We start from the raw sequence: 144,179 nt of genomic DNA on the forward strand, positions 1-144,179 counted from the left end.
CTGACCAGATCCAGCCTCTCACACTTACCCTACAATGTTATTCTAAAACTAAACAATTACATCATTGAAATCTCAAAGCTGCAAGGTAATGCATGACTAATTCATATCAATGTTAATAAATAAGTATTACATTTGACAGAGAAATCTGAATGCTAAAGAGTTAAATGCTTCACAGTGAACAAACATTGGTTTGAGATGAACTGCAATATCAGTGAACTTTAAAGTATGGTCACAAAAAGGATGTTTAAAATTGTCTTTTACAAAGTAAATAAATGCAATGATGTAAATAACGTTAATCAAAAATGTAAAATATTTTTTTCAACATTTTTCTGTTGCTTTCAGGTTATAGAACTTGATATTGAACTGAAAACTGAACTGAAGTAAGTTAAATTTTGTTAAATTTAACTTTTTTTTTACCTAGAAAATATTTCTTATTTAAAATATCAGAATCAATTTAATCTTTTCGATTTTCTATTGCCACCAAATCCTCACTCTCATCATTTCACAATTCAGTAAAACTCCCAAATAATGAGATTTCTTTGTTTTGGTGATAAGAAACTGATTGAAAGACACAAGCCACAGCCTACTAAGTATTATTTCCCAATAAAAGAAATGATTTTTCAGGGAAATACAAACATTCCAATCAAACGTTATCAATATGTTACCCATGACAGGAATGTGGATCATTCTACACTCCCTAGGCTATTTATTTGCACCATGACTAAACAGTTACACTCCTCAGTTACTTCACATTGTTTTAAGAATACACACACATATACACACTCTATATACGAAGTATATACACTATTCATATACACAAAACCTTTACAAAAACATACTCACCCAAGTATGTATGAATTACATTCTGTTGAATCAGAGTGGTGTTGAAATGAATACCAAAGTAAATGAATTCTGAATACATTTATTTATATATCAGTTAATCCTGAACTGAGACATGCTTCTTTGTCGATAACATTTTATTGAAAAATCATGAATGGTTAATATGATAAAGGAAGTTATTGTTGAGAATGGAAGATGAAATGAAAGTGATGAAATAAGAAGAATGACAATGAATGCTATTAGACAATAATTCCTGTTAGAAATTGTTTACCTTTGTTTATAACTGATTACTCCATAAAATAACAGAATAATGCCACCCCAGTCATTTTCAAGGTTAGTATATCATTTTATTTGTCACAACATCTAGAATCCGAAAAAGTTGGAAGGAAGAACTGTGAGGCTTGCAATAAGGTCGAAAATCCTTCTGTAAAAAATTTACCTTGACACTATTGACACGATGCTCGCTCACCCAAACTTGAACTAGAGAGTTTAGTAAAACACCATCGTAAGCACACACACTCAATCAATAACTTTGGTGTGGTCCCTGTATCATTTTACACTGGTATATTGAAACACAAACAATACCTTTAAGTGGGATGGGGATCTCTGTATGTTTTTTCTAGATATTATGGCTAAAATATGCAATGTGATACACTGTTTTGTAGTACCAATATATTCTGCAAAATGAGAAAGATGCAGTCATTAATTCATCTTTCAGATGCATGCATAAATAAATAATTTTACATGGGTGAAATGATTAGAGAAGGTCTTCACAGTCATTTTAAGACACAAAAACCAGCTTCCTAACTTCATTCCTTGCTGAGATATCACATTCTGAAAGTCGCGAAACTTTGTGCTTTTCTCGGTTTTAAGCTGTGGCACTTACGATGGTTTGTTACTAAATGCCTCCGAATGTCCTGCGACAATTGTTGAAATCGAAAAATACTTTGTTGACCTAAAATAGTAAGCAGCACACAGGAAGGGGTGACTGAACTACGCACTACACACTAATGCATCTAAAAGCAAATGAGAGTGTTGGGTAGTCTGACCTGTGTGGCATTGAAATAGTAAAGGAAAAAGTTCAAGGACCACCTTGGACAGCACAAACACTAGCTATGTTACAGGTACTACAACTAGGTTTTGATTTCAGACTAAAACATTTCACTTTAATTCAGAAAGTTACAAACAGTATATAAGCTTACTCTGACTATACAATTCAATAAGCAGGAGCAGCAAAACTGAGAAATCATTATTATCTGTGGAAGACAATTAAGAGACCATTGGCCAAATTTTATTTTTTTACACAATCTTCTATTCACTGCATTTTAAGGTATATGAATTTAGAGTACGCTTATAAACAGACTATCTAAATATGAAAAATGTTCAAATATTTACATCTACACCATATTTTCGATAGTTTGATCTTTGATTGCCATCAGGTATATCATTTCTGGAATGTGTACATAGTAACAGATTTGATTCAAAGACAAAATCTTTATTTTGAAACTAAAAGAAGTAATGTTCATACCAACTTGACCGCTGATTGATTTTTAGATTATTTAATTTTATTTTTCACAAAAGGCGACCATATCAGTCTAATTTCAATGTTATATTTACAGACTGGATTTTCAGCAATATGCACAATTAGGATTTTTCTAACGTTCCATTATAGTTCTCTATTGATTATGCAAACTTCCATATACATGATTTTTTTTTTCTGTACCATATATTTTTGGCTATTCCTAACTTAGAAGTTTCTCTTCTCATTAAAGCAAATATTCCATTAGAGACTTCCCAATTTCTGTTTATGGAGATATGGATTATACAGATGCAGTTCTTATATTCAAGCTATTCCTGAGTAGGTTTGAATTTAAGGAATTTCCAAAGTCTGATGTTATTATTGAACTCAGTTCTGAAGTTATGTGTATTGTAAACTCTCTCAATGTTTCTCAGACTATCATTTATGGTAAAGTAGAGACACAATGGGACCCAGATTCACCTCTACTTTGTGCTTGAATGGGGATGTGGGTCTCTGTGATGACTATTTGTTGTTCAGGAATGTATTTATTTCTCAGGAAACACATTTTTTCTCTATAAACTGATGTATTGATGCAGATTATATTTCCTGGAAATATAAGGAATGGTAGTTCTTTCTTTCTTTTTTTTCTGAGACAACTGAACAGAATATGTAGAGAGTTCATTTGATCTATAAGAACTTCAATGTCTTCTCATGTTGCCAGAGTATGTATCTGTCAGTCAGGAGTCTTAACCAAGCTGCATGATTCAGCTTTATACTATTTAGAGCAGACGTGGGCAACCTTTTTTCAAAAAACAGGCCACATGAGGCATGAATTGTTATCAGGTGGGCTGTACTATTAAAATATGCAAGGTAATATTTTTATAGGTGTGCCATTCAGAAAGTCCTGTGTACCACAGTTTATCCATGACTGATCCAGAGCTAAATCATCAAAATATTCCTTGAAAATGTTAACGATGTACTTAACAATAACAGCAAACATATAAATGGAGTATAAACATATAAATAGAGTACTTTCAAAACTTAGCTCTATGTACTGTTGTGTATACACATTGTATTAAGACACCTGTGCACAATGGAAGATCAAACTTATCAAAACATAATGTAAATGTAAATAGTGAAATATATTTCATCTCCAAAGATAAAGCTTATAATCTCTGAAACATATAAATAGAGTACTTTCAAAACTTAGCTCTATGTACTGTTGTGTATACACATTGTATTAAGACACCTGTGCACAATGGAAGATCAAACTTATCAAAACATAATGTAAATGTAAATAGTGAAATATATTTCATCTCCAAAGATAAAGCTTATAATCTCTGAAACATATAAATAGAGTACTTTCAAAACTTAGCTCTATGTACTGTTGTGTATACACATTGTATTAAGACACCTGTGCACAATGGAAGATCAAACCTATCAAAACATAATGTAAATGTAAATAGTGAAATATATTTCATCTCCAAAGATAAAGCTTATAATCTCTGAAACATATAAATAGAGTACTTTCAAAACTTAGCGCTATGTACTGTTGTGTATACACATTGTATTAAGACACCTGTGCACAATGGAAGATCAAACCTATCAAAACATAATGTAAATGTAAATAGTGAAATATATTTCATCTCCAAAGATAAAGCTTATAATCTCTGAAACATATAAATAGAGTACTTTCAAAACTTAGCGCTATGTACTGTTGTGTATACACATTGTATTAAGACACCTGTGCACAATGGAAGATCAAACTTATCAAAACATAATGTAAATGTAAATAGTGAAATATATTTCATCTCCAAAGATAAAGCTTATAATCTCTGAAACATATAAATAGAGTACTTTCAAAACTTAGCGCTATGTACTGTTGTGTATACACATTGTATTAAGACACCTGTGCACAATGGAAGATCAAACTTATCAAAACATAATGTAAATGTAAATAGTGAAATATATTTCATCTCCAAAGATAAAGCTTATAATCTCTGAAAAATTATAATCATATTAACAAGAACTCATCTCAGATATTTAAGAATGAATTTTGGGTTATGACAACAACGAGGAGGAGGAGGAGGAGGAGGAGGATCATAATGACGATGACATAAAACAACAAAATCAGTGGCTAATTTGTCTGGCTTTCCATCAGTTACAACAAACATTCCTGTTGATATGATCAACTGTTCATGAAATTAACAGGCAAGTTGCTGAGCATACCACAAACATACATACTCTTAATGTAGTTCTCAGGGAGATTCACCATGACACAGTGTGACAAAGCTGGTCCTTTTGAATTACTGTGGTGGTGGTGATGATGATTTAAACAATCTTCTCATTATAAATGAGTTCTATTCATTAATTAAAATAAAGCAAGAAAGGAAAAAACAAACAAACAAATTAAACGAAATGAAACTAAAATGAAATCATTGTTAAAGTATGAATTAATAATTTCAGCCAGAAACCAGATTTGAGATATGGTCTCTGCCTCTCTGATGATGAGAAAGATTATTTAACTAACCGAAAGTGCCGAGTGTATGAAGCTTTGAATAATTTATTAGAGGATGATGCCCCACAAAGTCTTGAAGAGGTGAGTTGGATTTCTTTTGAATATATTTTAATGGTTTTAAACAAAGACTGGTGTAAAATACATAGGAACACCAGCTTCATGGAAAACAATTAGTAAATGAGACAGAATAGTTTACCAAGGTAATAGCTTTGTAATGACATAATTTGAAGAAAAATTGGTAGTCACTAAAAATGAGGTTTGAATGATGATCATGATGCAGCAGGAAATGAATGAATGAAGAACAATTAATCAATTATAAAAATGGTCATTTATTTAATATGAATCATGATATTAGTTGTTACAATATCAAATAAATGACACCATCATGACATTGTGTGTACACATTGTCTGTAAATGCAGTAAAATATATTTTGTTGACCCATGGTTCATTCTGTGTGAAAGCTAGCTTCATTGCTGTACTGCTAGAGAGTAAGATAGAGAAAGAGTAAAAGTAATATAGGCAGCTAGAGATAATAAAAGTTCTACCTTCACACACATAGACATCAAAAGTTTGCTCCTTGGACAGCAGCTAAATTGACCAAAAGAAAGTGACTTAATATTTCACAGAGTATTTATAAATTGGGTAATTAAGTAGGTGAACCAAACAGAATAGATTTCTCTAGAATTATCTTTCTGATCCTTCCATGACCAGAGAAAGATCAAGAGGTCAACTCATCCTCATTAATCTCCCAGGGCAGAAAGGAAAAGACAAAAGACCAGAAATTTGTTTGACACCACCTAGCTGCTGTAGATGGTCATTAAAGCTTGTAGTAATTGTAGTAAATTGTTGGAGATTGAACCCTGGTAGAATTGTTGCAGTGCCAGAAAAACTGCTTTAGGGCATTTGTTCCAACACTTTACATTTTGAATTCCAAGTCCCATTCAACCTTTTGGAGTCTATAAAATAAAATACAAGTGAAATACTGGTGTTGATGGTATCATCTACATCTCTCAAAATTGTTGGCTTTGTGCCTAAATCTGAAACCATTACTGTATAGCTTCAGGACAGCAAAGGCAGGGAGCTGGCAGAATTAACACACTGGGCAAAATGCTTAGCAGCGTTTTGTCTGTCTGTAAGTTTTGAGTTCAAATTCTCCCAAGGACGATTTTGCCTTTCATCCTTTCAGGGTTGATAAAATGAGTACCAGTCAAGTACTGGGTTTGATGTAATTGATTAGCCTCCTCCCACCCAAAATTTGAGTAGAAAGGATTATAAGGATGGTTAGGCAGTGAGCTGACTTTTACTACAACCTCTCCATTTCTGGAAATTGTTATCAGTAGAAAACCATTTGATAACATAAATTTTTCTGAACCACCAAGTTATGGGGACATAAACACACCAACACCAGTTGTTAAATGGTAATGAGGGGACAAACACAGACACAAAGACACATATACATGTATATATATTTGGGTTTCTTTCAGTTTCTGTCTGCCAAATCCACTCACAAGGTTTTAGTTAGCCTAAGGCTATAGTAGAAGACATTTGCCCAAGGTGCTATGCAGTGGGACTGAACTTGAAATCATGTGGTTGGGAAGCAAGCTTTTTTACCACACAGCCACTCCTGTGTCTATGTGTATGTAAATATAATAAATATGATACCTTACTCAAGTGATACTTGAATTAATGCTCTAATGTAATAAGGTGTATAAGTGTGGTGAGGGGAAGGGGGTTCTACTAATACAGCCGCCATGGCACCAGTGCAGTTCTGGATTATCAAATATACCAGTGTATTAAAACTTGATCATGAAAATCTTATATATTTTCACCAATCTCTGTATCTTGTGACTTCTTTTTACCAGTCAAATGCAGTTTACAAATGTCATGTCATCTTTTAAAGAATGTCATCATATTTAAGAGTTTCTGAACCACCCAACCAAAACGACCAGCCTCCATGAAACCCATACCTTTGTTTAAAGTCCTTGGCTTCTTCAATGACAAATAGCTCTGGAATTGGCATTTCTTCAGATAACTTTCCACTGCATCATTTAAATAACACTGCATTTAGTTATAAAAGTTTTGATTTGGTTTCATGTTAGCCACATTTACATGTCTCTGAATCTGATATAGGTTGTTATAAATATTCCACTTGTGTCTGAATGTCATAAATTTTTGAGTAATTACATTCTCATAGCTGCCAGCATGACTGTGTGGTTAAGAAACTCACATTCCTTTTATTTACAGACTATATGCATGCATGCGTGGAGGCGCAATGGCCCAGTGGTTAGGGCAGCGGACACACGGTCATAGGATCGTGGTTTCGATTCCCAGACCGGGTGTTGTGAGTGTTTATTGAGTGAAAACACCTACAGCTCCATGAGGCTCTGGCAGGGGATGGTGGCGAACCCTGCTGTACTCTTTCACCACAACTTTCTCTCACTCTTACTTCCTGTTTCTGTTGTGCCTGTAATTCAAAGGGCCAGCCTTGTCACACTGTATCACGCTAAATATCCCCGAGAACTACGTTAAGGGTACACGTGTCTGTGGAGTGCTCAGCCACTTGCACGTTAATTTCATGAGCAGGCTGTTCCATTGGTCGGATCAACTGGAACCCTCAATGTTGTAAGCGACGGAGTGCCAGCAGATATGCATGTATGTATGTATGTATGTAAAGATGCAATACTGCTAGGAGTCAAACTCACAACCTTCTGATCATGAGCTTAGGGTGTTAAGCTCATGATCATAAGGCTGTGAGTTTGACTCCCAACAGTGTATTGCATCCTTCAGCAAGACACTTTATTTCTTGTTGCTCCAGTTTACATAACTTGCAAAAATGAGTTGTACCAGTAATTCAAAAGGCCAGCCTTGTCACACTCAGTTTGATGCTGAATCTCCCTGAGACCTACATTAAGGGTATGCATTCTTGCAGCATGGTTAGTTGCTTGCCCATTAATTTCCTAAGCAGGCTGAACATTTATCATCATAACCAATGAAGAGCCAATCAATATATATTTATACATATGTATAAGGCACAAGTGTGGCTGTGTAGTAAGAAGCTTGCTTCTCAACCACATGGTTGCAGGTTCAGTTACACTGTGTGGCACCTTGGGCAAGTGTCTTCTACAATAGCCTCGGGTTGACCAAAGCCTTGTGTGTAGATTCAGTAGATGGAAACTGAAAGAAGTCCATCATATATATATATGTGCGTGTGTGTGTATTGTGTTTGTCTGTGTTTGTCCCCCTGCCATTGCTTGACAACCAATGCTGGTATGTTCATCTCCACATAACTTAGTGGTTCAGCAAAAGAGACCAATAGAATAAGTCCTAGGCTTACAACGAATAAGTCCTAGGGTCTATTTCTTTGACTAAAAACCTTTTAAAGTAGTGCTCCAGCATGATTGAAACAAATAAAAGAATGTGTGTGTGTGTGTGTGTGTGAATATAAACACACAGACGATTAAAGACAGTCACAAATCATCATATTCAAAACATAATGCCAATGCTATACACATTCTGTTCAGGGTAAAATGTTCACACTATTATACATGTTTCTCTGTGTGTATGTTTGTGGACATGCATGTGTATGTTTGTGGACATGCATGTGTATGTGCACATGTGTGTGTGTGTGTGTGTATATAAATACACACACGCACATATATATGTGCATATGCATACAAACATACATACTTGCACATACATACATAAATATGCATGCACACATGCACATACATATACACACCTAAGCACAAACATTACATCAGACTTTCCAACTATGTTCCACAGGTACCAAATATTGCCGTAATTGGATCTGGAGGTGGTTTCCGAGCTATGGTTGGATTCAGTGGAGTTCTCAATGCATTGCAGAAAAGTAAAATATTAGACAGTGTTACATATCTAGGAGGTCTTTCAGGCTCCTCTTGGTAAGTAACTGCTTGTATACATGGCTCTTCTCTAAATAATTTTATATCTATATATACTCTTAAATCTTATTCTAAAAGTAGTCTTGTTTGTTATAACCTCTAGGGCAAGCATGGTGATAGACAAAGAGGTACCTAAAAGAAACTGGAATTTTGCAGTATTATTTTATTCACTAAGTTTTACATGTTTACACTTTCATTGCCTTCAAAGTATTCTTCATATGCATTTTCCACTGTTTGAAGCAGTGCTGGAACTCTTGTGGAGTAATGCCTTTTAACACCTCTATCGTTTTTTTCTTCACCTCTTCCACATCTGCAAATTCCGTAGCACCAGCTTTCATTGCCAGTGATAACCTTAAAAAAAAAAAGAGATAAATTGATGACGTTTAGAGAATGAGAGAATTGTCAATCTAAAAGTTGAGTTATTTCTCATAGCAAATTATAGATTTTTAAAATCATTTATGGAGAACCTTACCTTTGAGATGCAAATTTGAAAAACCAAATTTGTTTAGCCTGCCTTTATATAGCAGAAGAGAATATACAAGTTATTTGGGGTAAATCCCAGCTGTTTCCTCTTGAAGTACATCTGCTTATTCCAATATTCCAACCAATATGTATCCATAGTTGGTACTATATGTGAGTTAAAATACATATCAAAATTGAGAATTATGGAATACACACACACACACACACACACACACACACACACACACACACACACACACACACACACACACACACACACACACACACACACACACACACACACACACACACACATTGGGTGGCAAAGTGTGTATTTGTAAAGTGAGTTGAGAGTCACTCATTGCATTTAACTTTTCTGAAGTGACATTTAGTAAATGCCTGCCCTAAATGTCTGAGATAAGTTACGTTGCTAATATGATAGCAATTTTTCTGGTTATTAACTGCAACTTTAGAAGGAATCTTGTTTCCCTATATTTATGGCTGCACTTATAGTTTACCTTTTAACTTTTACTTGTTTTAATCATTAGACTGCAGCCATACTGGAGCAACACCTTGAAGAGCTTTATTCAAACAAATTGACCCCAGTACTTATTTTCCCTTTTTTTTTTCCAAGCCTGGTACTTATTCCACTGGTATATTTTTGCTAGATTACAGGGATGTAAATAAACTAACACCAGTTATCACTTGAAGAAACACAAATATGGCCTTAATTGTTTTGGGATGTAAAAGGTATTGTGTTTATTGACTATCTTCAATGGAGATTATTATGCTAACTTGTTGAAGCAATTAAGTATGGAAGGGCTATCAAGACCAAATGCCCTGGAAAACTGATGAAAGGGGTTTTGTTTCATCAGGACAACGATACATAAATGGTGATTTTAATCTAATACTGTTTCAATTGCATTCACTGATTTTTCTTTTAAAGCCCAGCAAGTTTTCTGCAATATCAGTGAATGCATTTTCCACTATTTCCTACACATTGAACCACAAATTTTGTTTTAGCATGTGACAAATATATACATGCCGTTGATCCCCCCACCCCCCATCCCACGGTAGGGAACAACATATATGTAATTCTCATGAATCACAGCTGCAATGATGTTTTCATCACTCAGTTATATCTATTGTGTTTTCACAACATGTCTATGAAGAGATTTTTCTCTCAGACAAAAAAATATCAGCATCAGGTCTTTCAGTAGTGTATATATATTTAGTATAATTTACACATGGCAAGTGATATCTATATTTTTCAATTTATATTACACAGGTATATTTCATCATTATATTCCCATAAGAAATGGCCAGAATCTCCGATAGAAAATCTCCATGAAGAACTGAGAAAAAATATAGAACCTAGCCTTTTGTGGTTACTTAAGCCAAATAGTATGTACCGATATATTGATCGAATAATGTTGAAGAAACGGACTGGTCAACCTGTTAGTTTTACAGACTTTTTTGGTCTTTTGGTTGGAGAAACATTACTGAAAGGGGTAACTTTTTTTTTTTTTTTTTCTTCCTTAATATAACATTTGTTTCTAAAATGCAATGTCCAGAAAATTTCAGACAATTTAGCATTAATTATTTTCATTTTCCCCAATTAAACTTAAAATTAATTGCAAAAGTGCATTAATCATAAAGAGAAACAATTTATCCCCAAACTAAATTATAACAAACTAGAATTCTAAATTCATCGTTCTTTTTTACATTCTGATTGTATAGTAAAACAAAGTATTGTTTAGACATAGAAAGAAGCAAGTATGATGCAGTGGCAAGTACCATACTTTTGCTAATTGTTTAAGATACCTATGTAGTCACAAACAAACATAGGCATGTTTTCAACCCTTCCATCCTTGTCTCAGTTAAGCATTAAAGATATGAAGGGAAAGATGGCTGCACCAGCATTCAGATGGCACTCAATTTGAGCTGAATGGACTAAAACAGAATCAAATGAAGTACTTTGCTCATGAACATAGTGTGCCACCCAGTCCAGTAATTGAACCCATGATCTTATTATCATGAGTCCAACATACTAAACACTGAGCAACATATCTTTATATATTAATAACACTATAATTTGTTTACAGTCAAATATGATGAATATTAATAACATAGTTAATGATTTTGTTTTTATCCTACTTATTGTTTATTAAGTTTTGCCAAAATTGAGTGAAACTTTCTGGATATGTTTATATACTTTTTTTTTTTTTGTTGTTTAGTTAATACATGATCTGTGGTACAATATAGGTTTCTAGCAAATTGAATTTTGGGGGACATAAGATTAAATAGTGTTTAGAATATAGTTTTAGGCTTTAGAGATGATAAGGTTAAAGGAAGGAAGTGAGGTTGGGCGAATTAAGTAGTACATAACTACTTGAAGAGACAGTATATCAGTGTACATATTGTTGCAATGTGTCGATGTGTAAAAGTTTTTGATCAATCTTATGTCCTTTTTTTCACAACATTTATTATATTTATATGTAATGTCTGAAATAATTTCAAATATTAGAGTATTACTTCTGTTTAGCTGATGCTCTGACATGAAGAAGACTGAAAATTGTTCAGAGCTAAATTATTTAATGATAACAAGGAAGTCTAGCCTTATACAGTTCAAGTTAGCCTACAGAATTAACAGAGAAGGTATTCATTTTCTGTTTCTGCTGTACTGAGCTGGTGAAAGAAAGACCCGATCCTTAGATAAAATGTCAGTCTATTTACAAATAACTTTCCCAGATGTGCTTGTATTTTCTCTGACAGCAAGGTGAATTGTGACATAGAGAATATATTGCACACAGTCACAATGAATTAAGGATCTGACATAATACAAAAGCTTTCATAACTAATGTTTATTCAATTTTTCAAATTTTCTCAAATCCTTACAATTTTAATCACCAAAAACTAATTGTAATACAATGAAAATTTTATCATATTTTGAAGCTAAATTATAGTAAAGCCCCAACCAGTTAATAAATCATGTTCTATTTCTTCAGAGACAAAAGAGTAAATTAAGTGACCAACAAATAAAAGTAAGAGATGGAAATATACCTTTGCCTATTTATACCTGTGTTCATGTCAAGAATGATGTATCAGCTAAATCATTCCAAGGTAAGCACTTTATTTTTAACTCAACATGAGTAATTACTTATCAAAGTCTTACATTAATCAAAATCTGGGGCACTATTTACCAACAGAGATTCAGTATTATGAGCACATACAAAGTTGGTAGAATGTGGATTGGAAAGAGCTCCATCATCAAACACTGCAATAGTATGGTCTAACAGTAACATTTCCATCCAAGAAAAAAGATGTTGAGCATGGGTAGCAATATTGCAAGGAAGATCTCAGACCAGACATTGTTGAAGGTTTTGGAGATGTCTAATTCAGCAACATTGCTATCATTGAACTTCTCAAGGTCAGGGACCTTTGGTAAGTGACATAGAAGAGAAGAAATCTGAAGCATATCTGGCTCTATGGAAGCCATATTGTTGATTACTGGAAAAGGAGAAAGATACTAGGTGATGAAATGTTGAAAAAGTAGCTATAAGTTGGCAAGGTCAGAGAAATTACTCTTTTAGAAGAAGGAATACACTGTGGTATGTTTTCAAACATTAAGATAGATACATTATTTACAATTGATGGATATTTGTCCTCATCTTGTTAGTTGTTAACACAATGTTTCAGCTGATATACCCTCCAGCCTTCATCAGGTGTCTTTTTGGGGAAATTTCGAACCTGGATACTCATTCTTAAGGTATTTTTCGATGTTATTGTTGTTATTATTATTATTATTATTATTATTATTATTATTCTGGTCACTGCTTGGAATCGAACTTGGAATCTTGGGCTTAGTAGACCGCGCTCTTAACCACTACACCCACGGGCATATGGCGAAGTGGTTAAGAGCACGGGCTACTAAGCCCAAGATTCGAGTTCGATTCCAGGCAGTGACCTGAATAATAATAATAATAATAATAATAATAATAATAATAATAATAATAATAATAATGATAATAACATCGAAAAATACCTTATGAATGAGAACCCAGGTTCGAAATTTCCCCCAAAAGACACCTGATGAAGGCTGGAGGGTATATCAGCCGAAATGTGTTAACAACAAACAAGATGAGGACAAATATCTGTCAATTGTAAATAATGTAAATAATGTACATAATTCCTCATCTCTTAGATAAAGAACTGTATTGAGATAGATTCCTGAAAAGAAAGAGAGAGAGAGAGACTGAAGAGTTTGATGAGGAGAAAGGCTAGCTCTAGAGTGCATTGTTAGAGGATGATAGAAGGAAAGGCTATGACGACTAGCTCCCTTCTTGGATTAGAGTGGTTGGAGAAAATCTTGTTTTTCAGAAGGATCTGTTCATTTAGGACTTTTGGACATGGATAAGAATAGTTGTGAATGAGTTTTGTTAAAAGTATAAAGTGTAGCATTTAAAGTAAAGCAAACAGCAAACAGGGAGTCTTTTTCAGCAGAAGTTGTGAAGTGGTAAATAGGAGGATTCCACAATGCTATTATAGGTTCTCTTGGCAAAAAATCAAAAGCACTGCAGCAATTTGGTTCACAGTAAGGTTTGCATGAAAGCATCCTTTGCTCTGGCAACCAGATATTGCTGTGATGAGTAGAAGTCTTCTACTTTAGCCTCAGGCTGATCAAAGCCTTGTGAAAGGATCTGGTAGGTGGAAACTGGAAGAAGCCTAACACATATGAGTGTGTGTGTATGTGTGTGTGTGATAACTGGTGTTGGTTTATTTATATCCTTGTCACTTAGCAGCTTGGCATAAGAGACTAACAGAATAAATACTAGGCTTAAAAGACAAGTACTGGGATCGATTTGTTCAGCTAAAACTCTTCGTAGCAGTGCTACAGCATGGCCACAGTCTAATCACTGAAACAAGTAAAAGGCAAAAAGGTAAAGAGACTATATATCATGCTGTTTTACCTGTTTATCATAGCTGAAAGTTACCATAACAAACAAACAGACAAACACACAAAAACCCATGATACAGTTTATTATCAGTTTATCTGTGCCACTGGCATGGCAGCCAGTTGCCAGTGCTGCTTGACTGGCTCCTATGCCAGAGGCACGTAAAAAGCACCATTCAAGCATGGTTGATGCCAATACCACCTGACTGGCCCTCGTCCCGGTGGTACAGAAAAAGCACCCACAACACTCTCGGAGTGGTTGGTGTTAGAAAGGGCATCCTGTTGTAGAAACCTTACTAAATCAGATTGGAGCCTGGTGCAGTCTTCTGGCTTGCCAGTCCTCAGTCAAACCATCCAACCCATGTCAGCATGGAAAGCGAATGTTAAACAACGACGATGACGATAATTTGAATTGATGACTCTGAAAATTACACTTGTTTTTGAAGTTTATCAGAGGAGGAAGAGACAGTGTCAATGATTTTTGTAAATATTCTCAAACTGTGGCTGAATATTGAATTTAAACATCTGCAGGCTGAGGACTCTAGGATCCACTTAACTGCAGTTCCAAATTGGGTAAATTGAACAGTGTGTTTAGTATAGAATTTTAGACAGTGAAATATGATATGGATTACAGAAGGAAAAAGAGAGATGAGTGAGATAGATGGAGTTGGATAGATGAGATATGCTGATAATTAATAGCATGAGGATTAACAAATGCTACTTGTGATAATGACACTTGAGGTAACATTTATACAACAAACATCCACACACACATACACATACATACATACATACATACATACATACGTACATACGTACATACATATGTACATACATAGGCACATACACTTATACATATAGTGGAGGGGTGGAGTGAGAAATACAGAAACGGTCAGTTTATGAAGTCAATCTCTTTCTTTCTCTTTCAGTTTTACTAAAATTTTTCTCTTTCTGCAGCTCTCTTCTCTGTGTCATTCTAATTTCTCTCTCTGTCACCCTTTCTCCTTGCACACACACACACACACATACACACACATTCTCTCTCACTCTTTCTCCCTCTCTCCTCACACACACACACAAACTCTCTCTCTCTCTCTCTCTCTCCTCATACATACACACACACACACTCTCTCTCTCTCTCTCTTCACCCACACACACACACTCTCTCTCTCTCCTCACACACAGACATGTGCACACACACATTCTCTCTCCCATTCTCCCTTTCTCCTCACACACATACACAAACTCTCTCTCCTTACACACATACACTCCTCACATACACACACACACACATTCTCTTTCTCTCTCTCTCTCTCTATCTCTCTCTCTTTCTCTCTCTCTCTCTCTCTCTTTCTCTCTTTCTCAGTCTGCTGTCTTGGACCATTTAAAAGTCATACTTTCAAAAAGTTAATGAGGTTTCAAATACTACAGAAGGTAGAAAAAATACTTAATTCTTTAATTATTTCACATTCAAAATGCTCTATATTTATATATTTAGATATATTCTATGAAACAGACTTGATTTTTATAATGCTAGAACTATACACACACACACACACACACACACACACACACACACACACACACACACACATACATACATACAGACAGACATATCATCAGATGAAAAGATGAGTGCATATCAGCAGAAGACCATGCATGATTGTGTTAGCAGAAGGAAAGCTCTAGGATGACAGTAACATTGAATGAATGCAGTCTATCATGGACCAACAACCAGATAGACTCTCACTTTGAAGGGTATGTATTTGAAACCTAATAGAGAGGCAGGAAAAACACTAAAATGTGTTAACATGCTAGCTTTGTAGCATTAACACCAAAGATACCACCCACATAATAAGTTGTCTGGAAATCTCATCACCTTATTATCTACTGATGAGATTGGCTAAGACACTATACGATGTGATTTGTGGGAAGGATGATTCTAGAACCACAGATATAAGAACATATTGTGCAGTAGAGACCATAGCCACTCATAATATGAAAGAGTACTAGTGGAATGACCCTGTGGAAATCACAGTAAAATGCAACCATAATATTCTAGGCTGAGTTCAAATCTCAATGGAGGTCAACTTTACCTTTCATCTCTCTGGAGTCAATAAAATAATGTACCAGTCAAATACTGAAGTTAGTGTTATCAGTTAACCCCCTTCAAAATTGCTGGCCTTATGCCTAAATCAAAAACCCTTATTATTTTGAATGTAATAAACATTGTGTCTATGTTATAGAAACAATTATTATTATTATTTTCATTTGATTTTCAGAATGGATTGAGTTTACACCATATGAAATTGGCATCCCAAAATATGGAACGTACATGAAGGTTGAACATTTTGGTTCTAAGTTTTTTATGGGTAAAATATGTCGTGAACACCCAGAACCACCATTGCACTATCTTCAAGGTAAGACATTCAGGAATTGATAATTACATTGTCATGCCATGTTACCAATATTAGCCAGATTATTCAGTGTATTTAAGGGCAATAGAACAACAAAAATGGTAGAGCATCGGATTAAATGTCTCAGTGCATTTAGTGTTCTCTCTTAAGGTTTGGATTAAAATCTTTGTTTGGATTAATTCTATTAACCACAGCATAAGTATTGCAGTAACTTCAATCAATGTTTATACCAAAACAAAATAAGTGAGATTCTTTTACTTAGTAAAAAATACAAGTTTTCCTAGGTGTGGCATTTTAAATAGTAGAAGTTTGCACCTTCCTAAATGATTGGGTTAATAAGGAATAATAATACCTCACTCTACTCATTGTAATATAGTTTATGTAAATAACTGCATATATGAAAGGAGGGTGTGAAAAAAATTTACTTATCCATTGAAGGAAGCAGGTAAACTGATTGGTTTACTCTGAAGCCTAATTGCCCATATTCAACCTAACTAAAAATATCCTAACTCTTTCTCTGTATGCTGTGTCAATCAGAGCACACACCATTTTTCTATTATTAGATAAGTAATGATTCTTTCATTACAACAGGTGACATTTAAAGAAGAAAAAATGAAAGAAAACAAGTTGTTTCTATAGCCTCCTTTGATCATAATATAAAAGCATTTCTGATCTAGTGCACCTCCAGAAAAGTTTTGCCGATCCCCTGCTATGTTATGTCACTGTTGCTGTGTTGTATTCCCAGATAATATAACGTATCTCTTTATGCATCAGTCATCTTTGATCATTCAGTGAGATTAGTAGCTGATAAGGGGCAGAAATTAACACCTAATTAGTACTGCTCTATGTTTGTGAACAAGACACTGAGCTTTTAAAAATCTCACCCCACCTAACTGTTCCTTCCTGTATGTGTAGCTTGAATGGAGTAGGTTCCTATCTACTATCTTGTCTCTGTAAAATAAAAAATGGGTAAGATGAAATTATTAATTGAAATCAGTTCTGGCACTTTATAAATATGGTTTGTCTCCCATTTCTCTTATACATATCTTTATTTGGTTCCATCCTAAGACATTAAGATATCTTGTTCTTTAGAAATAATTTCAGGCTTACAATTTGAGACCCACAGTGAACACTGTGGGTCTCAAAAATTTCCTAAAAATTTTTAATTTAACACATTTGTGAACCATTAAGTGACTGAGGTTTTTGAGATAATCTTTAGCGTCATGATTTACTTAATTTTTGTTTACATAAGCATTAATTAATTATTATTATTTGAGATACTGTGTCACCAAAAACTGTCTTTAGATTCACTTGTTCCACATGCATTGTAGGCTTAATCCAGCATTCAATTTAAAGCTCTTCCCTGACAAATGCCAGATTTAGACTTAGTTAGGTTTTAAGCTTTATAAAGCTTGGAAGCCTCTTTACAAAAATTATACAAAAAGGTATCACAAACATTGTAAGAACATATGCCCTTTAATTATTTTGAGGCTCCTATAGATTGTAGGATTCTAAACTGTAACTTACTCAGCTTGGCCTGAGAAAAAAGTCCCAGGAGGTGCAGGTATGGCTGTGTGGTAAGAAGTTTGTTTTCCAACCAATGGTTCTGGATTCAGTCCCACTGAGTGACACCTTGGTCAAGTTTCTTCTATTATAGACTCAGGCCAACCAAAGCCTTATGAGTGAATTTGGCAGACGGAAAACTAACAACCAGTGTTGATGTGTTACATTCCCATAACTTAGTGGTTCAGCAAAAGGGACTGGTAGAGTAAGTATCAGATTTAGAAAAAAATAAGTTCCAGGCTTGATTCATTTGATTAAAATTCTTCAAGCAGTGCCCCAGTATGGCCACAATCTAATAACTGAAACAAGTAAATGATAAAAGATCCTGTGACCACTCTTGTAGGCCTTGCAAAAAGGACATAGGCACTGCCCATCCTACTTTTACTAAATCATACTAGAAAATGAATAAAATCTATTAATTTAATCAACCTCCATCCCCAGGCCCACTTTAAATTCATAGTTAAATCTCATAGTATGGAAAAATCTAAAAAATTCTTTTGACTATTTTCATCATTTGTAATGCACAATATGAACAATACATCGCAAGTGAAAGGTGTTTACCATCTCAGCTACTAATAAACTTATTAAGAAATAATCTATATAAAGTTATACAAATGTAACCGCTATCTACAGGTATTTGGGGAAGTGCCTTTTGCATCCTGTTCAAAAGATTACTGGAAGACAAATCGAGAAAAGACCCAGTTGGAATGATGCGGCAAGATATACGTGAGTATACAACTTTCTTTCATTTCTCAATAATTTTGTTATTTGTTAGTTACAACTTCAAATGATAATTTGTTTGGAATTGTTACTTTATCTATCTATCACTCTGTCCATTTCTCCAACTATATATCATTTGATCTATCTAACTATGTATTCACCTACCTACCTTCCTATCTACCTACCTACCTCCCCACCCAACCACATACCAATCCGCCCCAAGTTTCTGAAAACAATTTTATTTATTTTATTTAACAGAAATGGAATTAGAAAAGCAGAAATTGGATACTTTCAATGATTCATCAGATGATGAGGAAGAGATTAAACAAGAAGAGACATTAAAGAGAAGAAGTGTAGTGATGCAACATCATATGAGTTCCAGAAAATCAAATGAAGGCATCCCCAAAAATTCTGTTGAAACTGGAATCAACGCCCTTAATAACATAGATCCTAATGACATTTCAGTCAGAAGAGGATCAAATGGAGAAGATGCTTCAAGTAAAGATAGATCTGATAGCGAGGAAAAAGCTTCAACTTCTGAGGGATTCTGGACACAAATGTTAAGAGGATTAATTGAGAAGTAAGTATGTTCTATAAGTCGTTATTATTTGGCAGAACCAGTAGAGCAGCTTGCTTTCCTTTATGTTCTGAGTTCAAATTCCACCAAGGTTGACTTCAATCCTTAAGAGTTTGATAGAATAAGTGTCAGTCAAGTACTAGAATTGAACCAATCATATACATATATACTAGCATACCCATGTTGTCAAAAATGCTAACAGTTTTATTAATGATAGAAAATGGTGCATAAAAACAACAGGAAAAAACTATTCATAAATGTCAGAAATCAAGTAAAATATATGTACATACACAGAATTGAAGCACTTGAAAAATCAGATATGGTTGTAACATCTTGGTTGAAAATATTATTATCTATATAATATATATATATATATATATATATATGAAACATCTGTGTTTCTATGCTCACTACTATAGCCAGGGCTGACCAAGACCATGTGAGTAGATTTGGTAGATGGAAACTGAAAGAAGCCCACAATATATATGTATTTGTGTGTGTATTTTGATATCCTGCTTTGGCATAATAATACCAATAACCTGGTGTTAGAACTCAATATACATATGCTTCTGAACAAAACATCAGTTGAATATAGAGCAGTAATAAGAAGTATGAATGACAAACGAATAACGATTATGTTATGAACTTCATTAGCTTACAGCTGTTTCTGCTAGAAGATGCAATGCACTAATAGTTGAATGCTTGAATATCACCCTATAGCTTCATTGGAGCTTTAGTGCATGTCCCTGAATCACTTGATCAGATACAGTTGTATTGTCTCAGGTGAAAATATATGAAACATCCACTTTTCCATGCTTACATGGATTAGACCTTTTGTACAATTGGATGCCATTCCCATCACTAAGCTTCACCTGTTTCTAAGTAAAGTAATATTTCAGCATACCTAGATATGATTACCTGGAATATTGGAAACAAAGAACACCTCTTCCATGTCAGTGACACTTGTTTACAATTGTTACCTTTCTGCCTTCCTTTTGCAAAAGAGAACAAGGAGTTTCCTTCTTTTGGTAGTTGTGATGAAAAAACACATTTGAAATGTCTGAAGACATGACTTTTCTTTTCTTATCAAACCTTCATTAGCCTTTTTCAATACCTCTTAAAAAGTATTGCCTCAATTATGGCCTCTGAGTATTGCTTCCTCCTAATTCCATTCAGTTCCTTTGCCCATCATCCACACTATGTGACATCTTCATCAAAATTGCACACTAATCCAAATCTTTCTCCCCAATAATTGTGATTCTCTGGAACTATTACCTGTCTATGTTGTTGTTTATGAATAAGCATGTATTTTGAAAATACCTGCATACTCATAAACAACAACATAGACTGTGCCCTACATAGTTACAGGCTGCCCTTTTGCAAAGCACAGCACCCATTCAGCCACCCTACCAGGGATGTGGTGAAGTCATAAGACTGCAACATGGCAGATTGTGAAGAGGTAGCAGAAGAGCCAATTATGCTTCTTAAATTGATGCTGAGTGGAGGAATCCTAGAAGATCAATGGTCAGGATCTGCAAGCTCTTTCAAGAGAGTAACTGCAACATTTCCATAGAGATGGAACTCATGGTTGTGTAATCAGCTAATGAAAGATCCATTATGACTCAAGCTTCCAATTCAAATACAAATAATAGAATTGGGTGTTGACAGAACGGAATCTGTAAAGGCAACATGACCAGATGATGATGTTATTGCTTAGACCTGTGACCAAAAATGTTTTACTAGTAGCCATCCCATATTTTGCTTTCAAGCATCAGAGTATATTTTGGACTACATTATCCAAGAGGCTCACTTCTTTATTTAAAAAAAAAAATTTTTTTAAGGTTACACTGTTTTCTCTTCATACATCAGTCTTCTGCTGACATTCAAATTGAGAATCAACTGTATAGCCTCCACTAGTCCAGGAGATCTTGCAGGTGCTATGTGCACTGATCCTCTACCTTGAACTCAATAATTCTCATCTCAACCAAGAAAAAAACTATGTTTCTGTGATCATTGAAATTTTAGTTTATTCTTAATTGTTGCTAACTCATATTAAATAATTTGCTTCATCAAATCAGAAAATACACAAAAAATAAATGAAAAATAAATAACTCTTTTCATGTCTGAAATTTTATTTTCTAGTAAGAATTGGGAAGTGTTGAGTACACGAGCAGGAAGAGCTGGTGTTGTGCATAATCCAATGCGGGGTTTATTCCTCAACAAAAGCTATCCATTGTCTCCATTCACACCTTCTAACATTGATGATGACTGTAAGTAAAGCACTTGTTTCTCCACACTCTTTTAATTTATATAGTGTAGTACTGTAAAATATGACATCTATAAATATATAATTCTAGGAATAACCTAATCGTAATTTATCATGCGCTACATGCTTACAACTGGCTGGCTTCTTCAACATCACTTAATGTCCATGTTCCATACTGGCATGAGTTGGAGCTGGCATAGGTTCTGTTTATAGATAACACAGAGACCTTTCAAAGTCATGTGATGTCCTACCACATCAATCTAACTAACTAGATGTTAACCAGCTACTTGTCTATCTGTCTATTTGAGAAAGATTTCAGAGATAATTGAGTAAAGACCACCAGGAAGTAACAGCTGTATGAGGCCATTACTATCATTAGAGGTTTTTTTATTTTATTTTCAATCCTCACAGGATGTTCAGGTTAAATTTGATGATTATTTAAATCTCATTTTCTCAGAAGCAGCTTGATGTGTTGATGAACAGTCAACAGTATTGAAGAGCGTAAAGATGAAAGTTGTAGTTGAGAAAAAATTAGCTGACATGGAGGACTGGAAACCATCCAAATATTGGAAAAGAGTTACTCTTATTGTGATGATTTGTACGGGTATTAAAGTGCTGACATCATAACTACTGCTCAATACCGTGAGAACACTGTAAAAGCTGTAAGGCATGACATGGTCCGTTGCAATGTAAACTGTGTAGCTGTGGCCAGCAGGAAGAATACAACAAGTATTCTGACAGTACCTTAGGTTCAATTCAGACTGCTATGTGAAGCTGCTGGAGACTGTGGTCAAACCCTGGCTGGAGAGAGTTGCTTTTGGAAGTCCATATGTGTGGCAGCAGGATTTTGCTCCATACCAAATCCTGCTGCCACAGAAAAGCATCAAAAGTGGTTGTTGGAGACTCCTAATTCTATCAATTGTAATCCCATGTGTGGAGTGCAGTTGAGTAAGACACCAACCACTCTGCCTGAAACACCAAGGCCAAGCTAGTGGCCAAGATCAAGATGTTTGAATATCATCCCTGGAACACATGCACCAGGTTCCAGAGCTGTTTTATGGCCATGGTAGAAGCTGAGGGCAGCTCCTTTGAGTAAACTGTTATCTCCCAGCAATACCCAAGTTGATACTTTTTGATTTTTTAAAATTCTTTTATTTTTGGATGGAATATTGTATTTTCTTTTTAGTTAATGCAAACTGTCAAATGTAGCCCAAACACCCTGTGTATGGATGAAAGGGAATATAACTGGCAGAATAGCTTCTTTTGAGTTACTGGTACTTATAATATTATAACCTAAATCCCCAAAACAGAATTTTAAAAATAATGAACTGAGGGGGTGATATAATGTTTATTTGATTTTGTGATTTAGTAGAAGGAAGGAGGGAGCAGCATGACATTTACAGGATCTTTGAGTTTGGTAGTAGAAAGTGAAGAAGAACCTGCAACTCATAATCAGGATCTGAGTTGCTGCTATAACTAGGAACAGACATCAGCAAGACAACTTCTTCCACCTGTAACCTGTAACAAATGGCAACACTCTAAAAGGGAGAGCATAGTCATCAAGACTGGAAGCCTGCTCTGAATGTATAAATCTTTTTAACTGAGTGAGCAGTTCTAAAGGCTCCCAAAGGCCAGTTGGTGATTGTGTTTTAACAGGGGAGACGTGTTAGGTCTATCACTCACTACTTTTTTTGTATCAATTCTGGCATGTATGTCTTAGTTTAAAAATCCATTCATTCTAGGCTTCATGCATAAAAGACCAGGGAGATAATTTGGTTTGTTACTTTGCAGATAATGCCAGGTGTACACACACACACACACACACACACACACACACACACACAACCACACACATGCACACACGCACACATACACATGCAGAAACCATATCCTAATCCAAGAAAAGACAACCCTACGGTCTTGTAGAAATTGTAGCAAAGAAAGGTTTGAGAGTTGCTTTTCTCGATCCATTATCTTGAGTCATCAAAAGTAACTAAGTTATGTGGTCTCGCTTGTGAGCTTTAACCTCAGAGTATAAGAAGGGATAAGCAATTTTATAGGAGCTAAGACTGCTGTCGAAGTCAGCGAAGAAACAAGTTAAAAAACAGTTCGATTTTAGGACTATAACAGCAATGATGGAAATTGTGGAGTATTCAGGAGTGACTTATGATACCTAATCCTACCTTCCTAATCCCAGTCTCTCAGACCTTACTTCACTCCTACTTCTTAATACTCATTCCCATCACTGTATAACAGTTGTTCTATAATATGGAATTAGAAGATTCAAAGCCCTTCCTCACAAATATCCATCTTGAGAATATCTTTAGCTAAAACTCTATGATAATTTCTTCTTTTTCAAGTGGCTGTAACCAAGATCGATTTTCCAAAGTCATGCCAAGAATTTCAGTCCTTGCGTAGCCTTAGTAAGTCTTCAATTTCACATTGTGTGTCTCTATCAATAACACCAAGGTAGCTGTATGGTCTTTGTTTTCTATTAAAGTTCAGAAGTCTGATACGTCTTGTGGTTCAACATGATAGCAGTGGCTAGTAAAGCCTACTTTGTGCTGAGCAACAATTTTAAAGATGCAGGAAATATGTCCATAAATCTCCTCTTTGGTCTTGTATTCATGCCAGGAGATGTTCTGAACCCTCATGAGGAACCTGATGCACATAACATCAAGGGGATCTTGAAGCTTCCTCTTCCTGGTTCAGGTTTCTTCTCTACACTTGCCTGAAGAAGGCCAGCTTAAGTGACTTTAAAATACATGAATACAAGATATTTTGAAACTTTTTAAGTTAATCATTACATATCTAATATCTATATCTAATATCTATATAGCTGAGTTTGTGAGTGTGTGTTGCATCTATAGAAATCCACACCTTACAAGATAGTAATCTGGAAGTCGCACCAATGGATTCCTCATGGTCGAAAATGCCCGGAATCAGCTATTTGTTTTTTGTTCATTGCTTCCTAACACATGAATTTTTGCATTAAAAATAATTTTAAACCATAAATTCTAACAAGTTTCAAGTCGCCATTATTTGCAAACATGAGTTCAGTCCCCTTCTAGCAACGGTGCAAAGACACAGAGCAACAGAGATAATAACTATAGTATAGCTGAGTTTGTGAGTGTGTGTGTGTGTGTTGCATCTATAGAAATCCACACCTATCAAGATAGCAATCTGGGAGTCACACTAATGGATTCCTCATGGTCGAAAATGCCCGGAATGGGCTATTTGTATTTTTTTTTCGTTGCTTCCTAACACATGAATTTTTGCATTAAAAATAATTTTAAACCAAAATTCTAACAAGTTTCAAGTCGCCATTATTTGCAAACATGAGTTCAGTCCCCTTCTAGCGATGGTACGAAGACAGAGAGCAACAGAGATAACAGATTTTTTAAATTTTGTATTCTTACTGCTCCTTTTATCCACAACTAATTTTCATATTTGCTGAATCTGTTGCTCTACTCATACCCACATATAGCTGGTCGTGCGTGAACAGGGCAGACAGCAGTAGTTACCAGAGCAAAAATCATCACTGTTCACTGTAGACACGGTCCTTCACAACCGATCAGCTATTATTTTGTAAACAATGTTACGAAACGCTCCACCATGGCCGCAGTCACATGACAGAAACAAGTAAAGCAATAAAATCTATGCCATTTTCATCCCAAGCAAGGCCGGGTATCTCTGCTAGTTTATAATATAACAGGAAATTACCTCATATACAAAAATAATAGTCTTTTTATAAGGATATTTACTGATTGACATTTCTCATTCCATTTTACAGCTGATGAATTTGATGGCAATTTTGAGATGGCAAATACAAAAGAGAAACGCTTATACATGGTAGATGCTGGTCTCACTTTCAACTCTCCTTTTCCTTTGATACTACGACCCCAGCGAGGTGTAAAACTCATATTATCTTTTGACTTCAGCGCACGAGACTCTGATGATGCAGAACCATTCAAAGTAGGTATAATCTGTATGTCTAATCTAAGAATTTTCTTGAGAACAATCTTAATAGTACAAATATTACCCATGAATTGGAAGCATTTCTTATGCAATAAAGCTTCAACTGTTGGATTTAATGTTTGAATCATATAATTATCATCCATTGCCATTATTTAATGTTAATCTTCCATACTGGCATTCAATATTCAATTTTAAAAAGTTTAGTTTATGTTAAATATATTAGAACCTCTCTAATTTGATTTTTTTTATCTACCTGTTCTAAATCTATTCAAAGAAGATTACCACTAAATCTGGTTTAATTATTGCAGGAACTTTTGTTGGCTGAAAAGTGGGCTCGAATAAACAACTTACCTTTCCCTCCTATTGATACTTCAGTCTTTGAAAAAGAAGGAATGAAAGAATTATATATCTTCCGTCATCCAGATGACCCATACTGCCCAGTGGTCATGCATTTTGTGTTGTGTAACTTAAAATTCAGACAGTTTAAGGAACCAGGTAAAAACTGACTTAGTATTCATATTCATCTGTGGTAACATGTGAAATTTATTTTTATTAAATAGAGTATCTTTATCAGAGATTGCATTTAAGCTTTTTGGTAGCAGTTGCATTGCAATGATACAATAAAAGATGAAATTGCATCCACAACATGGAAATGCATATACTGTGATAAAAATAAATATTCCAGAACCAATATTAAGGATTACTTAAATAAATGCATGGCTGTGAGGTTAAGAATATGCTAAACTCACAAGAGCAACTTGATAAATGTGAAAGCCAGCGAGAGAGTCCATTCCTGTTAAGTGGCACATTTAATGCATTACCAGGTCATCTAGACCATGGGTACCATTAGTAGAGTCCACTTTGTTGTAATCATTCAAGCAAGAACTCCAGTCTGAGAACAACTTCCTTAATTTTCCCTACAAGTCTTGGATGCCCAAAAAGGATCCAGAATGCTTGCTTCATCATTGCCGTCGTCATCGTCATCATTTAACGTCCATCTTCCATGCCAACATAGGTTGAATGGCTTGACAGGAGCTGGTAAGGCCAGGGACCACATCAAGTTCCATAGTCTGTTTTGGTTTGGTTTTTATGGCTGGATGCCCCTCCTCCAATACCAACCACTCTACAGAGTGTACTGGGTGCTTTTTATGTAGCTCTATCACAGATGCTTTTTTAAGTGGCCCCAGCACCAATGCTTTTTACATGGTACCTTGGTTTTAGTGTCTCCAATTCTGTTGTGATGAGTGAATCTTCTCAAGTACAACAATGTACAACACATCTCAGTCCCCTATCATCTCCAGAAGGTTCAGCATTTTGAGATCAGCTTTCAAAATTTCCTTTCATATCTTCCTGGGTATCCTTTTTCCATAACTTCCCTCCACTTACTTCCTTTGACTAAGCAATTAGTAGATGTTATAAAAAAAGACATTATTTTAGAAGCAGTTAAATCACCTTACAGACTCATATAAAGCAGGTTAAATATGTTCTTTAAATGATAATCATAAATTCTTTTCAAAATATTGAATACAAGATTAAAAACATTCCACTTTGTATTTCATGATGATCAAAAACGAGAGTTTAAGCCAATATAAGTACATTCATAATAATTCATAATCCAATACCTTATCAATTTTATGACTTTATTACAATATTAATCAACTTTTGCTTTATTTTCTGAAGGTGTTCCAAGAGAAACACAAGAGGAAAAAGAATTTGCAGACTTCAACATTTATGATGATCCAGACACACCATATTCAACATTTAACTTCAGCTATAATAATCTGGCTTTTGATCGACTGACAAAACTTACAGAATTCAACACATTGTTACACATAGATGACATTAAGGAATGTATTGCTCAGCAAGTTGAACTGAACAGATTCTTGCCAAAGAAAGTGCCAGTTCAGTTCAAGAATGTCAAACGTCTTCCCATCAAATCTGTTGACAATCAAAACAAACTGAAACAATATATTCAACAAATGAAGCGCTCCAACACTGCCCATTCTGTTGAGCTGGAAAGAAAATATAGCAAACAATCAGTAAATAGAAAAAAACAAACACAGACAAGACAGCATTTAACAAGAGGTCAACGTTCAATGAAATTGTCATGTAATTTACCAATGAGAGAAATTAATAGAGTATCATGTAAATCTGTATATTTTGACTCAAAAGAAAGTCTTAGTGATACCAGTGAGAGTTCTGATGAAGAATACTCATCTCCTTTATAATCAAATCATGGTGAATATGAATTGGTTACACAGTGCAGTACAACATTTCTCAGATGTTTTTAACAAAGCATTATATCATTGTAACATATCATTCTACATAAAATTTTGTTAGAGCATTTTATAATATTATTATATCCTTGAATTTTGATAAAGCATTGTCATTACATTATATGCATACCATATATATATATATCATCATCATCATCATCATCGTTTAACGTCCGCTTTCCATGCTAGCATGGGTTGGATGACTTGACTGAGGACTGGTGAAACCGGATGGCAACACCAGGCTCCAATCTAAATTTGGCAGGTTCTACAGCTGGATGCCCTTCCTAACGCCAACCACTCAGAGAGTGTAGTAGGTGCTTTTACGTGTCACCTGCACGAAGGCCAGTCAGGCGATACTGGCAACGGCCACGCTCGAAATGGTGTCTTTTATGTGCCACCCGCACAAGCCAGTCCAGGGGCACTGGCAACGATCTCGCTCGAAAATCCTATGGAGGCCAGTCAGGCGGTACTGGCAACGGCCACACTCGAAATGGTGTCTTTTATGTGCCACCCGCACAAGCCAGTCCAGGGGCACTGGCAACGATCTCGCTCGAAAATCCTATGGAGGCCAGTCAGGCGGTACTGGCAACGGCCACGCTCAAAATGGTGCATCTTATGTGCCACCCTCACAAGAGCCAGTCCAGGGGCACTATATATATATACACACACACATATATATATATATATATATATATATATATATATATATATATATATATATATCTCATTGCATTCTATCATAGCATTGCAATAGCAGTCTGTCATTTCTTTCTCGAGAAACAGACTTTTTTTTTTTTTTATCCCTTTCAGGGTATGTGTCCATGCCTTACCAAATAGTCACCATAAAACAGTGTTCATCTTACTTACAAAATGAACCAGTAACTCATGTACAATTGCCAGTCTAGGCACAGTATTTTTGCTATTTATGGTATTTGGCTGTAGTCACTATAAAGTAAAATGATAATGTCCATGAAGCAGTTTTATGCTCAACAACATATGAATAAAAGTCCAGCAAAAAATGAAGAATTACAAGATGTTTTCACATAAATAATTAATTATAACCCTCCCTCACCTAAATGTAAGGTCTTAAGCTTATGCTAGAAATACATATTCTTCTATTCTTTTATTTGTTTTACTTATTTCAGCCATTTGACTGCACTACCTTATATATATATATATATATATATATATATATATATATATATACAAACGGGAATGTAAAACTCTGAGTAACAGTCTTGTGATAATTTTGACAGACAGATTATTTATAGGATTCATTAGAATCTAGGCACATCGACACTTAGGATGCCAGAAATGACTAGGTATAATAACATAGAGTTCACAATGCAGTAAAAGAACTTTGATGGCATCATATGTTGGTAGTTTACTGCAGATATGTAAGTACCAAATCCAATTTAAATCATAGATCTGACTCAGGATGGTTCTAGGTGCAGTGTAAGAATAAAAAAGAACACAAATGGGGTTCAAAATCTGACAGTTGTTTCAGTAGGATTTCATTGATGTAGTCGTAGATTACATCACAGCATACAATCCACCATCTTCAGGTAAAATTTTAAACAGGTTTAAACAGGTAACACTATGTTGATGATGACAGGTCCAACCAACGTAACATTGGTTGGATTTGTCATCAAAATTTTATTTCACATATTTGATGCCTGTTTAAAATTTTACCTGAAGATAGTGGATTATGCTATGATGTAATCTATGAATACTTTAACAAAATTCTATCAAAACAGCTATCATAAATTTCAATTCCCATTTGTGTTCTTTTATATATATATATATATATATATATATATATATATACATAGGATTGATGTATACACATGCAAACACACACACACACACAGATATATATATATATATATGTATATATATATATATATATATATATATATATATATATATATATATATATATATATATATATATATATATATATATATACACAATTAGAGGTTATGTTAGCTTTATGATTGATCTATTAATAATAAACAATTATTAACTCACTAATCTCCATTTTCTTTTTCTTATATATACATATATATACATATATACACATATACATATATATACATATGTATGTATAAAGGATTGATACACACACACACATCAAAACAGTGAAAGAATTGGATTTTAAGCAGTTGCTTTCTTTAAATTTCTTATTGATGTTTATCAAAACAGTAGCTTATTTTTAACTGAAAATACCACTAAACTCTTAATGAAATATTCAATTGTTTAGTTAGTTACAAGCAAGCTGTCATTTGGTAAGTGGTAGTGCAAACTGCAAAGTAAAACAATTGTTGAAAACCCATTCCTTTCACTGTCATTGTTATAAGTAACCTTAATTTATGTATAAGTTTCTTTTTTTTGCATTAACAAGGGTGTGTGTGTACGTGTGAGTGTGTGTAATACTTGAGGTCTTAATTTTTATATGTATTTCACACTATCACCAATCTATTGCCTTCACTTCTAACAAGTAATAAAAATAAACAATCATAAATATCCTTATCACCTTGAACTTCTTCCCTTATCAGTGACCGACAGTATTGTACCTTAAAGCTACATCATACACATCAATGGTCTTCTGCTCTTCAAAAGTCTATGAAAAGCATTAGTTGTTCTTGATATCAGCCAAGTTTTCACTGTATGTAGCACGACAACATTCCAGCCTAGTTGGCTGCTTTGGTCTCCATCTGCCTCACAGTTCTTAGGTTTGAAAATTTTTTTTTATTAGATCACTGTGTCAGAGGGTATCTCTCTGACTCACAAACTAATACTTCAGGTCTGCCATGCTTTCCAAAATTAACTAACACTACACCTGGAGTTGCTTTTTCATGACTCCTTCACTGTCCCTTTTTCTGTCTTTTATGTGTCTTATTCTGTGTACTGTATGTGCATTTTTTGCCACCTTTTCTGGTGAGTTGTAGTGCACCTAAACACTATACAATAAGTTCATTATCATATCTATAATTCCTGTACATGCCTCTCACACTCTTCCTGCATATTAACAACTTGTTCAGTGTTAGCTATACAGCTACATACACATTCTCACACAGATTGTACCATCTTTTACACCTTAACATTACATGCACAAGTATCATCTGCATGTAAACTAGACACCTTACATTAAACATTTTCTGTGTTAATGCCTAGAGCCCATAAGAACAGCTTCCAGTTGAGACATGAAAATCTTGACTCATTCACCAGCAATTTAACAACCACTACATATAACATGAAACCATATCTCCAATACTATTGTTACTTTATTGGTAAAAAGACACATAAAATTTAGTGAAGCCTGATACTATTTTATTACCATTCATGTTGACCATTAATAACACTGCTAAAACTGCATCTCAAAAACTAAGCTTCCTAATGAGCCCAGGCAGTTGTTTCAAAACTGGATGGTTAAAAATTCAAACTGTACTTGAACACATCAAACCACTAGTTGGCAAATACTAGGAACACTGTATCCTATCATCATACTAAAAAGGAAAACAAAATCAGCATCTTCATATAAAGATTAACTATATTTTCTTATGTCATTCTCCACAGATAAAGCTAGTGTGTGTGTGTGAAGCTGAGATGTGTCAAACCACAGGTATAAATTAAAATTTCCACTATGACACAAAGACATAAATTTACAAACTCAAACTATTTAAATTAAAATGATCTCCCATCAATTCTAATGATGAGTATTCAGTTATTCGATCAGTTGAATCAGCTTCTCTTTGAATTAACATATGAAGTAGCTGAGCAGTGACAGTCATCTATACCTTTAATGGAATTCAAAGGGAGAATCACCATGAATCAATATGTAACAAGGTTGAATCCTTTTTTTTTTTCACTTACTTAAATGATTAATCCAGTGGACATTGAAACAGTTTCTGCCAATCCAATTTCACTCTAAAGGAATAGATCAAACTAAGGTTGTGGTAAAAGACAACTATCTGAGATACAATAGCGTATGATTGAATCTTGGTCCCCTTGATTGCAAAACAAACTTCTTAACCATCAAACCAAGCTGAGTCCATTCAATGTGTGTGTGTGTGTGCATGTGTGTGTGTGTGTGTGTGTGCACGTGTGTGCATGTGTGTAAATGTGCATATGCACGTTTGTCTATCAGCAAAAATATACACATTGGTGACAAAACAGTGCACAAAACAAAAACTCTCCAAGGTATTTATTTTGCCCTGGTTGTGCAGATACTCTTTTCACACTCTCACCATTGAAAACACAGGCCCAGTGATTGACCTGTCAGAAACATATAACCAGCAACTCTGTTATTCACAAAGGCAAGCTATAAAATGTAGAAAATAAATCTAATTTTAATATAATTATTTAGAAAGATTAAATTATGCTTCATTAACAAGGCAATTATTCAGTTAAATGATGTCCTACTTATAAAATGATCATTTGTGATGGTCTGTGTTACTAAACAAATATTTTACTAAACACCTATCTGTATCTGGTATAGTTTAATTATGTCCAGCTTAGTAAATAAATATTTGGTTCAATTATGTTTTGCTAAACAATTATTGTGTATGCTTAAATTATCTTATAAAATTTTAGATAAGTTGAGAGTCTTAAGAAATGTTTTTATTTAATCCAAAGTGTGGTATTAATTCTTCAGCAAATAAATTGCATGTCTCAGTTTTTGGAATCATGTTATTTGGTTTTCATTCATCATTATTTGTAGTCATGGAGATGTTTTTAAGGAATATTGAACTGAGCGCTGAGAACTAATTGTCAATTTGCAGTACTTTTGTTACTTTTAGTGATGAATTTTTCCCATCTTGTGGTAATTGGAGAAGGAATATTGACTAAAACTCCATTTCCGTTTTCCGCAAGGAGGGTGAAAAGCTGTATGTTGGTACCATAGTATTACTAATTTTGGTGGTAATGGAGTTTTGACTAAAACTCCATCACCACCACCAAACTTAATTCTTTCTACTACAGGAAGAATGTTAGAAATTTTGGAGGAGGGAGCTTGTCAATGACATCAACCCCAGTACTGAACTGGTACTTATTTTATCAACCCCAAAAGAATGAATGGCAGAGTGAATCTTGGCAGAATTTGAATTCAATATGTAAAGCCAAAAGATATGCTGCTAAGCATTTTGTTCAGCATGCTAATGATTCTACCAGCTCACCGACTAAAATTAATAACAACACTTGGTACATTCTTTCAGCAACATGGACTTAGTATTGAGTTGGTCAAAAAGTTTGTTCAGTATTTTAAGCAAAAATAACACACAAGTTATAAATACAAAGCAGTTTACTCAATCAATGATATAATTAACCAATTTGTTCCAGTATCTTCTGCCCTCTTGTGGTTAGATCCATGATTCCGTACTCAAGGAATTTGCTGTTCTACTGTGATTTTTACATCCTCTTCAGAGTTGAAGGTCTTTCCATTCAAAGAATTTTGAAGAGGCTGAAACAGATGAAAATCTGAAGGTGCAAGGTTGAGTGAATATGGAAGGTGTGGCAAAACTTTTCAGCAAAACCCTAGTAATTTCTGCCACATTTGCAAAGAAGTGTGCAGTTTAGCATTGTCATGATGAAAAACAATAACCTTATGATTAGCAAGTTTTGGACAGTTCTGATGCATTATCATGTTTAGTTTGTCCAGCTGATCACAGTAAACATCTGAATTGATGATTCTATTCATGGGGAAAAGCTTGTAAAAGACAACAACCCTCCAGTCCCACCAAATTGAAAGCATAGCTTTCTTTGAGTGAACTCTTGCTCGGAGGTTGTGATAGTTCACCATGCTTTCCCTGTGATAGTTTGCACTTCACGTTGTTATAGACAATCCAGTTTTATCCTTTGTTACCATTCTCTTCAAAATAGGAATGCTTTCTTCATGCATTTGCAATGAATTGCACATGGACATTCATTGGATAGTCTTCTCCTCACTCAATTAATGTGGGTCCCAATCATCAACCCTGCTGATGTAACAAAGTTGATATATATGGTTTTCAGTACACAATTTGGATATTTGGGAAGTGCCTGGATCATTTTGGTCATATAATGGGGGTTTGTGTTGCTGTTAGTATCAGGTGGCCAGCCAGGGTGAGGTGCATCTTGAACCGCAAAACTTCTCAATTGAAATTCTAGAAACTATTTTTGGCACATACATCCCAAAACAGCATTCTCTCCATACAAGGTACATATCTTCCAGTAGGTTTCCACAGCTCTCTTGCTTTTTTTTAAAATATCAAAAGCATGAGGTGTTGATAATGTTCGTTTTGGTTCTCAATTTCCAAGGTGATCCCAAGCACACAAAATACAACCTGGCTTATCGGATATTCTTCCCAAAGTATGCTGAAGTGTCAAGTATCTAACGAGTGTGCCTGCACAAAGACAGACCAAAGTTAGCTACTTATTAGTGTGCTTGAAGTTTAGTGTCCAGAAAAAACAAATGAACTTTTCAGCCAACCTAATATTTAGAATTTGTTGCCTTTACCATAAGTTATATAATACAAATATTTTTTTTATGAATACAACACAATAAAACAAATAGTAACAAAAATCTTGTATGTGCATGTGTGTGTGTGTGTTTGTGTGTGTGTGTGTAAGATGTTGTGTAGCAATAGCTACAATGTTATCAGTACACATCCATTGTTATCCATTGCCAGAACACGTAACTGAACATACCACCTAATTGATGATAGTAACAACACTGTAAAATTGATTTCAAATTTTGGCACAAAGCCAGTAAATTTGGGGAATGGGGTAAGTCGGTTTTAGCAACGCCTGTGCTCAACTAGTATTTATTTTATCGACCCCAAAAGGAGGAAAAGCAAAGTCAACCTCAGCGGAATTTGAGCTCAGAACATAAAGATGGACGAAATGCTGCTAAACGTTGCTCCCGGTGTGTTATCAACCTGCCAGCACCACAAAATTGACAAGTATCTTGTTAACTTACACTACTGAAACAGGGGAAGCCACTCCAGTAATTCATCCCAGATCAGTTTACCAATTGTCATGTCTCGTGACATAATTTCAGAATTGTTTAGGGAATAAAAAATAAATAAATAATAATAATAATAATAAAAACCCAGATATGCCATCAGCAGAAAAAATATAATAAAGTTAGTGTTAACATATTTAATGCAGGGAGCATTAAATAGCTGCATCATTGTTCATTATTTTTAACATTCACTTTTCCATGCTTGCATGGGTCAGACTGAGTTTATTGAGACAGACTTTCAACAGCTAGATGCCCTTCCTGTCACCAACCCATACCTGTCTCTAAGCAGGGTAATATTTCCCATGGCCAGACATGTTACTACTATAGGAGACTGGAAATGATCACCATGGCTTATATGAGGGTGATGCTAACTTACAGCCATCATGTAAATGTCAAGATATGGTTACATACAAACTCACATATATATATATATACATATACATATATAAATCCACTCACAAGATGTATAGTAGAAGACACTTTAGCTAAGGCACTGCTCAATAGCACTGAACCTGAAATCACATAGCCAGGAAGCAAGCTTCTAAGCTACACAGCTACGGCTGCACCTAATAATTTTTGGCACTCCGTCGCAACGTCGAGGGTTCCAGTTGATCCGATCAACAGAACAGCCTGCTCGGGAAATTAACATGCAAGTGGCTGAGCACTCCACAGACACATGTACCCTTAACGTAGTTCTTGGGGATATTCAGCGTGACACGGTGTGACAAGGCTGACCCTTTGAATTACAGGCACAACAGAAGCAGGAAGTAAGAGTGAGAGAAAGTTGTGGTGAAAGAGTACAGCAGGGTTCGCCACCATCCCCTGCCAGAGCCTCATGGAGCTGTAGGTGTTTTCACTCAATAAACACTCACAATGCCCGGTCTGGGAATCGAAACCACGATCCTATGACCGCGAGTCCGCTGCCCTAACCACTGGGCCATTGTGCCTCCACATTTAATAATATATATATATATATATATATATATACATACATACATACATACATACATACCTCGTTCCTCTCTTTCGTTCAATCTTTCCATCCTGCCCTCCACTTCTCCTGTACTGTCTCTGACACCTCTGTCCCCTTTCTCGACATTTCGGTCAGCATCCTCCACTCCGCCCTTAGCACCTCCATCCACTACAAACACACAGACTCACACTCCTATCTCAACTTCTCCTCCTCCCACCCTAGACACACAAAACTTTCCATCCCCTATTCCCAATTCCTCCGTCTACGCAGACTTTGTAGCGACAGCCATGACTTTGAGACTCAGTCTCAACTCATGGCTCACCACTTTAGCCTGCGTGGATATCCACCCACCACCATCCACACCGCCCTTGCCAGAGCACGTTCTGTGGACCGTGCATCTGCTCTCTCCCCCCGAACCCGCCCTGCCGTTTCCCGCCTCCCTTTTCCCCTCACCTACCATCCCACCACCCTACCCCTCCAACGCTCCATTCTCCGAGCTTTTCGGCACCTCCAGTCCGACCCCTCCACCTCCCACATCTTCCCTAATCGACCCCCTCCCCTCCTTCAAACGAGCCCACAACCTACGGGACCTCTTGGTCCACAGCTTCTTCCCCAACCCAACCTCCCAACCTGGCTCGTTCCCCTGCTCCCGCCCACGCTGCTGCACTTGCCCTTACCTCTCCAACACCACCCTCCTCACCAGCACCCATCACCGACCCTATCGCATCACCGACTCCTTCACCTGCACGTCTACCAACATCATATATTGCCTCTCCTGCTCTCTCTGCCAATCCCTGTACATCGGACAAACGGGGCGCCGCCTGGCCGACCGATTCGCGGAACACCTCCGAGATATCAACGTCGGCAATGACACCCCGGTGTCACGCCACTTCCGTTCTGCCGGCCACTCCTTGCGGCAACACCTGTCTGTGTTTGGATTGTCCATGCACAGGGGCCATCCGGACTCCCGTTTGCGCCGTGAACAGGGATTAATCTTCTATCTTCGCTCCTTTGCGCCACATGGGCTCAACTCCCCTCCACTCTTCATCTAACCCCCTCCTCCTGTCTCTCTCCCCCACCCATCTCTCCCCTCCCCCACCTCCTGCTCCGACTCCTACTTCTTTGTATGTCTCTTCACCTCTCTTCATACTTCTCTCCACTCCCACTTCTCTTCACCCCTACTCTTTCTCTCCTCTCTCTTACTCTCTCTCACTCTCTTCTCTCGTACTCCCCCCTCTCTCACTCTTACTCTCTACACTCTTACTCTCCTACTCTCTACACTCTTACTCTCTCACTCTCTTCCCCTCTCTCTCACTCTCTTTCTCTTCCTTTCTTTCTCCCCCCCATACCCCTCTTCCCTCTCTCTCACTCTCTTTCTCTTCCTCTCTTTCTCTTCCTCCCCCATACCCACCTTCCCCTCTTTCTCCCCCATACCCACCTTCCCCCTCTCTCCATCCCCCTTCCCTCTCTTATACCCACCCTCTCTCCTCTCCCCTCCCATACCCATCTTCCCCCTCTCTTACATCCACCTTCCCCTTCTCCCTCCTCGTCAACACCCCCTCATAAGCTCATCCCACCACACCCCAACACACTCCTACTCTACCTTCCCACTCCACCCCATCCAATTCCTTACACCCACCACCCACCCCTACCCACATACCCCACCCTACCCACAGACCCCTACCTCTACCCCACACTCCACCCATGCCTTCCCCACCTCCCAACACCCTCACATCACACCACACCAATACCCTCGCACCACACCACGCACACCACACCAATACCCTCGCATCACACCAGGCACACACTACAACTGACCAACTACTTTCTCCCTTTCTCCCTTCCCCCATTTTCACACTACATACGTCAAGATCACCAGCAGTCTACCTCCCACACACAGCCCCTCGTTCCCGATCACCGTTTGTTATCTCCCCCTTTCTTAGCTCTCCTGAAATAAGAATTTCTAACTTCCGGTCAGCCATTGTTATGATCGGCCATTATTATGATTGACTGTTGACTGAACACTATTCAATTTTTTTTCTCCGTGTTTTTCTCCTTGTCTCCGTATTCTTTCTGTTGAAGAGCGTAGCTCGAAACGTCAAAGACTTTCCGTATTCCCGAGCGTCATACTAATATATACTTTTGTTATTTACACCACCTGTCCTCGTCTGTTGTTATTTTTTGTATATTCTCCCATATATATATATATATATATATATATATATATATAGCAAATATACATATATAAATATATATATATATAGCAAATGGATTATTTTAAGATGAGAAAATAAAGAAAGGAGAATGAAAACAACAAATAAGTAACACAAAAGTTAAAAATAAAAAATAAAGAAAATGTTAATGATGAATTCAGAAGGGGAAATAAAAAGGTTGAGGTATGAAAGAATTATGTGCTAGGTTAAGGAGAGGAAAATTTCTAAACAAATAAGCAAGTAAACTTGAAGGCGCATAGTCTACTTGTTTTGGCTGTGGTACACAAGATCGCAGTTTCAATTCTTAGGCCAGATAGTACATTGTGTTCTTGAGTAAGACAGTTCATTTCACTGTGCTCTAGTTCACTTAGCTGTAAATGAGTCACACTGCAATGGATGGTGTCCCGTTGAAGTGGAATGTTATGATCTCAGCCATTTATATGCCATAGAAACCAGGCAACTGGTTTATGAGTCCTAAGACAGACAACAGTGATGTTCAGGGGACTTACAACAGTATTTTCATTAAGCAAATAAAGAATTATTGTGTTAATTAAAAAAATACAAAATTGAAGTCATACAAAAATTAACAAAGAGGATAACTTAAGTAACTTCTAGTAAATTTTGGCTAATTTCATATTTAAAACAATAATGAAGTAAAATTAGAAAATATCTATAAGAGATGAAAGCAGTAACTATACTGAGAAGTAATGTATTTCGCTACTTAAACATGGTTGTTTTGTAGGAACCAATGTTACTGCTATTTTTAACCCCAGGAGGACACCTCCTCCAGCTTGTTATTCAATGTAATCTGCACCTGATATATATTGTAAGCAGAGAAGTGAACCCCTACCATCTTCTAACCATGAGACCACCAGACCATACAATTTCGACCTCTTTGTGGTCACCTTTGGTAGTGGATGCTCATCCACTAGAGATAACAGTTCACTCCAGTTCACAATATACAGAAATCAAGTGACACATAGTCACTGATCTTGCAACAAGCAAATTAGCTGGTTAGAAAATCTCTATAAGAGATGAGAGCAGTAATTATACTGAGAAGAAATGTTTATCACTACTTAAAACATGACTATTTTTAACCTCATGAAGACGCCACTTCCAGCTGGTTGTTCAATGCAATCTGCACCTGATATATATTGCAAGCAGGGGAGTAAACCCCTACCATAGGAAAGAGAAATATATGGAGAGATTGATAAAGGATAAGAAAAGTAGATAAAATAAGATAAAAGAGTTAGGCATTATATCAAAATAAAGCGAATAGATTATGGTATTATTAGAGAGGAGATTAAAAAATTCCTAAAATGTAATTTCTGAAGAAGTTTACATAAGTTGTATGAAAAATTACTAAAACAACAATTTAGGTAAGAGTAGTCTAGGCTCTAAGATAATATTATGAAGAGTTGACAGTAAATAGTTGTAGTGGATGTAATAACCAGTCATAATTAGTACGTGCGAGCAAAAAGTGAAGGCAAAAGGAATTCTTACAAATGCATTGTCAGGGCATACCAGCACATAGATTTTTACACTATATGCATATAAGTCATGGACTGGTAGTACAATCAATCTCAGATTCGGTTCTGGTATGTGATATTGATAAGCCACAAAAATAGTGAAACAATGATGTCCATCATTCCTGAATGGGATTTGGGGTGAGTTGTCTCACCTGTCTATGACTTTCAGGTGTTTTAACACCCATCACTTTGACGGAATAATCTCAACTACATCAAATCACAATCTACACACAAGGCATATACATTAAGTATGTGTGGTTGATAATGCTTATTACACTAGCACTGCTCCTATTTTGTATTTGAATTGATTCTTATGTATGCATTATCGGGGCATATCAGCACATAATTTTTACACTTATTTGCACATAAGTCATGGACTAGCAGTATGATTCTCCTTCAATTTGGTTGGTTATGCGATATTGATAAACAACAAACATGGTAAAAAAATTAGTGTCCAGCACTCTTGGATGGGATTTGTGGTGAGTTGTCTCACTTGTCAATGACTTTCAGGTGTTTTAACACCTGGCACTTTGAGGGAGTCATCACCACTGTTCCAAGTTGCTGCCTACTAGAAAACACACAAAGCATATATGTTAAGTATGTGTGGTCAATAATATTTTAAAATATATGTGATCAATAATATTTAGGCTAAAACAGATTGAAGTTGACTAGAAAGCAAAATGTCGAATTTAATGAAGGTAAGTGGATGAAAGTGGAAGTGAAGACTGTTTTAAAGGTAATGGTCAAAGTTGTACAATATAAGGAGCTTATGTGAATTTGAGGTGAAAACATTGAAGTAGAAAACCACTTAACTTATAGGGTACCATAAGGATAAGTTCTGGTATGAATAAGTAAAAGAGAATACAAGTCTTACTATCTGAAAACAGATAAAGGAAAAAGGTTGTGTGGCTTTAGTTTGGAAAGTAAGAAGTAAAACTTTTCAGTTAGTTGTTAACCATTTATGCTTCTAGGATAATAATGAATGTAAATTTTCAAGGACTTGCATGGAAAGCAGATGTATAATCATGATGACAAGGATAATGATGATAGTGGTGGAAGTGATGATGATAAGGATGATAATGGTAGTAGTTTTCCTTTAAATTTGTAATGTCTGGCACTTATTCTATCGACCCCCTTTGCCAAACTGCTAAGTTACAGGGACATAGACACACCAATTGTCAAGTGGGGGAGAAATACAGACACAAAGACACACAAGCATATATATATATATATATATATATATATATATAGTTGATGCTGGAGGTATGTTGGATTGTTGGTATGGCTGTAAAATAGTATTATAACACATCCTTTGATATATATATATATATATATATATATATATATACATACATATATGTATGTCATCATCATCATTCAACGTCCATTGTCCATGCTGGCATGGGTTGGATGGTCTGACCAGGGCTGGCAAGCTGGGAGGCTGCACCAGACTTCAGTCTGATTTGGCATGGTTTCTACAACTGGATGCCCTTCTTAACACCAACCAATCTAAGAGTGTAAGGCTGCTTTTATATGCCACTGGTGTGGGCACCATTTGTATGACACCAGTATCTGCCACAACTGTGATTTTACTTGGCTTGATGGGTCTTCTCAAGCATGGTATAATACCAAAGGTCTCTGTCATTCATCATTGCTTCTGTGAAGCCTAACGCTCAAAAGGTGCTGACCTTGTTCTTACAATTGAATCACTACCAGAGAGCTAGAGAAGAAGTTTCAGGTATGGAAGCTAGACCTATAATTGAAGGCCCTTAGAGTTAACCTAGCAAAAAACAAAGTCTTAGTAAGCAGGAAGGCACACAAATCACAAATCTGGTAGCCCCAGCTGAGGGGCGTAGGCTGAGATAATGGTTGCTAACCCATGTTGCTGCACTAATCCGATCTTAAGTATTCTATCACAAACTCTGACTACCTCGATTACCTTATCAAGCCATTTCTCCGCAAGAAGTATACCCATGCCCCCGACCTCGTAGTGTTTCCTACCCAGAAAATCTTATACCTATGTTCTTTGCCTGTGCGGAACCTAGCAGAACCTCCTCTCCACCTTACTTCTTGGATGTAGCACAAATCTACACGTCTCCAATACACACAACAGGCTTCTTTCAGTTTCTGTCAACCAAATCCACTCACAAAGCTTTAGTCAGCTCGAGGCTATAATAGAAGACACTTGCCCAGGGTGTCACACAGAAGGACTGAGAGAAGCAGCTTGTAAACATGTTCGTAATTACACCCTTATAGTTCCTTTCACACATGACCAAAGGTGTCATGCATGCTTAGTATATGACTCATTTTGGGAGGAAATTAATTTCAAGAGTTAAAAGTTAACTGATGATGTGATGGCTAAGTGTGTGGAGGGAGTGTTTGCAGCTGTATTTATTTACCTTAACACTGCTCGTGTTATTTTGCCTGGTTAGGAAATATAATCTTTATTGGAGTTAAGAAATTCTTGGTAACATTCGTGCAAACTTTTACACTGTGTGGTAGATTGAACGAGATCACTTTACATTTTTTGGTTCTACTCTGTTGTGTAATGGTTGGGGTCCTATTCATATTAAGTAGTTTTTCACCAATGCTGTTCTTAGCTAGCCCACCATTACAATAGGAAGTTTTCCTGTTGATGATATCCCTTAGGATAGATCAGAGACTTTCCTATTTATTCATACTACAAGATTTATATGTATGGTTTGTGTTACTATTTATATCTATGGATGTTAAATGGTTCTCCCCATTCAGCTTTATGTAACTTCAGTGTTTGCTTTTCTTAAAGTCTAAGAAATTTGCTATTATTGAGTGCTGATAGTCATCTTTAAAACTAAACAGCATAAATCTATCCACGGTATGGCTATTCATATTATATAACATTGCTAAACCAACAGTTTAGTAGAAGCCAGAGCTATGGGAAGAGATGCATTTTCAGTGAGTGTCAGGCATAAAGTCTCACAAAATCCGCCACTTCAACCCTTATCCAAGTGCCAAAGGAGGCGTTAAACAAAAGAGCACTTTTCTTTTTAATTTGGTGGGAATCGTCATGGTACAGCAATGATTTTTTAGCGATCATTATGATTCTGACATCTAGATTAGTAATTGTAGTGAATTCGCTTTGGAAATCCAATGCCTTCAGGAAAAAGGACTTAGATATAGAAGTATAAAAGACCACAATGTTAAAATGGTAATACACTATACTTGAACTGAGGAATTTGCTTAATCGGTTCTAGATCATGAAGCAGTACATGACAGCTCTTAAACGGAGATCAGAACAATTGTCCAACTGTTACACTAGTGGAGGATCCATTCGAAATAGTGTCAGACACCTGAATATCACAATACTTGAAAATCGACTTCGACCAGTTCTAGCCAACTTCGCGGAGTAATTCCCCCTGACGGCGATTAGCTTGTGCTGAATTACCTCCCTCGGCAACACAGTAGCACAACATCGTAAGTTCTGCGACATGCAACAAACCTGATCACATGACTATCTTTAACCCTCACAGGTTACACACCTGCCATCTTTCACACCTTTATATACAATATATCCAGCATATACAAATATAAAATTCTGTGAATCACTGGCTGTTTCTAATAAATAAACGTTAATGTATGTATTTGAGAGCTCTTTTCATTTTTGTGTACTTATGAACGTGAGTGAAACGTATGTCAGTGTAAGGAATTGTACTTTCAATTTCTCAATTAAAATATGCACTCGACGTTTGTATAGAGTTCTCTCTCATCTAGAAATAGCCACGAGTAGTATTATACACACATATGTGTGTGTGTCTCCCGAAAGCTCTCCAATACCAAAAATATAGTTAAGTGACGACCAAACGAGGGAGCTTCTACGTAATCACTCGGCCTATTACAAATAGCAGCCAAATCTCCCCCTCCTGACTTAAAAACAAGGCACAATGAATAATGTTGTCTAGCATACATTGTTTCGAAATAAAAGATAAAGGCTGATCTGGGCCAAACAACAGTATCAATATCTATATATATTATTCCTTTTTCTCAAAGTTTTATACTAAACATAACTGACGTAACTAATCCTTGTTTAATAATGTCGTCTTCCTTACTAATCGAATGCAATTGTTTGCACGCAGGCGCAGTGAGGTAGACATGGCGGACACCTGATGTCATAAGAGTTTACTTTGAGTAGATTCGGACAAAATTCATATAATTTAAATTATCAATATGTTTTTGTATATTTCAAATACATTATTTTAATTTAAACTATTGAACATTATAGTAAGCCTTAAATATTATTGCATTTTAGCATATTTTTTTTTAATCAATAATTAAATCCGATGATAGATGATGAAATGTTAAGAATCTAGATTATTTGATTGAAAATATTTCCTTTTTTCCAGTTCAGAATTTTACGAGGTAACGTTTTAATTTTTTGTTTAATAATGTTTAGAAAGGGAATAAAAAGCATGCAATTAAACAACTGTCCCAGATCCACTTCCTGTTATTGAATTATCTCCATGTAGAAGCCTCATTCACAATTTTACTTCGCGATATCGGTATATTTAGGTGTTAGTAAATATACAAGAAAATTTGTCAAGGATTATATACACGCATATATATCCTAACTATAACGATAGCAAAGTAAATAAGACAAGAAATTACATTAAAATTTGTATATTAAAGCTAAATGCGGATCAGATTCACCTATAATGAACTGAAAAAATATTTAAGCCTTGTCAAACAGGTGTAAAAGAGATTTTGCACCTCCCACTTAACATTCAGCGCAGCGAGGTGTGTTGTTTGTGTTTTCGCTATGTTCTCTCTTCGTTTGCTCTGAGTGTATATGTACATGTTTACATAGGATATATCAACTCTGGATATGGAAGAAGAATCCATCTCGACAACAAATGCAGATTCTACTTTAACTACAGTATCTGTAATTGAACCAGAGACTTCGGAGAACAGTAATTTAACGACGATGATGATTAACGATACATTACAACAACAGAACGATTCGGAATTAACAAATATTAAGGAAGTATTGCAAGTCACGTCTGATGAGCCCAGTAATGCCGCGGACAACACTTCTATTCCACCAAATAATAACAATACTATACTAAACAACAATAACATCGATGAGATCCATCAAAACAACAACCCAGATATCAGAAGTTCTTGCAAGAAATCGGTCCGGAATTCGGAGTATCGAAATGGAAAACGCAGTGTTACCTTTCCAGATGATCAAAGCCTTGTAATAGGATTTTTAGAACCTTACAACCCCTGGAAGAATGGTAAGTATTGTTTTAATTATTATCGTTATTAATGATGATGATGATAATGATTATATTCTAATTTGGAAAGAGAAATCGAAGTCAGTTTTGTGATTGTTATTAAAATGAGGACATTTTAGAAAAGTACACTTAAAATGCATTATAAACTAATAGGTATGATATAATCTGCATATTAATGAGACTCATCCAACAAGCGGATTGTGATAACTGTCTTGTCCCAACTCTCAATTTTCATCGTATGTAATTAGAATTACCTTCCTAATTATTTTCAAGAGCAGATTCAATTAAAAATTAAAAATATATATAATAGCATATGGGTTAGATACTTTCCCGTGTAAGAAAATTAATTTGAAAATTCACCCGCCCTCATTATTTTTCTAGTTCACCGGGTCAAGATCTTCTAATTTAAGCCTATTTGAAACACAATTTGATCTGTATTCATTGCATTAAATTATTTTATCCCTTATTGTCATTCCTGTCTGTAGGGGTCATTTTGACATGTTCCTTTATTTGTGGCTGTTTCGTTATTTTATATACATGGGATGTTTTTCGCCACTCTTTAAACCTTTTTACTTACATTAGGGAGGAATTCCTATCACCTTATTTTCTGTGTTTGAGATTCTGTTTTTAGTCTTCGGCAGAAGGGTCCGTTACATATATATATATATATATATATATATATATATATATATATATATATATATATATATATATATATTGTTGTATTTGGGGATGGTCATATATATATATAAATATATATATATGATAGATGTACTGGCAAATCAAATTAGAATAGTATATTTATTCATTTATTCTGTGACTACTTTTAGTTTCATGATGGTAGTTTTCGCTAGGTTTGTGCATGTTTCAGTTGTTGAGGCTTCAGACACATGAGTACGACGATAGCTACACACACACACATCTGCCCGATGACAGATGTTGGAACACTCCATACTTCGTATGTATCTTCATAATCGGGAGATTTGCTGTAAAAGTTCATACAACAAACAAAGGAAGTAAACCATAATTAACTTGGATATACATTTTATGAGCATGTAGTTTCGATGATCCCGTTTTAAATAACCGTAACTTATATTTACTGCTACGACGATTACCCTTAGATTACAAAAGAAACGTCGATTGAAGTATGTTCGCAAAATAAATAAAGCCGTTTGAAAAGCGTAGTGATTAGGCCGAATCCTTAATTTGTTTGTTTAAATCCAAAGCAAACGTTTCTTAGCGTTTCCAGCCAAGGGACTTTTATTTAAGCTGACTGTTTATCTAGCTGTTTAGTTACAATATCATCTGAGAATGTTACCTGGGATAGACTGGTGTCCGATCAGGTGTGAGAATTATCTTTCATTTGCTTCCCGCCATGAAACTGAAGTCACACTCTACTTTTCAAAGGTCCTTGAAGCTTAAGAGACATTTATTTTTCTTTCTCAAAAGTCAATGTTATTCTAGTAGTATAAAGTCGTCGCTCTCATCAAATAGTCTTGAGTTGATTTTTTAAGTTTTTCATCATTCTGTGTTTTTGTTGTTACTACAAAAACAAAACAAAATATAATGATGCACTTTTGTTAGGAACTACATACAACTCTTTAAATACATTATTTATATGATGAGTGTGGAGAAAGGGAATAAATGGTAGAACTCCGAAATAAGTGTTTAACATTATTTAAGTCCATTCCATTACATTCAGATTTTTTATGGTTTAATCAGGAAAAAAGGAGTAATACTCATACCCTGCGCATGACTTAATCTGATCGATACAATTTATATAATCAGATTAAACATCAGTAAGTTGATGTATGTTGGCGAAACGTTGACAAGGAGGGAATATCATAGGATTGACGCCCTGAGGAAGAAGGATTTAGTATTGTGGGTGAGTGCTGAGGTGAGATACACTAGAGGTGACAAGATGAAGCAAGATGGGTAAAACTCGGTGGAGGGGATGAGACGAAGATAGATAAACGAGCCTGGGTGGAAACGTTTTGTTGCTAGCTTATTCAAAGGAATGAAAATCATTGCAGTAGTGATGGAAGAGACAGAGAGAAGAGAGTGCATCTTTTTGGCCGGAAAATGTAGTGTGATGATGAGTGAGTCATTGCCAATCAGTCTGTTGGCCTTCTTTTGGATGCTGTCTCAGTTGTTCGTGTGCAGCAGCAGTAGCATCCCAGATATCCTCTGACTTACTTGAGCTTTGTAGGGTTAGCAACTTAGCATTACTGAAGTATTTTTTGCTTTAATGACAAAAGCTACTTTGGAGATGCGACTTAGTCTTTGTCTGTGTGTAGTGTTCTAGCTTTGTAGACACTTCAAAGGTTTTTGAGGTACAAGATCATACTGTCTGGTATGATCAGTAACCGTATCTTTGTAGTGTTGAAAGAGACTTGATCCCTGTTAGATGTTTTTGATGTCTCAGTTCTTTGAGGTAGTGCAGTTTTGATATGCAATGTCTAGGTTTTATGTGGATTAGACCAAAGTGCAGCAGGTTAAGGAGGAACTGTATAATCCACATAGAAATAAAAATTATTTAATCTTATTAGCAAGTAGGTCCCTCATATATTGAAGAAAAGTAGAGTGAGAAACATAAACCAACCTTGTGGTATACTGGAGCTGATAAAGTGGGAATAAGAGAAAACCTTGTCAGTACATGCTATCATGATGTGTAATTGGAAGCTTCTAACCCAAGTGATTAGGAGAGATGAAACCTACAATGCAGGCAGTGTTACTTGGAGATTCAGTTTAAATGCTTTATTGATGTCATGTTCTCTCTTTTACTTGTTTCAGTCATCTGACTTTGGCCAAGCTGGAGCACTGCCTTTTAGTCAAACAAATCAATCCCAGCACTTATTCTTTGTAAGCCTAGTACTTATTCTATCTGTTTCTTTTGCCGAACTGCTTAGTTATGGGGGACGTAAACACACCAACATCAGTCATCAAGCGATGGTGGGGAGACAAACACAGACACACAAATACACACACACACACACATATACACAACGGGCTTCTTTCAGTTTCTGTCAACCAAATCCACACACAAGGCTTTGGTTGGCCTGAGGCTATAGTAGAAGACACTTATCCAAGGTGCCATGCAGTGGGACTGAACCCGGAACTATGTGGTTGGGAAGCAAGCTTCTTCAATGGCATTGCTCTCACCTGATTTCTCAGCTATCAGTTAAAATGCTGCTAAGATCAAGTTTGTGTCACCTCTCTGATTGATAACAAGAACACTATTCAATCAAGTATACTCCTTCCTTGCAAATTTGTAACCTTTTGTCAATGTAAGTATTTAATATATGATGCTCCACTAGTGAATTTTTAGGAGAGAGAGAATGTAGAATGCTAGTTAAGCTCTAAGTTTGGGACTTAGCTTTTTTTGTCATTTTAAGTGGATGAGAGATAAACTCCCTCTGAACTGGATGCTAGTCTTTTGTAGGTAACGTTCATTGATAATCTGTTACTTATTTCTGATAGGAAGATAACTGGTACATGTATATTTAAAGGAAGTACTTAAGTATATAATGGAGCACCTGCTGTGGAAGTGAGCTCAAATTTATGAGCTATTAGTAGAAGCAAGATGGCTCAAAGGATGAGATGTTGAACTATCAACCCATAGGTTGTGAACAAATCTGCTGCAGTCATGTTTCTTAGTATATACAACTTGTTATTCTATATTGTCCCAGTTAACCTACTTGCCAGAAATAAGTACCGAGTCATCTGACTTATGTTGGCTGCAGTCTACTGGTATCTTATTAAGGATGGAGATCTATCTCTTGTCTGTTCTATTCTATGAAACCAGAGCTAAGTACCAGTCCCTAAAAGCAGCTCAGATATTTTGTTTCTGTTATTTTCACTAGTAGAGTTGAAGTAGAAAAAAATCAACTGTATTGTTGATTGTTGAAGGTCATAAATTAAATAAGGACATGAGTTGTGTATAGTAGAACTATGCAGAGACAGACACTAAACATGAAGGAGATTTATGGCTCCTAAATTCAACAATTATGTTTTAGAATTCTGATGATTCTGACACTACCATTTAAAGAGTCCTACTTCCTTCATCAATAATAAGAACACAATATTTGTTTATAATACAGCAATGGTTCCAGTGTGTTGTTGAAAAGGTTTACCTCAAATCTCATTACAGATAAAAGCAGAAAATATACTCCGTTTAGCGTATGATTAATTAATTTAAATAAACTACCAACAATTTCTTTAAGTTGCTATTTATTCAAATCAAACTTGTCACTTCAGCTGAAGTCACTACATTTTGTGACTAAATGTATAGCTATGAGATATATTTCTCACTGTGAGTAGATTGAATGATATTCTATTTCTCATGAGAATTGAAAGAAATTTGAAATCTGCCAGATCCATTGTTTCTGGCCATGAATAGAGATGAAAAAAACACATTTGTTTATAACTGTCACAATACAGTGATAGCTTCAATATGTTGCAAAAAAATATTCCTTGAACTGTTATAGTGAAGAATGAATCCTGTTTAATGCATAATTAATTTATTAATGATTAATATATGTGTGTGTGTATGTATATATATATATATATGCATACACACACACACACACATTATTTATATGTAAATAGAATGTATAAAAAATACAAATGCATGGCTGTGTAGGTAGTAAGAAGTTTGTTTCCCAAGCACATGGGTTCAGATTCAGTCTCACTGCATGGCACCTTGTACAAGTGTCTTCTACTATATCCCCAGGCTGACTAAAGCCTTCTGAGTGGATTTGGTAAGCAGTAAGTGAAAGAAACCTATTGTGTGTCTATCTATATGTGTGTGTGTGTGTGTGTGTGTCTTTGTGTTTGTTTATGTCCCCATAACTTAACAGTTTAGCAAAGCAGAGTAATAGAATAAGTACCAAATTTCAAAAAAAAAAAAAAAATATTAGTACTGGGGTCAATTTCTTTGACTAAAACCCTTCAAAGCAGTTCTCTTGGGTGGCCATGGTCCATGTCTAGAGGGGCTGTGATGCAGTGGTGTTTTCGTTAGAAGTAGTTCTTGAGTTTTTTTTGTTTTTTTTTTGCTATTAACTCTTTAGTATTCAAACCAACTATATCAAGCCCAAATATTCTATCAACTTTATGTTCAAACTAATGAGATCAGGTCTCTCACACCTGCCCTACACTGTCATTCTAAAAATAAACACTCACATTCACTCAAATCTCTAGGCTAAAGATAATGTATGATAAATTCAAAACAATGTGGATAAATAAACATTACATATGACAGAGTAATTTGAATGCTAAAGGGTTAAAAATGTCATATTTGGCATGATCTTGCTGGGAATGTCCTCAAAATCTTCATTTATGGAATCACTTTAAGTTTGGCATGTTGCATGAAGGTTGCATGTGGTTGACACCTGGTTAGGGAAGAATGAAGGGTCATGTCATTGATATATTGGAAGAGAGTGGAAGACAAATCCAGACTGTGAGAAGCAATAGTATTGATTGATAATGGGACAGAAAGAGCATTGTCAACATATGCTACAATACTGGAATTTGATTGGAAGCTACCAAGAGATGAGAGATGGGTGTAAGTCTGTTGGCAGGAAATTTTGATTGGAGATTTACATGCTGGACTGAGTCAAGGGCTTTGCTGATGTCTAGTGCAGTAACATTGCAGTCATTGAACTTCTCTAAAGCATAGTGAATAAAAAATTAAAGAGTTTGATGAGTATTAAAGCAATTCTTGGGTACTATATCTAAGTGTAAAGGAAGGGTATAGTCAGGACCAGTAGCCTTTGTTTGAAGGAGTCAAAGGTATTTCTGCATTTGGTGTGTGTGTAGTGTGAGTTTAAATGCAAAGACAGTAAAGGTACCACATGGGGGTACTGTAATGAAGTGCTTCTTTATTGCAGAAAATAATAAAATACATATAATTGACTACATCAAAGCATATAATGCAGTTAGGTAGATTTGAAGTTAGAATTGCTCAAACACATGTATTTAAATATTTAAAAAGAGTTATATACAAACATATATGAGTGGCTGTGTCGTAAGAAGCTTGCTTCCCAACCACATGGTTCTGGGTTCAGTCCCACAGTGTGGCACCCTGGGTAGGCATCTTCTACTATAGCCTTGGGCCAACCAAAGCCTTGTGAGCGCATTTGGTAGACGGAAGCTGAAAGAAGTCCATTGTGTATATATATATATATATATATATATATATATATATATATATATATATATATATGTATGTATTTATGTGTCTGTGTTAATACCTCCCACCATTGCTTGACAACCAGTGTTGGTGTATTTACGTCCCTGTAACTTAGCAGTTCAGCAAAAGAGACCAATAGAATAAGTACTAGGCTTACAAAGAATAAGTCCTGGGGTCAGTTTATTTGACTAAAAGGCGCTGCTCCAGCATGGCCACAGTCAAGTGACTGAAGCAAGTAAAAGAGTAGGTATAAATATATATATATATATACACACATGTATATATTTGTTTATATTTATGCAAACATGTGGTTGATGTTGGTGTCATATAACTAGCATCTGTACCAGCGACATGTTAAAAGCACCTTTCAAGCGTTGGGCCTCACAGAGGTAATAACAAATGACTGAGACCGTTGGCAATATGCCATGCTTGAGTAGAAAACCCATTAAGCCAACTAAATTCATAGTCGTAACAGATACTGGTGTCAGGCAACTGACACCCATGCTGGTGGCGCATAAAAGCAACCATTATACTCTTGGAGTAGTTGGCTTTAGGAAGGGCATCCAGCCATAGAAGCCATCTCAAATTCGACTTTAGTCTGGTGCAGCCCTTTAGTTTACCAGCCCTGGTTAAACCCTCCAGCCCATACCAACATGGACAACAAATGTTAAATGATGATAATATATATATATATATATATATATATTGAGAGAGAGAGAGAGAGAGAGAGAGAGAGAGAGACATAAGTGACAACTGATATATGTAAATATATATGCATACAAATATACACATGTATACACCCACTCTACATGTATAAATACATAATTAGACACATGCACACACATAGATCTTGATAAATTGAGACACACATATATAAGCTCGAATGCACAGATAATTAACAAATATATTTAGTACTCATTTATTGTGATGGCATTTGGTATATTGTAATTGCAACTGGTATAATTAGCATCATTAAAAAATGTTTGCAAAAAGAAAATTCTTTTATGGTTTATATCTACCATTCAAATCCACAAAGAAGAAGCAATATCCTTGATTGCCATACTTGGAATATTTTGAGTCTAATTGACTTATAAATTTTCTTTTGTACTAGACCCTGTGTAGCATTAGTTTGGTATGTTTTTGGTCTTGTTTTGGTGTTAAATAGATGTTTAATATCATTATCAACAACTAAAACAGACAGCAGTTGTTAATGAGAGAGAGAGAGATGTAGGCAAAGAAAACAAACTGTTACAGACAGGGAAAGGGATGAGTCATAGCAATTTATGACTCTTCCAGACCAAACTGAAGTAATTGATGCAAAAGCACAGAAACTCTACCACAATGAGAACATTATCCAGGTTTGTTTATAAAATATAGGCTAAAGTTGCCGAATACCCTGAGTAGAAAAGCATAATCAATTGTTTTTAGAATTGCCTACCAAAACAGTGACGAACAGAATTTCTTGCTTGCCATAGGCAGTAATTTGGTAGATACATTGGAAATTGTCTTGATAGAACTCAGCAGTTGGATACAGATAATATAAAAGAGATAAACATTAATAAACAAAAGTTAAGAGAATATTAAGTGTTATTTGTGTACAGTTGATCTTAGTTGTCTTTTATTATTTGTAGAAATTACAGAGGTATGAAACTGATGGACCAAGTTATGAAAGTAACAAGGATTTTGATGTAACAGATCAGCTTATCTAAGAAATTTGCTTAGTTGAGATGTAGCTCAGATTTGTGCCAGGTCAGAGTACCACTGATGCATTCTTAGGGTGACAATTGCTAGGAAAGTTTTTAGGCATTTTACATGGCATTTGTTAATCTGGAGAAGGCACTTAACTGGATACCGCACTTTGTAGTCAGTCTTTAAGAAAACTAGGTATAGACGGATAGTGGTTTGTGAGAGTCTGCAAGCCATGGCCTGAAATGCTGTTAGCTAAGCAAAAGTTGGCAATGTGTTCAGAGTGGAATTTAGTGTGCAATTAGGTGTTCACCAAGGTTTCTTTTCAGCTCCCTTCTATTTATCATAGATCTCCAGGCCATAACAGAGGAGTTTAAAACATGCTGTCTGTGGGAACTCCATTATGCTGATGACTTAACTGAATCTGTGATCTGTGAATGGTTTAAAGAAGGAATTCCAGATGTATAAAGCAAAATCTAGAACTGGAAAACTTTGAAATATACTGAGCAAAGATTAAAGTTTTAGTAAGTAAAGAAGGAAAGAAGACAGGACCTTTCTACCATTAGGGAAACAACTGTTTTCAATATGTAGGAAAGGAGCACTTTGGAACACCATACACTGTATTCAACATAATCTAATGGTTCACAAGAGATGTAGTGGGATCGCAGTAACCTGACAAAGAAAAAAGACTTTGTATGTGTGGTAGATACACCGGAGAAGTTAGCAGTCAAATTGAATTCCTTCCTATACATGGAAGATGCCATAGAAGTAGCCAATAGCTTCTGTTACCTAAGTAACCTAATCAGTAATGGATGAAAGTGCTTTGACAATGTAGTAGCCAGAATAAGAACAAAGGGGAAAATGTTCAAGGAGTTATTACCTCTGTTGACAAAAAAGTTATTCTTTTTTGCAGCAATAGATAAAGAGTGCAACAAATAGCAAGGATGTTGTTGAAGAGGATTTGTCCAACCCATGCAAGCATGGAAAAACAGACAAAAAAAATGGGGACCATGACAGAACTAGTAAAGATTGTTTCCAAAATGTCCATTTTATTTTCAGTTCATTATCAAAAAATATAATACACTAAACAAAGATAAAGGACTCAGAAACTGTGACTTAAATTCATATAAAATGAGAAGATGCTCCCAGAAGCCTCATCATGATGATTTAAACCAGCTGAAAAAGTACATTACATTATCTCTTTTGACAAACTTCCTTTCCATATTTTATCAATCACAGCTTTCTCCTGAGAACCAGAGATGGATGCACTGAAAAATTAAATTATCAACTGAAAGATGAATGGTTCATATCTATTATATGCATTATTTTTGTGGCCAAGATACTTAATTCTCACTGGCCTAGTCCATCTAGTTGTAGATAGATACCATTGATTAGTGCATTAAGTACAGCTTCCTATTGTGTACAAGAGCTGACATACCATTAGTAGATCTATCTTCTCCAAGAGTAAATGCCTGAACATAAGTTAAAATGTGTGTGTGTGTCACATAACCATGAACATTAAAGATTTTGCCAAGCTGAAATTCAAAAGGATATTTAGGAAACTGTTTTATCCCCATAGAAAATCCGTGAAAGTTACTCTTTTGTTAGATTTCTGACCCATCATCATCATCAGTATGTCAATCTCATTTGATTCAATAAATTGGTCAACATCTGTTCACTGTTTTCACAGGTGATCTAGTCGGTGCATTTGAAAACATGCACTTGCATGCTGATGACTCCATGCCCTTTTCACTAATATAATTGAGAATGATCTTGTAATATCCAAACTGGATAAAGACCTTGTCAGAATGAAAACTTGATTGGTTAACTGAACTGTGTCAAGTTGAACCACTAAAATGAAGTGGTTTGTTGGCATACAGATGGGATGCTGAATGCACTTATGCCAAGTCAAGAAGTCAAGAAACTGAGCAGACACAATGCCAAACAGGCATAAAGTTGAACAGACATTAAGCCGAATGGACAAGATGCTGAAATGACATACAAAAATTAAAATATATAATAAAATTGCCAAATTAGTGAATTGGTTGTTAAACTATTTAGGTAGGAATGTTTTTTTTTTTTTATCATTGTGTCTTTTCATTTTTATGTCCATTTGGCATTGTGTCTGCTCGGCTTCTTGTCCTTTGGCAAAAGTGTATTCAGCATCCTATCCATGCACGGATTTGTCAAAGAAAAGAAGCCCATCAAACTTTGACTTCCATTTTGTGAATGACAATTGTGGAATTTTGGATACAGGAGACATGCAGATGATATAATCAGAACCTGTCTCTGCCATCTTTCACAGATGCAATCAAACTGAAAACAGATGGAAAAGCCAGTATTGGTAAATATCATGGAGTATGTGTAGTTATCCTAGATGAAGGATGCACAAGATACCTTCATCCAATCCAGTTCACTGCAAAAGAAATTTCTCAGGATCATTGCAGATTGAGAAGCTAAAATTGCTAAAGAGCTTGCTGTTATTTCATTACTATGCAAAATTCATACAGACTTCAGCCCATCAGAATTCAGAGCTAGGTTACCACAATATGATGGATAATGCTAAACAACTATCTTAGCCTACACAGACCAATGCCAGCACGTTGAATTGAATTTTCTTGATTCAGCCATCGGCAACTAAAAAGATCTTCCAGAATCTGCAGTTTGAATCGTTACAAATAACAAAATACAAATAACTACATAAATAACTCCTGCTAATTGTACCCCACAAAAAGCTGAACAGTTGGTTGGTTAACTTGTTGGATTTATTTGCTTTCTAATTAAAATGTTTGATGAGGCAATTGTTCGCAAAAATGCTTGTAAAAGAATAAATTATACATAAATTAATAGATAGATAACCAAAATAACTATATTGTTAGATGGAACTATTAAGTTCAAAACCTCCTATGAGCCTGATGCAGGTAGGAAGGAATCCTTTCCAGTGTAGTCTTGGAAATGTTGTACATATTTCAATCTACAGGATAACTAGAGTCATTTGCATTCTCCCCTGTCTGCCTGTCTCTTCTCTCTCTCTCTCATACACACATACACTGATTAGTTTAATAGTCTTGAAACTGTCCTAATAACTCATTTCAGGAGTGTAGAAATATACAAATTTCAGAGAATAGGAGGAACAATAACAATTAATCTATGTAGTTAAATTTTTTTATCCTTAATGAAAATATATGTTTATATATATATATATATATATATATATATATACACACACACACACACATATATAAATTACATATTTTATATTTTTAACAGCTTTACAACTCTCGAAAATTTCAATAAGTTTTTACCCATTAAGGACATTGATAATCCTGCTTACCTAACTTGAATGCTCACACTCATACATACCAACACTACGCAACATTTCATGTCTCATATATTGTATATTTGGAAATAGATGGATACCTGACCTAACAGTCTTTCTGTTTTCTGTTGATAGCAAAATATTATTAAGGAAAGAAATAAATACTAGTTGAAAATTCTTTGAGTCTTTTCACTAAATGGAGTTGTAAAATATGCCACTATGATATAGAGCAGTGGTCTACAAAGACCTTTCAATATCCTTGGGAAAGCTCAAGCCACTGATATAGAGCTATTGCAAACTAGCATTTTTAATTACAGTTTACGCATCAAAATCAAATAATTGTAAATTCAATTTTCAAACTAGTTGTTGAATGGACTACTTGGTTAAAATGGAAATAGAAAGTCATGAATATGGAAGTTGTGTGGGGAAAAAAACATGATAGCATAATTCAAAGATACATTTGGCTTTTTAAAATGAAAATCAACTGAGCAATTCTGGGTCAGTTTCTTCTTAGATGAATGACTTAAACAAGTTTAGGATTACTTCCTTCCAGTATGAATATCTTAAACCACTTTGAAAGGAGTTACAAATGAAATGAAATTTGTGAAAAAGGATTGATTATCCAAGTCTTTTGATAAAAGAAACATGGTTTGTGCTTGATCTGAGAAAATAATTCTTGTTTCTTATTTTATTAATTTTGGATTACATTTAATATACAATAATTAATCCCGATTATGTTAATGTAACATGGATTTTACCCTGTATTTTTTTTTAATAACCTGAAAAGTTTTGGTAACTATGTTCAGTCTTTGTGACTAGAGATTATTTGGGAAGTTTTTCCCTACATCATCCTATGATGCACCTGGACACGTCATCAGTGATGTTTCTTTGGGGTCATTAGGTGTTTTAGATCTTTCAACATGAGACATCCTTACCCAGGTGACCCAACCAGGGTTGATCAAACCCCCAGCTTGTATCCAGGTAGCACTGCTCCTTATAGGACTTGCCCTTCTTGATCCACAGCCATTTGAAGCAATCTCTGCTACCTACACAGCTTCCAAGCATGCTGTAAGCTCTGCAGAGGGACTGACCTACAAGCCCACTGCATCCCATCTCAATGGGCTTGCAGTTTGCTTGCCACCCACTACTTTGGCATAACTACATTAGCTTAAAATAATTCCTCCTCTTGCCCTCATTAACCTTCTCAATGCAGTCCTCCCAGGGAACAGAGAATTCTAACAGAACCATCTACTTGGATGCTTCTGTCATCAGCACCTTATTTGGCCTTATGCTGCTAATGGAATTAACATTTTGTTTGAAAAGGGATTTCTATTCTTGTTTACAATCATTAGAAGACAATGAAGTTATGCAAAACAGGAAGAGCAAATTATTTTAAACATTTTTGTTTTTACTTTTTGAAACCTAAAATTATTTTACATTTGAAAAAATTCTTCCCATTTTGTCCTCACTTAATAAAAAAAATTATGCATAATTTGAAATGTATTATTAGAAGAGCATTCAGTATTAAATTGCTTTTCAAGGAAAATGAAAAATATTTGATTCTTTTAGAAACTTAAATAAATTATTGGTTTGGTCTGGAGGAAGTGAGTTGTGTTTACATCTTCGCAGGTCTTCCAAGATGGGTGTAAGTCAACGGGATTAATTGACTGCCAGAAAGATATAAGACAGAAAGGAAATGTAGAGAGATAGCATTCTGGGTGGGAAGAACTGAGAGAAGTGGTAAGTCTGAGACAGGAATCCCTTAAATCCATTTGAAATTAATTGGGAATGTGTATCCATGCTGGTCATCATAGTTTTATACAGTATTCTAAAAATGTAAAAGAGCTATGAATCATTGAGAAATGTAATTATTACCCAAGTCAAGCCACTGTTTCTCCATACTGAGATGTCACAACACCAGTATTACAGATGTGATTAGAATGTCGTAAGACAGATTCTTCAAACTGAGCCAACCAGTAGGAGACCTAGGAGTAGACCAAGAATGAGGTGTATAGATAATAATATCCATAGTCTCAGTTGGTTACACTTGGAAATCCAGCCAAAAAGTCTAATGACAGTTGCTTCTGATACGACCCTATAAAGGAAGTGCCTAAGAACTCTACCTCCATGACCACCTCAAGGAATAACAGGCACAGAAGATGGATGTAGTTGTTTTCATAGGTGCTGGCATGGTCAGCACATGGTTCCAGGTTCAATCCCACTAGGCAAATGTCTTCTGATATAACCTTAGGCTGACTAACTGAAAGAAGCCCATCATGTATGTGTGTGTGTGTGTGTGTGTGTGTCTTTGTGTCTGTGTTTGTGTCCACCACCACCACTTGACAACTGGTACTGGTGTGTTTAAGTCCCTGTAACTTAGCAGTTCAGCAAAAGAGACTGATAGAATAAGTACCAAGTTTTAAAAAATATGTAAGTACTAGGATTGACTCATTTGACTAAAATTCTTCAAGGCAGTGCCCCAGCATGGCCATACTCTAATGACTGAAGCAAGTAAAAGATAAAAGATGAAGGAAATAGTAAAACACTGAAATTTTCTTTGAATTCTTTTTTGACATCCCTTTTCCATTGCTTTATTTAGATCCTGTCACTCCCAGATCAGTCTGTGATATTTGTTTCCCCTGTTCTATTATCGTTTGTTTGCATTACTTATTTATCATTACATTTTTCTTTGCCATATTTTTGCTCCTCAAAATCCAGTCAATCCTTTTGGACATGTTTTCAATAAATGATAAGTAATGTTTGAGTTTGAAAGAAACATCAATATATTTCCTTTTGTGCTTCTTGGTCCAAATTCTACAACTTAGATTTCACTGAATTTGTATCAGTGTTTTGTTATTGTTGTTGTTATTCCTCCTCCTCTCCCTCTTCCTCCTCCTCCTCTTCCTCTCCCTCCTCTTCCTCTCCCTCCTCCTCTTCCTCTCCCTCCTCCTCCTCCTCCTCTTCCTCTCCCTCCTCCTCCTCCTCCTCTTCCTCTCCCTCCTCCTCCTCTTCCTCCTCCTTTTCCTCCTATCCCTCCTCCTCCTCTTCCTCCTCCTTTTCCTCCTATCCCTCCTCCTCCTCTTCCTCCTCCTTTTCCTCCTCTCCCTCCTCCTCCTCTTCCTCTTCCTCCTCCTTTTCCTCCTATCCCTCCTCCTCCTCTTCCTCCTCCTTTTCCTCCTCTCCCTCCTCCTCCTCTTCCTCTTCCTCCTCCTTTTCCTCCTCTCCCTCTTCCTCCTCTCCCTCTTCCTCCTCTTCCTCTTCCTCCTCCCTCTCCTCCAGCAAACTGGTAGAATCATTAGAGCATCAGACAAAATGCTTAGCAGCATTTCTTCTAGTACTTTACATCTGTGTTCAAATTCTGCTGGGGGTTGACTTAGCCTTTCATCCTTTCTGGATTAATAAAATAAGTACCAATTGAGAATTGGGAGTGATCTAATTGACTTGCCCCTCCTGCCCTTGTACAAAAATTAGAAAGAATTATTATTATTATTATTATTATTATTATTATTATGGCTTAGTGGTTAGGGTGTTGCACTCATGATCGTGGGATCATGATTTCAATTCCTAGACTGGGTGGTGTGTTGTGTTCTTTAGCAAAACACTTCATCTCATGTTACTTTGCAATCACTTCGACACCTGATGCATGGTACACAGTGCACCTGTTCAGACAGCATTGATTTGATGGAGAGAGTGAACTAATGTGTGGCACGAACATTTGATCACTATAGACAAATCATTTGTGCAGGTTGTTTGGCAAAAGCTGAATGTTCATATGTTATCTTTGATGGGAGAGTCCATCTTCATTATTATTACTAAACTGGTTACTTAGCTTTACAGTTTATTTCTGTTAAGTAGTATCTTCATGTGTTTATTGTTAATTCATTTTGGATCATAGTATGCAGTTACTCGTCTTAATGATCTTGTTGAGTAAATAATAATTTATTAAAAAGAAATTATATTGATATTTTTATGTGAAATTAGTTAATTTTCTGTTGTATTTTAAGTTTTTGAATTCTGTACTCCTGTGGCCTGCCTTTTAAACTAATATGCTACTGTTAAAATTCTTAACTGTTTATGATGCTTAAGTAGTGTTGGATTTGTTGTACTTAATGGTAATGGCTGCAACATTTCATTGCAATTTTTAGATTCAGTCCTGTTGAAGCATTTTATCATTGTTAAAAATATTGGATATAAAAAACTTTAAATGTTAGAATTCAGTTGTAAACTATTTTAGATTTGGTAGATGGAAACTGAAAGAAGCCTGTCCTATATATATATATATATATATATATATATATATAAGAAATAATTGAGATTCGGTTGAATTAGGTACTTAAGTTGAAGCACCAAGTCAGTCCAGTATTATCTGCACAGCTTGAAGTAAGGTGAATAAAGTCAAAATAAATAACAGGATATCTTATCTTGATTATATATATATATATATATATATATATATATATATATATATATATATATATATATATATAGAGAGAGAGAGAGAGAGAGAGAGAGAGAGAGAGAGAGAGAGAGAAAGAGTGAGATCCATCCATCCAATATAGGTAGAATCAACAAAAAAAAGTATCCAGCGAGAGTTAAATATCAGTTTAAGACATAATTGAAAGAATGCTAATAGTTTCATGCATAAACAGAGCCTGAAAGAGTGTTTGGAGATACATGGCATATTTTATAAATATGCCTAGTTAAAGTATCATAAAAGCATGAAACTATTAATAGCTCTTTTGGTTGTGTATTAAGTTGATGTGTGTGTGTGTTTGTCCCACTTGACAACTTGTTTGGTTTGTTTAGAAGTTTCGTATAAGAGACCAATAGATTAAGTACCAGCCTTAAAATGAAAATAAATGCTGGAGTTAATTCATTCAGCTAAAACCCTTCCAGGTGGTGCCCCAGTATTTTCACAGTCCAATGACTGAAACAAGTAAAAGATAAGAGATATTTGAAATGTGTATAAGCTGCAGAGCTCTGGCAAACCCTTTTTTTTTCTTCTCTGTTTTCAAATTCTTTTTTAAATCAACAGAAGAAATTTTGATATTTTTTAAAGCATGACTGTGTGTTAAGAAGCTTGTTTCCCAACCACTTGGTTCCAGGTTCAGTCCCATTGTGTGATACTTTGGGCAAGTGGCTTCTACTATAGCCTCAGGCTGACCAAAGCCTTATGAGTAGATTTAGTAGATGGAAGCTGAAAGAAGCTTGTTGTGTGTGTGTGTGAATGTGTGTCTGTTTGTCTCCCACCACTGTGTGAAAACTAGTGTTGGTGTGTTTACATTCCTATTGCCTAGCAGTTCGGCAAAAGAGACTAACAGAATAAGTACAAGGCTTCACAAAAAATAACTACTGGAGTTGATTCATTTGGCCCAAAGTTCTTCAAGGCAATGCCCCAGCGTGGCTGTAGTCTAATGACTGAACAAGTAAAAGAACAAAAGAATAAGTATTACACTTGTCATTAACTCTGAAACAAATCATTTGAATCAACAAGGTATTAGTGAATTGACATGACTAAATCTCTTTGTTACAAAAAAAAAAAAAAAAGCTGGTGAAATTTTATAAAAAAAAAAAAACTTAAAAGGAAAAATATTTTGAGTAACTAAGGGATTAAAAACAAAAAAAAAATCCTAACAATACAGTTAATTTGGATGGGAACAAAATCACAGCCACATGTATAAGCTGAAAAAAATACAAAGATTGACCTGACTACACAAAGAAACAAACATTTGTTGGTAATAAAGTACAAAAATGATTTATAATGCAAGACTGGTTGAGGTTTATAAAAAAAAAGAACTCTTGAGAACATAAGTTTGGGTCATGACCCATATCTAACAATGAGTTTCATGAGTATTAAAACCATTTATTATAATACCTTACATTACTAAAGAATCTGAAGTATTTATTGTATTTAACACATTTAAAGATACAGGATTGGTCAGCTTAAGCATTTTATTTAGCAGAGCAAGTATATAGAATAAAACATGGTTTACTGTTGGGGAAAAGTAGTTGTTATAGTTAACTTTATGTATGTTTTATGCCTAAGAAACTGGTCATTTGTTTCAATGATCTATTGTTTAAGCAGTCTTCAGTTTTTTTGTTCATATATCTCTGTGTGTATGTGTGTGTGTGTTTATATATATATATATGTGTGTGTGTGTGTGTGTGTGTATGTAATTATATAGATGTATGTATATATGTGTGTATATGTCTGTGTGTGTATATATATATATATATATATTATATGCACGTACAGATGTATACACACATATGTATGTGTGTGTGTGTACATATCATCATCATCGTCTTTTAGCGTCCGCTTTCCATGCTGGCATGGGTTGGATGGTTTAACTGAGGACTGGCGACCCAGAAGGCTGTACCAGGCTCCGATCTGATCTGGCAAAGTTTCTACTGCTGGATGCTCTTCCTAACACCAACCACTCCGAGTATGTGGTGGGTGCTTTTTACATACCACCGACATGAGGGCCAGTCAGGCAGTACTGGCATCGACCATGCTTGAATGGTGCTTTTTATGTGCCACCTGCATGGGTGCCAGTCAGACAGCACTGGCATTCGCCAAAACAATGACTTCACTTGACTCAACAGGTCTTCACAAGCACATCTTATTGCCCAACAATTGAAGGGTACTCTTAAATGGGCCGGTTATGCTGCACTGGCATAGGCCACGGTTACGGTCTCACTTGGCGTGCTGGGTCTTCTCAAGCACAGCATATCTTGAAAGGTCTCGGTCACTTGTCATCGCCTCTCTGAAGCCCAATGTTTGAAGGTTGTGCTTCACCACCTCATCCCAGGTCTTCCTGGGTCTACCTCTTCCACAGGTTCCCTCATGTGCTAGGATATGACACTTTTTCACACAGCTTTCCTCATCCATACACAACACATGAACATACCAGCCTAATCGTCTTTCTTGCACACCACATCTGATACTTCTTATGTCCAACTTTTCTCTCAGGGTGCTTACACTCTGTCGTGTATGCACACTGACATTACACATCCAGCAGAGCATACTAGCTTTATTTCATTTCAAGCTTACACATGTCCTCAGCACTCATGGTTCATGTTTCACTGCTGTGTAGCATGGCTGTTCACACACATGCATCATACAGTCTACCTTTTACTCTGAGCGAGAGGCCCTTTGTCACCAGCAGAAGTAGGAGCTCTCTAAACTTTGCCCAGGCTATTCTTATTCTAACAGCTACACTCTCAGAGCATCCACACCCACTACTGACTTGGTCACCTAGGTAACGGAAGCTATCAACAACTTCTGGTTTTTCTCCCTGGAATGTGGCAGAAATTGTTCTCTGCACACTTTCAGTGTTTATTGCCCCTGAACATTTGCCACACACAAAAATTATCTTCCCAGTTAGCCTTCCTTTGATATTGCTGCACCTTCTTATGGAGTTTCTACCTAAGCCTTTTCTACAGATCAAGCAGGGCCATCTACCTGAAGGGATTTGTGATTTGTCTGCCTTCCTACTTACTAAGACTTTAGTTTTTGCTAGATTGACTCTGAGGCCCTTCAACTCTAGAACTTGCTTCCACACCTGAAACTTTTCTAGTTCTGATAGTGACTCAGTTATTAGCGTGTATATGTATGTATGTTTATATGTATGTGTATGTATCTACGTGTGTGTATGTGTCTATGTGTGTTCCTATATATATGTAATTATATGTGTGTATATTGTGGGACTCCGTCGGTTATGATGACGAGGGTTCTAGTTGATCTGATCAACGAAACAGCCTGCTCGTGAAATTAACATGCAAGTAGCTGAGCACTCCACAGACTCATGTACCCTTAACGTGGTTCTCGGGGAGATTCAGCATGACAGAGTGTGGCAAGGCTTGCCCTTTTGAAATAGAGGTACAACAGAAACAGGAAGATAGATTGAGAGAAAGATGTGGTGAAAGAGTACAGCAGGGTTCACCACCACCCCCTACCAGAGCCTCGTGGAGCTTTAGGTGTTTCTGCTCAATAAACACTCAACATCCGGTCTGGAAATCGAAACCGCGATCCTACGACCATGACCCCATTGCCCTAACCACTGGGCCATTGTGCCTCCACATGTGTGTATATATATATGTATGTATATGTGTGTGTATGTTTGTGTGTTTGTGTAGTGTCTACTTCATTTTCCTATTAAATAAATGGCATAAAAGCTGTTAAATACATTTTATATGAAGTCATTCATTCTCATTTCATATCAGGTTAATGGAACAAGGATACGTATTATTTCAAAGCTGAGTGTAACAAAATATGAGATGAGCTTTCAAATTTTCAAGTAGCCATTCATCAACTAGTTATATCTTAATACTTTAAAGTTGAATCTAGCCATTCATTTATGTGTCATGAAATGGGGAAGGAGGCTACAATTTTAGTGTGAGATGGATGCAACTTGATGGCAAGGGTAAATGAAGGGAGAGGAAAGAGAAATTTAGGTAATATAGTATTGTATATATTTGGCTCGTGATTCAAGTGGTTATGAAGAGGCTATAGTAACTTTACCTACTACACTTTGCTAAGGCAGAGGTATTGTTTTCAGTTGTGTTTGTTTCTTTCTTTGTCTATGGACAAGGTATCTCAAGAACCATTGGATGGATTTGAATGAAGTTTTCAGGGATGTTTGGCTTCATGACTGGCACAATCTGATTAGATTTTGGGATTGATCCAGTTCCGGATAAGGATTCTGGATTATTTTTTCTGTTTTTTTTTTATTACTTAATTTTTGAGAGCGGTCAGGTTCATTTTTAGTATTCTTGTTTGTGAGAGCAGTCGAGTTTATTACCTCTGCCTTTACTCTTTATTCCTCTATTTACTACTTTATTCTTCTATTTTATTCCTTATAAACTGTGAATTTTATTCCTTGCAAACTGTAAATTTTCCCTGTCTAAAATATTCATACCTTGTCTCTGATGACGGAATGCCTAGTGCGTGGATATACTAACTTACTACTTGGGTTATCCCAGAAATGGTTGTAAGACTTTAAATTCTCTTTGCCCTAATTAAATTATTATAAATGACTTGAGATACTATACTAGTTGCAGGAGTGGCTGTGTGGTAAGAAGCTGGCTTTCCAACCACATGGTTCTAGGTTCAGTGCCACTGCATGGCACTTTGGGTGTCTTCTGCTAAGCCTTTGGTTGACCAACGCCTTGTGAGTGGATTTGGTAGACAGAAACTGAAAAAAAGCCTGTTGTATATGTATATATATATACACACACACACACACACACACACACACACACACACACACACACACACACACATATTTGTATGTATTTGTGCATCTGTATTTGTCCCCCCACCACCATTGCTTGACAACTGATGTTGGCGTGTTTGTCCCCGTAACTTAGCAGTTCAGCAAAACAGACTGATACAATAAGTACTAGGCTTACAAAGAACAAGTCCTGGGGGCGATTTATTCAACTAAAAGGTGGTGCTCCAGCATGGCTGCAGTCAAATGACTGAAACAAGTAAAAGAGTAAAGTGTGTGTGTATGTATATATATATATATATATATATATATATATATATATATATATATATATATACATACACAATATATATATTGTGTATATATATATATATATATATATATATATATATATATATATATATACATACACAATATATATATTGTGTATATATATATATATATATATATATATATATATATATACATACACAATATATATATTGTGTATATATATATATATATATATATATATATATATTATATATATATATACATACACAATATATATATTGTATATATATATATATATATATATATATATATGTATATATATATAATTATGTGTATTTCTTCTATCTTAATGAATAAAAATTCTTCTGATAGAATAAATGGGTTAATAGAAACCAATGTAGCAAAGAACACAAAATAACTGTGGTTTTAGTTCCTGTTTTTAAGGCAGGAACTCCTTGAAATTTTGGGTATTTGAGTATATTTAAGAATTTAAGGATTGGAGAAAACGCATGTTATAGTTGTATGCAATTATAACATGCGTTTTCTCCAATCCTTAAATTTTTATATATATATATATATATATATATATATATATATATATATATATATATACATACAATATATATATATGATCAAAGTAGTTTGATTCAAACTCCTTGGTACTCTAAATGTCAAGTGTATTGCTAGTCTTCAGCTATTGAGTCTGAATTCAGACTCGATGGCCAAAGACTAGTGACATACTTGAAACTCAGAGTACCAAGGAGTTTGAATCAAATTATTGTGACCCATACATGTGACTCCCAATAAATGTGCTGAGTTCCCTTCTTTCTTTTGTCTACTCACTCGTTTTCTTGCATGTCTCCACTGTCCTGTTTTTGTTCCCAACTTCTATCCTCCATAAATCCAAAATTTTATTTTGGAAGTTATGGGAGCAACTGTCTTCGAAGATTCATATAGTCATTGAATGCTCGAAATGAGGAGCAGATAGACAGCTGACAACTGATGAAGGGTTGTTCTTTGTGTTACTTGTTCTGTTTCCATTTTTTTCTCTTGTTTGCGTATTCAACTCGTTTGTTTTCATACTTCATGTTGTTTACAGTTGGTGACATCTTGTACCTACATATGCATATATATATATATATATATATATATATATATATATATATATATATATAATTATATATATATAAGGTTGAGGAGGGTATTGGATTTAACCAAACCCAAGAGGATACAGGTAATACCGAGTAAGTGCTGTATACCGACTAGTTTACCCCAGTCGTTGTATGAACAGGATTGGGGATTATAAGTCATATATTAGCGTGTGTATATGTAAATATATATGTACCATTGCTCTCTTTATCTTTTTATTTTTATATATTTACATATATATATATATATATATACGTGTGTGTGTGTAATGAAACTCACACAAGCAATCAGTTATATGCTGTTACATACCAAGGGTCCCTCCAGACATATTGACATATATATAAACAGGTATACTTATTAAAAGATCTTTAACAACAAGTATTCTTTTGTTCAATCAACAGAAAAGAAAATGGTGTTGTGAAATTGTTGTTTAATTATTCATATGAATCTATATCAGTATCAAATGCTGGTATTTTAAATATATGTTATTCAAACATGTAAATATACCTATACATGTGTGTGTGTGTGTATGTGTACAAATGTATGTATGTATCTAAATGTATTATTATTTTTCCTTAGCACCAATTTGTACTGCGGAAGAACTTGTTGATGCTTACAAAAAGGGATGTAAAGTCTATGATGTGAAACCATGGAATAAAATCATTCAACAACTTTTGGTAAGTAACTGATGAAAAGGTATGATTAAAGACCTAATTATATTGAGACTATGTTTCAAGTATGGATTAACCTATCTTGTTTGCAATTTTTTTACGAGACATTTCTAGTTGATTGTTTACATTTAAGTCTTTATTATGAATTATTGTAAGAGATTTAGTCTCCCTCTCTCTCTCTCTCTCTCCTCTCTCTCTCTCTCTCTCTCTCTCTCTCTCTCTCTCTCTCTCTCTCTCTCTCTCCATCTCTCTCTCTCCTCTCTCTCTCTCTCTCTCTCTCTCTCTCTCTCTCTCTCTCTCTCTCTCTCTCCTCTCTCTCTCCTCTCTCTCTCTCTCTCATCTGCATCTTCCTGTAATTAGACATAAGAATAACTGGGAAATGTAATTCAATTAAGAGTTAATTTGATTGAGTACAGGTTAATAGTTGGAAAAACAGCTCCTAAATAATGCATTTCTATCATAAAAGGGTTGGCAGATTGTCTAGGAGTGGTGGGAAAGGCTTGAATCAGAAGTGATATTTGAAAGTAAGAAATCAGTGAAAGTTAAATTCCAGATGATCTTACTTGTGGATAGAACTGTTGTGGATGATGTTCTCTGCAAAGTCTAAGTAAGGAAACAAATTATAAGAAGCAGAAAGACAGGTGTATTGTTTTACTATCAGTGCTCCCTCTTTCTATCTTTCTGTAACTAACTATTTAATCCCATAACATTATAGCACTGCCTTAGCTCTCACCACTAACACTCTTTGTCTCTCTTTTCATCTCTCCCTTCAACTTAACCATGTACAGCATCACACATTTGGCCTTAGTGAATCTTTATATAGATTGACAGAAATAGGCCCACTGTGTGTAGTAATTGTAGAAGGCAATGGTAATGCACAACAAATATTGTGCAGGAAGTAGATTTTGGTCCAGTGAAGAATTTATTAAATAAGAAAATATCTTTTTTCTTCTCTTATAATCAAAAGTTGTACTGCCTTGTCCTAGTTATGAAAGTCGCATTCAATGCTGGGTCATGGTTGGGTCTTGATTAATATATAAATTAAAACCGCCCTTTAAAATTTCATGCTAATTTCTTCCCAACACCAGCTTGTTAACTTCAAGGTTATATCATAAATCTTTCATTATTTTCAAAATTAATTGAAACAGAGGTAGTGTGCTTCAGCAGAAGTAAGGTAACAAAAAGGTTAAGAGTCCTTCACAATATTTATTCTGTGTCAGGTTACACTCTTGTCTCTTTCACCATCAGAAATATAGTGAACCAGTGATTGGCTCATTGGAAACCTGAAATTAATGAGGTTATTGTTCACCTGTTGTGATAGAGAATTTAAAAAATAATCATATTGCATTCATTAGAAAAATGAAGTCATGTTTTCAATAAATATATTTAACTTGCAGAAACCTTTGCTTGTGAAACAATTGTCCAGTTAAAACATTTTTTAGTGTTCCTTCTTATATGTATCTAATAACTGTTGAGTCTCTATTCTTGTTTTATTGTTTTATTTTATGAACTAAAAATAAAATAAACAGAGACATTTTAGAAACAACCTTTACTCTAGTTCTTGTCAACATAATCACCACCTGCATCATCATCATCATCATCATCATCATCATCATCATCACCATCATCTATATCTTCTTTTCCACTGGTCTGCCCCAACACAGCACCTTGCTATTTGTTGTGTTCCTTCGTCATGTGCAGCATCCTGAAATTACCTTTCACCACGTCTGCTTATATCTCCTTTGATGATCCTTTTCCAGAGTTTCCTTCCACATGGATTGCTTGGCACTTCTTTACTCATCTGTCATCATTCATACATATTACATAGTCCATATTAACACAGTTGTCTCTTGTTCCCAATACATCAAATTTCTCTTATAACCAGTTTTTCTCTCAGCTCATCTGTGCCACATCATTCATATACATTATATAGTTAGTAGAGCATACTCCATTTCTCTCCAACCTCCACTCATCCTCTGTATTTAATGTCCCTGCCTTGCTGCAATGCAGCATTGCACTTCAGACATGCAAAAGCAATGTACAAAATAATCTTCACTCAAAGGTAGAAACCCATTTTTGCAAGGTCTTGCTTTCATTAAGTAGTGTACTGGGGATACAGGCTATGTATAGTATAACTATGGTGTATGTCATTAGTTTACTGTTCTTCCAGACTCTTTGTTAGCCTAGTAAGTGTTGAGGTTGTTCTGTCTACCAATCCATCTGTTAATCACAGATTTAAGGGAGTTGCTGTCTGTGATAACAGAGCTAAGGTATGTGAACTCAAGGACTACTTCACCTTTCAGTTGTTGACAATAATGGTAGTGGAGAAAGAATGTTCAACCAATGTGTTGGATGAAAGGAATTGGCCTGACACTGTGGCCTTTAAGCTGAAGTCTTGGCAGGCTCTGATGGTGGTGGGCAACTTTCCATTAGATCATTTGGTTGTTCTTTAGAATGTGTTGCCTGTGTTAATCTGCAAACATGCCCTTCACTAGATGCATCTTAATGCATCTAATCAAGGCATTCATATAATATTTTATGTAACATTAGCAACGGGATATATAACATCAAAGTATCACATGAAAATAAGTAGGCAGTTGAATAATGACATTTCTTTCGCCATTAAATCAATCCATACAGGACAATTGGATCATTTTTGTGCTAGCAAGACAAAATAATTAATATCTTTGAGAGTATATGAATTGCTTTTCTTTGTTGAGATTCATATATTTTTTGACAGAATTTTAATAAGAAAACCTTTATTCTTTTATACCTCTTAAGTGACTCCATCTTCAAAGAAGCAGCCTGAATAGGCTTTGGCTCCAAATAGTTAATGACAAATAATGAGAAAATTTTTTTTTTTTCAAGTATGAAATGACATTGTTTTTTCTCTTCATCTTTCCCTATATTTTATACTTACCCATCCCCCTCCATGTTCCAGATAACCAGTGACTCATTTGAATCTGCACATTCACACACATTCTGCCTCTCTCCCGCCCCTCCTCTCTCTCTCTCTCTATGTATATATTTCTAAAGAAATAAATGTTGCTATTTTTGTCATGAAAATCATATTTCTTTGATATTCCAGATATGTACTTTGCTACCTATAGTTGTTTATATGTGTTTATATGTTTGATGTCAAAAACCTACAGGTAGTGCCAGTTTTTTGTCATAGCAAATAATAAATTTTACAAAATAAAGCTAGGTTGCCTTATGATTGCTAAAATTTGTCTAACTCTTGAGTGGTGACTATATCTAAATTTTTTGAGTATACTAAACAAAAAAAAAGACTATTATATATTTTACTTCTTTCTTTTTTTTCACAGAATGTAAAAAATTGCTGGAATAGGCATAAATCTTTCGTTCTTCAAGGTAAATAATTTTAAAATTCTATTTAATTAATAAAGAACCTTATGTTCCAAATAATTATCACATGTATCTTTTGATGAAATGCTTGAAAAGATTAACTCTTGAATCATGTAATATTGACAGATAAAACTCCATATAGACTGGACATTGCAGCTAGCAAGTCCAGTTTATTGCAGATAACAAGTCCAAAGGTCATAGCAAATTCTATTAATTAGTTCTATTGAAGAATGTAGAAGTTTACTACCAAAGCACAACTACTTCTTCGTACTAGATTTGGATTCTTATCACATGAGCTGGTAGTGCAATGCTTTATCCACTCAGCTATTTCATCTCTATGAGATAGAAGTATGAAAATAAATACATCTTCAACTTTCTCTTTGTTCTTTTCTTTTTTTTTACTTTTATTTTATTTTTATTTTAATCCATCCATCCTTCTTCTTCACTCACTATTCCTGGGAGGTTCATGGGGGTAGAGTCCTCAGGCACCTCCTCCTCTGGGTCATATCAGAAGCAACCGTCATTAGACTTTCTGGCTGGATTTTCAAGTGTAACCAACTGAGACTATGGATATTATCCAACAATCTCATTATTGGTTTACTTCTAGGTCTCCTGCTAGTTGGCTTGGCTTAAAGAACCCATCTTGTAATTCTTTCCTGCAATTTTCTAATCACGTGTCTGAAGTACCAGAGCTGTAACCTCTCAACAAAAATTACATGAGATAGACTTTGTTATTATATTGTACCTAGGTAAATTATGTAGAGTCAAATATCAAATCGTCAATTATTTGAAAATCACAGTCTTTACCAGTTGCTGATTTGTCAATTTTGACTTTAAGGAATAAATGAATTGGTGTTCAAACTTTTACTCAACATATAAGAGATGTAAGTCAAATGAATTGGCTACAACCAGCTTGTACTCTTTGTTTTCTCTATGGTGCTTGCTAGTGTATTGCAATAATTTCACAAGTCTCGTTGCTTCATGAAATTATTAAATATATAGTTGTTTATATGTGTTTATATGTTTGATGTCAAAAACCTAGTCACACCCTCAAGTCACACCCTACTAGTTTTCAATGAAAGGGAAAATTAGATACTGTAGTTCTAGACATATAAACAGACAGGTTGATCACAGATTTGGTCTAAAGAACATGTTTATACTTGCTAATGTTCATAGTTTCACATTTTTAAAAGATAGTAAACACATTCTATTGAGAAATTTGTTTCTTACTGTTGTAATATTGCATAAGGCAGAATCGTTAGCATGCCAGGCAAAATATTTAGCAGTGTTTTGTTTGTCTTTATATTCTGAGTTCAATTTCTGTCAAGGTTGACTTTGCTTTTCATCTTTTTAGGGTTGATAAAATAAGTACCAGTTGAGTATTGGGGGTTGATGTAATCAACCTATCCCCTCCTCTCAAATTGCTGATCTTGTGCCAAAATTTGAAAGCAATATTGTAATATTCTTTTGTACTCTAGGCACAAGGCCCAAAATTTTTGGGGAGGGGGCCAGTCGATTAGATCAAACCAAGTGCGCAACTGGTACTTAATTTATCGATCCCGAAAGGATGAAAGGCAAAGTCAACCTTAGCGGAATTTGAACACAGAACGTAAAGACAGACAAAATACCGCTAAGCATTTCGCCTAGCATGCTAACGTTTCTGCCAGCTCGCTGCCTTGTGCATACCATGTGTTCTTGATGTGCTGAAACTTTTGACAACTTAATACTAATTAAGAAATAAGAATGTAAAAATATGCTTTTTTTTCTAATTAACTCTTTAATATTCAGATTACTCTGTCAAATGTAATTCTTTTTTTTATCACACACACATTGTTTTGAATTAATTATGCATTATTTCACAGCAATGAGATTTTGATGGTGTAATTGTTTATTTTTAGAATGATAATGTAGGGTTGATGTAAGAGGTCAGATATAGCTAGTTTGAAAATAAAGCAGGTAGAATATTTGGGCAAGATATGGCCAGCTGAAATGCTAAGTGTTAAAGAAATGAGAAAAAGTGAAAGTAATAATCAATGTATCTTTAAATGACACTTAAGTTGATTCTTACACAATGTAGTTCTTTCACTTACAACACATGATCACTTGCCTAATAAGTATTGCTCCAAAACAATCTAATTATGATTTGTTGCTAATAGATATGAAATAGCAATTTGCAATATAATAAATGAGAAATTATTCTCTAAGGTGTTGATGAATCCTATCAAAAGAAAGAGATTGTATTCCTAGAAAAAATACCTATTTATCTCAGTCTTTATTCTTAATTGCTAAATTGTTATTTGTAACCATGAATAGAATAGTCTTCATTCATTTTGTCTCTCATAGAATACATGTATTTTGAAATAAATATTCTTGTCTTTCAAGGTGAACAGTTGGATCATAAACATTGTGAAGCTCTAGAAGAAGTCTTTCGAAGAGTTCAGTTTGAAAGTATTGTTCTTAAAATTTGTGATTTGGACGATGGGGTAATATTTTTTTTGTTATTTTGTCACATTTGGATTAATATTTCATTGAAGTTTACTTAGTTTTGAAATACTTCTTTGATTAATTTAATATTTTTCTTTATTAATTATGTTACTACATAAAGCTATTTGGTTTTTGTCTGATATTATATGTATGTGAGGCATGACTGCGAAGCTAATACATTTGCTTTACAACCATATGACTTTGGGTTCAGTCCCACTACACAGCATCTTAATCAAGTTCTACTATAGCTCCTGGTCAACCGATGCTTTGTCAATAAATTTAAGTAAATGGAAACTGAAAAGAAGCCCATTATATATAGGTGTGTGTACATACATGTGTGTGTGTATGTCACCTTGACCTGACATCGCATGCTAATTGTAAACAAATGTCACCTTCATACAAATGCTACTTGTGAAAACATGTTCAGCCTAAGAGAAAATATTACCTTGCTTGGAACTGGTAATGGTTGACAACAGAAGCCTTTGACCGTAGAAAATTTGTCTCAATGAATTGTGTCTTATCCATGCAAGCATAGAAAAGAAGACATTAAAACAATGCTGCTTCTGATAACATATAATGGATGTGAAGTGTTATAAGTACTGTAGGTCAAGTACACTGCACGTGTGATAAATCCATAATAAAAAAAAAATAGGTCTAAGCAATTAGATTTCACATGAAAGTAACACTGGCTGGCATGGAACAAAAGTGGGCCTGTAGAATTTTTTCAAAAATGTAATCCTATCATCTTCCAAAAGGACTAAGAAACATGGCCAAAGTTTTCCTGAGGCATTTATAAAGCATCTAGCTACATTTCTTTCTATCATTCTTTATCAACTTTCTGCAAAAAGACAATCAAAGCAGAGAGGCCTTCAATCAGAGATTCCATCATACACATGAGAGAGATACAGCATTCAATTTCAGAAGATGATTTTGCTCCAACATGGCCTTGTTCATGATGACTAAAAACAAACTACAGAACTAAGAAGAGATTTAACAATTGAAAGCATGTTATGTTTAATTGTCTCTCAAGTCATGTATGAAATAACACAGTTTTGTGAAAATAGATGATGGGAATTATTAAAAATATTTGGTAATTGAAGATGAACAATGCCATAAATAGGTTCAAGAAAACACAAGAATTAACTGATTGTTTGGGACTGATATAAGTTTTACTATGAATAAGACAAAATGAAAAATGCAAAATGAATTAAACCATAAGTTATATTTACATAAAAGAAAACTGAAAAACCTTAGTCTTTTTATTATTATTATTTTGGTAAAAATCACTTTTTGTTTCCGTTTATTTGCAGACTGCTGAAGCTCTTTTTGATATGATTGAGTACTATGATTCCACAATGAAACTGAATATGTCTTTTAATAAAGATATTGGAATTAGAGGATGGCAGGCATGCTCAAATATGATCCGAAAGGTTTATTGCAATTTTTATTTACATTTTTGCAGTCATTTCAATATGTAAATTTTGAAATATTGATAGAAGTTGTAATATCAAAAAAATAAGAAAATAAATAATGTACATAACTTTGTGTGCATGTGTGTGTGTGTGTGTATATATATGTATATATATATATATATATATATATATATATATATTCTTTTATTCTTGTTTCAGTCATTTGACTGCGGTCATGCTGGAGCACCGCCTTTAGTTGAGCAAATCGACCCCTAGACTTATTCTTTGTAAGCCTAGTACTTATTCTATCGGACTCTTTTGCCGAACCACCAAGTTACAGAGACATAAACACATCGGTTGTCAAGCGATGTTGGGTGGGAACAAACACACACACACACACAAGCATATACACACACATGCATATATATATATATATATATACGATGGGCTACTTTCAATTTCCGTCTGCTAAATCCACTCACAAGTCTTTGGTTGGCCCGAGGCTATAGTAGAAGATACTTGTCCAAGGTGCCATGCAGTAGGACTGAACCCAGAACCATGTGGTTGGTAAGCAAGCTACGTACTACACAGCCACTCCTGCACCTATATAAGTTTTCTCCAACATGGCCTTTGATTCAAATTCATTGATACTCTGAGTTTCAAGCGTGAAGCTAATCTTCAGCCATTTTGAATTTATATATATCATCATCATCATCATCATCATCGTTTAACGTCCGCTTTCCATGCTAGCATGGGTTGGACGATTTGACTGAGGACTGGTGAAACCGGATGGCAACACCAGGCTCCAATCTAATTTGGCAGAGTTTCTACAGCTGGATGCCCTTCCTAACACCATATATATATATATATATATATATATATATATATATATATCTGTGTGTATGTAGATGTAAAATAAAATATTTTAAAATAAAAATCAACATTTGAAAACAAGTTTTTGATACTGTATGAGAAATTGAAAATGTCAGCTTATTGAAGTGTATTTATATGCAGTCTTTCTGTGGAATGAATTTATGGCAATATACTCCAAATTCTCAGCCAAACAGCATGGGTATTAGGACAGTTTCTGGCCTCTCTAATTGCCAACCAGCCTTACTGAACCTTGTTTTTCTCAGAAACATTGTAGCTATAATCTGTGTAAAAAAGTTGTTTAACTTAGCTTATAAGCTAATTTATAATTTACATATTTGTGTTAATTTGAGAGCTATTATAAATTCTCATTAGATGAAACTAGTGTCAAACTTCTACCAATTAGCAAGTTTGTATATCCACTTCTAAACTAGGTCATCCTTTTTGTACAACTGCTAAGTACTGTCACTTTGCTGAAGGTCAAGGTTAAACTAAGCTTGATAACAGTCTAATACTTATGCTGTTTGCCAAGAACTTACATTATAATCCCAAAATTAATTCTATACCAATGTATACATGTCAAACACATAAATATACTTTGGTATATAGAATTTTGTAGTTTTCCTACTGCACTGATGTAAAGAGAGTGGATAATATATGGTTTAATTGACAATTTTAAATGTAGACACTATAAAAACCCATGTAATTTATGCATTTTTTTTTTTTTTTTGCAAAAATAAAAATAAACTTTAGGGGTGCATAAATTACATGAGTAGATCATTTCCTGAATGATTTTAGAATTTTTTTTTTTTTTTGCAAAAAGACGTACAAAACGTAAGCATTCACACCAGAAGTTGACTCATTTAATGTCAGAATAGGTTTTTACAGAAAAAATAAGTTGAAATGAAGTTGACTTTTATTTATGCTGGACGGTATAATGCTTACTTTTTCTGTATAAATTTACTAAAACCAATAATATTTATTGGTAATTAAACCTAATTTGCAACACCTGTGCATATTTATCAGCTTTGATTTTGTTGATATTTCAAAAACAGAAACATGTTTTACATACCTGCCATATACATCAGTTTTGTTTTTTTCACTTTAAAGGTAACTGATTCTGATAGAAGCAAACACGATATTGAATAATTCTCCATCATACGTCTACGACCCCACCTCTTTTTTTAAAGTAAAGATAAATGCTTTTTAATTGTGATAATGAAACAAGAGGTTTAATCCTTACCACCAAAATTCATTTCTCTTGGGAAATATAAGGGTGATGATGTCTTCATTCCACAGATCCCATTAATCCCATCTGACTTCCCTATGAATTTAAACGGCTCCAGTTCCCAGTGAAACTAAGTTTTGCTATGTCCATAAACAAATCTCAAGCACAATCTCTCAATGCTGTTGGGCTTAACCTTACTTCTCCTTGCTTCTCTCATGGGCAATTATATGTAGGATGTTCATGAGTTGGAAGTCCCAAAACGCTTCTTCTTTGTACGCCAATTAAAGGACACACTGAAAACATTGTATATTTAGAAGTTATTCTTTTACTTGTTTCAGTCATTTGACTGTGGCCATGCTGGAGCACCGCCTTTAGTCGAAGAAATCGACCCTAGGACTTACTCTTTGTAAGCCTAGTACTTATTCTACCAGTCTCTTTTGCCGAACCACTAAGTTACGGGGATGTAAACACACCAGCATCAGTTGTCAAGCGATGTTGGGGGACAAACACAGACACACAAACATATGCACATACATATCATCATCGTCATCATCATCATCGTTTAACGTCCACTTTCCATGCTAGCATGGGTTGGACGATTTGACTGAGGACTGGTGAAACCGGATGGCAATATATACACATATACATATATACGACAGGCTTCTTTCAGTTTCCGTCTACCAAATCCTCTCACAAGGCTTTGGTCAGTCCGAGGCTATAGTAGGAGACACTTGCCCAAGGTGCCACGCAGTGGGACTGAACCCAGAACCATGTGGTTGGTAAGCAAGCTACTTACCACTCAGCCACTCCTGCACCTTAAAAGGATGGAAGGCAAAGTCAACCTCAGTGGAATTTGGACTCAGAACATAAAGACGGACAAAATGTTGCTAAGCAATTAGCCCAGCATGCTAACATTTCTGCCATCTTGCTGCCCTGTGCTAACATAATTAAACAGTGATTGATTTCTCACATCATCTGATAGAATTTTTCTGAAAATATCTTTTTTATCAGAATAAATATATTTATTTCCTTTAACATTCTTTAAACTTCCGAGCAACGCCAGGTACTTAGACTAGTGTAAAATAAAGTTTATTATAAACAACACAAACACTTTGTAATTTAATAGCTTTAATGTGATATCTGTTAAACAGAAATTATTTTTATTTAATGAAAATTTAATAAAATCTAATCATAAGTAAATGAAATTATGCTAAATACAACTGAATTAAAAACCTTTTTTTCCCTGGCCATATTGGCAGTTCTGAAAACTTTTGGGTGTGAATTTTACATGAGTAGAAGGCTTTTTTTAACAAATTTTAACCTGAAAATACCTGCATAAATTACACAGGTGTGCAAATTACATGGGTTTTTATGGTAGTCAAGAAAAAAATTTAGCATTGTAAGAAGGTTGTTTATTTATTGAAGAGCATTTTTATAATATTTTGGTATGGTCATTACATAACATTATCCTTATTATCTTCCACAGACTCCCAGTCTTCATTATCTGGATGCACGAGGTTGTCAACTAAATGATTGTATTATAACTATATTTGGTCGATCTCTTAAATTGGGTTCCAATTTAACTGTCCTACATCTTGAAAATACTTCTATAACAGAAAACTGTTTGCTTGTTCTTGGTTAGTTGAATTTTATATTTCATTTCATTTTATTGCAGCTTTACCTTTTCTATGTTTGATTACTTAGACAATATGTATTTCAATCTATGAGGCTTCTGGCAATTTGCTGCACTTGGAGAGACACATCAAGCTAAGTGAAATTGTGGTCATGGCAAGTGCTGGTGACATGTAAAAGACACCCATTCCAGTGACATGTAAAAGACTCTCACTGCACTCTTTAGAATGGTTGGTATTATGAAGGGCAACTAGCTGTAGAAACCAAGCCAAAACAGACTGGAGCCAAGGAGATTCAAACTGCTTTCCAGCATGGAAAACGGATGGTAAATTATGACAACGACGAGGATGAACCTCACAAATTAATTGTTTGTTTTATGATGTAAAATATTTGTACTGTTTTCTATTTATTTAATGTTTAATTTGATTAAAATAAAATAATATATTTAAAATGAGACTTACACATCAATATCTAATACAGCTCTAATTGATGCAACAATGACATCAGTATAGTTATATGAGAATGAACTGGAAATTGGAATGTCACAGCTGTTGATATTTCTTACTGTTTCATACTTTTAGAGGTGTTGTGATGCATCACTTAAGTAAATTTTATAAGTCAACGCCCTTATTAATTTAATACTTTTGTTGACAAATTGTTTTCAACAATGTTATCTTATTTTGTTATCATCATCATCACTTAATGTCTGTTTCCCATGCTGAATTAATTTTTTTTTTTTAATTCTTTTTTTTTTTCAGTTGAAGCATTAAAAAGGAATGAAGTATTACAGGAGCTATTTCTTGGGGACAATAAACTGGGTCCTAAAAATGGCAATGATATTGGAAATTTACTTAAATTCAACAGTAAATTACAGCTCCTTGATCTCAGAAATAATCAACTTCAGGTAGGTAGCATTTCTGAAAATATTCTTTCACTTGTTTTTCCCTGTAGTATGATATATCAAAATCTCTCTTTCTGAGTCATCATTTGTTTTGATTTTCTAAAATATTATTTTTTACACATTTCCAGTTCTTAGATTTAACCTTTTCAATATCAATCTACCTGAGGCTACCCTTAATTCTATTATACAAACTGCCTGCTAAATTAAAACTTTCCATCAAAAGTTCATGTTAATTTATATTCCAAACTCCAGATTAGTTATGACAGCTTTTTTTCTAAATTCTTCAAATTTAATTATGAAACAAAGGCAGTGCATTTCAACAGAATTATGGTATCAAATGGGTTAATATTGATTTTGACTTTCTCTTAATCATTTTGTCTTTTGGTGAGATTCAGAATTGTTCTCCAATTTAGCTAAAGTTTCTTGCATACTTTATCTTCAATGTATAAGCAAAACATTTTATGAACAGACTTGCTTTTCCCTTAGTTATACTTTTGTAATTTCACTTGTAGGTAACCCAATCTATATCAGGTAAAATTAAGCTGGCTGCCTAGACCTAAGCCTGAAAATGTGTTGTTTTAAAGCAACGTAAAAGAATAAAAGATAGAAACAAAGTTTAATTGGAAAGGAAAAAAAATCAAGGCCTGCCTGGTAATTCCAGGAGGAAAACAAGGAAATTTGTGATGTTTTTGTTTTACCTAAAGGCACTTAAATGAAATGAACTGAAATGACTTAAAAAAAAAAAAAGCAGAACATTGGATTATTGTAAAAAAATGAATAAGAGGAAAAGAAAAAGGAAAAGTATTGATATAATCTTGGATTATCAGCAGTTGTGTAAATGGCAACAAAACAATAATTGTAGCTTTGTATCACTGCCTAATTCCATCCACATTATTGGACACACAAAGCAATTGTAATAGTGGTTGCTGCCTGATATTTTACTGAACTTAAGCAGAAATATAGAACTGTCAAATTTAATTATATTACTCAATGACCTAATCTTTTTTTACCTTATGTGATCTTGTATTCTTTTGGTATAAAATTCTGTTAATAAGTTTTTTTTTCTTTTCTATAATCCTTATTGAAACTTTGACAATTAAATCTTTATTTGTATTATTAATTTTTTAGGATACTGGTTTAGGTAAAATATGCCAAGGACTTTGTCAAAAACTTAGCCCTAATGGAATAAATACATTAGTATTGTGGAACAATCAAATATCACATCTAGGAATGCCATACCTTGCAGAAGCACTGGTAAATTTTCCTTTTCTTTTTTAATGTAATTCTTTTCATATCAATATTCTGTTTGAAATTCATTTTCTCTATTTCTTTTATTGCTTTATTGATAATAATTACTGCTTCATTGATTTGACAACAAATTAAGGTCGAGTAGAGAGAGTTAAAATTAATGAATAGCTACGGGCATAACTGTGTGGTTAAGCGATTTGCTTTGCAACTAGGTTTTCAGTTCAATCTCACTGCATTGCACAATGGGCAAGTGTCTTCTACTAGACTCCTGTGCAACCAAAGTCTTATTAATGAATATGGCAGATGGAAACTGAAAGAATCTGTGTATGTGTGGATACATAGGCGTAGGAGTGGCTGTGTGGTAAGTAGCTTGTTTACGAACCACATGGTTCCGGGTTCAGTCCCACTGCATGGCACCTTGGGCAAGTTTCTTCTTCTATAGCCTCGGGCCGACCAAAGCCTTGTGAGTGGATTTGGTAGATGGAAACTGAAAGAAGCCCGTCGTATATATGTATATATATATATATATAAATATATATGTGTGTGTGTGTGTGTGTGTGTGTATATGTTTGTGTGTCTGTGTTTGTCCCCCCAACATTGCTTGACAACCGATGCTGGTGTGTTTACGTCCCCGTAACTTAGTGGTTCGGCAAAAGAGACCAATAGAATAAGTACTAGGCTTATAAAGAATAGGTCCTGGGGTCGACTTGCACGACTAAAGGCTGTGCTCCAGCATGGCCACAGTCAAATGACTGAAACAAGTAAAGGAGTATATGTATATATGTACATATATATTCGTTTGTATGTGTTTGTGTCTCCATGTCTTGATATTGCACATTGAAACTGTGAACAAACATCACAGGCATACAAGCAGTGTTGTGTTTGACCTTTGTGCTGTTTGTATTTTAATGACACTGCTTCCATAATGTTGACACTTGTTTACAACTACTGTGTGATGTTAACCCATGAACACACACACACACACATATTAGTCCTTACTTGGGAACAGGTGAGGGTTGGGAACTGAAAAACATATCATCTGACTCATGTGAGCATGAAAATACAGACGTTAAAAAATGACAATGATGATGGTATTTTGATATAAACCACCATCATTATCATCCTCAAAATAATCATTTTAACATCCACTTCTCCAATCTCACATGGATCAGATAATATTTATTGAAGTGGATTTTTCATGGCTGGATGACCTTTCTATCACTAACTTTCACCTGTTTCCAAGTAAGGTAATATTTTTTCCCATTAACAGACATGTTTTCACAGAAGATAGGAAATAAAAGACACTGCTTTCATAATGGTGACACTTGTTTGCAACTATCATGTGATGTTAAGGCAAAGAGACAGTCTCTTACACTTATGTACGCGCATATGCTTTTTTCAGTGTCTGTCTTCCAAATCTGCTCTCAAGACTCTGGCCAGCCCAAGGCTATTGTAGAAGACACTAGCCCAAGGTGTCACACAGTGGAACTGAACTCAGCACCATGTGGTTGGGAAGCAAACTTCTTACCATATAGACAGGCCTCCACCTAAAAGTTTGAGTAAATATCCTGTGGCAACCATATATTATTTCTTAGTTTAATAAAGGATCTAATTTTACTTAGAGTATGAAATAGTTTACAAGAGAAAGCTACCTCTGATGAAACAAGTTTGATATTTGCTACAAAGAACTAAATTTGCTAATTTCAATGTGATAAACTAAAACAAAGATGTACTGCAGTATCAGTGATAGGATACAAGTTCACAGTTCTTAAACCTAGCTGATGATCATTGCATCTTTTAGATCAGTGGTTCTCAACTAGGGTCCATATGGCCCTTGGGTGTCCATATAAAACTTTGTTAAAATTTACCTCCAATAAATCTGTTATACTTCTACAATACACAAAACATTTCAAAAATTATTTTTATACAGTTCCTAATAAAATATAATGATAAAAATATAATAAAATTTTTTTGACATTGAATGGCTGTGGAAGTTCATCCGAGTAGTTTAGGAATCAAAGGGATTCATATGTAAAAAATGGTTTGAGAAACATAGTTTTAGACGGTAGGAGGAAAAATCAGAGGTAGTTGATAGCTTCCGTTACCTAGGTGACCAAGTCATCAGTAGTGGGGGTGGATGCTCCGAGAGCATAGCTGCTAGAATTAGAATAGGCTGGGCAAAGTTCAGAGAACTCCTACCTCTGCTGGTAACAAGGGGCTTCTCATTCAGAGTAAAAGGTAGACTGTATGATGCATGTGTACGAACAGCCATACCACATGGCAGTGAAACATGGGCTGTGACTGCTGAGAACATGGGTAGGATTGAAATAAATGAAGCTAGTATGCTCCACTGGATGTGTAATGTCAGTTTTATACACGACAGTGTCTAAGCAGCCTGAGAGAAAAGTTGACCCTAAGAAGCATCAGATGTGGTGTGCAAGAGAGATGACTGTGCTGGTATAGTCATGTGATGTGTATGGATGAAGACAGTTGTGTGAAGAAGTTTCACACCCTAACAGTCGAGAGAACCTGTGGAAGAGGAAGACCCAGGAAGACATGAGATGAAGTGGTGAAGCACAACCTTCGAATGTTGGGCCTCACAGAGGCAATGACAAGCGACCAAGACATTTGGAGATATGCCATGCTTGAGATGACCTGGCAAGCCAAGTGAAATTGTAGTCATGGCTGATACCAGTGTTGCGTAGCTGGCACATTTATAAGTACCCTTCAGTCGTTGGGCGATATGACATGCTTATGCTGACCTATTGAACCGAGTGAAATCGTAGTTGTGGCCACTGCCAATGCTGCCTGACTGGCACCCATGCCGGTGGCATGTAAAAATCACCACTTGAGTGTGATCGATTCCAGTGCTGCCTGACTGGCACCCATCCCTGTGGCACATAAAAAGCAACATTTTGAGCATGGCCAATGCCAGCACCACCTGACTGGTACATAAAAAGCACTGTTCGAGTGTGGCTAATGCCAGTGCCACCTGACTGGCTTCCATGCTGGTGGCATGTAAAAAGCATCCACTACACTCTTGGAGTGATTGGCATTAGGAAGGGCATCCAGCTGTAGGAACTTTGCCAAATCAGATTGGTGCCTGGTGCAGCCTCCTGGTTTGCCAATTCTCAGTCAAACTGTCCAACCCATACCAGCATGGAAAGCAGACGTTAAATGACTGATGATTTTCAGGTTTTTCTGAAGTTTATCTATCCCACTCTATTTAAAGGTTATTGTATTGTTTTCTAAAAAGCATAGTTTAATAATTTCATTGCCTGTGTATTTTTCTTATGAAAGTAAATAAACTTTTATGTGTATAGTTTAATGTTTTTGCTTTTTTTATTGTTTGTAGGCAAAATTAGAATGTCTTGAAACACTGAACTTGGGTAACAATAACATCACAAATGAAGGAATTCATTATTTAAAAGATGGATTATTAAAGAGCAAATCTCTTATCCGACTTGGTTTGCAAAATACAAAGATTTTATGTGAAGGTAATTAGCTCATCTGCATTTTGTTGAAATTCTTTATCTAAGATAAATTTGTTAAATAAAAATAAAAAATAATTAATTAATCAATAATGTATTCACCCTTCTTGTTTACAACTTCTTCCCAATGTTCAACAAGATTTTCAATACCTCGTTGGTAGAAATCACCCAATTTCGACTCGAAAAATTGATCCAACCAAGCTCTCAATTCTGCATCAGTATTGAACGAAACTCAGCGCATAACATTTGAAAGAAGTGGAAATCCATTGGTGCCAAATCAGGAGAATACGGCGAGTGTGGCAGCACTTCCCAACCATGCGTTTGAATGGCTTCCTTGGTCATTTTGGCGATATGAGGGCTGGCGTTGTCATGCAGCAGAAGAACTCCATGCTGCCAATTAGGTCTTTTCTCTTGAATAGCTGTGTTGAGTCGTTCCATCTGTTGACCATAGAGTTCCACGTTGACCGTTTGGTTCCATTCAAGCAATTTGTAATGGATAATCCCTTCCCAGTCCCACCATACGCACAACATCATTATACGCGGATGAAGTTCTTGTTTCACGTGTGGTGTTGCCTGTTTACCAGGGCTAAGCCATTCCTTACGCTGATTCATATTGGTGTACAGGCACCATTTTTCATTGCCAGTGACTCTTCGGTAAAGAAATCGTTGCTTGTGTCCATGAGTTGAGCGGTGACAAGCAAGCAAACCAGTGGAGATTGTGGCTCGTTGATTTTTGTTGTTGTCACTTAAAGCATGTGGAACCCATGCTCCATATTTCTGAACCTTTCCCATTGAGTGAAGATGCTTCTATATAACAGTGTGGGAGCATTCTATTTTCTCTGCCAGTTCCCTTGTCATTTGACGAGAATTTTCGAGCAAAAGTTGGTTTAATCGCTCTTCATTGAACTCAACTGAATAGCCAGAACAAGGTGCATCCATTTTTGAACTTGGCATACCAGTCACGAGCGGTTCTTTCAGCTATGGCACCCTCTCCATACACAGCACAAATGTTGCAAGCAGCTTTTGCAGCCTTAGAACCTTGATTAAAAGCAAAAAGAAGGAGGTGTCAAAAATGCTTGTTTTTCTTAACTTGACATTCCCTTTTAATGATCTGAAAATAAACAATAATTAACTAAAATTAACTAAAAAACAAAACAAAATAGATTCCAAAATGATTCAAAAATAGAATTCTCAAAAAAAAATAGATTCCAAAATTTAAAAACGCAATAAATTCCAAAATTTAAAAAACGGCGGGAACTTAGTTGCCAACCCAATATTTTGGGTATCATTTCTTCTGCCACTAGAAACCACTTGATGATGACCAGTGTCATTGAGCTCACATCAAGTGGCTTCTAGTGGCAGAGGCCTGAACTACAATGGGCTTGTTCCACAGAGAACATTTCCGGTTCCTTTTGGGTACCCACTTATACACCTTCCTACACACATAATGCTTCAGTTGCTTTAAATTAAACACTCCATCAGGAAATTAGGAAGAGTACACTCCTGATCCAACCAATCCAAGGACTGCATCATGCTCCAGTATCTGCTTTAGCATGGTCTCTATGGCTGGTTGCCCTTCCTAACACCTACTAATTTACTGAGTGTATTGATTGCCTTTTTTTTTGTGCATAATAAAATGAATTCTACATATCTGAATTTATTGAACCATCAAATCCATGATAATATTAAAAAATTGCATATAGAACACTGGAAACATAGAACGTCGACTTAATGGTTATTAATTTGCTGGTGATTCTTTCTGTTTGATTTATTTCATTAAAAGAACATTATTATCCAACTAAATTGTTGCTTTAATAAAAAGTAATATGTAATTGTGATTCTAGGTGCTGTTGCTCTGGCTGAATATATTGCTGACAGTTCACGCATATTGCATATTGATCTTTGTAAAAATAACATTCGAACAGCTGGTTTGATGGCACTGTCTCTTGCATTAAAAGTCAATCAATCATTAGTGAAACTTGAACTCGACAAAACTACCAAGAAGGAAGTGGTAAGTGTGCTGTATTATTTATTTATTTTGTTACTGTTGTGTTTTTTTGTTTTAAATTAGAGAAGTAGAAATGATTGAGATAACTTATCTGAGATCAGACAGAATAGTTTAGTGTATCTAACTTATCTCATGGTTGTGAGTTCAGTTCCCACTGAACCTGTATCCATTACATCCTGCCAAGGTTGATACTTTAATTCTATTCATCATCTCCAATTCTCATGACAATTATTTTTCAGCTTAGTCAAATGAAATACACGTCTGCTTTATCTTTATTATGTCAAATTATTTCATTATTAATTTACAGAAGCCTTTTCACAGAAATCTATATCCTATATAAGCATGACAATTTGTTCATAAGTTAATAGTGGATATATAAAATTCAGAGCTAAGGATCCTAAACTTAAGTTATCAATATATTCAACTAGGGTTTTGAAATGCAAGTGAATGCTCATTGGGGGAAATTGACTAATGGTTCATGAGCTGTTCCCTTGTGTGTCTGAGGACCTTCGAACATTGGGCCTCACAGAGGCAATGACGGGAGACTGGGACCTTTGGAGATATGCTGTGATTGAGAAGACTCAGCAACTAAAGTGAGATCACAGTCATACATGTCCAGCCCTGTTAAGAATACCCCTGATGCTTTGGGCGATATGATATGCTTGAAAAGACCTGTTGAGTGAAGTAAAACCAATATCGTAGCTGTGGTCAGTGCCCCTTGGGTGAATCCCATGTCAGTGATATGTAAAAAGCACCATCCGAACGTAGTCAGTGCCAGGTCTGCCTGATTGGCTCCTGTGTTAGTGGCACGTAAAAAGCACCATCCAAATGTGATCAATGCCAGGCCTGCCTGACTGGCTCTCGTGCCATTGGTATGTAAAAAGCACCCACTACACACTCAGAGTGGTTGGCGTTAGGAAGGGCATCCAGCTGTAGGAACTTTGTCAGATCAGATTAGAGCCTGGTGTAGCTGCTGGCTCTCCAGACCTCAGTCAAACCGTCCAACCCGTGCCAGCATGGAAAACGGATGTTAACCGACGATGATGATGATGATGGTGATGTAGTAGTAGTAGTAGTAGTAGTAGTAGTAGTAGTAGTAGTCATTGTAGTAGTACCTAGCTGTTTAGATTATATCAGACAGACTGGTTATGAAGGTGCTATCTGAGACTACAATCAAGTCAATGACAGTCTGGTGCAATTTACTCACCTGACACTGCCCATCTCATTTTACATGTGATGCAGTAAGCCATACAGTGTATGGTTTACTTTCTAGCAACTTGAGGTCCATTGTAAACAAATACAAGCCACTGGCATTTCTCAGACATAGAAAAGAGCTGCTACCAACAAGTCCATAAATGGTCTTTGTTGTTTGTTGTAGACAGACTTAATATCTGCTTGTGGAAAGTTTCCCTCCAAGGTAAGATTTTGTTTTGTTTTTTTTTGTGGAAGATTATCAGTTGCCCATACGTACAAGTCTCTCCAGTCCATGTTAGTGCTGCCAGGGGAAAGACAAGTGTGATACAGCTTGGAACCAATGTCATCACAGATGTTGCCATCAGATCTTGGACAGCCAGAACACAAGGCTTGCCATCCAGTACTTTAACAATATCACCAAGCCACCACCCTGGATACATTTTTGTCATCCCCAAAAGGATAAAAGGCAAAGTTGACCTCTGCTGGATTTGAACTAAAGACACAGAAATCAGAAGAAATACTACAAAGCCTCTTTGTCCAGTTCTCTGACAACCCTACTAATTCATTACTTTATTTAGAATCTTTACAGCAGTCACTTGTGATAATAAACTGGTATTTTAACCAAAAAAGATTGATCTTTCATTTAGTTAATGTATTTAGAACTAAGCTCTGGGTTTTTGGTCTTTTGTGATTCTTTAAGATCTATACAATTTATCAATTCATCAGCTATACTAGCAACACTTACAAAGTAACTTAAGTTGGCTTGTTGTTTTAATTTATAAATAATAGGTGTATAAAGTGAACTTTGTATATAAACACATTACATTTTTTTCTATTCACTAACAAATTACTTAATTGTGCCTTTTCTCACTTTATTTTTTGTAATTTGACTCTTTGTGGTTACATAATAGTTAAACTGAAACAAACATTAAATATATTCAATAAAATCAAAGTTGATAAATTATTATTCATATTTCAAATGATATAATTAAAAAGAATTCTTGCTTCTAAAATCTCTAAACTTTCGAATTTTTACTATTTGCTGTTTATTTGTAGGCTGTGAAAGATTATGCTAACCAGCAACAACGTCTTCTATCAGATATCAGCAATTACTTAGAACGTAATCATAATGTAGCTGTCAAAAAGGAAAACGAACAACAAAAGAAAGCAGAAGAATTAGCAAAGAAACAAGAAGCAGAAAAGCTTGCTGTACAACAGAAACGGGAGCTGGAAAACTTAGAATCAGCTTACTTCCCAACATGCAACAGAATACGAAGACCTACATTGTTGTTTGCAACAGAGCCTTCTCCTCAGAAAACTTTAGATTCCCCTGCTTTTATTTCAGATGCAGAATTCAGCAATCAAATTAATTCCCCATTAGTTTCTACTGTATCTCCAATGTCTTTTAAAACTATTTCATCTCCACCTGGAGATTTTCTTTTAAGTCCTCAATATTGTGAAAATACAAAAGCAAAAAAAATATTTACTGTTACAAAAGTTGGTGATGTGTCACCATCATTTCAACATTCATCTCCTACTAGCTTACCAACATCTCCAACCACTTTGGGAATATCCTCTCCCACTTCAGTAGATCAAGTCTTGTTAAATTTTGACCCAAACCATTCCTCAAGACAAGTGTACACTAATAAGTTCACTGAAGCATCTGAAATTTGTAAAGAAATTGCTGCTGAAACTATTAGTGGCCTTTTTGGGATAACAGTAAAAGACACAAACAATAAAAATGAGAGCACCAATGGCAAAAACAAAAGTTTTCAAATATTAAGTCCATCTGAAAAATTATTATCACCAAATGTAAAGACTGCAGAGAATTCCTTGTGTGAAAATAGAACTGAAACCTGTACTGATTCAACACAAATTAGTAATAATAATAATGATTCAAATACCAATGTCTCAAATATTAATAACAAAAAAGAATATCTAGGTAATGATAACAATGACAATAGTGACACAAATACTAGGCAAAACAAAACAGATGCAAATAAAACAGTTGATCCTTCTGAGTGTGCTGCGACCAATGACACATTATCAGTTATTAACAACTGTGATAGCAGGAATTCTTCTTCAGATGATGATGATAAGACTCCAGAAATCAGTAAGTTGAATATTCCTTTTTCATTTTCTGAATGTAACATTTTATAGTTTTTAATCACGAAGCGGCTGGGGAATAAGGCATTTAGCTATTGAAGATCAAGTCTACTACAGGCATATTGTTGTTGGAATATGATCAAAAAAAAAAATATCTGCTATCTTTTTTTTTGTTCTGTTTTACTTGTTTCAGTCATTGGACTGCAGTCATGCTGAAGCACCACCTTGAAGGGCTTCATCTAACAAATCTACCCCAGTACTTGCTTTTTAAGTCTGATACTTATTCCATCGGTCTCTTATGCCAAACCACTGAGTTACAATGGCATAAACATATCATCACTCATTGTCAAGCAGTGGTGAGCAACAATTCAAAAATGCACTCACATCCAAAAGGGATTCCATACAGTTTCCATCTACCAAATTCACTTTTAAGAGTGTATGTTTTATGGATACAGCCACACATATAAATAATCCAGCTCAAAAATACTATGGATTACTTGGATGGAGGTGGTAAATGAATTTTATAAATTTGAAAATATAATTTAAGAGTGGAACCAGTAGTAGCATAGTCTTAAGAATGCAATATGAAGTAATATTGTTTGTAGTGTGGATTATATGAAATTTGGGAAGATGTCAGAATGCAACATGGGTAGTGAAGACTGAAGACCTGCTGAGACTTGAAAAAGAGTAAGTTGAAGAATATGTCTGTTGGATTGGATGTACAAAGTGAATATGTGATTCAAGGCTAACCAAATGAAATGGGGAAATATCATGCTAGCATGGAAGGCAGGCGTTAAACGATGATGATGATGATGATATATTAGAAGTGTTTGCTCTTCTGTGAATGTGAGATGGTTGCACTAATATCCTCATCATCATCATCATCGTTTAACGTCCGCTTTCCATGCTGGCATGGGTTGGACGATTTGACTGAGGACTGGTGAAACCAGATGGCAACACCAGGCTCCAATCTAATTTGGCAGAGTTTCTACAGCTGGATGCCCTTCCTAATGCCAACCACTCCGAGAGTGTAGTGGGTGCTTTTACGTGTCACCTGCACGAGGGCCAGTCAGGCGGTACTGGCAATGGCCACGCTCAAAATGGTGTCTTTTATGTGCCACCCGCACAAGAGCCAGTCCAGCGGCACTGGCAACGATCTCGATCGAAAATCCTATGAAGGCCAGTCAGGCGGTACTGGCAACGGCCACGCTCAAAATGGTGCATCCCATGTGCCACCCGCACAAGAGCCAGTCCAGGGGTACTGGCAACGATCTCACTTGGCTTGCCGGGTCTTCTCACGCACAGCACATTTCCAAAGGTCTCGGTCAGTAGTCATCACCTTGGAAAGGCCCAATGTTCGAAGGTCTTGCCTCACCACCTCAGCCCAGGTCTTCCTGGGCCTACCTCTTCCACGGGTTCCCTCAACTGTTAGGGTGTGGCACTTTTTCACGCAGCTATCTTCATCCATTCTCACCACATGTCCATACCAGCGAAATCGTCTCTCTTGCACACCACAACTGATGCTTCTTATGTTCAGCTTTTCTCTCAAGATACTTACACTCTGACGGGTATGCACACTGACATTACACATCCAGCGGAGCATACTGGCTTCATTCCTTGCGAGCTTACGCATGTCCTCAGCAGTCACAGCCCATGTTTCACTGCCATGTAGCATGGCTGTTCGTACACATGCGTCATACAGTCTGCCTTTTTCTCTGAGTGAGAGTCCCTTTGTCGCCAGCAGGGGTAAGAGCTCTCTCAACTTTGCCCAGGCTATTCTTATTCTAGCAGCTACACTTTCAGCGCACCCACCCCCACTACTAACTTGGTCACCCAGATAGCAGAAGCTATCGACTACCTCTAGTTTTTCTCCCTGGAATGAAATAGAAGTTGTTTCCTGTTTGTTTACAGTGTTTATTGCACCTGAACATCTGCCACATACAAAAACTAACTTCGTAGTTAATCTGCCTTTGATATTGCTGCACCTCTTATGTGTCCATAGCTTGCACCGGGTACATCTTATAGAGTTACTACCTACTCCTTTTCTACATACCGAGCAGGGCCATCTACCTGAAGGGGTTTGTGTTTTATCTACCTCCCTACTTATTAGGATTTTGGTTTTTGCTAGGTTGACTCTAAGGCCCTTTGATTCTAGTCCTTGCTTCCACACCTGAAACTTCTCCTCTAGTTCTGATAGTGACTCCGCAATTAGTGCAAGGTCATCAGCATAGAGGAGCTCCCAGGGGCAACCTATCTTGAATTCCTCTGTGATCGCCTGGAGGACTATGATAAATAAGAGGGGACTGAGGACGGAACTTTGGTGGACCCCTACCTCTACCCGGAATTCATGACTGTACTCATTTCCAGCCCTCACCTTACTGGCAGCATCTCTGTACATGGCTCGCACAGCTCTCACTAACCATTCTTCTATCCCAAGTTTCCTCATTGACCACCAGATAAGGGATCGGGGGACCCTGTCAAAGGCTTTTTCCATGTCAACGAAGGCCAGGTACAGAGGTTTATCCTTGGCTAGGTATTTCTCCTGCAGCTGTCTCACTAGAAATATGGCATCAGTGGTGCTTTTACCTGGCACGAACCCAAACTGCATCTCATCTAAATTGATTCGCTCCCTAATTAGTTGGGCTATGACCCTCTCCATAACTTTCATAACCTGATCTAACAGCGTGATGCCTCTGTAATTATTTGTATCTAAAGCATCACCTTTACCTTTGTAGCAGTTGACTATGGTGCTGCTACACCAGTCATTGGGTATGACTCCTTCGTGTATCACCTGGTTCGCAATACGGGTGACTAGGCTGTAGCCAACACTGCCAGATATTTTGAGCATCTCTGCAGTGATTCCTGATGGGCCGGGGGCTTTGCCTGTCTTCATACTCTTAATTGCTTTATCTACCCTGGTACTGTCAACTCGGACAGCTGGTCCCTCTGTTGGGTCGACATACGGCAGGCTCTCTTTCTCCCATTCATTCTCTTTATTAAGCAATCTATCGTAGTGGCATCTCCAGACCTCTTTCTTTGCAGCCTCATTTAGTGCAAGCGTACCATCATCCATGCGAACACATTTCTCTCCTACGACATCACTATTCTCTCTCCTACACTGTCTTGCAACACGAAATACCTCGAGTCTTTGGTCCTCACGGCGTAGAACATTGGCAAATCTTTTCTTATCTGCTTCCCCTCTGGCTAAATAAACCTGTTGCCTAGCTTCCCTTCTGGCAGATTGGTACAATTCCCTGCTACCACCGTTCTTCCAGTCCTTCCAAGCCTGTTTCTTTTGTCTAATAGCCCCATCTACCTCCTTGTTCCACCACCACGTTACTCTGGGTCGAGAGGGGACTTTACACCAGCCACAGATCTGGTCGGTGGCTCTCAACAGGTTGTCCCACAGAAATCTCCAATTGTCTTCCATGATGAAAAATATTGTGAATTTGTCTACAATGTATATAAATATTTTATGTGTGTGTGAGTGTGTGTGCATGTATATATATATATACATATATATATATATATATATATACATATATATCATCATCATCGTTTAACGTCCGCTTTCCATGTTAGCATGGGTTGGACAATTTAACTGAGGACTGGCGAACCAGATGGCTGCACCAGGCTCCAATGTGATCTGGCAGAGTTTCTACAGCTGGATGCCCTTCCTAACGCCAACCACTCCGAGAGTGTAGTGGGTGCTTTTACATGCCACTGCCACGAGGGCCAGTCAGTCGGTACTGACAATGGTCACGCTCAAGTGGTGTTTTTGACGTGCCACCTGCACAGGAGCCAGTCCAGTGGCACTGGCAACGACCTCGCTCGAATGTTTTTTCATGTGCCAGCAGCACAAGTGCCAGTAAGGCAACGCTAGTAATGACCACGTTCGAATGGTGCTTTTTACGTGCCACCGGCATGGAAGCAAGTTAGTTGCTCTGGCAGCGATCATGCTCCAATGGTGCTCTTAGCGCTCCACTGGCACGGGTGCCAGTCATCAAATTTGCGAATTTGATTTTGATTTCACTTGCCTCAACAGGTCTTCGCAAGCAGAGTTTAGTGTCCAATGAAGGAGAGGTACGCAAAAGTGTGCTGGTTACACCCCTGGCATAGGCCACGTGTTATGGTCTCACTTAGCTTGCCAGGTCTTCTCACGCACAGCATATTTCCAAAGGTCTCGCTCACTAGTCATTGCCTTCTGAGCGTCCAGTAACACTGTACTTATTCCACGTCCTCGCGTTGTTGTTTTTCGTGTTTTTTCTTGCTTGTTCATGTTTGGATTGATTATTTATATATATATATATATATATATATATATATATGCAATGGTTTTTGGTAGGCAGTGTTGATTTTTACAATTCTGACATGTACTTTTGAACTTTGGGCCTGACGGAGGCAAGATGGTTGATGCTGGTGGAACATGAAAAGCACCTTTTGAGTGTTGGGCCTCACAGAGGCAATGACAAATGACCGACACCTATGGTATTATGCCATGCTTGATTAGAAGATCAATCAAGCCAAGTGAAATCTTAGCTGTGGCAGATACTGGTGTCATGCAAATGGCACCCATGCCAGTGGCATGTAAAAGTGAACCACTCTCAGAATGGTTGGCATTAGGAAGGACAACCAGCTATAGAAACCATGCTAAATCAGATTAGAGTCTGATACAGCTTCCCTGCTTGCCAGCCCTGGTCAAACCATCCAACCCATGCCAGCATGGACAACGGACATTAGGTGATGATGATGTTGAATAATAGTAATATTTTATAAGTGATCATCATGCAACGACTAAAGAAAATAGTCTAATATTGGGGTATATTGACGGAAAAAAGTAAGGTTTTCCATATGCATGGGACTTGAACCCACAGCTCTTTGTTTTTGCAACAAGTGTGTTACCATTATACCAATGTACCCCTGGCTTCTTTCTGTCAGATTTAAGAACTATAATTAGTTCATAGTGTTGTTTCTATGAACAAACATCATGTGCTTTTTCTGCAATGGTTTTTTGGTAAGCAGTGTCAATTTTTACAATTCTGTAAATAATAATTATAATATTTTATAAAGTTAAAGATTATAAGCAATCACCATATACTGACTTAATAGTCAGAAACCCTACTTTTTTTCCATTGAGGGCTTATATGCCCCAGTATTAGACTATTTCCTTTTGTCATTGCCTAGTCATCACTTATAAGCTCGAAACTTATAAAATATTATTATTATTATTATTATTATTATTATTTACAGAATATATCACAGGAGTGGTGGCGAGCTGGCAGAAACGTTAGCACACCGGGCGAAATGCTTAGCGGTATTTCGTCTGCCGTTGCATTCTGATTTCAAATTCTGCCGAGGTCGACTTTGCCTTTCGCCCGTTCGGGTGTTGGTGTGTTTACATTCCTGTAACTTAGCGGTTCGGGAAAAGAGACTGATAGAATAAGTACCAGGCTTAAAAAATAAGTACTGGAGTCGATTCATTTAACTAAAAATTCGAGGTGGTAGCCCAGCATGGCCACAGCCTAATGACTGAACAAGTATATGATAAAAGATAAAAGATAATATATATATATATATATATATATATATATATATTTATATATATATATGTATGTATGTGTGTGTGTGTGTGTGTATATATATATATGTATATATTGTATATTTATATGTGTATATGTATATTTATATGTATATATATATATGTATATATATACATATATATATACATATATATATATATATATATAAATATATATATATATATATATATATCTGTATATATATGTATATATATGTATGTGTATGTATATATATGTATGTATGTATATGTATGTGTATGTATATATATGTATGTATGTATATGCATGCACATGTACATTATTTTCCATGAGATGTACCAATTCCACAATACGCACATTCAACAAGACTCCTCCAAAACATTCACTCTCTGCTCTGCCACTCTCACCACTATGTAGACTAAATAGCAAATCTAAAAACACCTTGTATAACTCACCTGTGATTCCTTATCTTTCAACAAAAACAAAGTTGTATTTGACATTCTGTAGATCATTCAATCATGTTTGGTATAGGAATCTTCTAGCTAATGTCTCTTGGATGTTGTAGCTCTCTCTCTCTCTCTAATATACTCTATATTAACTCTGGTCTCCGCTAGGGTTTAGTTATGGACACTATTTCTCCTATACATTTATAACAAACTTGCTGTTACATTTAACAAGCTTGCTCTTCTTTCCTCCCTAAATGTCCACACAGACATAATTCAGTTGCAACGTAGACTTGCATCATCCAGTAGCTACCTGCATTGCCTCCATGAACGAACATCAAAGCATTCTCTAATACGGCCATGATGATGTCTCAACAACAAAAAGACACAGTCACTGCACATATCGAGGAAATAATCTTATATTTCTCCCTTTGAAGTCTTGAACAGAATGTAAATAAAGCCCTTAAAGTTGGCCATAAATACTAGGCTCCACAATTTGACAATTTTTATTTGTGAGCTCATGCTGATAAGATTTCTAACCTTAGTCTGCAGAACCAGGAAATGCTTCATCAAAAAAAAGGGATCTTTTTTGAAACGGGGGCGCCAGTTTTCATTAATGTTTTATGTAGTGTTTTTGGTACCGAAAGACTTTCAAACTTCGTATACTTATCTATTTTGTGTTATAGAACAGAAAAATATTTTTGTATTCAAATTTATTTCATGTAAAAAATTGTCTTATTTCGATAATTTTTACTAATCACCGACGTCTATTCAGTTGAAAACAGTTAGCGCTGTAACGGTGTATATCGTATTAATCCCCTAACTCTAACCCTAACCCTAACTAAACTGTTAACCGTAACCGTAACCCTAACCCTAAAACTAACCCTAACTCTAGAATCCGAACTCTAAAATTGTTACACACATAGATACGCACAGCGTAATTTATTATATAAACAATATATGCGTATAAATTACGATTAAACCGGATGAAATATGTCACAGGGAATAACATTTTTATGACCGCCCAGCAGTAACTCTTATTCAGCTGAATAGACGTCAGTGATTGGTTGAAATTACAGAAATACGACAACTTTAACATGGAATAACTTACAAATTCCTTTTTTTTGTTAAGAAGACTAAGAGTAAAAGATGTTTTATATGACACATTCTACCAGTGTCCCAAGTTTCAAAGTGTTTCGTTAGTGTTTCGTTAAGAAAATACTGGCGCCCCCGTTTTAAAATAGATCCAAAAAAAGTTATCTAATTGGCATAGACCTACTCACCAACTCATATAAACTTCTCAGTCATAGATAATGTGCTGTCTCTTCACTCTGACTTCTATTGCTACAGTAACAACTCCTGATTCTTGTAACTAGCCAACTGCTTATCACCTCCATCCAACGAACTCCACAAACTCATCTTTCCTCTTATTGTGTCCGACCACCACCACTCCAAATCTTGCTGTAACCATTTAACTCAATCCTTCCTCCCAAGTGCATCAGTTGTCTGGAATTTTCTTCCTACTTATGTGTTCAAGCCTGAGCATTAACCATGTTGAATGTTAGTAGTCAGGATCAACTAATGTAGATTTTGAGTTTTATGGACAACTAAAAGAGGAGTAATTATACAGTAACAAGGTTGATTTCTGGGGAGGATGAATGTAAATAAAAGTTCTTGGTATGTAAAATTATTCAATATTATTCTCTTGAAATTAAATATAAATATATTTCAGCAAATCAAAAATAAATTCGTCTTTTTTTTTTTTCACATTCCTATTCAGCATAAACTTTAAAAGATTCTCTTTAAATTCTCTTAATGATAGACAAGCTCACCAGTTCTCTTTAATATCAGTAGCATACTGCTTCCCCAAGCAATTCATACTAGTTATGCTTATACTTTAAGTGATTCATTGCTTGCTAGCTTTTTACTCTTTCTGTACTATTAACTGTCCTCACATCTGATCAAATAACTTGCTGAAATTGTGGTAAAGACATGATGAAAAACAATCAATTAGGAAAAAGTGTCTAAAAGAAGTTGTTGGATTTCATTCTGGTTGAAGAAAAGTTATTAAATTATAATGTTCATCAAAACAAAAAACAAAACGCATTACTCTTAAAAAGAAACGAGTAATTTATGACATAAATATTACTTTGGAACTGCCACTTGACAATTTGTAAAACTGAAATTCATTATCTTAAACTAAACTTATTTAAAATTTGCTTTGAAACTTTGATCTTAGTTTTGATACATTTCACAAGTTTACATTAAAAGATATCTTTGTTTACTTTTTGTGAGTTGTTGTAATAAAATGTTTAATTGTTTTGATAAAATAACATTTAGTAGACTTTAAAAACCATCATGTTAAGTGTGTGTTTGTAGTGCTCGGTGGAGTTTTATCTATATTTAGTAAACAAAGGGTTGCAATGAAATTCAGTGACAAGTATTGTATTTATTCATGCATAATATGCACCCAAACTGTGGGCAATGTAATCTCCATAAAAATATCTCTCATGTAGGAAAAAGGAGTGCATAAAATATATTAAAAAAGTTCATGCATCCTAAACAAATCAAAGCACAATTCTCAAAGTGGCCTTTGAACTTCACCAGTGTAGAGCACCAACTGTGAAGTCAACATTGTGGAAATCACATGATGGTGTTTGGTTTTTTTTCTAGAAAATCAATTTGATTTTGATATTGATAGTGCATCTGAATAAGTTGAAAATCAATGTTACTCTTCAGTTTGTATAGCGACACACACATATATTATTAAACAGAACAAAGCACATATTATTTAAGTGTAAATTATTTTAAAGTTCCTCTAACTGTTTAATATGCATATTTAAAAAAAACAAAACTGTCTTTGAATATATATTTTATACATCAGCTATTTGGGATCTGGAATTTTTTTTTTTTTACAGCTAAAATGACTTGTTTAAAACTCTTAATAAATTGAAGCATCACTGCATTTTAAATTTTTAGAAAGCAAAAACCAAAAACCGTTTCTAACCATTTCATCTAGCGTTTTCTATATAATTTCGTGAGATGTAATTTGTATTGACATCATATGAAGATAGTATCTATTTACAGTTAGACCTCAATTATCTAAACCAGATGGGTGAGGGAAGTATTTTCTTCAGATAACTGATTTGATTGTAAACAAAGGAAGCCATGCTAAAAATAATTACATAATAAAAAAGCATGTTTACTTAATCTTTTTACCATTCAGTTGATAAAATTTTGCACTCATGTGCAATCTTTGATGCCTTTCACCTATGACCCAGACAGTGTATTATCTTGTCTTCTGTTTGAATTTCAATGATGTTTGCTTTTTATTCATAGACTTGGTAACAACAACCAACTTAATTACTTGTAATATGAAGGGGTGCTGAAAAGTTCTGGTTTTGAGTAAAAGAAAGTTCTGGAGGATCAGTTAATTATGATCTTATTCAACATATTCCCTTCTCAGATTCACACACTTATTGCAGTGGCCCTTCAGTATTTCTAAGCCCTGTAAAAGAACTTGGAAAGTTGGCCCTTCACCAGGCCTTTCCTTAAAGCCAGGAAATTTTCAGCACCCCTTCATAAATAAATAAATAAACAACATTATAGAGTGATGAAGAACCACTGATTTTACCATGCTTTCAAATATTTTAATATATCAGTCACTTTTATGTGTTAGAATTATTTTAACATTATTTAAAGTGACTGAGATCAGACTTGTAGACTGACCAACACATGGTACTTTCATAGCTGTAAACAAACAATGCTGTTGCCAGCCCTGTGTTGGTAACAACTCTTTGATATAACACTACCCTATGTTTTTTCATAATTCCAATTCACTCTTAATCATGTAAACAAATGACAAATTGATAGCATCAGTATTACTTGTTAGTTTGCTTTTCAAACAGTACAACTAATTAAATATTCTTGGGACTTTGAGATCTTGTTTAATTCTTATGAAATTCAGATAATAAATCAATACAATCTAATATGAGCATACTTGTAAAATTTAATGACCCATTTAACATATCACTATTGCAGAATATATCACTATCATTATTATCTTGATTTTAAACTGTTCATTACACATCAGTTAGCTCCAACAATAGATATAACTTACTTTCAGTTACACTATCCTAAATATAACCTTGCACTTAGGGCTGGGTAAAAAATACATATAATTTATTTCTCATGTATAATGCACACTATAACTTTTAGGTTTGAAAATCTGGGAAAAAGTGCTTATTATACAGGAATGAATATATGAATGTATTTAATAATAATGATAATAATGAAATTATTGTATACAGTGCTTAGGTGCATTACAACTTGTCAAAAGTGTGCATAAAGCAAAGCATATGCAGTATTGTACAATTTTCTCTCAGATTAATGTCTTAGGAAATATTGTGGATCTTTTTTAAAACGGGTGCCACATTTTTCATTAATGTTTTACGTAGTGTTTTTGGTACCGAAAGACTTTCAAACTTCGTATACTTATCTATTTTGTGTTATAGAACAGAAAAATATTTTTGTATTCGAATTTATTTCATGTAAAAAATTGTCTTATTTCGATAATTTCAACCAATCACTGACAAGTATTCAGTTGTTTACATTTACTCCTTTGGCTCACTAAGCGATGTAAAGCGTATTTAATCTCCATACCTTCATTTTATTTGCTTTTTTCATTTTAAATTTGCTTTAACCCTAACCCTAACCCTAACCCTAACCCTAGGGTTAGGGTTAATTGTTTCAGAATCGTTTGTTTATGTAGTCGGCACTTAATGTATATCGGCTGAATGGACGTCAGTGATTGGTTGAAATTACAGAAATACGACAACTTTAACATGGAATAATTTATGGATTTCTTTTTTTTTAAGAAGACTAAGAGAAAAAGATGTTTTATATGACACGTTCTACCAGTGTTCCAAGTTTCAAAGTGTTTCGTTAATGAAAAATGTGGCCCCCGTTTTAAAAAAGATCCAATATTGTGAATTTGAAAAGAAAAGATTGTAACTGCATTAATATTTTTGAAAATCAGTTCTATTAATATAATAATTTTATTATTTGAAACATATTGGAATAATCTATTTCAGGGGTTCAGTCACCTCTTGACCTAAGTGATGTAAGTCATGACATATCAACCATTCTCGACAGTTTGGAACTAAATAGTAACACAAAATCAAATAAATCAAACCAGCACTTTAAAACAGGTAAAACATTTCCATGTGTCCTTCTTTTCAATCTCTGCAATATACTGTTCATTCTTTTCTCATTGATTTGTTAATTTCACTAATGTTCCCATTAAACTGAATACATAATTTTTCTCTTTGCATCTAAAATACTGATATCTTCATACCATTCTTCTTTAAACATGACTATCTTTTAACTATCAAGTGCTTATAATTACTAAGTTGCTTATATCATCATCCTTACCAGCATCTCTATCACCACTACTATCCTCATCATCATGATCATCACTGTCATGACTGCTTTTCCTCATTGACATAGGTTAGCTAGATCTGTATAATCAATATTGATCTTTTTTTTATTTTCCTTTTTGTGAGGTCCAAACCATTTCACATTTGACTGAACCACTTCCTCAGACAGTCTCCAATGTTGTAAATCTACCGTAGATACTCTTCATTATAAACACATATCTTTTTATTCCATTTGCTTCAATTATTTACCAGAGCAGGCAACTTACTAAGCATAAAAACATTTCATGTCATTTGTCTTCCATCACTTCAACCTTTCTTACATATTAATGCTGTACTTTCAATAAGAGCTCATTAGTCTTCAGCTGTTACAGATCCTCTGCACTTACCAACAATGTTTCACCTTTACATTTCATCATGCTTTTGGTATGAAAAAGAGAAAATCTTTGTTGTTAACAGTGGTAACTCATATTCCACTCTGTTTCCTCCCTTGCTCCTACACTATCACTTTCATTAGTAATCATATTATCTAAGAAGCTGAACTTACAAGCCAGCCATCTGAGTATTCCATAGCTTTCAATTCATGACTGCTTCAGCTACCAGCGATTCATTTACTCATCCTGCACTAACAACACTAGTGAATTTCTATCTATTATTTACTTCTTGTACTCTTGCACACTGAACAACTGAACAAGGCCACTCCACAGATGCTACCAAGCTTTTGTGCTGTGCTCTCTGAGTCTTACTAGAACTTTTGAACACCAGCCTATTCTTTCAAATCCTGAAATGAGCTCTCAAATGAACACTGAATGGTTCTTCTTAAATGTGTTGTTTTTATTTTTTTTAATACAAAAGCCTTCTTGCACTTGTATTTTGTCTGAAGGTTATGTCCAAAACTGAGATGCTATTCAGTATCACTAATATAAGTCCAGCCACGTCCATCAATATGAAGAAATAATAATCATTCTTATTACCTTCTATACAAAACTGTTAGAACACTACTGAAAAATTGATTTTCATGTAGTGTATCTGTTGAAGCAATTTTTCTCTGGGTTAAATGTATTGGAGTTGGATCTACATTTGGCAGACTTTCCTTCTCCTATTCATTCTCTACATTTAGCAACCTTTCATAATGGCATTTCCAAGTCTCTTACTTTGCAGAATCATTAATTGCAATGGAACAATCATCCATGTGGACACATTTCTCTGATGTTATAGGAGAGAAATGTGTCCACATGGATGATGGTTTACTTGCAGTTAGTGATTGTGCAAAGAAAGTGGCTTGGAAATGACATTATGAAAGGCTGCTAAATGTAGAGAATGATTGGGAGAAAGACAGTCTACCTAATGTAGACCCCAACTGAGGGACCAGTTATCCGAATCAACAGTAGCTTGGTAGATAAAGCAATTAAGGATATGAAGACAGAGAAAGGCCCTGGCCCATTAGGAATCACCATTGAGATGCTTAAAATATCTGGCAAAGTAGGATATGGCCTAGTCACCTGTATAGTAAATCAGGTTGTCCATGAGGGAGTCATACTCTACGATTAGCATAGCAGCATCTTAGTCAGTTGCTACAAAGGCAAAGGTGATGCCTTAGACAAAAATAATTACAGAATCATCAGCTTGTTGGATCAGGTGATGAAAGTCACAGAAAGGGCCATAGCTTAATTAATTAGATAGAGAGTTAGCATAGATGAGATGCAGTTCAGATTTAGGCTGGTTAGGCAACTGCAAAAGAAGTATTTAGCCAAAAATAAACCTCTGTACCTGGTTTTTGCTGAAATGGAGAAGGCTTTCAACAGGGTCCCCTGCTCACTTATCTGGTGGTCCATGTGGAAGCTAGGAAGAGATGAGTGGTTAGTGAGAGCAGTACACGCCATGTATAGGGATGCTACCAGTAAGGTGAAGGTTGGCAACAATTATAGCAATGAATTCAGTGTACTGGCAGGAGTTCACCAAGATCCAGTTCTCAGTCCCCCTCCTGTTTATCTTAGTCCTCCAGGCCTTAACAGAGGAATTCAAGACTAACTGTTCTTGGAACCTCCTCTATGCTGATGACCTTGTTCTTATAGCTGAAGCACTACCTAACCTTGAGAAGAGATTTCAGGTGTGGAAACAAGGCCTGGAATCTAAAAGCCCTAGAGTTAATTTAGCAAAAACCAAAATCTTGGTAAGTAGGGAAACCAACAAATTACTAGATCTTTCTGGGAGATGGCCCTGCTTGATATGTAAGAAGGGTGTTGGTAGAAACTCCATACATTGTACCAAATGCATGCTTTGTGATGTGCATGGATGAGGATAGCTGCATAAAGAAGTGCCGAACTCTAATTGTGGAGGTTACCTGTGGAAGTGGTAGACCCTGAAAGACATGGGACAAAGTAATGAGAAAGACTCTTTGGATACTGAGCGTTACTAAGGAAATGACAAGGGATCAGGAGGTGTGGCAATATGTTGTATTTGATAAGATGCATGTAGCAGTATCTCAGAAAGGTTAATGGAGAATATAGTATTTGTGTGTGGTAATGTGCAGGTACAATAAGCTCTAAAAATGTGCAGATGATAGACTCCCTCAAAAGCTCAGTGCTATCATTAGAAGTAGTTGATACTTCTGTTACTTAGGAAACCAAGTTAGCAGTGGTGGAAGAAGTTCTGAAAGTGTAGTTGCTTGAATAAGAACAGGCTGGGCAAAGTTCAGAGAGCTTCTACCTTTGTTGGTAACTAATGGCCTCTCTTTCAGATTGAAAGAAAGAGTGTATGATGTCTGTGTACATATAGCTATGTTATATGGCAGTAAAACATGAACTTTGACTACAGAGGACTTGTGAAGGCTTGAAAGAAATGAAACTAGCATGCTCCTCTGGATGGGTAATGTCAATGTGCATGCACAACAGAATGTAAATGATTTAAGAGGAAAACTGGGTATAAGAGGCAAGAGAGAAAACTGTTGTATGCAAGAGAGGAAACTGCACTGGCTTAGTCATGTGATGCATTTGGAAGAGGATAGCTGTGTAAAGAAGTGCCAAGCTCTAATTATGGAGGATACTTGTGGACGGGGTAGGCCCAGGAAGACATGAGATGAAGTGGTGAGAAAGGATCTTTGGACACTGGGCCACACTTAGGAAATGACAAGGGACCAGGAGATGTGGCAATTGGAGTTTGGATAGCTCTGATGGTGGTGGTGGAGGAGAAGGGGCAGCAGCAGCAGTAGTAGTAGTAGCAGCAGCAGCAGCAGTAGTAGTTGTAGTAGTAGTAGTAGTAGTAGTAGTAGTAGTAGTAGTAAGTAGTGCAGGTGCAGGCTTACAAAACACTTGTAAGTATATAATTTTCTGGTTGCTTTTGGAAGCCTTCTGAGCTACTTACAACTTCATGGACAAGGCAATAAGTAAGCGTCTACGTGGTCACTAGACTAGCTAAAAATCATACCCTACCATCTTATAAAAGGATAAGATAGATTAAAAATGGAATATCTTTAATTATTGGTCTGCTCTTCCAGAGAGCTCACCTGGAGCTGAACAATTAAGTCTCTCTGTCATATGGCAGTGCTGAGAATGAGATGCTGAGCCAGCAGGCTGGCACTATATCAATTAATCTAACTGAAACATACTGTTTTAGTTCAGTTACATTTGCCACTTCCTTGGGATTGATTAAATAATAATCTTCTAATATAATTGGCAGTTTTTTTCTTCTCTCTTTGTCCATCCTTCATCAAAGATGTAGCTGCTATGATACTTTCACTATCTCTGCATTTCAGTTGTTCAGACTATAAATTTTTATATATATTTATTTGTATGTATGATCTATTAATTATTAAATGATTATGAAGAGTGTATTTTACTCTGTAAGTTCCTTTAAATATACTTTACTCTAAGTAATTAACTATAAAATTAAATATTAAACTGGATTTTCCACAGGTACTCACTAGTTACTAATAATACACCAAGACTGTATGAATTAACTGTCTTCACTTCCTTAGAAATAGATCTTTGTCTTTATCAAAATAAATCATTATTACTGTTCAACTAAACTACATACTATTTCTTTTCATGCTCTATACATTACTTTAGATTGAATATACTTGTAGATCATTTCATTATTATGCAACTTTACCGTGAATAATTTTCACACCTAACACTAAATATTCCAATCATGCCAATTTTTATCAAATTTTTCCATATGAATTAGTTTTAATATATGTTGATGACTTCTTGCCCAGATAAATTGATTTAAATCATTTAATTTTCAAATCTCTTATCAATATACTTTTATCATAAAATAGATTACAGATATTCAACATAACAAACTGAGACAACTATTTTTATCAACAATGCAATTTAAATCAATACTTATGTCATATTGTTGTTATAATATGGAAGTTTGTGTGTGAGAAAAAGAGATTATACAAATAAATACATATAATTGTAAGTTTATTGATGTTTCCAAATTAGTCTCTTGCTTTTTTTTTTTTACCTTATATAATTAAAATAAGATTTGATCTACATAATCAAGAACTTAATTTCTGCAGAACTGTAGTACAAGAAGGCACCTCATGTGTGTGTGTGTGTGTGTGAAGGCACATGACTTAGGGGTTAGAGCATTGGGCTTACAATTGTGATGTTGTGAGTTCAATTCCTGATCTGGGCTGTTTGTTGTGTTCTTGAGCAAAACATTTTATTTTATGTTGCTCCAGTTCACTCAGCTGTAGTTCAATAAGAAACAAGAACAAAAAAGAGATAAGAATTCGCTAAAAATTAAGTTTTAAACAGCTGCTGTGCAACTGTGTTAATGACCAGGTTGCACTGACATGATGAAAATTTGATACCAAAAAATAAATGGAAAGCGTATTTTAAAAGATTTTATGTGTGTATGTGTGCATGTGTGTAGGGATGACTTAAAATGACTTTTTCATAATGTGATTGATTTAGTTTCAACATAGTCTCAGATCAAGTCTGTTGCCAAACAATTACAACTTTATAAAATTATAGACAGATAAATTAGAAACTGCTATATGTAATATAAGGTGCATGGCTCAGTGGTTAGAATAGCGAGCTTGCAGTCGTGAGGTTGTGAGTTTGATGTCCTGGACCAGGCTGTGTGTTGTGTTCTTGAGCAAGATACTTTATTTCATGTTGCTCCAGTTCACTCAGCTGTAGAAATGAGTTGTGACATCACTGGTACCAAGCTGTGTTGGCCTTTGATTTTCCCTTGGATAACATCAGTGGTGTGGAGAGGGGAGGCTGGTATGCATGGGCGACTGCTGGTCTTTCATAAAACAACCTTGCCTGGATCTGTGCCTCGAAGGGTAATTTTCTAGGTGCAATCCCATGGTCACTCATGACTGAAGTAGAGCTTTTTACCTTTTATATGTAATAAAGATTGTAGTCGCTAATTTATTTCTGAAAACTTTGAATCCTTTCATTTTTACAAAATAAAATCAACATGGAGTGAGGTGGTATGGGCATGTGTTGAGGAGGGATGAAGAGCATGTTCTGAGGAGGGTGATTGCGTTTGAGGTAAATGGAGCACAAAAGCAAAGTAGACCGAGGAAAAGGTAGAGGATGAGATTGGGAGGGTTGGTTTGAAAAAGGAGGACGTCTAAAACTGGGTGAGATGGTGTGAGGGCAGTTGCTATGGCATCGAGGTAGATCCGGCCATCCCCATTAATGGGGAAAAAACCCAGATTTAAAACACTGGGTGATGATGATGATATTGTTATGTTATTTTTTACATTAGTAAATGTTAAAGTTATACATTCGTTTTTAGTTATTGTTTGGTTGTTTTTTTTTTGTCGTTTTTTACAGATGTGATTTCAACTCCTGAAGAATACGAAAAAGAATTGGATGATATGTTGGCTCAAGTTCAAAAAGATCATAATATCATATCTCAGTAATAATGGTAATTATACTGGATATTTTCGATTTAATATATTTGAGACTCTTTTTTTTAGCAAATTATTCTAGATATTCCATTGGTATTACCACTAGCTAATTTCATTGAAATCTTAACTCTATAATTTAGGCATTTTATCTCATTTTGATGTGTGCTAATCAAATTTTAGAGTTCAGATGTGGTCTAGGAAGGCTTTCAAAAATCACCGAATGTATCCATTCTTTCTAACTAAACTTCAAAAGAACAAAATTTTGATGACCCATTCTCATATTGTCTTCCCTTTATGTTGCTTATTTCTTGTTTGAACTATACCATTATGATATCAACAATGTTTTATTACTACAACTTCTTAGATATTTGCTACTGCTATCAGTTTCTTCATAATGGCATCTTCTTTAGTGATTGAAAAAAAATTATTAGCATTTCTAAAATAAACATTAAAAAAAAAATTTTATGAGAATATTGATTATAGGATAGTGAGTTTTTTTTTTAACACTTCTTGGAAAAGATGATAGACGACAAAGATATGTGATGCATTGCTGTACTCAAGGAGACCCACCCACCACAACAGAATTGGGATCTTAAAACCAAAAAAAGCATTGGTGTGGGAGCTGGTGCCACATAAAAAGCATTGGTGTAGATGCTGGAGCCACGTAAAAAGCACTCTGTACACTTTGTAAAGTGGTTGGTGTTAGGAAGGACATCTATCTGTAAAAATCAAGTCAAAACAGACTATGGAACTTGGCATGACCCAGTTCCTGTCAAGCCTTCCAACCTATGGCAGCATTGAAAACAGATGTTAAATGTTGATGATGATTTCATGGAGCTTATTTAATTTCACAGATTTTTCCATGTTTTTCTAAACTCATAGTATATGAATCAACAATTATTATGTAAATGGGTTGGTTTTGTGATTGACATTTACTCATGAAGTATAACCTAGACTCATCCATTCACTCTAAAGTTTGAAGTAAATGAAAATACTTAGAAGGGCCTTGCTCAAAATCACAACCAAATACATTTGGTAAGAATCTGATCATCATCATTGTCATCATCATTTTAATGTCCAATTTTCCTTGCTACCAAGTGTCATATTTTGCAGGCAAATTATTTTTCATGGTTAGATCCTTCACTTGTTTCCAAAGAAGGTAATATTCCCATGATAGACTGTATTTCCACGGAATATTGTAAACAAATGACACCTTTTGTATGGTAGCAACATTCATTTACAACTATCCTGAGATGTCAAGAAGAAGAAGTATAAGCACACACACACATACACATGCACACGTGCATATTCTACCTATTAAATTCACTCACAAGGCTTTGTTCAGCCTGGTGATCTATATTAAAAGGTAAAAGACACTTGTCCAAAGTGCCACACAGTGAAACTGAACCCAAAACTTTGTGGTTAGGAAGGAAACTGCTTAACTACCCAGCCATGCCTGCACATATGTCATATTTAATAATATTCATAGTAAATAATACACACATACAAAATCATAATTGGCATAGATGATATATATACAATTGACATAGGCACAGAAATGCCAGTGTGGTTAAGAAATTTGCTTTCCAACTGCACAATTTCTAGTTCAGTTCCACCGTGTAACACTTTTTGCAGGTGTTTCCTACTGTAGCCCCAGGTTAACCAAAGCCTTGTAAATGAATATGGTAGAAGAAAACTGAAAGAACCCTGTCATATACGTGTGTGCCATTCTCTTGACATCACACACGATAGTTGTAAACTAGCATTATCATACAAAACTATATTCTTTGCTTCCAGTCTTCTGTGGAAACATCTGGTCATGGAGAAGTATTACTTTGCTGGGAAACCGATGAGGGTTGCTGACAGGAAAGGTGTCCTGTTGTAGAAAATTTGTGTCAGTGATTTCCATCTGCCACATGCAAACATGGAAAAGTGGATTTAAAGATAATATTGATGACAACAATGTTGTGTATTTTATAACAGGAAAAAAATGGAGTCAGTTCTTCAATTTATTTTTATTTCATAAGGAGAGTTTATTTTATTAATTATCTGATCTAATAAAATCATCACTTATCAACAAAATGATATCTACTAATTACTATGTATATAAGTATTTATATATTTTCATATGAATTAAAGTTGTAGAAAAGCTGAGACAGTAGTGTCAAAATAAAGATTATGAGAAAATGTTTTGAGAGTCAAAAGATGTATTAGAGTTGGTATAGATTATGACTTGATGCTTTGCAGAAGAAAAAAAGGAGTACTGCAGCAATCCTATTTCATTTCATCCCTGACATTTTTTATAGTTTCATGTCTAATAAATCAAAATTTAGTGAAACAATTGTTTTGAGCTTCTCTTTTTATTTATTTGGTTCTGAAGCAGCCAAATAAGTACAAGTTACCTTGCCTTTTCTAGCAACAGACGTATTGTTTATTTTTGACATTCCAACGTATGTTTTAGCCTACAACATGACTTATAAAATCATATTTTTCTTTATACCACCAACAAAAACAGTATTATAACTATCAGTGCTATAATAATTATTTTAATGCATAATCTTGAATTGTGTACTATACTGTTAATAAACAAAATACCATAAATAAGTGGCCAAGTGTAACAGTCAGGTTGTATATAGGTCAACATTGACAAGTGTTAGGTATAATACAGTGTACACTCTCTTCACAGTATGTTACCAGTATATTGTTATTTACATTTTGATTGCTTTAGATTAAAAGTTCATGAATACTGGAATAAACTTTCTTGCTAATTACTCCTTTTGAAACAACATAAACAGAATCATATACATGACACTAAAATGTTTTAATTGCTTTTCTTTGTTGTAGCTTTATTATAGTGTAGCACCACTAAAATATATTTTCATGAAAGGCATGCTCCAAAAATCTCATTATTTTACTCTTCATAAACTCATTACAAGTTTGACTGTGTTCAGTTCTCGACCAAGCCTTGTATGTAGATCCTTATTTGAAACTGTGTAGTGATATGTTAGATTTTATTCAGTAAAACTTATTAAAATGTTTTACTTATTATTATTTCATTTCTCTTTTCAGATTTTCGGAATCGTTAATCCTGGCTTCATTTAAAATAACATTCTAAAAAGAATGACCCACAAACTTTTCAAATTAATTCTTTCTCACTTTGATTCCTTAATTGCCACCCTTCTGTTAGTCAGATATTGTTAATAGTTTTACAAGAGCACAATTACTTTCATTTTAATGCTCCCCCTACAAAGTTTAATTTATTCCCCCCCCCCCCATTGCCATTTTCGAAAATATCTACTATTTCCAATGTATGTTACTTTAATCCTTTTAAAAAAAAAAACACTCCCGTAGTATGTTACATCTCTTTTTATCAAAATTAGTTGTGGATATTTGATGGCTTAAAGATTTAGCAGTCACATTAAAATTATTTCTACTATGTTACTTCAAAGAAATTAACATTCAAATAAAATTATTAGAATGCAAAGTTGACAAAAATAATTAATTTGATGCTAATTTTCCTTGAATAATAAAATAAATAATAATAATGTTGGGAAAAATTTTGGATAATTTCTAACATCAAGTGTCTTTCATAATAGTCTATAAGAAAAAAAAAAATCTTTAAATATGGTAAGAAAAGGACTTTATTTAACAAAATTTTGAGAAATTGTTGATTGGTTTCTAACAGCTTTATTGTTTTGTTTTTTCGTTTGTTTTTTTTTTTTTTTTGTTGATTTATTTTTAGAATAAATTTTATTTACTTCAATTTTTTCCACATTCAGATTTGTTTTTGCTTTCTTCACATTCAGGTTGATGTAATTATTCTCATTATATAATTTATTAGAATTTAAAACTTTTTTTCTTTGTTTTCAACTTGCATCTCTACATAGATTTCTTCTCTATTTTTCTGCTTTGATATATGTGTATATTTTACTTTTGTTACTAATTTTATTCTTCAGCATTTCTCTCTTTTATCTGACAAGTTTGCATTGTACTTGAATAATTTAAAAGCAAAATAAAGAACTATTAACTACAAAAGTTTTTTGTTATTTGCTAGAGACATTTTGATACCTAAAATTTTATTTTAAAATATAACTGCTTGTTTAAAGATATACAGAAGAATATAAAATCTAATATGTTCCACAATTATAGAAACTACTAATAAAGGTACTAATAAAATAGGTTAGATTTAAACAAACACTGAATCAAGTACGACTTCCAACTTATTTAAATAGTTTCTCTTCATATGTAACTTTGGCAGTCTATGAAAACTCATTTTTAAGATTACTTAATTTTAAATTTATACAGGGTAATATATTGATTTGATTTTTAAAAAGTAAGTTAATTTTTAAAATTTGTGAGAATATAATTTTTTCAATGTATTGCTAAGAATGAATCAATGAGCTTGTAGAACAGCTTGGACCAAACACTTGGTTAATCCTAGAATAAATGTAAGATAAAGATCTTTTATTGATAAACATGATTACAGTATACTAACTACATCATTGAAAGTTAATAAAATTAAACCGATTTCATTTATTATGTTTATATTTAATCTTTACTTACAAGTGGCATATAGCAATTGTTCTCTTATCTGTTATGCTACCACTTTATATTAAATATCCAACAGTTCATATCTCTTTTTTTTTTCATCTGTGTCAGTTTTCCATTCACACAGGCCATATTAACCTTTCGTTACTGTATTTATTTTAAGATGCTCTGTTTCTTTCAATTATTTTAAATATAACAAAGAATTTAGTAAAATAACTTAGTTATCATTAAGCTAGTGTTAGGAACATTAATTGTGACTAAGGTTTGGTGGAAGATTTTAATTCAAAACTTGTGAAAACAAGACATTTGTACTACAGAGCCAGAGCTGATTTCAGCTGCATTGGTAATGAAAGGGTTAAATTATTCTAAACTATGACACATGCAGCAAACTGTTTTACAAATAGAAATTATTTTGTTGTCTATTCACTGCCCTTGACATCAGGAAGGCATTTGACTAGGGAAAATGTCCTGTAAGCTTTAGTTCTTATATCAGAAGCAACATGATATAGGAAATATATTATAATGAAAATGTTTAACCATAAATTGATTGCTCTGGGTTAGTGCACTGATGGAAATATTGACAATGTTTCTTGTATAGACATTGTTCTTTGTAGTATATAGAACCTCCAATATGAATGTGAAAATGTCTAAGCTGATAGGTACTAGATAACCAGGGAAAAGTCTGGTTGATATGTGTCATGTTCCATAGCAAAGACACATAACTCTCAAATAGCCTAGTCTATCTAGCTTAAATAATGTATCAGAGGGTAGTGCATTGCAATACCACCACTGTCAAATTGGCCAGTGGTTCATTAATTTGTAAATTTGGGTTCAACTTATGCAAATGTGACCAGAAAGGAGTTAGATCTGGTGACCTCATAATGAAGTTGGTAGAACTAATTACACGTTAGCAGATACATCTAATTAAGAATAATTAAATAACTGACAACAATAAGAAACTTCTTTAACGCATTCCTATGAACTGCCTATTTGGTGCTTCTAAGCTCTAGATAAAATGCTAATACTGTAATATTTTCCTAGATTTACTTACACAATTTACATTGTTAAATTTATTTCATGAGGCATCGAAAGTTTTATCGCACAGCTGCAACCTGATCACTGACACAGTGAAAATGTGAAATAAATTTAAAGTGAATTTCACAGCTCTGTGCATTATCAAATTTATCATCTATGATGTTGCTGATTCAGTTTCAACATACTCTAGGCAAATACAATTCCCAAACTCATTGTATTGTGATGACATTCAATTTTGTCAGTTTTTAATTCTGTAATAAGAGCAGCTACATCTGAATATTCCCCTAAGATACTCGAAGAGACCATCTGTAGTTCTGGTCTGAATGCATTATAAATACTCGGTCTGACTCTTGATTAATCTCATGAGTCACTAATCCAAGCCTAAATTGTTTTAGTATATCTCTCATTATGACAACAAATTATTTGGCTCTTTATCTTGACCAATGTGGACTATATACTTAGATGTTTCATCTTTCGATTCCTCATTAAGAATTGTTTCTATGGACATTTGTTTTGTTATGGAAAATGTCATAATTTGTATTGTCTTGCAGTTTCTTCTCTATGCCTTTTTAGTTGCTGCTCATTGTTGATATAACATCTGAATTTAATCATTAGGATAATGTTCAAATGTTATATAAAATCTTGGAAGTTAAAAATGCAATATAAAACTTCTAGTATATTTGCTAAGATATCTAACTTTCTATGATTAATTTTACTTTAAATAACATGCTTGGCCATGCCATTTAGCTGATGTTGTAATTATACTAACATGCATCTTGCTATTACTGCCAATATGCTTGTTGATCTACATCATTGTTTTAGACATTCCACATATTCCATTCTTCTGCCTTTGCACATTTAGACATTTTATCTAATATATTTACAGTTTTATGTGCAGCTTCTATAAAACCATTTTCCTTTTGTTTTCTTGCTTGGTTGAATTGTTCAAATTTGGTTGTCGGTGCAATCCATAAACAGACTAAATCTTACAGCAGTTTATTATGAATGCATCTTTCTTCTGGTACTAACTTGTATGCTGTTTTCCCTGTACAACCAGTTTTGTTTTTGTTCCAGATTTGGTGCTTTCAATTATTTTTAGACAAATAAATTAGTAGAGTCGTTAAAGCATCCAACACAATTCCTTAAGGCATTAATTCAGCCCCATGTGCTCTGAGTTGAAATCCCACTGAGGACAACTTTACTTTTCGTCTTTTAAAGGTTGATAAATAATTTACCAGATCAATAGTAGGATTGTTTCTTCTCTCTCTATCTCTATCTCTGGAAGAAATCAACTCTGGTCAGACCCAGAGAAGATGATGTCAACCAGGTATAAATCTCCAAGACATTCCATAGGTCACAACAGTACCTTTACAACTGCTGACAGAAGTTGAGAGAGCAAAGCAAGGCAGTTACTCTTATTTTAAATTGTTTTGTTACTGGTTTGTAATGTAAGTACATTTGATTTATAATTAGGTTATCATAAGGTTGTAAGGCGACAGAAGTGGTAGACAGTTGGATGAGAGGATTTCCCTTTTCTTACTTTAACAACTCTGTCTTTGCTACAATCTTCCATTTCTAATGAGGTAACAAACTTTTGTTTGTAAATCAGGAATATTTTTTACATCCTTGCTGGCATGGGCTAGATGAGAATTCTACTGTAAGATGCCCTGACACTAATCATTACGTCTTTTCATGTAAGATATTTTATTCCACGTTTTCCCATGTCAAATCAACCTGAGAAAACCAACAAAGAAACTCTTGATTCAGCTGATAAAGTTCTAAGTAAATTTAGACACACTCACTTGACAAATACATCTTTTTATAGCCCAGAAGGAGTGGAAAATAAATAAAACAAAGTTCCTAGCTATAAAATAAACTTTAGCCCCCAATAACAGATACTATAATTTGATCTAAGCCCAAATGAACATATCTCTGCATACCTGACAACAGAGTCTGTAGTAATACCTGATTACAGACTCTACTGTTGCATGATTGAATGATTAACTGTAAAAAGAAGACTGACTTTTCCAACGATATGCAAATATGCTAATTTGCTACCAAATTTGAGTAGTGCAAAACTTCTTAATAGAATAAATCCAAACAACACACTCCAGAAGATATTGGTTCATATTTCTCAAACAATTACAATAAATTCCTTGAATCAATGCTGACAGCTACTTCATTAATACATATTTTTAATGTTTTGGTAATTCAAAGGGAATATTTTGGGGTTCTTTTTTTTTTTTTTTCCAGTTAGAATATTTTAAAATACAGTCAGTCATTACCCATGAATGATGGAATATGCCTTGGTAGCATATGCCATGCTTTTATTAATTGTTTTAGTAGCTCATGTAGTCACATACAGTCACAGGCATTTTCTCACCCTTGAAATCTATGAACACATCTAGGAAGTGATCACTGAGAGAGAGAGGTGGGGGTTGGTGCAGCCCTCTCTCCCTCAGCTGTCTTGTTAGTACTCATTATAGCAAGGTACAGTGGAGCAATGTGAAATGAAGTACACAAGACTTCATTGATAATGAGCCAAACCACTTCTCTCTCTATCTGTCTCTGTTTCTTCACAATTAGAATATAGAACTGCCAAGACATTACACTGCCACCCACCCCACCCCCAATTAAAGATGCAAAGTTTTGAGCCATGTCTAGCAGGAAAGTTGACCACTATCTATATCACTTCTTTTTAATCAGCTTCTTTGGTGAACTATTAGATTGCTATGCATCAACAAGACTCTTTCTGACCTACATTCTATAAAATCTAGTGTACTTCAATGTTCAGTTCTATTTCGCATTTAACATCAACAACCTTAGTCGTGACATATACCAAGGAAATGGACAAACACTCATAAAACATCTAAAAAGTTCACCTTACAAATTCTGGATCTTACCATTGCAATATCATATTTATAACATAGCCTAAAGCAGCTTCCCAAAGCTATTCAGCCATTGGTCTCCATCAGGTACTTTTACATTCCACATTACGCTGTTGTTCACAGATCAAAGCTGGAGCTGTTGTTTACACAGAGTTAGGATAAACTGCATCCATTAACAGATCATTCAGTTAATTGGAAAACCAACTTATTACAACAACATGCACATTGGTGTGCTGTATCTCTTTTACTACTACTGGTAATAATAGTAGCAGTCTGTTCTACTGAACCAGCAAGCTGCATACTTCTCAATCCATTCACATCTCTTCCCCTTGTGTCTCAAACCCTAAACCTTTAACCAATCATTTCTTCCAGAACTGCAGACCCCTGGTATACCTGCTCAGCACATTTATTTTCTATAATCTACAGAAGTTCAAACTGAGCATCAACAACAGCCTTCTCACAAATCAGAATGCCTACAAATGTTCCTGGCATTGTTCCTCTTCAAGATAACTGAGAAAAGAAAAAAATGCAACTGTCCCATTATTGTTGAAAAGGCTTTCAGAATCAAAATCATTTAGCTACAAGATGGCTGATATTTTACCTCAAACAACCAAAACCAGATCCTAGAGTGATGACTGTTATGAATTAGGGATTTGATAGGATATAAAAATTTATTGCAGTAAATCCATATGTAGTAACCTAGTAATAAGTGAAGATTTACCAATCAGTTGGGTGGCCTTTTTATGGATGGAATCACTAGCAAGTTTATATGTAATGCAGTAACTAACATTGGTAGTAAGGACTTAATGTGTATCTTGAAAACCAGCAACTGTTTGGAGCTAGAGTAGGTTTATTTTTTTATCCTACAGAGAAGCAAAAATCTAAAGATTTGATAATATGAGCAAACTTCAGAAGTAACAGTATTGGAATAAAAGAAAGAGAAAAAAAAATCTTAAAAGAACTATACAAATTCTAGAAGAGCAAACTTGAAATAAATGTTAGAACTACAAATCCGCAGATTATAAAGGATACAAAAAGAAACTGCAAAGACTGTACAAAAGTAGAGACTATTTGTAAATATACTAATGTTAATGATTATTTTTGTTTTTTGTTTGTCATTAGACTGCAGCTATGCTAGGGCACTTACTTGAAGAACTTTTGTTGAATGAATCAAACTCAGTAATTATTTTTTCACATAGCCTAGAACTTATTCTATTGGTCTCTTATGCTGGACCTCTAAGTTACAGACACACACACACATATATATATATATATATAAATCCAAGAAAGTTAGGGTTTGTGAATCCAACCCACTAAGAGATAATATCTATCCAATATACTGCCAGAAGAATACCCAATTATTATTACACTAGTGTTTTTTCTTTCGTATTACCAAGTGCAATAAATGGGTGTGGGCAAAAGGATATTTTACCCTTAATTTATATAGCAATAAGAAAATGGAGGAGAATAGGTGGTATTCATCAACTTGCAGATATTGTATTGTGTCAATTTACCTGTTTATTTGTTAACTAAGAGGGCAATAGCAACAATTTATTATTGTTGTTATATATATATTATATATCCATATATATATATATACATGGATGAGTGAATTTTCCTTTGTTTACAGTTAACATGGAAAATTCAATAAACAGTTACCAAGGTAGCAAAATTCATGCAAGTAACAAGGATGTAGCAACCTGTTCAATGGCAGAAACTCCAGGTTAATGTACAGTAGTTTGTATAGTATAAATAAATAAATGGAGCTAAACGCAGGTGTTATTCAAATTCTTTTACTTCCGACATATGTTTCGAAGACAACATTGGTATTATTCCAAAGGAATAAATGGTATAAAATAATGTAATCTTCTCATCAGGGAAAGAAAGAGAATCAAACTCAACAATTAGCCATTTTAACAAATGTGATGACTGTCTGTCTTACTGTTGAGTTTGATTCTCTTTCTTTCTCTGATGAGAAGATTACATTATCTTACACCTTTTATTCCTTTGGAATAATACCAGTGTTGCCTTCAAAACATATGTCGGAAGTAAAAGAATTTGAACAACACCTGCGTTTAACTCCATTTATTTATTTATATCCATATATATATATATATATATATATATATATATATATATATATATATATATATCCATATATATATTTGTGTGTATATATATATCCATATATATATTTGTGTGTATATATATATATATATGTATATATATATGACGCATGCGTACGAACAGCCATGCTACATGGCAGTGAAACATGGGCTGTAACTGCTGAGGACATACGTAAGCTCACAAGGAATGAAGCCAGTATGCTCCGTTGGATGTGTAATGTCAATGTGAATACCCGTCAGAGTGTAAGTATCTTGAGAGAAAAGCTGAACATTAGAAGCATCAGTTGTGGTGTGCAAGAGAGACGATTGCGCTGGTATGGACATGTGGTGAGAATGGATGAGGATAGCTGCGTGAAAAAGTGCCACACCCAAACAGTTGAGGGAACCCGTGGAAGAGGTAGGCCCAGGAAGACCTGGGCTGAGGCGGTGAGGCAAGACCTTCGTACATTGGGCCTCACCGAGGCGATGACTACTGACCGAGACCTTTGGAAATGGGCTGTGCGTGAGAAGACCCGGCAAGCCAAGTAAGATCGTTGCCAGTGCCCCTGGACTGGTTCTTGTGCGGGTGGCACATGAGATGCACCATTTTGAGTGTGGCCGTTGCCAGTACCGCCTGACTGGCTCCCGTAGGATTTTCGAGCGAGATCGTTGCCAGTGCCCCTGGACTGGCTTGTGCGGGTGGCACATAAAAGACACCATTTCGTGCGGGTGACACGTAAAAGCACCCACTACACTCTCTGAGTGGTTGGCGTTAGGAAGGGCATCCAGCTGTAGAAACTCTGCCAAATTAGATTGGAGCCTGGTGTTGCCATCCGGTTTCACCAGTCCTCAGGCAAATCGTCCAACCCATGCGAGCATCGAAAGCGGACGTTAAACGATGATGATGATGATGACGATGATATATATATATATGTATATATACATATATATATATATATATATATACACATCCATATATATATTTATATATATATATATATATATATATATATATATCCATATATATATATGTATATATCCATATATATCTATACATAAATATCTACATATTTATATATATATATCTATATCTATCTATCTATATCTTTTACTTGTTTCAGTCATTAGACTGCGGCTTTGCTGGGGTGCTACCTTGAAGGATTTTTAATCAAATGAACTGACCCCAGTACTCATTTTTCTCTTTTTCTTTAAGCTTGATACTTATTCTATCGGTCTCTTTGTTGAACTGCTAAATTATAGAGGCATCAACATACCAACACTGGTTGGTTGTCAAGTGGTGGAGGAGTGAGATGGGAGACAAACACAGACAAGAAGACACACATATATATCATCATTTTAACATCTGTTTTCCATGCTGGCTACTAGCTGAAGAGCTGTCTGGGCTACATGGGTTCCATGTCTGTTTTGGCATGGTTTCTCCACCTGGATGCCCTTCTTAATGCCAACCACTTTACAGACAGTACTGGGTGCTTTTATGCAGTACAAGCAATGGGCTTCTTTCAGTTTCCATCTACCAAATCCATTCACAATGCTTTGGTTGGCCTGAAGCTATAGCAAGACACTTGCCCAAGATGTCACACAGCAGGACTGAACCCAGAACCATGTAGTTGGGAAGCAAGTCTATTACCACACAGCCACGCCATATATATATATATATATATATAATGTACATGTGTGTCCCATTGTTTTGACATCATATGATAGTCACAGGTGTTACTGTCCTATGAGTAGTGTCATTCACTTCCAGTATTCTACCTCAATAAACTGTCTGACCAAAGCAAGCATGGAAAAGTGAACATTAAAATGATAATGATTTTATTATCAATTTTCCATACTAGTATGAAATGGACAAGTGTATTATACATTACATAACTATTTGTTTCAATCTTTCGTCTTAACACAGTTGGATCTGAACTCATGAAATGTTAGCACATTGGAATTTCCCACCCAGTACTCTTTCTTTCATTGCATCATGTTGATATTAATGCAATCAACTCTCCTGCATATAAAGGCTGATGACCAGTTCAAATCTCACCGTGGTCTACTTGGGTAGTTTAACACCATCACCTAGTCTTTGGGTGTCTTTAATGGAATCCACTCTATTGGAAACATAACAGGCCAGACCTCAGATTTGAGGAAACCAGCCTCCTTCCATCCCACAAGTCATGGAAGCGCTGCAAAAAGTCATGGGTATCAATCTTTCTCCTGAAAAAGTATTAAAAAAAGGGTGGGACAGTCGAATCCATTACACTGATGAAATTGTTCTAAAGTTGTAGTTTAGAACAACTGAAGATCATGTTAGATTTTAAAAGATGAAACTATCCAAATACTAAAGAACAAAGAAACAGATGCTGAGTACAAGAGCTCTGGAGAACTGCTGAGATGTATTAATACGGTGAAAAATGCTCAAGTTATATGTATACATGTATATTATAGATATCATCATCTTTGTTTAACATTTGCCTTCCATGCTGGCATGGGTTGGATGGTTTGACAGAAGCCTGCACCAGACTTCTGTCTGTTTTGACAGAATTTTTACGGCTGGATGCCCTTCCAACCATAGTGTTGTTCAGTTATGTTTTTCCATTTATATCACATGTTTAAAATGACACCATCTACATCAATAATATAAGAAGTAAATAGATCTGGAAACTACAGAAGATATTTCATCACTTCTTGTCACTTTCCTTTATGTTCTAAATAACATTGTCATTTAATGAATTTATTTCATAGTTTAAAGTTGTTCGAGAAATTAAGAAATTGTATATTTTTCATTATAATTATTTGGTGAGAGGAATGCTAAACTTGAGTAACCAGAAGAAATTGAGAATAGTTTGGGAGATAATTTTCTATATTTGGAAATCATTTCATGACTGCAGAGAACAATATGTTTCCAGTATCCTATCATTCATGTGTCCCTGAAAAGATAATGCAACTTTCAAGGCTTCTTGATGACAGGACAAAAAACAAAAGGGGATCATTATCATTACTTCCAGTTCATTTTCCTGATAAATCTCGCAATAATGTGATTTCATGATCAATCAAAAGCACATCAGATGTATTCTTTTCTGATAAAGATAAAGATATATTTCTTTTATTCTTTTACATGTTTTAGTCATGTGACTTGACAGCAGCCATGGTGGAACACCACTTTAAAAGGTTTTAGTTGAAGAAATTAACACCAGGACTTTGTAAGCCTAATACTTATTCTATTGGTCTCTTTTGTCAAACTGCTAAGTTATGAAGGCACGTAAACACACAAACATCAGTTGTCAAGCAATGGGGCGCACACACACACACACACACACACAAATATATATGACTAGCTTCTTTCAGTTTTCATCTACCAAATCCACTCACAAGGCTTTGGTCAGCCCAAGGTTATAGAAGATACTTGCCCAAGGTGCCACGCAGTGGGGCTGAACCCAGAACCATGTGGTTGGGAAGCAAGCTTCTTACCACATGTACATAGTTTAAACATTATATGTTTTCTGATTAATTAATCTAAACAATTTTATTTTATTTTGTTTATATACATACATATATATATATATATATATTCTTTTACTTGTTTCAGTCATTTGACTGTGGTCATGCTGGAGCACCACCTTGAAAGGTTTTTTAATTGAACAAATCAACACCCAAGACTTTTTTTAAAGCCTAGTACTTATTCTGTTGGCCTCTTTGCCAAACCACTAAGTTACGGGGGACATAAACACACCAATACTGGTGATGGGGACAAACACACACACACATAAACATATATATATATATATATATATATATATATATATATATATAGATAGATAGATAGATAGATAGATAGATAGATTTAGGTGAATATGGTACTTAAGTTTAGGCACTAGAATTTAGTACGGTATTATCCATACAATTTCAAAGTAAGGAGTTTAAAATCATAACAAGCAACAAGGATATCCAGAGGTAATGCAGTATATACGTATTAATCAATATTCATAGATACCATATGATGAGTTAATTTTTTAAATGTATAGTATATATAAATATTAAACTATTTCTGAATAATTTTCTTTTCTTTTCCTCCTTCTATTGTGATATAAAAACAAATAAAATCAGTGACAGGCAGAGTTTTCTTTGACATTTTATTTATTCGCTTCCATGGTGTTGGCTAAAGCAAGATGTTCTCTGTCTGTCTCCCTAACCTCTGGGAGATTTTAGGTATTATTATACTAATGTGTCCATCTGTTCTAATTTAATTAAATTCTATGTCTTTGTGCAGCTGAAGATAGCTCTGCATTTTAAATTGATGTAATGATTACATTGTTCAATTAAATGGAGTTGCATGAAACGATCGTACTGCATTACCTCTGGATGTCCTTGTTGCTTATTTTGATATATATATATATATATATATATATATATATATACATACAATGGGCTTTTCAGTTTCCATCTACCAAATCCACTCACAACCAAAGCCTATTGTAGAAGACACTTGACCAAGGTGGCATGCAGTGAGACTGAACCCAGAACCATGTGGTTGGGAAGCAGGCTTCTTACCACACAGCCATGCCTGCACCTATCATCATCATCATCATCATCATCATCGTTTAACGTCCGCTTTCCATGCTAGCATGGGTTGGACGATTTGACTGAGGACTATATATATATATATATATATATATATATATATATACACACATACATATATCAAGCCTTTCATATCTAAAATGTTTAAAGAATATTCAAATATTTACAAGCTTTTTCCAAAGAAGCTTTCATTATAATAATAAACTGCAAACTTTCTGTAGTCAAATTGTAGAAGAATGACTTTAGAATCAACTATCATAATAATTTACAAAAGTAGCAATGAAAAAAATATATGGCATATTAAGAGAAGGCTCTCAAATAAGTTTATGCCCTGAAATTTGGTTGGAGTAATAGACAAAATATAACACAAGAAACATGATTTTTTTTTTTTCTCAGTTAACAAAATGTGAATTAACAAATCAAGCAATCCATTTCATAGTATCAATTTTATATAGATGTACATTAAGTTAATATTTGAATTTGCAGGAATATATTTGGACATACACCTGCACATGTGTATGTGTGTAAGCATGCATGCGAGTGAAAACACACATATGCACATACTATTCACAATATTTATATATAAAAGATTTTTTACAAATATTTTCATAAAAATCGATATCAATCTTTTGCTGAAGAGTCTTTGACTTTCAGCCTTAAGGTTAATTTTCGGCCATTTGAACTACTCTCACCCTCCTTGCAATACATACGACTGTTATTTTCTTCAAGATACTTATATTTGTCTCTATTACTTTTTTGACCCTGTTTCTTACGTTTGCTGGGTTTAGATTTTTTATGTCGTTCTGTTCTTTGAAAATTGTCAGTTTTTGTTTTAGGGTCTTTTTCGTTTTTGACTAGGTGTGATTTATTTGGAATTTTAGTAATAACTAGTTTGATTCCAGCATTGGCATTAGTTACAGTTCTTGCAACGATTTGTGTCTCTTTGTCAAAAGAATTATTATCATCTTCGCTATCATCATCGGAATCATCATCTGAATTATCACTATCTTCGATTTCATCCTCATCTTCATCCTCCTCATCTTCATCTTCCTCCTCCTCTTCATCCTCTTCATCATTAACAGAAGCCGGAGATGCGACATAACCTGGAGCAGCTGACTGTTCACACTTCCACTGTTTGTCAGGATGACGTGACTCTGCATGACGTCCTTGAGATGACTGAATTTCACAACGCTTATCTTTTTGTAGTTTTTCCAAATGTTTTCTTCTGAGTCGTTCAGATTCTAATCGTTCCCTTTCTTGTTGCTCACGCTCCAGTCGCTCCTGTTCTTTACGTCGCTCTGCTTCAAGCCGTTCTTGTTCTTCAGTCTCTTTCTTTATTTCAGCTATGAAACGTTCTCGCATGGAATTCCACATATACTCACCTGACTGGCTAGTTTCATATAATTTTACAAGGTTTTCACATTTGGGAGGTCTATTAATATGTTTAAAATCAAGAATAGGCAACTTGCTTGATAACATATCACCAAAGTATTCATAAAACTCTAAATATATATCTTTTGGAGACCTTCGAGTGGAAGTTGGCTTGACTTCATCTTTAGAATTATTAGAAATAGTTGATGGTATCAAGTCCATTGGTTCTTCTTTGAAATACTGGTAAGGTGGCCGTGATTTCAATTTATCTTCCTTTTTACTACCAATTAAGCCTGAATGGAGTGAATCCATTGGTTCTTCTTTGAAAAAGTGATGTGAAGAAGATTTTAATTTATCATTTTTTGAGTCATTTCCCGACTCAGAATGGTTGAGATCTGTTGCTTCCTCCTTGATGTGCTGTTGTAGTTGCAAAGGTAATGAAATTGTCTGTGGCAACTCTTTCGGATGAATAGTCTGAGACTGAACATCACGGAGGAAATTTTTCATAATATATTCAGCAGCAAGCTAAAAAGAGATAAAAATATATACATATGTAAGAATACTTTTCACAAAAACACTTGAAGTCCCGAAGGCATTTTCCATACATTTAACAGTTAAATATATATGATCAATAGTTCTAAATGTGTTTGGTAGTTATGGTCAAACATGTCCATCCACTCCTTCCACTAGAAACATGTCCATACACTCCCACCACAAAAACAAAACCCCAGATGTTTTACAATGGTGATATTAATTACTCAAAAACCAGAATAACTAAAAGTAAGATAACTTATCCAAGACCATAAGTTCACTTATTCCAGGCACATAACAAATCCATTTGGGGGAAACTATTTTAAAATACCTATTTCAATGATTTATGCAATTGCCTACATGAAATCTGTGCAGGGAGTTTAGGCTTTCCCATTGAATATAAATATACTCTACTTATATCAGCAATAACATGATTACTGTCTGTATGGAAATCTGCAGATATCAAAAGAAATCATGCAACAACAATGAACTCTATGCAAAGTCAAATCAACTTTGTGCATCTATGTGCTTACTTGAGCTGTTTAAAATCACCAGCCAAATCTCCTTCAAATCACACTTTACTGTCTAAGGAAGTACAGACTGTATATTGTGGTCCTACATACACTACATTTGGAAAAAACTGTGATGGTCACAGATGAAATGCTTTTGATCATGAATTCATTCGATCAGGCTGACCTGGGGCTAAACAACATTTAATAGAAAGTCATGCTTAGTGCTGAGAAGACACAAACATGGTGGAAATATTTTGAGAAATATTTTGTAGATGATTCAATTCCAACATTGCTAAGCACCATACAACACAATTCCAACTATGACCATCTAGATATAACAGCCAAATCACTATCAAATCACAATCTACATCTTAATAAAAGCAAAAGACAAGGGACAATATAGTATCAGATGTACAAAATGGCAGGACGATCATAGTTGGAATGATTTCATCAGATGTTTACGACATTAAATGCCAAAACATCAATCAGTCTCCTTCTTCTACCTAGGAAAGTAGAGTTTCTGTTCAGCATCATGTTCAGACATACAAATGTTGGTGATAAGATACAAACTCAAATATACAGTGAGTTACAAGGCAAATTCATTTAGTGAGAATCAAACAAAAAAAGAACATTTCCAAATTAGTAAGAAATTAACTCTTTAGCATTTAAACTGGCCATATACAACCCAAATATTCTACCAGTTTTACGGTGAAACTGACCAGACCTGACCTTTCACACCTATTCTACAATGTAATTCTAAAAATAAATAACCACATTATCTAAATCTAAACGCCACCATATAATGCATGATTAATTCAAAACAATTTGAAAATAAACATTTGACAGAATAATCTGATTGCTAAAGGGTTAAAGATGAAATGATGATTCATTATATCTGAGTTCATAGCTTACAGACTGAATAATATTCCCTTTTTACTATAAGCACAAGGTTTGGAACAAAATGAATAACGTTAAAAAAAGTTTACTAAGCTGACAGATCACAGGTTTTAACAGTGTGTGTGTGTGTGTGTGTGTGTGACTTTCCAAGCAAGAGATTAGCACTTCATCAACTTAGTCATTGCAAAATTGTGGTAAACGTTCTTTTACTTGTTTTAATCATTTAGCTCCGGCCATGCTTAAGCACCGCCTTTTAGTTGAAGAAATCGACCCCAGGACTTATTCTATCAGTCTCTTTTGCCAAACTGCTAAGTTACAGGGACATAAACACACCAACATCAGTGTCAAGCGATGGTGGTGGGGGGGGGGGGGGGGGGGGACAAACACAGACACATACATTTCTGTAAATTAAATTGAACCCAACGAAACTGCTGCTAGTTTAGGGATAACAGGATGAATAACATTAGAGAATAAATTTAAGGTTTGGAAAATGAAAGATGTAGACAAATTATAAGACAATTGTATTTACAATGAAGGGGGGATAATCAAGATTTCGTAAGATGTGTTGAAAAAATAAGATGAAAGGTAGAGAGCAAGACAATGATGGCTGACATCTAAATATTAATATATTTACTTAATAAGGAATGGAAAGTATGAAAATATAAGAAAAAATATAGAGACATGTTAATAAAAATGTCGGAAAAGAGGCAAAAAGTTTGAAGGCAGATATATTTAGTGAGAAATAGACAAAAAGTTTATAAGCAATGGAGGCTAAGAGATGATTCAGCAGAATCAGCTAAGTTATAGGAATATCACTATGATGAATTGGAAGTAATAATAAAAAAAATTGTGAATAAGTGTTACTATTAGAGTTTTAAAAATGTGAATGGAATGGGAACATTAATAACAATAGATGAAAGCTGTATCTGTAGACTTGCCATATTACAAAAATACTAACAATTATAAAATGCTTCAAAATGAACAAAATTAAATTACATAGAGATAAAACATTAGAAATGTGAACAATATATATATATATATATATATATAGGAAAATGAAAAAAAGCCAGAATGCTGAACTGGAAGCATATTTTAATAAAGATTTTTTCTAACCGGTTTTCATTGCGAAGAAGCAAATTATCAAGAAGGAGAATGAAAATGCTTTTTTACAAAGAAGTACAAAATGAAGAAAATAATATATAAAACAATAATATATAAAAAAATAAATATACCCATACATTATATTGTCTTTGAGCTTTTGTAGTTCAATAGTAGTCCATGTATAAATTGGTAGGAAAAATAAGGATGCATGAGAGTTGAGAGTTTTGTTAGGTTTAAAAAAAGGGTTAAAAGTTTGTGTTAAGCAGGAAATGTGGTGTCAAAACAGGAAGTGTGTGTAAGGGGAGACAAGTGTTTTTAGTTGGAGTTATGAACTCTTTTTTCCAAACAGGAAGTTTGTGTCTGTTCATAGAGAAATAAGGTCACTGAGGGGTGTGTATGTTAAGAAATGGTTGGAATCTTTTCATAGAGAAATTCCAACCATTTCTTAACACACACACCCCTCAGTGACCTTATTTCTCTATGAACAGACACAAACTTCCTGTTTGGAAAAAAAGGGTTCATAACTCCAACTAAAAACACTTGTCTCCCCTTACACACACTTCCTGTTTTGACACCACATTTCCTGCTTAACACAAACTTTTAACCCTTTTTTTAAACCTAACAAAACTCTCAACTCTCATGCATCCTTATTTTTCCTACCAATTTATACATGAACTACTATTGAACTACAAAAGCTCAAAGACAATATAATGTATGGGTATATTTATTTTTTTATATATTATTGTTTTATATATTATTTTCTTCATTTTGTACTTCTTTGTAAAAAAAACATTTTCATTCTCCTTCTTGATAATTTGCTTCTTCGCAATGAAAACCGGTTAGAAAAAATCTTTATTAAAATATGCTTCCAGTTCAGCATTCTGGCTTTTTTTCATTTTCCTATTATTTCTCCACGTGCGGTTAACACAACCCCACTATTTACTGACTTATATACATATATATCATATTTCTGGTATCATAATTAGGTTTTGTTACTGGGTAACCCAAAATGGCAACTCAACTGATGAAAATAAAGAGATTCCTTTATTTTTGCTATTACATCAAGAGAATTTAGATGCTTCATGTTTGATTTGTTTAAACAAATTCTTTAGGGAAGAATCTTAAAGTAGTTTAACTCACCAATAAAGCACCATAAACTTTATATGCATCAGTCCTGACTAATGTACTACTTAGCGTAGTGTCCTCCATAAAGCTGTTGAGGTGAGGCATATAAACTTTAAGCTGTGGTAAAAGAACTTCTTCAATGGCCTATTTGGAAAAAAACAAAAAAAAAACAACAACAATAATGGTTAATTTGTGTAATCAAAAGACATCAACATAACACTTAAACTATAAATAAACACAGTTTAGTATGATAAAAATATATTATGACTAATAATTTCTTTATTTTCAATTCTTCCCAACACTTTTAAAGCACAAAAATACAAAATAGTTTTATAAATGACCAGTGGAATTTTTCCCAACTATTCTTCAAGGTATATTTAAAGGATGAAGAGTACAGTCTAGGAAAATAATAACTAAAATATCATACCACTTATTGAAAAGAAAGAAATAATTACCAAGTGAAGAATCAATACATAAACACATACATAAATATATACGTATATATATATATATATATATATATAAAAATTAGAAGAGGTACACCAAGGGAAGATGAAAGGCTAAATCAGCTTAGCAGGAACTGACTTATATATATATATATATTCAAATACTTACTTTTGTTCCCAGTGCTAATAAACCCATGACAGCACCATAATGTGAACAAAATGGCTTAGTCAAATCACATACTACTTCCTTCAGACTCTTCAATGTATTATGCATCAACATATTATTATTTGCATTCCACTTTCTAGAAAAGATTAGAGTAAAAAGAAAGCAAGAAAAAAATGTTTATAGTACTTTATTTTGTTTAGTATTGTTTGTTGTAGCAAAACAGATCTGTGGAAAGCAAGATGTTTACATTTTTTTATAAAAGATCAGAATAGAAAGAGAGCAAGAAATATAATTAATTATGATATAGAATTGTATTATATAATTAATTATCAAGAATTTCAAATTCTGCCACAGTTGATGTTGCCTGTGATCCTTCCAGTCATCATCATCATCATCGTCGTTTAATGTCCGCTTTCCATGCTAGCATGGGTTGGACAATTTGACTGAGGACTGGTGAACCAGATGGCTACACCAGGCTCCAATCTGATTTGGCAGAGTTTCTACAGCTGGATGCCCTTCCTAACCCCAACCACTCCGAGAGTGTAGTGGGTGCTTTTACGTGCCGTTGGTTTAAAACCCTTAGGCATTCAGATTACTTATATACTGTATCACGTAAGGCTAGAGATGGGAGAAATGACCTTCCCTCGCAAATACTAATCAGACACAGAATGTGTGTCGTTAGCCAGCTGGAAGAGAGGTCTTCCTGGGACTATAAACGACACACTTGGTTGGCAATTATGTTACGATTCCATATTGCTACTGTTTACATCTCGCTCATTTCTCCTTTTTCAAGATCAGCGATGGTTCATCACTGGAGAAAGCATATAGTATTTTGCAAGTGGGGTGAGTTTCCATCACGAGCTGGTGATTAACACACGCTGAGGACAGGTATCCATCCAGAAACTTGAGTACATATTGCATAAGGCTAAGGATGGGTGCGATGACCTCCCCTCGCAAATACTAATCAGCACAAAGAATGTGTCGTTAGCTAGCTGGAAGAGATGTCTTCCTGGAACTATAAACGCCAGTAGCACTGTCCTGTATAGGACGCCACACTTGGTTGGCAATTATGTTATGTTAATACTTATATATTCACATTTTATAAAAATTAATCCTGTATTATCTTGTAGCTATGACATTTTGAAGATGTAATTGATTATTTTTAGAATGGCATTGCAGGTTAAGTGAGAAGATTGATCTGGCCAGTTTAAACATAAAACAGGTAGAATATTTGGGCCAGATATATCCAGTTTAAATGCTAAAGAGTTAATGAAAAATATCCATGCTCAAAATTTGTGTCCTTGTGCATGGCTTAAAAATCATTATTATTGTAGAAAGGTGGCAGATGGTATAACACTGCGTAACAGTTTTCTTTCTTTTTTTTTTCTTTGGTTAGTAAATGTTATTTCTTATTTGTTCCTATCTAGATATCAAAGGAAATTAATACTATTCCCTTCAAACTTTGCTTTTGTGACTTGGAAATAAATATTTTTGAAACTGACCTATTTTCCATTACATTTCAGACAGATTCAGTCATATGCTGAGAGGGATTCTTTGGAGTTTGAATAAATGTAAAAAAAAAAAGCAAAGTTTGAAGAAAAATTAACCATTTTTCATACTTTCTAGGGGTAAGCAAATAGGAAGTAACAGTTGCTACCAAAGCACTAAAATCATGTTACATAGTGTAATTAGTACATCAATAGACAAAATATTCTCAATTCTATTTCTGTTGAAATCAACTTTGCTTTTCATTTCTCTAGGGCCAACAAAATAAATACCAATTAGGTACAGTTTAATCAACTGATCCCATCCAGAAAATGTATGGCCTTCTAACTATTTTAGGAATCTTTATTATGCAAAGTTTATGAAATTTCACTTTCAAAGTAAAAAGCTAACTTACTTCACAATGAATCCAAGAAGACGTGCTGCATAATCTCTCAGGACCCAGTGGTCATTTAAAGGATTGATAGAAGCTGCTAAAGGTTCAAGGCCACAATACATCACACTTTGTACTAAAAGGCCAAGCTGAAATTAAGAGAATTTAGTTTTTCAATAATGACTAAAATCATTTAAGGAGAGTCAGAAATCTGAAAACAACAACATCAAGACAAAAAAAAAAAATCAAAGCTTGTCAACGCTTTTACTAGATTTCGACATCATAAAAGAGTATACTTACATAAGGCTCGGGTTCCAGATATAGGTTGGAATTGTTTGTTAAGGCCTTTACGGTGTGCAATAGCCGCGTTAGTTGAGATATATCATGACTGACAGTTTTTACCTATAAATAGATGAAATGACATATTTGTAAGTTTTCTTCATTTTTTTTTTCTTGCTATCAGAAGAAACTGAACAAAAGGACATTAATTTACTATAGAGGATTGAAAAGAGTAATTAGATTAGCTAAGTCTTATTTTAAACTGACATGGGGGGTGGTGAAATAAACCCTTATAACTAGTCATAAATCTTATTTTTACATATGTAACAATGAAAAATCTGTTGTTGTACTTGGGGATGGTCATATTGCCAGTTTAGCCAATAAAAACACACGCACTGTATATTTGGTGTTAATTTGCTTCAGCTTTATATTACATTACATTACATTAATCCTATTTCGGCCAGAGTTCTTTTGTCACACTTCTGTGACCTCATCAGTGGTCCTTTGCTTTCTTCTTTCTTATGTGTGTCCCACCTTGCTAACTATCAGCCATTTTGTATTTTGTATTCCTATTGTATGTGTCTGACACCACAAATTTATTCATAGTTTGTTTTGTTTTTTGTTTTTTGCTTTGTTTAATTTTTTCACATGTTAAATATCTATTTCATTAACATAATGTTATAATAAAAACCACAATTTTTGTTAAATAGAGCAACCCAGGGTTTGAAACATTAATTCATTTCGCCATTTTTCAAGCTAAGAACAAGATCATTTGTCAGTTGCTTTTTTAAGCAGATGACATTTAAACAAGGTACGCCGTTAAAGAAGACGAAAAGAAAAATACAAGGGAGATAACCAATGTTACATTAAGATGTAATATGTACAAAAGGCAGGATGTTAATGGTTTTCCATTTAATGTTGTAGTTGGTCCTTTTGTCTTTAAACCTCCAGATTAAAACCGAAATGTTGAAAGTTTTCTATCACAGTGCCTAAAGTATTTAATTAATGTATATGTGTTCAAGAATTTTAACCTTCCAAATGATTTTTTTTTTGTGAAATAGATAACATAAAATAAGGCCTCAAAGTCCCATCTAATCCATACCAACATGGAAAATCAGACATAAAAATGACGATGACAATGATGATGATGATATCTACATTGAAAAAAATACCCATAACATTAATGACTGTAATATCTATGAAGTAAATCTCAAATTTCTAGAACTTTCATGTCTCTCATTCATTCATTAAATATGTCTATTTTGCAATGCTAGTAATGAATTAGACTGTAGATTAATCACTATAATGTCACTGATAATTAAGTAAAAGGATTGTGTTCATCGACACTAATGACTACACCATTTATGTATTTCCATATACTTATTATATTAAACAGTATATATGTTAAATATGTACAAAGTGTCACCGACTGACTGGCCTTTGTGCGGGTGACACGTAAAAGCACCCACTACACTCTCGGAGTGGTTGGCGTTAGGAAGGGCATCCAGCTGTAGAAACTCTGCCAAATCAGATTGGAGCCTGGTGTTGCCATCCAGTTTCACCAGTCCTCAGTCAGACTGTCCAACCCATGCTAGCATGGAAAGCGGACGTTAAACAATGATGATGATGATGATGATGATGATGTCATCATCATTTAACATCCTTACTCCATGCTGGCATAGGCTGGACAGTCTGACAGGATCTTAAGGGTCCAAAAACTACTCCACCTTCTATATTGGCATGGTTTCTACAGTTGGATGCCCTTCCTAATGCCAACCACTTTACAGCGTGTACTATGTTAAAAAACATTTCTGCAAGGATGTGTATGATACAGTTTTAAAATATGGAAGATAAAGAGAATGTTCTAGTTAAATCTGTTGTGTTACACACGTCCAATATCATTATAAAAAATAATAATAGATAATTAAACAAATAATTAGAAAGATGGCTGTATGTATGCCAATATTAAACCCCAGGGCAATTTACCTTATTCAAAAAAAAATCTATTTTCAGCCTATGTTATATAAGGACAAGTAGGAGATGAACGTACATCTCAAGAAACAAAGTTACAAGGTTCCAGAAAGAATTTCAGTTGGCTCAAATCACCAACATTTTAAAACCTCAAACCTTCAAAATATAATTAGGCTAGAAGCTTACATATCTTTTCTGTAATGTTTGCTATCATTGACTGTGACAAGCCAGCCAATGCTGACTGACTGGCTGGTAAACATTTATTTGGATATTCCATTCTCTCAAGCTTTTTATACAGTGATATGATTAGGCTGTGGTTTTAAACTGGAAGCCCAAGTAAGGTAATTCAAGTCAAAGCAGGGACCTATATGGCACATCTTTGAAGGCACAAAGCTATCGGATAACCCACTGATTGGGAGTTAACTGATTTAATTGATCTCTTTACCCTAAATTGCAAATCTGTGTCCTTGAGTTATTTTTCTTGTAATCCTTATAATTCTTCCCTGTTTAAATTTTTGACTAGTCACGAGGACTTATTTTTTTCTAATTACTAAGAACAAAACTGTTTTTTAAAGATTAGTATTTATCCATAAATTCTGAGTAACTACTAATTTATCAACCCTTCAAGCAATACACTATTCACCATAGAATATCTAACTAATATTTTCAAGGAAGTCTCCATTCTGATATATATTTAAAAAAAATAAATAATTGCTTTTCAAGTGAACAATAATTGAATTACTCAAATTTTTTTTTTAAAAAGTAAAATAAATCAAAATATACAAACCCCATTTGATACAAAGTTTACAAAATATGGTAACAAAGGGACTATTTTTGAGTTTGTTTTCAAATCTGACAAGGCAAACTGAAAAACAAAAAAAAAAAAGAATAAATAAATTTTTTTTTTTTTTTAAATGTAACAAAGAAACTTATTTCAAACTATAAATAAGCTTCGAATGAAAATATATATAAACTCACACACACATTTACTTATTGAAAAGGAAGTGAAAATGTAACTTCATTAAAAAAGGGCAAAAAGACAATCCACAAATAGAAACAACTCACTGGTATAGACAAATAGTATGGTTTCAAAATAGAACATATTTCTTAAAATTTATAAAATATTTTATAGCAGGTTAGTTACCTTCATGGCTTCTTCATCTGCCCCAAGGATAGCTTTTACCATGAAATCGTAGTATTGTAGCATATTCTCCGATAGTTCTTTTTTCTCCTTTTTTACGATCACAGGTTTGCCTTTAAAGAAATTTTTAAAAAATAATAATTTGACACAGCTGGTGTGTTGTGGACTAAGCCTAGACATTATTTGTCTGAGCTGACCAATGTTGAAAGAATACTCATGACAGGAGTGTAAAATGGAAAAAATATACAACAAAAGTTTAATTCTTTTATTGGATTTAGATGCCTGATTGTGGGTGGCTATGGCAGGGCATCACTTCCTGTTTTTTTTTTTTTTTTTTCACTTTTCTTTACACATTCCATAGTTTAGAAAGGGATGCTGTTAAATATGTCAACAACACAGAGAGAAATGACTAAAACGAGGTGAACTGTTACCACCTACATTTAACTTTCAATAACTGTCAATATTATTACCAACTGATACAAACCAATTCTGGAAAATTTAAAGGTATAACTGGTTACAGCTGAGCTCAAGAGAAAAAGATTACATACTGAAGCCACATACCACAGCAAGAAAAGCATTTTGGGAACAAGCAGAATTCTTTAGAATGAATGACACAGAACATCTGCATTTGATTTTGAGTGTCTATATACATAGGTGCAGGCGTGGCTGTGTGGTAAGAAGCTTGTTTCCCAACCACATGGTTCTGGGTTCAGTCCCACTGCATGGCACCTTGGGCACACAGCAATACCTTTCCATTCCTAGGACATTTTAAGATGAATCATCATCATCATCGTTTAACGTCCGCTTTCTATGCTAGCATGGGTTGGACAATTTGACTGAGGACTGGCGAACTAGATGACTGCACTGGCAGAGTTTCTACAGCTGGATGCCCTTCCTAACGCCAACCACTCCGAGAGTGTAGTGGGTGCTTTTATGTGCCGGTGGCACATAAACATCCAATCTAAATACTTTGGCTCAAATATTTCCTGATTTCCATTTTCTCCCTGTATCACTAGCTTCACATTTTCATTCACCCAACACATAATCACCTATGTTCAGACACCTCTCTTGCACATATCTACTAAATCTCCAAGATCCCATCTAATAAGTTATGCTCAATCTGTTCTATTCCTCTACTTTTATATCACTGCAAAGTAACAAATTTATGATAAACTTATTAAAATATACTTTTGCAAGAAAAGAAAGTCTTTGATACTAGTAAAACTAATAACACCTCTCAATAAATGTTTACACAATATCTGGTTTACGTCAATTTGTTATCATTATATTGAACTTATAAAGCTGAAAATAAACACCCTTCACAAATATACATTCTCAGCAATATAGAAGAAAACAAACAAGTTTTATTGACAAGTCTACCATCAAATAACGACTTCTCAATATCTCAATACCTCTGCTCATATATATAAGCTGACTCCACACAATTACCATTTTAAATGCACTCAAAACATGGTTCTTACCTCTTCAACTGTCTCACTTTTGAGACTGTGAACTAATCACATTTTCACAAAACTTACATTTTAAAACTTTTTTTTTTTATAGTTAGGACTGAGTATCTATGCCCATGAACATTGCAGTCCAAGATTGGCAAGATTATTGCAACTGATGTTCAGTTTAAACATCAGTAAGACAATATCTGCATATAGAACATAGGTAGGAATGGGATTTTTTTTATAGAACAGAAGTCATGTTCACAATTCTCCACCAACAACAAAAATGCAGCAAATATAATAAAATGTGTCTACAATATCTTCACTGTGTTATAGACACTGAAGTTTTACAGTGACAACATTGAAAGCATGGGGAAACAGTCTCAGTTCATGATAGCTGTACTTATTAGGATTTATTAATATTTGTAATCCTACAGAGGTGTTACACATTCTGAAATGCTGAATCCTTGTTTGATGCCTTGAATACTTATGAAACGTTAAGTTCCTATCCCTTCTCTTGACAACATTAGCTGAAAGAAAGTAGATAATTTATGGCTGTAGTCTTGTCTCAACTCACAGCCACAGAGACATTATGATTACATGACTGGTCACTGCTCTTAATATCCACAAAACATAACAGTAGACTTAACCCTTCACTTGTCCCGAGTATCACATGTGAGACACAGGCCATATCTCCCTGGCATCCATGCATTATATATGATACACATTCCAAATTTTTTACAACCATCAAAGTAATCTGCGATTTAGAAAGGGGAAACATTATAATACTTAGAATGTATGAAACAGGGGCTAACTAAAAGTTTGAAAACAAGCATGGAAGTTCAGGACAAACTTATGAAAATGCTTTGGACAGATAGAGGGTTAATTAATACTGTAGTATATTCTGGAGAAAACTCATTCATGCTGACCTAAACAGAAACAAAACAGCTCAACCTTAATTACTTCTTAGCCCCACCCCACCTCTGTAGGATTACAAACATTAATAAATCCTAATAAGTACAGCTATCATGAACTGAGATTGTTTCCCCATGCTTTCAATGTTGTCACTGTAAAACTTCAATTCATTAAAAAGTTAGGATAAAAAGAAATAAATGACTGAAACAAAGCAAATGGCATATATATAATGCATTACAATCTCAAACTTAACAAAAACAAAGCATATCTGGTGTACAGGATATGGATGCATATTTCTGTCATGGATCTGCTCTGTTAAAACTGAGAAAAGCAATTCAACAGTATTATGTTACAAAAAATGAGAACCAGGGAATTTTCTACTTTTAACCAATAGAGAAAGATTACTCACTGTACTTGTGAGTGCGTGCATGCATGTGTGTGTGTGTGTTTATTTGTGCATAGTATGGCTGTATAGATGTATCACATGTTAGTTTTGACAATGAGTATCCTAGGTGTTCCATCAAAGAAACTACCTACTCATTGTATCAGTGTGAGTGGCTGAGTATTCCAGACACTGGTGCTTTTAACACAAGTACTCAGACACACTCAGACAATGTCTATGACAAGGCTGATTAGCTTAAACACAGTTTTGATCAACTTAATTTCACTCACAAGGTTTGGGTTGATTTTGAGCTTTATAGCAGATACTGTGTGTATACAAACATACACTCCTAGCACTGACAAGGTAACTTATGCTTTTCTAAGTTAGCCAATCAAAAGTTTTAGCAAAAGAAATCAATTTGTGAGAGTGAGAAAAATGACAATCAAATCTCCCTTATATCACATCTAGCCATATTAAAAAATGGTAAGGACAAATTGAATGTATTGTTCTTGGTATGCTGTGTCAGCAAGAAAGAAAGAAAGAGAGAGAGGGGGGGTGATTGTAAGTGGAATTCCTTGGATTATAGAACTATATGATTAATCCTTTGCTTGTCCCATGTATATTCTTAATATTTTTCAACTCACTTCTTCACATTAGTCATATATATTAATCAATGACTTAAAACACTACTCTCTTGTTTGTCTTGTATGTTATAGTACAAACAGAAGCCAGTCTGTATATTAAAGTTCCTTAAAATGTTTGCATTATCAATTTCAAAATGTTGAAACTTTATTGGTGTATCACAGACTTTTAAATGCTACTGTTTTGTTTTATACCACTAATGACCATGAAAGAAGTACACAAGTACATATATCACTTATTCCCATGACCCCATCCCTTACAAATGCTAGGATTCATACTTTTAGTTAAAGAGATGTTATAATGAATTATGTAAATAATTGAATATAAATTTGTGTATATTCTGAGGGGAAAATATGAAAACCCATTTGAATCATAGTAAGAAAACAGCAACCTACTTTGACCAAATGAAGGGGTTTTCCAGTTCTCACCTGCAGCATTTGAAGTGGTAGTGTTGATTTTAGATACACCTTCAATTGCATACCAAAAACCTACAAAATAATATTTGAATATTAAGATGCTTTGCATGATATAATTTGTGCACTTTTAACATATCTATATTTTCAATCATTATTTCTTGTCAAAAAAACAAAAAATTTCAATCCTGCTATACATAAGATGTTTTTCACAAATTTAGCCATATGCATACATACATACATACATCCATATATATATATATATATATATATATATATATATATATATATATATATATATATATATATATACATACATACATACATACAAACATACACACACACACACATCATGATGACAGATATGTATAGTTTTTCATGAAAAATGAAAATTGAGAGCTTGTCTTGAGACTTGAGGTTCACACCACTGCAATTTTCAGGCAAAGATATAGAAAAACCATATCCCTCACAACATGTATTCAGTACACTTTCTTATTTGTTCAATATTAAGCAATGTACATGTATATATGTGAGTGTGTGTGTGTGTGTGTGTGTGTGTGTGTGTGTGTAAATTGTCGCCATTTTATATTTTTAATTTTGCACATGCGCATTGTTTGTTTTTGATTCTGTCAACTACACAGTACAGCAGAGTCACTTGGGCACCATCTGTGAGAAAAACAATATCATGACACAATTCACTCTGCCAGAAATTTGGAAATGACATGCTGTACTGCTTGGCCTTCGTGCCAGAAGCTCCAATACAAACATTTCAGTGTGTTTGGGTGTCAATCTGAAGACGGTGCAGAGGATTCAGAAAGAGTTGAATGAGTCTAATGGTGATTACAAAGGTACAGCAGCTCAGAAAACTCACTCTAATTGTTCTGATAAGAAAAGAACTTCTGAATTTGTTGATGAGATCCAGGCCATGATTGACAATGATCCCTCCAAGTCAATTAGGTCCATTGCCAGGGACATGGGAGTTTCTGAGTTTCTTATCAGGCAAGTAGTGCATGAAGACATTCAGTATTCCTCATACAAGTTGAGAAAGGGTCAATTTTGATCCCAAGCCATCAAGGACAAGAGGAAAGATCACGCTACAGAGCTTTTGAACAATCTCAAGCATCTTCTCCAACCAAAGATGCTTTGGTTTTTCTCAGACAAGAAAAATTTCTGCCAGGATTAGATGGTGAACACACAGAGCAACTGTTGGCTTGCTATGTCCCTAAAACATGCACCAAGAATGATAAAAATCAAACATCCCATCAACATCATGGTGTTTGGAGTGATCAGTAATGATAGCGATGTTATGTCTCCATTCATCTTTCCACACGGCCTCAAACTCAACATGGAGGCCTACATCAAGTGCCTAGAGGAGGTAGTGCTGCCCTGGGTCAAGACGGTGGCTACTGGACAACCCTATGTCTGACAACAGGATTCTGCACCATGCCACGCAAGCAGGAGAACCCAGTCATGGCTGTCAGACAATTTCTGTGACCACATCATCTCTAACATCTAGTCACCTAACTCCCCAGACTGCAACCCCCTTGATTATTATGCGTGGGTCGCAGTTGAACAAGAGATCAACAAAACTCTTTGTAACACCAAGGCAAGGATTATGGTAACATTCACCAACTTAAATAAAGAGACCGTCCAGAAGAGTTTCAGGAGATTTCAAAGTTGTCTGGAGTCTGTGGTTGAAGCCAATGGTGACTTTATTAAATAAATTTACTCTTTAGTATTTCAAGACATTTTAAAATAATTTTGGTAGATATATGTTAAAATGAGATGTCAGTGTTATTTTCATTTTTGAGTAATTTAGACGACAACTTATTCACCACACCCTGTATATATCATCATCAACGTTTAATGTCCATCTTCTATACATGCATGGGTAGGACAGTTGACAGGAGCCAGTCAGGTAGAAAACTACCCTATGCTACTGTGTCTGTTTTGGCAGGGTTTTTACAGTTGGATGTCCTTTCTAACACCAACCACTCTGCAGATTGGACACAGTGCATTTTACATGGTACTAGCACAGTATGTATATATATATATATATATATATATATATATATATATATATATACTTTTGAATCTAAATGAATTATATAACTTTTATACACCAATGCATTTTCTTAGCTCATTGCATATTAATTTCCTGCTCACTTCTTAGACTATATATACTACTAGGAATTTGAATGAAAGTTATCTTAAGGATGGAAAATCAAAGTATAACTATTTATCAAGTATTTTTCATGAAGCTGGATATTAAAGCAAACATGAGGTCTATTTTAAATTAGTTTTTGAATATCCATATAATAATTCCATATCATATCACATGTTTTATTACAAATGTCATCCATCTAAACTTAATTACCATCTTCAATTGTCTCTAAAATTTATCTTTCTATAATTTTCCATTACAAGTATTTTAGTTCCAACTCGTTGATAAAAGGTACTGACATACAAGTAAAACAATTTTGTAGAGTAACAAAACATTTTCATCGTATGCTGTATCTTTAGCAGCTTCCCCAATTTCCCTTTGTATATTTTTTTGATTGCTACAAAAGAAATTACCAAGGATATAATTTTTATATGTTACTAGCAGGGTTAAAGAGAATAATGAAATCTAAAAACGCCGTCTAGACTACACATCATCTTTATATATAGAGATGTATATTCACACACGCACCCAAACACACGTATATATATGTATATCAATATAAATATATGAAAGTCAATGAAGTTTCGTTAAAGAAGGTGATCATGTACATACTTTCTTGCTGTTGTGATTATAACACCTCGTTGTAAACAATGTTCCTTGTTTTCCCTTGTAGAGCATATACAAATAGGTTTTTTTTTGCTGCCCACTCTTGAGCAGCCAACATACAGTTGTCCATGTGAGAAGCAGGGCTCTTCCAAGAGAAGACCAGCTACAGACAGTGTTTGACCCTGAGGTTTGTTTATGGACATGGCAAAAGTCACACGAAGGGGGAATTGTAGTCTTCTGAATGTAAAAGGAATGTCTGCTCCTGATGGAGTAAGAGGAATTGTTGGAATAAAGACGTCATCCCCTTTTGCACATCCAGAAAGAATGGTAGCCTCGATAACGTGTGACATCATTTTCTAAATAATGTTCATCTGTTATGTTCGGGTTAAAATTTCATCAACATCAAAAATATATGAATTTTCATGGGAGTTATGGCCGTTATACAAAGAATATAATTTCCAAATTTCATAAAGATCCATTCAGTACTTTTGACGTAGTTTTGGATAAGAAAACAAATGACTAATGTGTGTGTTTGTGTGCATGTGTGTGTTTGTGTGCATGTGTATGTGTGTGTGATGGGTGTATATATGTATAGATATCTGTATCCATGTATATATGTATATATGTGTACATATTACATGTACATCTATCTATATATATATACATCTACACATATGTATACATATACATGTATGTATAGATCTATATATATATATATATATATATATATATATATATATATATATATATATATATATATATATATATATATATATATATATACATATACGTGTACATCTATATGTATACATATACATCTCTCTCTCTCTCTCTCTTTCTCTCTGAAAGTATCTGTCATTACAGTATCGAAATGGTGTACATATACATGTATATGTATACATATACATCTCTCTCTCTCTCTCTTTCTCTCTCTGTGAAAGTATCTGTCACTACAGTATCGAAATGTGATTGTTTCAGTTAGTGGAATAGTTTCATTTTTAAAGTGAAAGTATTTGACATGAGTGTTTTTGTTTCACTTTTGACACGTAATACTTAAATAGTGGAGGAGATATTATGTTGCCGTGTGCTCGAACTCTGCAAGAAGTTAATAATTTTTTTTTACTAAAACACAACTGGAACCCTAAGTAAGGCATGTGTAAAATTTGAATGAAATTGGTTGCGTAGTTCTCGAGTTTTAGGGATTCACACAGACAGACAGACAGACAGACATACATTCTCATTTTTATATATATATAGATAGTAGAATTATGAATGAGAAAAAAGAAGACAGGCAAAAGTGACCTACCAAATAAGTTGAAACAAAATGACATTAAATTTTTTCCCTTTTGAAATTACTTACTTTTGATACCAAGCTCTCCAGTTTCTTTAGGTTTATAATTATTAAATGCTATATTGGTAACATTTAAATCTAAGTCTTCAACAAAATGAATTTCAGCATCTTTCACTTGTTTAAAAATAACAGGTTCAAGAGAGCCATGTCCCAAAATTGGCTGAAAAAAAAAATTTTTTTTTAATTTAATAAAATTTTACTTTCACAATAACAAAATGTTTACAATACACAATCTAATACTAGAATAAAATGAAGTCATGCATAAACATGAATTAAACTTAATAAAGAGGCATTAAAAGAAGAGTTTGTTCATAGGATAAAAGTTAACCATGTTTATGAACATTTGGAATACTAAAGCTGTTTTGATATGGATCTACATTATGAGTTATATACAAACAATATGTTAAAAGGACAGTAATGTGAAGATTGCTTCAAAATCACCTCACAAGATTTAGTTAACAAGAACAAATGATATATAGTTTGCAGTTTGATAAAATAAGATATTAGCAGTGTATAGTAGAGAGTATCAAGAGGTTGGTGAGGAGGGACAGTCACATTAGACTCTCCCCACCCATACTACCTTTGCATGCAGGTGTGCAGGACCACAACATTTCCTCTAGCCTATCATGCCTATTAAGGTGGGGATACATTAAGTGTCTTTGTCTCTGTACTCTAAGAACCTTTGATATGCCACTGGATTAGAGAAAGTGCATGATGGGGGGAGTGTAAAAAAATATCAGTTGGCAGTTAATTTGAAGAAGAAATTAAATATAACCTGAATTTGATTTAGAATATGCTGATCTTTTGAATATTATAATTTTATTTTCCAGTAGAGAAGTAAACATGTTTTCTTAAAAACAAAAGCTGAATATGAATTATCGGGTCATTCTCATAAGTTCTGTCTAATTTTACCTTTTTTAAAATTGAATGAAAGTTAATAGTATTTTAGAATGTCTAATGGAATTAAAAATTATTTTAATGCATTTGTGTACATTTAAACTAATTAAATATTATCTTACAGAATAATAGAATTAAAATTTCTTTAATTAAAACCCTTTCTAACATGGAAGTATCCAAAGAGCATTTAAGGCACACAATGCTTTATGAGTACAAAAAAGGAAACTCTGCAGCCTTAGCAATTTGAAACATACACTCAATTTATGGGAAAGAATGCTTGAATGAAAGCACTTGCAGAAGATGGTTTGCAAAATTCAGAAGTGGAGATTTCAGCCTTGAAGATGAAGATCGAACAGGACGTCCAGTTGAGTCTGATGATAAGCTCCTTGAGGAATTACTTGAAGAAAATCCTGCATTATCAGTTGAAGAATTGGCAATAAAGCTTAGTTCAAACCATACAACTGTTTATCGTCATCTTCAACAACTTGGAAAGGTTCCTAAACTTGGAAAATGGGTGCCTCATGAATTGTCCGAAAGCAACCGCAAATCCAGAGTTGACATCTGCTCTTCTCTCCATTCTCATGAACTCATTTCACCTTTTTTGGATAGACTTGTGACTGGTGACGAAAAATGGATCTTCTATCAAAATGTTAAACATTGTAAACAGTGGCTTGGTAAAAGAACCAAGAAGGGAACTTTATGAGAAAAAGGTTCTTCTCTCTATCTGGTGGGAATGCAAAGGAGTAATTCACTTTAAATTGTTACCGCCTAACGCAACAATCAATGCACAAGTCTACTGTCAGCAATTAGAGCGTTTGAACCAAGCTTTGAAGAAAAAAAGACTCGCTTTAGTGAATTGAAAAGGAGTGGTGTTTCATCAGGACAATGCGCGACCCCCACACTGCAAAGATCACATTACAGAAGATCGAAGAGCTTGGTTGGGAAAAAAATTCCTCATCCTCCTTATTCTCCCAACCTTGCTCCTTCAGACTACTATTTGTTTCGTAGTTTACAGAATCATTTAGGGGACATAACTTTCGCAAGCCAGGAGGAGGTCGAAACTGACATTTCAGAATTCTTCACTTTGAAACCAAAAGAGTTTTACATTGATGGGATTAAAAAACTTGTAAATAGATGGAAGGAAGTCATAGATAATCAAGGAAAGTACATCAATGATTAAATTAACATTTGATCACTTGTTTTCTTTATTCAAAATTCAGACAGAACTTATGGGATGACCTGATAGATATGACCTTCAAAATCTCTGTAGAGAGAATAGCTACAACACTACTTTGAAGGGCAAGACTGTAATATAAATTTCAATAAAAATTCTAAAATTTCAAAAGCTACCTTATGACCAGTTACACTATAAAAATGTGATTTGAACCACACCTTGTCAGCTTATGTAGCATATATGTCTTATTTAAAAAGTGTATATTATATATATATAACACATAATTACTGAATGTTGCCATTAATTCTTAATACTTTATCATTAAATGGCATATATTCTGTTTAAATAGCTAGACCTGCTCAGTAAATGAGAGTATTTAACTCTTGAAACTTTGAGATTCCAATGTTGTGACTGCTGACTGTTTATTTTTAGAATGATATTGTAGGTTTGGTGTCAGAGTCTGGATCTGGTCAGTTTGAACATAAAAGAGATGGAATATTTGAGCCAGATATGGCTGGTTTAAATGCTGAAGAGTTAATGTAAAAGTTAATATTTACCTGCATATCACTTGTTCGAAGAGCATCATTAATATCTTCAGTTGTTAAACGTCGTCGTTTAGCATGTTTCATGAATTCAATACTATTCTGAAATAGGAAACAAAAAATATATGTATTTATATATTTGTATGTGTGTGCGCATGTGTGTGTGTATGTATGTATGTATGTATGTATGTATGTGTGTGTGTCAATGTATCATATATCCAAATAAATAGCACTCTCTAAAGTATAGAGCAGTAAAGTATTAAAGCAATAAAGTTAATGTCTGATC

At 34.9% G+C, this 144,179-nt stretch overlaps 3 protein-coding genes across 7 annotated transcripts in view; 2 read left to right on the forward strand and 1 right to left on the reverse strand.

Annotated features, from left to right (window-relative positions):
• The window catches only part of LOC106876643 (cytosolic phospholipase A2), an 81,386-nt gene extending 53,302 nt beyond the window's left edge, over positions 1-28,084 (forward strand). For 2 of the 3 annotated variants that reach the window (XM_089348960.1, XM_089348963.1), the window contains exons 6-18: positions 343-380; positions 4,826-4,958; positions 8,662-8,798; positions 10,549-10,771; positions 12,269-12,383; positions 16,497-16,634; positions 18,828-18,920; positions 19,173-19,494; positions 21,634-21,761; positions 24,118-24,180; positions 25,551-25,732; positions 26,044-26,230; positions 27,416-28,084. In XM_089348960.1, coding sequence (XP_089205086.1) covers positions 343-380; positions 4,826-4,958; positions 8,662-8,798; positions 10,549-10,771; positions 12,269-12,383; positions 16,497-16,634; positions 18,828-18,920; positions 19,173-19,494; positions 21,634-21,761; positions 24,118-24,180; positions 25,551-25,732; positions 26,044-26,230; positions 27,416-27,963 — 2,307 coding nt within the window. In that variant the 3' untranslated portion in view covers positions 27,964-28,084. The remainder of the gene's footprint in view (positions 1-342; positions 381-4,825; positions 4,959-8,661; positions 8,799-10,548; positions 10,772-12,268; positions 12,384-16,496; positions 16,635-18,827; positions 18,921-19,172; positions 19,495-21,633; positions 21,762-24,117; positions 24,181-25,550; positions 25,733-26,043; positions 26,231-27,415) is intronic. The other variant, XM_089348961.1, reaches the window with a different exon arrangement.
• Positions 28,085-43,853: 15,769 nt separating this feature from the next.
• On the forward strand, positions 43,854-110,809 carry LOC106876642 (uncharacterized). Of its 2 annotated transcripts, XM_014925255.3 has the most exons (14): positions 43,854-44,999; positions 67,429-67,526; positions 70,847-70,892; positions 73,269-73,369; positions 74,681-74,800; positions 78,367-78,517; positions 79,271-79,416; positions 80,542-80,667; positions 84,017-84,158; positions 85,997-86,163; positions 88,411-89,467; positions 100,555-100,671; positions 106,698-106,791; positions 109,844-110,809. In XM_014925255.3, the coding sequence occupies exons 1-13, from the start codon at positions 44,588-44,590 to the stop codon at positions 106,784-106,786; spliced, it is 2,772 nt and encodes a 923-aa protein (XP_014780741.2). In that variant the 5' UTR covers positions 43,854-44,587; the 3' UTR covers positions 106,787-106,791; positions 109,844-110,809. The 2 variants fall into 2 exon arrangements, with proteins under 2 accessions (XP_014780741.2, XP_014780742.2); XM_014925256.3 differs by lacking the exon at positions 100,555-100,671.
• Positions 110,810-122,367: 11,558 nt separating this feature from the next.
• Positions 122,368-144,179, reverse strand: part of LOC106876645 (uncharacterized) — a 45,511-nt gene continuing 23,699 nt past the window's right edge. The window contains exons 4-13 of one of the 2 annotated variants that reach the window (XM_014925261.3): positions 143,909-143,995; positions 141,290-141,440; positions 137,175-137,234; positions 133,360-133,469; positions 133,003-133,080; positions 130,266-130,367; positions 129,990-130,114; positions 128,093-128,225; positions 127,493-127,621; positions 122,368-123,836 (exon numbers count right to left, since the gene is read on the reverse strand). In XM_014925261.3, the coding sequence (XP_014780747.1) occupies positions 122,562-123,836; positions 127,493-127,621; positions 128,093-128,225; positions 129,990-130,114; positions 130,266-130,367; positions 133,003-133,080; positions 133,360-133,469; positions 137,175-137,234; positions 141,290-141,440; positions 143,909-143,995 (2,250 nt within the window). In that variant the 3' untranslated portion in view covers positions 122,368-122,561. Of the gene's footprint in view, positions 123,837-127,492; positions 127,622-128,092; positions 128,226-129,989; positions 130,115-130,265; positions 130,368-133,002; positions 133,081-133,359; positions 133,470-137,141; positions 137,235-141,289; positions 141,441-143,908; positions 143,996-144,179 lie in introns of both variants that reach the window. The other variant, XM_014925260.3, reaches the window with a different exon arrangement.

Source organism: Octopus bimaculoides, chromosome 3 (assembly GCF_046866305.1).
Source record: "Octopus bimaculoides isolate indiv1 chromosome 3, ASM4686630v1, whole genome shotgun sequence".
Lineage (NCBI taxonomy): Eukaryota > Metazoa > Mollusca > Cephalopoda > Octopoda > Octopodidae > Octopus > Octopus bimaculoides.

Excerpts from the sequence above, each read along its gene's own strand:
- LOC106876642 (XM_014925255.3), top strand. The coding sequence starts at position 44,588 with ATGGAAGAAGAATCCATCTCGACAACAAATGCAGATTCTACTTTAACT. Across the intron at positions 79,417-80,541 it reads TCAGAAATAATCAACTTCAG|GATACTGGTTTAGGTAAAAT; the intron begins GTAGGTAGCATT and ends TTAATTTTTTAG. Across the intron at positions 86,164-88,410 it reads AAACTACCAAGAAGGAAGTG|GCTGTGAAAGATTATGCTAA; the intron begins GTAAGTGTGCTG and ends GTTTATTTGTAG.